The sequence below is a fragment of the Tasmannia lanceolata genome, unplaced genomic scaffold, assembly GCF_043159265.1.
Source record: "Tasmannia lanceolata isolate RefF3 unplaced genomic scaffold, GAP_Taslan_0.1 ptg000013l, whole genome shotgun sequence".
NCBI lineage: Eukaryota > Viridiplantae > Streptophyta > Magnoliopsida > Canellales > Winteraceae > Tasmannia > Tasmannia lanceolata.
In genome coordinates this window covers 25,940,856-26,067,845 of record NW_027518690.1, presented here as the reverse complement: position 1 = coordinate 26,067,845, position 126,990 = coordinate 25,940,856, and the positions used below count along the sequence as shown (strand labels likewise).

The 126,990-nt window shown below is 39.3% G+C and overlaps 1 protein-coding gene and 2 pseudogenes across 2 annotated transcripts; 1 reads left to right on the top strand and 2 right to left on the bottom strand.

The window, feature by feature from the left end:
* Nucleotides 1–20,041: 20,041 nt before the first annotated feature.
* Nucleotides 20,042–20,614, bottom strand: LOC143891099 (secreted RxLR effector protein 161 pseudogene; annotated as a pseudogene).
* A 26,990-nt stretch (nucleotides 20,615–47,604) lies between these two features.
* On the top strand, nucleotides 47,605–93,285 carry LOC143891098 (uncharacterized). The gene is made up of 19 exons (XM_077395746.1): nucleotides 47,605–48,415; nucleotides 50,044–50,102; nucleotides 54,619–54,708; nucleotides 57,483–57,574; nucleotides 57,750–57,848; nucleotides 57,911–58,006; nucleotides 74,816–74,900; nucleotides 74,978–75,061; nucleotides 75,208–75,276; nucleotides 75,781–75,872; nucleotides 87,948–88,006; nucleotides 88,143–88,213; nucleotides 88,977–89,194; nucleotides 89,311–89,368; nucleotides 89,458–89,526; nucleotides 91,618–91,770; nucleotides 92,750–92,783; nucleotides 92,851–92,888; nucleotides 92,979–93,285. Exons 1-19 carry the CDS (start codon nucleotides 47,605–47,607, stop codon nucleotides 92,988–92,990), a joined length of 2,289 nt encoding a protein of 762 aa, XP_077251861.1. The 3' UTR covers nucleotides 92,991–93,285.
* Nucleotides 93,286–100,954: 7,669 nt separating this feature from the next.
* On the bottom strand, nucleotides 100,955–110,478 carry LOC143891380 (putative galacturonosyltransferase 13; annotated as a pseudogene). The gene is made up of 6 exons (XR_013255302.1): nucleotides 109,972–110,478; nucleotides 106,578–106,633; nucleotides 106,290–106,445; nucleotides 103,577–104,163; nucleotides 102,485–102,787; nucleotides 100,955–101,818 (listed from the first exon to the last, which is right to left on the bottom strand). The product of XR_013255302.1 is annotated as a putative galacturonosyltransferase 13 (transcript).
* Between the last annotated feature and the right edge of the window lie 16,512 nt (nucleotides 110,479–126,990).

The following is a 126,990-nucleotide window of genomic DNA, read 5'->3' as shown; positions in this document are numbered from 1 at the left end:
CACGACAGGACACACCATATCAATACAAACATGACAGCCTCCTAACTCTAAAACACCCCAAACATCTAAGATAGACTCCTAACTTTAGGGGAAGATCTTTCTGAAAATGTTTTGAAGAATTTGTGTATTTTTAGAAGATTTGAGATATTTATTTTTTTAAAGATTTGGCTGGACCTGGGATAAAGATCCCAAGCTGCACTACGTAGCTCGTGAAAGAGGATCAAGCCAACATAGTTCGGAAATAGAATTTCCTAACTACTCTTAATGACTCAGATTTTTGAGAATTTTGGATTTTTCAGATATTTTTCAAGTGTTTTTGAATTTTTGACACAAGAGGACAGAATCCTATCACCATAAGGGTAGGATAGACTCTTGATATCCCGCAAAGGTTGGACAACATCCTATGCTTTGCGGGGAAAAAATGACAGAATCATGACTCTGCAAGGGTTGGACAGCATCCTATACCTTGCAAGAGTGGATAAAAATCACAAGATTTGATGAGAGGTCAGACAGAATCCTAACCCCTATGATGATAAGACTGACTCCTGAAAGATTGACTCTCTAGCTAAGGATAGACTCCTATGTTAAAGTATTGACTCTCAAACTGGTGACTCTAAGAGAGGTGCTAATGAGACATGGCATGTCTCCTAGGGATGGATTCACTAATGAAACAAAGTTTGTCTCTAAAGGATATAACTTTCTTTGCATGAGACATAGCCTGTCTCCCTGAGGGTAAGCTTTTCTACGAGACAAAGCATGTCTCTATAAAAGGGTGTGACTTTCTATGAGATAAAGGTTGTCTCCTTAAGGGGGCTTTAGATGGTTCTTTCATTGCCCTTGAATTAAAGGGAGCTAATGTCTAAAGAGATATCTAACTAAAAAGACTAAGCTAGTCTTCTATAAGAGAGAAAAGGGAGGGAAATGCTATTGGGGACTATGCAAGTCCTCCAAAAAGAGAGATGGCTCCAAGTATCCTTATCATTGCCCCTGCAATGATGAAAGGATTAGGACAACTACCAGACCAAGTTGGTCTTCAACTAAGAAGGGAGTTTTTAATGATGAGGCTAAGCAAGCCTCCTACGTGCGACTCACTAATGAGACAAAGCCTGTTTCTTAAAGAGTATGACTCTCTGCTGAGACATAGCTTGTCTCCCTAAAGGGTATTGACTATCTGCTGAGACATAGCTTGTCTCCTTAAAGGGTATGGACTATTTGCTGAGACATAGCTTGTCTCCTTAAAGGGTGGGCTCAAGATGTCTGTTTTATTGCCCTTGCAATGATAGAGGGAAACCTAATGTCTTAAGGGATATACATCTAAAAGACTAAGCAATTTTTTTAAATAAAAGAGAGGAGTGCTACTTGGACTGAGCAAATCTTCTAATGATGGGCTTGGGCTAACGCCTTCATCGCCTTGGTTCAAATAAAGGGTTACTAATGTCTAAAAGACTAAGAAAAATCTTTTAAAAAAGGAAAAATGACATCAATATAACTATATTTTAATAGCTAAACCAATTCATTTTTAACAAGATACTTTGCAAATCAAGCAAAATATATTGCCGGAACACCCAAAATCAAATCCTAATAATCATAATGACCCATCTAATATTTCTTTATCATATACTTAATCATATTTCTTATGATTCACCAATTAAAATGGACAAAGATGAGATTGAGAAGACCACATAAGGTTTGCATAGTTCTTGGACATGACTATTGTTAGTTTACTACAAACAACTCACAGCTGACCTGAACAAAGAAAGACTTTGTAATCTTATTAGTGTAAGATGATAATAACATGAACTGAAGAGTACTTATCTGCACACTTTTGTTTTGAAAAGATATTTGTCACCTACTCTCATGTTGATCTATATAAGCAACGTATCATTATTAATGAATTAATCATTTATTTCACCAAGAGCAAATCTAACAGGATACACTATCTCAATAAATTGTGCAGCCAGTTGTCATAATTATCCATCCCATGTTCTTGTAATGTACACATGCTGTTTCATTCTAAGATCAAAGAATATCTCAACCCGGTATCATTCAATCATTCTCCCACACCCAACACAAAACTTCTTCTATGCCTTCCCTTAAAATGCTCATAGGTCATCATTCAATAAAAAAAATGATGAATACCTGCTGAAATTATCTTAATACTTGTGATGCATTCCCTGTTTAATTCAACAAATGAAAACCACAGCATCCACAGGATTTGGGATATAGGCATAGAAATTATGATCAACAGCTTGTATTTTAGCACAATCCTCCAAGATCAAAAAGAAAATATAAAACACAAGTCACCAACCTCCACTAACCACAAATCCACAAGTCACAGAGCTATTGAGTGATATTGTAAAAATCTACTATTTTGGAAATCCAAATAGAATTGAGGTCAAGGAAATGGAGAAAAGAAATACAATGTAGATATAGGAATGTACATGGTAAGGGTCTTTTTTTTACCAACACATGAAGCAAATTATAAATGAATAAGCTGACTTCTTAAACACATAAGAATAATATGGAATAAACTGCAAATATGTGTGGAAAACTATGGGGTAGCAGTGGTTGTGAGACAGCAGTTATAGGCTTTTAAACCATGACAAATCATAACTATAAGGTGCATAAAACTGTGGGACAACAGTTAGATGCTTTTAAATTCAATCAAAAACACAAAAACAGAGTACATAAACCTGCAAAAAAAAAAGCAACTATGTAGTGCTGACTATGAAGAGAAAATCCTGAGCTTTATGTAACACATAATGTAAATACTTAAGAGTATTCTATTCAATCTAAAAAAAATGAGGAGTACTAATAAACCCTTATCAATGAGACATACTTTAGTAGACCAACAACTCAAAATACCTAGAAATATATTACACTAACCCATTCTTCATGCAATAATCTTTTCTTTCCATGTACATCATATTTTATTGGTAAAGAAATCAAACATATCTTTTACGATGATCACACTATACATATATACTACTAAAGAAAGTCATCAATTCTTATACCACAACCCAACAGGAAAATGAATCAAACACACACATTTCTTTTTATTATTATTATTATTTTTATATATATGGCCATAAACATCTTTAGTAGGAATTAAAACATAATGGTACTGATATCATTCACAATAGATTAAGAAATCCTGCCATGAGTTATTTAACCTTTTATACTCCATGTAACTTAATATTGTCAGACTATCATGTGATGCCCAAAATTTGATTACAGGTGACTTTTTAGAAGTACAACTAATCATACATAGATAAGAAAATATAATTACCTATAAGGACAAAATGAAAACTTAGAAGTTCATATTATGACCATAAATCAAGCAAAGTTTATGTAACAAGTATACAAATACATACAAGTAGTTCAGACATACAAGAATTGTGATATTCTTTTTTTATATCAACGTTAGCAACATAGACTAAACAAAATCATGTGATTCATTCTCATTTTCATTATCTCCATGATCAATTTTTAAACTAATTTACAAACGAGCTTAGAGTTTTTCATAATCCTCAATTCAGCTCCAAAATTATAAGACTTAAACACAAAATATGCGACTTATAATAGGATCATAAATCATTCATAAATCAAAATAACAATGAATGCACTATAATATTACAGATTTCAATAGACAAAGCCAAATAATTACTATTCTATCAAGATTCATAGAAGAGAAATACCTTTAATTAATTTCGGACATAACAGAGCATTATTGCCATTATTATACTATCAAATGATAAAGGAATAGCTTACCTGAATTGTCGATGAAACTTTCTTTGAAGAGAATATGAACAAAATCTGAACTCGTTGATGTTGATGATGGAAAATCAAAGCTCTAAAGAGATATCGAAGAAGTAAAATTAGATCGGAACTCCTTTAGTTCCTTCTTCGCTAAGCTTCCATCTCAGGTCCAAATTATCAAGCAATAAAGTTGTTGAAGCTTACAAAATGATAAAAACGATTGGATCTGAGATTTCCCCTCCATTAATCAGGGTTTCAAAAGGTTGTAGCTAAAACAAAGACCGAGAATCTGATAGAATATAAAGAAAATCACAGCAGTTGAGATTAGCAAAGGTAAGGATCAAGATGATAGAAGTGTAGATCCGGCCGAAGAAGAAAAGGAAATAGGCCGGAGATCTGCTGGATCTAGACAAGATCACCGGATCGAAAAGGTAATGGTAGAGATGATGACTGCAATGCTTTTCTCCCTCTCTCCCCCCCTCTCTCTCTCTCTCTCCCTCTCTCCCTCTCTCTCTCTCTCTCTCTCTCCCTCTCTATTTTCAACCCGAAAACGAAAATGAGAGCTCTCCCTAGCCTGTGATAGATCTAAAGATAGGAGGATGAAAGGATGAAAATGCTGATATTAAAGGATGAAGAGATCGGTTGGAACTCCGGTGAAATTGCCGGAGAAGATGACCGGAGATAACGAAAAAAGCAGATCTACTTTTCTCTCCCTTTTCTCTCTCTCTCTCTCTCTAACTTTCTAATTACAATTTTTTTTTTTAAATGAGGGTTAATATGCTATTTATAGGCATAGAAAGATGGTTGATAAAGGCACTCCAAGTTGATGAAGCGCGCGAAATTTTGATAGGCGCGCGAAATTGCGTGTCCTTTTTGGCCCGGTTCGTCCTTTCTAGGATAAATTCGCCCCCCTCACAGGATAAATTCACCCCCTTTCTAGTTTACACTACGGGTATTCCCTTAACTCGTCCGCTAGGCAAACACACTCCGATTTCAACGAAATTTTGCAGGGACCTAGCTGGGACCCTAAGCTAGCCTAGGGTGAAGTTTGGGGTTCCAATTCATTCATTTGATGGGGTTTTGCTCAAACATGGAGGGATTAGGGTACGGTCAAAATGGGGTGTCTACAGATGCCCCTCTTTGGCAGAGCTTGCTTGTTGCGCGAATGTCAAAACTGAACAGACAATCCGTTTTGGCCGACCCGAAAAAAAAGCAAATTAAATTTTGATTTTTGGGTTTTGAAAACAACGATCACAAAGAAAATTGGCGAAATAGCTTTTCACCAGACTCTGACTCTGCAAACATCAGTGAGATAGCCTCTCTTCGACTCGTAACTTAGCAATTGATATATGGACAAGATAACTTCTCTTGCAAAACATTAAAGGATAGATTTGATTGGGAATGAACTTGAAATTTGAAGAGAAAATGGATTTGGATGCCATGTAGAAACAGACTTAGATGCCGTGTGAAAACAGACTTGACTGCCGCGTGAAAACGGACTTGAAATGACTTGAATGCCATGTGAAAATGGACTTTGAATGCCGTGTAAAAACGGACTTTGAATGCCGTGTGAAAATGGACTTGAATGCCGCGTGAAAACGGACTTTGAATGACTTGAATGCCGTGTGAAAATGGACTTGAATGCCGCGTGAAAACGGACTTGAAATGACTTGAATGCCATGTGAAAATGGACTTTGAATGCCGCGTGAAAACGGACTTGAAATGACTTGAATGCCGTGTGAAAACAGACTTGAATGCCGTGTGAAAACGGACCTTGAATGCCGTGTGAAAACGGACTTGAATGCCGTGTGAAAACGGACTTTGAATGTCGTGAAAGACAAAGTGAAGCTGAATGCTGTAGAAAGCAAGTGCAGAATGATTGGATTGGATTCAAAATGAAAAGAAGATTTTGACTGACTTAATTGGGGAATCGATTGATCATCTCTTGCCGAGAGAGAAAAAAAAGAGTTTGCATTCTTTGCTGAGAACAGAACTTGAACGACTTGAAAAGATTTTGGGTATTAGCCCTCTTCCATTTTCAAAAAATAGAATTGCATTATGAAGATTATTTTGAAAATTATTTTTGAAGAAAACTAAGTTTCAAAAGCATTGACTTTGCTGAAAAGCATTTGACTGGAGAATGTTCAAGCTCCTCTCATCTTTATTTGTTGAGAATAGCCATCTCAATTACCATTGCTCACTTGATATCTTTTATGACCTGATTGCTCAGGGCATAAAAGATGCCTCTAGTATGATTTTACTTCCATGACAGATTCATGAGAGAGCAAAACACAGGGAAATGATAAAAAAGTTTTTATTTCATTGAATACTCGAGGTTACAAAACTTTTCTCATATACAACAGACTGAATCTGACTGACATCTCTTTCTATTTTATTTCTGCCAGCTGTTAGTGCTTCGAATGGGTCTGAGAACCTGCCACTCTTATGAACTTTGTTCTGCTTCATATCACCTTTGAGGAGATACAACTGCTTAATTTTTCTCTTATCACCCCAGCTTTGGGAGGATACTAATCACACAGGACTACCCACACTGGACTTTGAAGCTTGACCTTGACTCGACAAAGAAAGGACTTTGACACTGATATCAAGAACTTCGATGATGATATGCCTTGAATTCTAAGAGAAACTGAATCTACTTCTTAGTCTGATAAGTGTTTTAAAATGGTATAGTCTACCACTCTTAGATTCTTTTGAAAACCGTATTTAAAGGTGTTTCATTCCTCTTTCCGGGATTTCTGTCATGGTTATTATCCCTTTGGATTGCTTAGTCGTAACCCCCTTAGCCTTGAAAGTGTCAGAAGAATCTCTACTGGCGCTTACTTAGACTTTGGAGTAATGCCTCAGAAGAAACGAAAGTCTTGTTGGCTTTCAGAGGGTTTGTCCTTTATGAAGTCACTGCCATGACCAAATCGCCTTTTCAAGTTTTTGATTTAGCGGACCGCATGCCTTAATTTTTGCCTGCACTGTCTGCCCTTGTAGATTTTCCATCCAGCAGGCTCAGCACCCTGATTTTTGCCTAAGCCGCCCTTCCGGGTTTTCAGCTTAGCGGGTGAATGACCCTAACTTTTGCCTAGACCGCCCTTGCAGGTTTTCAGTCTAGCGGGTCTAAGACTCCATTATTTTTTTTTCCTTTCTGCTTCTCTACAAACCTGGGCTTATGTACACCAGAAGGACTTTAGGTAGGCTTGGGTTCAAACAGGTTTTGACTTTAGTAAGTTTTCATGTATTTTGACCGAATCTAGCCCTCCAGACTGCCTACGTATCCCCAAAGAAAATGGGAATCAGGTCTGCGTAGTTCACCCATTTGGGTTTCAAAAATTGTTTATTTTGTTCTTTCTTTCCTTTTTTAAGGATTTGAAAGGTTTGAAGGATTTGACCGAACCTGAATTGATCAGGCTACCTACGTACCCTGTAGAGAGGGATCAGGTCATGACGTAGTTCAGGTTCAATATCTTTTATGACACAAGTCATAAAAGATGCCCATGGTTTGAATTTATCAAAGAAAGAAAGTTTTCTCTCTTCTTTTTTTTTTAGGCTCAAAGGGTTTGCAAATGGTTTTTGACTTTGAGGTTGTTGGCTTTTAAGCTCTGATCGATCAAAGACGGCCTCCTGGTGTATCTAAACATAGTACTTCTTTAGTTGGTCCAGGTTTGTAGGTTCTGTTAAATTTTTTCCGTTTTCATTGAGGAGTCTTATGGCTTTTCTAGGCAGGACTTCATCAACAATGCAAGGACCAGACCAGTTTGGCCTGAACTTCCCTCTGGGATCAAACACCGGTGCCCGGTAAGACTTCAAGACGAGATCTCCTGGCTTCAACTCTCGGACCTTGATTTTCTTGTTGAATGCCCTTTCGATTCTTCTCTGATACCCTTGGATGTGATATAAGGCTCTCAGCCTCTTTTCATCAATCATTTGTAATTCCTGATGTCTGGCTCTGGCCCACTCAAACTCTGGCAGATTCGCTTCCATCATGACTCTTAAAGACGGGATTCTCAGCTCAACAGGGAGGACTGCTTCCATTCCATACACTAGTGAGTACGGAGTTACACCTGTAGAGGATCTGATCGATGTCCTGTAAGCCCACAAGGCAAAATGAAGTTTGTTCGACCAGTCCTTATAAGTCTCTGTCATCTTGCTGATTATAAGTTTGATATTCTTGTTTGCTGCCTCTACAGCGCCATTTGTCTGTGGTCTGTAAGGAGATGACTTGTGATACTTAATTTTGAACTCTTCGCATAGGTGCACTATCTCTTTCTTGAAATGAGATCCATTGTCAGAAATCAGCTCATGAGGTACTCCATATCTGCAAATGATATTTGCACGGATGAACTTCGCAACTGTATTGGAAGTTATGGAAGCATACGAAGCAGCTTCTATCCACTTGATGATTTGGGATAGACTTTGCCAATGATATCAATCCCCCATACTGAGAATGGCCATGGCGAGGTCATAGAATGCACCTTTGACGGAGGCACATGAATAAGATTTGCATAGACTTGGCATTTATGACATTTCTTCACGAATGAGAAGCAGTCTGCTTCCATTGTGGGCCAATAGAATTCAAGTCTTAGGATCTTCCTTGATAGCATTTTACCGTTCATGTGAGGGCCACAAACACCTTCATGTGTTTGTTCTATGAGCTCTGCAGTCTGATCTTCATCAACAGAAGCTATATCCCGTCAAATGACCTTCTGTACAATTCTTCACCACAAAAGTTGGCAGCAAACTTCTGAAGAGTTTTCCTCTCTTTACTGGAAGCCTCAGGCGGATGTCCCTTGCCTGAAATGATATTTTTGATATCTGTATACCATTGTTTTCCATCTGGACACCTGGCGGATATTTCAATGGCATTCACATGTGCTGGAGCCCATTGTAACCTCACAGCTAAAGGCTGAACCTCCATTGTCGCAGAAATGTCTAACATTGACGCCAGAGTGGCTAGAGCATCGGCAAAGTGATTCCTTGTTCTCGACAGATGAGTAAAGGTGACATTCCTGAACTTATTGACCAGAGATGTAAGATAAGTGTGATATGAGATCAACCTCGCCTCTTTTGTTTTCCAATCCCCATTTATTTGACAAATGATCAGGATTGAATCTCCGAACACATTGATGTCTTAAATTCGCAAAGCCAAAGCTGCCTCAAGTCCTGCGATACATGCTTCATATTCTGCCATATTATTGGTGCATTCAAACTGCAACTTGATGGATATAGGGATGTACTCCTTCTTTGGAGATACCAAAACTGCCCCTATTCCTTGACCATGATTATTGACAGCTCCGTCAAAGTACATAAGCCACTTGGAACTCAGAGTCTCTTCTTCAATGTCCATGATCTCTTCATCAGGAAAATCAGCATTCAGAAAAGCATTCTCCTCAACAGGAGCATCAGCCAACTGCTCAGCGATTATTCGCCCCTTAATTGATTTCTGAGTGACATAAGTAATGTCAAACTCAGACAATAATAACAACCATCTAGCTGTTCTTCCGGTAAGAGCGGGTTTTTGGAACAAATACTTCAACGGATCCATCCGTGAGAGCAAAAGTACCTTGTTCAAAACAAATAATGTCTAAGCCTTTAAGTCGCCCAAACCAATGCTAAACACGTCTTTTCCAAAACAGTGTATTTGATTTCATACTCTAGCATTTTCTTGCTCATGTAGTAAATGGGCTTTTCCGTTTTAGATCCCGCATCCTGCTGAGCAAGCATACAACCCATTGCTGTATCTGTGATGGACAAATACATCAACAATGGTTGAGGGTCTACTTCGATTCCTCTCTCGCTGACCATGAATCCAAGCAACTTCCCTGATGTGACCCCAAATACACATTTATTTGGGTTCAAGCAAAGTTGAAACTTTCAGATTTGCTCGAAGAACTTTCTCAAAGCGATTGTATGCTCTGGTCGAGTCTTGCCCTTGACAATCATGTCATCTACATAGACCTCGACTTTCTTATGAATCATGTCATGAAGAAGAGTAGTCGCAGCCCTCTGATAAGTGGCACCAGCATTCTTAAGACCAAACGGCATCACTCTGTAGCAATATTCCCCCACTGAGTAATAAATGCCATCTTCATCATATCCTCAGGCGCCATTTTGATTTGGTTATATCCTGAGAATCCATCCATAAAGGATAAGAGTGCATGTCCAGCTTGAGGATAAGAGTGCATGTCCAGCGGTATTGTCAACCAGGAGATCAATATTCGGAAGCGGAATATCATCTTTCGGACTGGCCTTGTTCAGATCTCTGAAATCGACACACATCCTGACTTTCCCATCCTTCTTGGGTACTGGTACAATATTTGCAAGCCATTTGGGGTATTCAACTACTTCAATGAATTTCACTTCTAGTAGTTTCTTAACCTCATCATGAACTTTCAACTCCCATTCTGTTTTAAGTTTCCAGAGTTTTTGCTTCTTCGGCTTGATCCCCGAGATTAGAGGTAATTTGTGTTGGACAATGTCCTCACTCAATCCTGGCATGTCATCGTAAGACCAAGGAAAAACCTCCTTAAACTCTTTTAGCAAGATCACCCCTAAAGGGAAAAATTAAAAATGGAAAGTCTTTGTGGTCAAACTTCAAAAATAAAAACTTTTAAAATTGGGTCCTTTGAGTGAGCGATATTAAACAGGATCAATTGGTATCCCCTGAAAATACCCAAAATGCCCTAAACACTTAGAATTTCCAAATTAAGCGAAACCTCTGAGAAAATCTAAATTTAGCAGGTTTTCCAAAATTCAGAAAACATTCATAATCTCTCAAACATATTTCGGGGATCAAAAGAATTACACAGGAAAAGACCAAATTACCCCGAGGTGCTAGAATTTGGTGAGACTAGGAAAACCTTGAGAAATTTCAAAAATAGCAGATTTCTGAAAATTTATGAACGGACTTAAGATTTCTTAGACACAACTTAGGGACCACATATGATATGTTGGAAATGTCTAAAATACCCCTGAAGTGCAAGACTAAGAGAAAATCTTGAGAGATCTAAATTTAGCGGGTTTCCCAAATCTTACGAAATTACTCCTAATCCATCAGCTGTACCTTCGAGATGGTTTTGGATATATGAGAAATGATTGAAATATCCATAAGATGATGAAAATGTGGAAGCCCCATGAGTTTCTAAAAATAGCAGTTTTTTAAAATTTGTAAAATCACTCAAGATTTCTTAAATATAACTCGAGGGTCAAATGAGACACATCGGGAATGACCAAAATACCCCTATAGTGTAAAAATGGGCAAAAATGAGGAAAATCCCAAAAATTCTAAAAATAACAGAATTTTTCAGTTGGTTGGATTTTCATCTTCTAGATACCACTGGAACACCCTAGAAACCTTTATGATCGCGAATCAACTTCAGAATTCCTTCAACGAGGCGAAATCTTCCCTAAAATGCACAGATGCCTAATCCTAGGTGGAATGCGGACTCGTGACTTGATAAACTGCCGAATCTCTTGCTTTTTAAAGTATAGCAAAATGGGGGTGCCTACATCTTCTGTCAAATACTTCATTTGCTGAGTTAATTATTTGATGATTAGTTTGTAAGAATAGTGCCACTAATTTTCTTCAACGATTGGAAAATTTGGTACTGTTTCTGACCTAACCAATTGAAAGCCAAGTCATCTCCCCGACTAGGGTATAACTTTGCTCACTCTATCTAAGGTTTTTTTTTCCTTTTTCAAAAAATTTGAAATAAAGATTTTTTTTTCAAAAATTTGAGATAAAGTTAAAAAATGGAAAACTGATGCCACACATAAATTTGACGAAATAAGGTCATAAATCAATATCAAGGAAGACTCCAGCAGCAGCAAAGAGAAAAGCAAGAAAGGATCAAAATAAGGTATTTCTTTAGAACTTTTAATGATGTTAACATGATGTCAGTGCGATATTATGATGATGTCAACAAGCAGGCTCATAGCGCTTCATTCAACATAAAATTTGGCTAAGCTGGTTTCCTTTTAGCAATGAAGAATTTTTCTTTTCCTTTCTGGAATTTTCTAGAGGTTGGGTTTCCAAAAAATGACTTGCTTCCCAAGCCATTAAGTCAAAATTGGACAAAGAAGTGAAAGTTTCCGGTTACAATGTTGCTTTACAACAGGTTCAGAAAGACAACTAGGTAGGCTGATATTATCAAAGCTGGGAAAATAAGGAAATATGTGAAGGGTTTTCGTCTACTTGGATGGCTTTAGGGTGTATGGAAATAGGGAACAGTTCAGGAAGACAGTAAGCACAGATTTGATGATTAATAAGATAGGTAGTGAATTTTCATTCTAAAACAAAATAGGCTAGGTAGGGGACTGTTATGACAGATCTTGGACTGTCAAACTGATCTGGACTGTTAGAATCGTTCAGGACTATTTTTACAAGCATGGGCAGATTTGAAAATTTCAGGACTATTGGGACTGGATATGGATTCAAGAACAGTTTGGGACTGATAAGAGACTTTCAAGTAAAGGCGATTTTCTGCAGTTATAGAAGGTCTGAAAAATCACAGGTGTAAGGGGTCTTGATTTTGGACTGGGCTGGATTTGGCGTAAATAGTGGACTGAAGTTCTCATGCTAGGGGTTGGTTTGGATGGTTGATCGTAGCTGGTTCAGATTTCAACAGTATAAGGTTGAGGTACTGTATGAAAACGGTTATTGGGTCTGTTCTTAATTAGAGCAATTTAATAACTGAGTTTAGGGTTAGGTTTCTAGGGAAAAAGTATGGTCAGAATGTTTTGAATGATGTGAAATAAGTTTTAGGGTTGAGGGTTGATGGTGGAGGTGATAGGAAGGTGGAAGTGGACTGTTTCTTGAATCTGGAATAGTTCAAAAACCATTCTATAAGAAAGAACTGTTCTTTAAGGGTTAGGGTTGTCGACCGGATTAGGGAAAGTGAAAAAAGGCATTTAAATGAAGGCGAGGACAGATGTAGTGTTGATTGGAAGCAAGGATTAGTAGACTATTTTGGGCAGCTGCAGGTAAACAATTGGAAATAGCAGGGATTAGAGAAGATAAAAGGAAAATGAAAGAAGACCAGGAATCACTCCGTCAAAGTCTCTCATAGGCATCATACCTAGGGTTTGAAGCACAAAACTTCAAGCAAGAAATACAGCAAACAAAACTCAATTCAGTCAATGAATTCCAGTGTTCTTAATTGTCCTAATGTCTTACCTATATATACACCATGCAAAAGAAAAATAGGAAAGTGTTATTTTTAGGTTGTTGTAAAAACTTAAGATATAGAAAAAAAGTCTTTCATGAATAGGTGGCAGCAAAAAGAGGTTGTGGGGATGATAGAGAGTAAGAGAGAAGGAAAGAGAGAGAGAGAGGAATAGAGAGAGAAGGAGAAAGGGGTTTTTCTTCTGGGATTTATCTTGGTTTTTTCTTTGGGTGTTTACTTGTGTTTTCTCTTATGTTTTCCTTGTATATTGCTTTTTTCAGAGTTGAAGATCGTGTTCTCACCTGTGGAAATAGGCATCTTGCCTGAACCACATAAAATCTCGGTGTCGATTTTGTGGCGTGTTCTCTTATTTTACTTTTTCGCTAGTTAATGCACGATCGGATCAGACTTGCTCGGCGAATTTTCTCAAAAAGCGGTATTAGAGATAAGGTTAGAGCAATTGTTGAGGGCAGGTGGAGTGATTGTGGGTGTTGAGATTGGATCATGATTACAACGATCGCTGGAGGGTAGAAAGATTCTTGGAGAAATTCTTGTTCGAGGTGGAGCTTTGTATCGAGGGTGATATGAGATGGCGGTAAAATCGAATTCTACCTAGTTCAACATCCATAGGTTTGACAGAAAGGGCAGTTTCACTCTATGCCAGATGAGGCTGAAGGACATCCTAGTTTAACAGGGCTTGGCTAAGGCGTTGAAGGGAAATGATGGGAAGGCGGAGAAGATGAAGACTTTGAGTCGAAGATGGTCAGCACAATTTGGCATGATTCAGCTATATCTGGCAGATAACATTATGTTTAATATTATTGAAGTATACGAAGCGCCTAACTTATGTGAGAAGTTGGAAAAGCTTTACATGTTAAAAAGCTTGGCCAACCGATTGTATATGAAGCGACAGTTGTACGGGTTGAAGATGTAGGAAGGCGGGCGCCGGGAATCTTCTAGAACACATTATTGTGTTCATCGGGCTTGTGGATCAGCTTCACAAGGTTGATGAAAAGTTGAAGAAAAGAAGGCATTTTTGCTTCTTCATTTCCTGATTCGCATGACAACCTGATGACTTTATTGTATGGTAAGGATAGGATGAAGTTAGAGGAAATCATGATGTCACTCTTATCGAATGAGAAGCAGAAAAAACCTGGTCTTGATGGGAGTCAAGAGCATGGGCTGGTTGTTCATGGTGGGAATCAAAGAGGAAGGTTGTCTGATAAGGGATCGGGAAATGACTGTGGGACCCGATCCCGCGAGAGGGGAATGGCCCGCGAGCCGCCTCCCTCTCTCTTGGTCTCTCGTACCGATGCGGTTGGCGTGTGCCGTTTATCATTGATTTAATTCATCTTTTCCGTGAACTTAGGATCACTAAAGCAATCCGAATTCCACGCAAAAGAGAATGACAAAGTCGCCACCTAGATGAGGGATCTAGGACCCGTAAATGACCAGAAATCTAGATTCGCTACCTGATTACGAGAATGAAAGGTATGGGGAGTTACCACCACAAGCACCATTATTGCCCGATAATCCGGTCTTCAATTCCAAAAGTTAACTCTCTTGAATTTCTTTTAAATTTCTCATTTAACTCTTTATTAATATGCGAACTATGTAGCATGCATCCTAAGATCTAATTTCAATGTATTCCCTAATGTGTATCTTGATTTTCGTAATTCGTTTGGATTCAATCTAAGTGAATGTTCTCCTGAAATTCTAATTTGGGAGAAATCCTATATATTAAGTTAATTTAATTAAGAATTTAGAAAAAACTAATATACAAAAACCTAAAATTTTGTGTGGGGGCCGACTCGTGATTAGTATGCCATCAAGCATCCAAGCTGCCTACGTACCCAAGCCTCACTGGGATCAGAGTCCACGTAGTTTGGTGCACCTAAACTAAGCTACTTATGCCTAACTCATCTAGGACACCGATCTAGATTAGTTGACTGTTTCAACAGTTTAAGAGAGATTATTTAGTTCAAGTTAAAGATTTTATTATCCTAGGACATCATCTAAGATGCTATATGGTCATATCTAAGTGCAAGACATCCCTTAGACTAATGCAGGTGAACCTACATCCTAAGTAAGTAGGCCTGTCTTATGGGAAAATTGGGTTACTAGTGTAACTAGATCTATGACGTTGTTGCTATCCATAGCAAACGACCGTGATGAGGCTGGACTCCTAACCTAGGACTCTCTAAAATCTAGAACACCACGTGACGTAAGTGTTCCTATACGATGGAAAACCATAATCCAACGGTCCCAAGGACAAGGATTAAATCAATTCAGTTTGCTGAAGTTAGTGATTTTTAATTCTTTAAAAAATTTTGAATCCTAAGATCTATGGAATACCAAAGGCTCTAGGGCTTGATTAGTTTCAGCCTTGGATTGCATCCATGGAAGGGAATAGTGCTCTCAACCCTTATATAATTTAACACATAAGTTATAGTTTATTATTGCCTGGCATGATTCTCAGAATTTCCATAAACAGTGGACCTCGGAGCCAACAACATACTATAATTTACATGTTCAAATTATGCAGGATCGATCACAATTAGTATACGATTATGGATGTGATCTCGGCAATTGAACTATCACGATATAGCTAATTTACATGGGAGATCTATGAACCCTAAGGTTTCTGTTTCAAATAAGTTAGAGATTGAATTCATGATGAAAATTTAAGATTTTTTTGGAGATTTTTACTGACTTTTGTGTTGATTTGCTAATAAGTTGTGATTTATTAACATTAAGACTAGATTGATAGGATTACACAGAAATACTAAGCAATTGAATTTCAAATCAGTTGAAACATTTCTAGTAACAAGATATGGATGAATGTAATTTACTGGAAGAGTTTCATGAATTTTAACTAAGGTTTACTATCAATTTCTGAATTTCCAAAATTCAAGTCAGATTATGGATTAACAAAGCAACTTATAGTATATGGCTTTCAACTTAGCTTAAACTTTTACAGTATAAATTTGATCATGATATTAAGCTACTGTAAAAATTTCAAATATTTTTATAACGATTTGATGCCAATTAAATGCCACACAAAAATCCGATGAAATCAAAGAATTAATTAAAAGGCAAACCTACTGGTATCTTAAAATCAAAGAACAATTCCAGTAGATATATAATAGATTATAAAAGTTTCTATCAAAATTTCAAAACCTAAAAATTAAAACTCCTCCATAAAATCGATATGTAAATAGAAAAAGTGAATTTGTTTCCTAGGAATTGAAACCAGTTTATTAAAATAAATTACAAAACCATATTAAAACTTTGTAAAACAAATTAAAAATTTTTCTCTAACATTCCAGTAACCTAAGTTACTGGTTTGTAAAGAAAAATTTTAAAAATTCACTAATTTAATATGAAAAGGAATTACGGCACGTAAAACGGAGAACCGATTAGAAAACAGTAAAGGAAACATCTTTTTCAAACTTTTCTTCCATTAAAAATTCACTTAATATTTAAAATTTAATTCTGGAAATTTTCATCAATTTTTAGAATATTTTGGTATTTATTAAAAATAAGCCGAATTTAAAATAATTTAAATTCGGATTAAAAAAATCAAAAAAATCTTAAAATTTTTAGGGTGATTTGGAAATCAAAAATCGGTTTGGAAACAAATTTTCATGAAATTTGGGCTTGATTTGACCCGTTTTCTATTTTATTCTTCAATGAATAACCCTTTGCGAGGTTATCTTTCGAAAAATAAAACGGAAATCGAGGCAGTCAAACCATGGTCCAGGATCTTACTTTCCAGTAGTTTTAAAATTTTTGTTAACCTAAAAAAATATTAGTTTTTGAAAAAGCCCATGTTTTCAAAAACTTACTTTGAAAATCCAATTTAAATCCATATCGAAGAAAAAAAGAAAAAAAATTAATATTTATATAGAGGAAAATTAATTTTTTGGTGAAATTTTAGAATTTTGAAAAATTATAATCTATATTATAACATACTGGAATTTCAAAGAAAAATTCATTGATTTGATATATCAAAAGTAAAATCCTAGCATGCTTTTTTTTCTACTTCACAAAGATGAGGAATCCTTACCGTTGATCGCGATCCTTGTCTCTAGGGTTGATGATCTGAGATATACGCTTTGTCCAACCCTTTTATATGCTCAAGAAGACCTAAAGAATGACCCAATAATCGTTGATGTATGATATGTTGAAGAAGAAGAAGAAAGAATTCAAGAACCCTTTGTGTAGAGCACTTGAGAGATGAACCAAACACACTTAGAGAAATTGAGGGTTTTTCTTTTCATGGAGAGAGAGGAGATAGGGGTGGACGAATTTTTAATCCCCTTACTAAGGTTGTTTCCTCTTATTTTTATAGAAAAAGCTAGGGTTAAGAGAGAAATAGTAGTTTCCCATGTGAGAGCTCTCATCTTTGGCTTGTTTCCAATTTTCTCCTCTTGCTTTCTTTCTTTCTTGTTTCCAAATTGGATTTGATTCCAATCTTAATTTCTTGTCAATCAAGACATGCTATTCCCATTCCACATTGCTTCTTTGGAAAAAAAATATTTTTAAGCAATCATTCCTCTTTTCCTTCTTCCCTTCTTTTCTTTTTATTCATTTTATTTTTCTTTTAACAAATATGATGTCACCATTTTGACATCAAGGTTGAGCATCCAACTCATGTGGGTCAGCCATGTGGGGCGTCCACCATGGTGGTCGACCCACATGGATGAACCCACATGAGCTCCATCTTTGCAGGCATTAGCCCAATGGGCCATTTCACACGGGTTTCGTGTTTTTCCGTAAAAATTCATTAAAATCTTTCTAAATTCAACATTCTATATATGGACCCAACCCATTTGACATTTATGGTGCATCCCTAACACATGATCGAACCATCTTTTTTTGAAAAACAACTTTTCGGACCAAAATGCCCCTATTTGACCGTTAGACATCCAAATGCGACCAAAATACCCTCAAATTGGTTCACCCCTAAAGGGAAAAATTAAAAAAAGAAAGTCTTTGTGGTCAAACTTCAAAAATAGAAACTTTGAAGTTGGGAACTTTTGGTGAGCAATATCAAACAAGATCATTTTGTATCCCTTGAAAATACCCAAAATGCCCTCAACACTCAGAATTTCCAAATTAAGTGAAACCCTTGAGAAATTCTAAATTTAGCAGGTTTTCCAAAAATTCAGAAAATCATTCATAATCTCTCAAACACATTTTGGGGATCAAAAGGTTCACACAGGAAAAAACCAAATTACTTCGAGGAGCAAGAATTTGGTGAGATTAGGGAAAACCCTGAGAAATTCCAAAAATTTATGAACGGACTCAAGATTTCTTAGACATAACTTAGGGACCTAATATGACATATTGAAAATGACTAAAATACCCCCGAAGTGCAAGACTAAGAGAAAACCTTGAGAGATCTAAATTCAGCAGGTTTTCCAAATCTTACGAAATTACTCCTAATCATCAGCCATACCCTCAAGATGATTTTGGATATATGAGAAATGATTGAAAAATCCATAAGATGATGAAAATGTGGAAGTCCCATGAGTTTCTAAAAATAGCAGGTTCCCTAAAACACTTGAGATTTTCGAGGATTCTTCAGTCATATTTTAGAGATAGAATCAGGCACACTAGAAATGACCAACACAACCCCCAAGATACCCAAACTAGGGAAAAACCCAGAGAGTTTCTAAAAGTAGCAGCTTTTTTAAAATTCATAAAATCACTAAAGATTTCTCAAATACAACTCGGGGGTCAAACGGGACACATCGGGAATGACTAAAATACCCCTGTAGTGAAAAATGGGCAAAAATGAGGGAAACCCTGAAAATTCTAAAAATAGCAGTTTTTTTTCACTTGCTTGGAAACTCGAACTTTCATCTTCTAGATACCATTGGAACACCCTGGAAACCTTTAGGATCGCGAATCAACTTCAGAATTCCCTCAACAAGGTGAAATCTACCCTAAAATGCACAGATGCCTAATCCTAGGTGGAATACGGACTCGAAACTTGACAAACTACCGAATCTTTTGCTTTTTTAAAGTGTAGCAAAATGGGGGTGTCTACAATGACAGGTCAAGATCCAGGGCCAACAGAAAGGGCATACAATGTTACCATTGCAAGGAATATAGCAACATCAAGCGGGATTGTCCGAAGTGAGCTGACCAGTCAGACATTGGTGCTACGAATACGGTGGTATCCATAACGGATGAGCATAGCGAAGTGGTTGGAGACTGATATAGGACCGGGAAGAGAAATATGAGAATAAGGGGAGAGAAGAAGAATAGGAGAAGATTAGAAGTAGAAGAGAAGAATTTAGGAAGAAGTAGAAGAAGAATATGAGAAGAGGAGAAGAGAGGTAAGTATAAAAGAAGAGAAGTAAAAGAATAGAGAAAGAAAGAAATATGGGGGAGAAGCTCTCAATTCAATTAATCATTCAAAAGTTTAAAATCCCTAATACAAGAGGCCTATAGGCAACTGAAATAAAATTCCATGGAAAGTAAAATCCCTAAAACTAAAATATGGAAATAAAAATCCTAGAAACTAAATAACATAAAAAAACATGTAAATAAATACTAATGGGCAAATATGCCACTTATTTAGCCTAATATCTGCATCATTCTCCCCCGCTTGAAAAGAACTTGACCTTGAGTTCTAGTCCACCGTGATCAAATATGTAGATGAGCAACTCGAGCAATAGCAGTAGTAACTGTTGATAAACTACATGGCAGAGAAGAGGGATCGAGTCAGAGATATATAGAGAGAGAGTTGAAATATGGGGCAGAAAGACGTAGAGAAGAGGTGGCGTGAATGGGAGAGAACAAAATCATTCTCTCCCTTTCACGATGTGTAATATATATATATATATATATATATATATATATATATATATATATATATATTTCTTATGACAAGTTTGCCCCTCTTGGGCACATGAATACATTCAACACTCCCCCTCAAGCTGGAATGTATATATCGTACATTCCAAGCTTGTTACAAGAATTTTTCAATTTTGCCGATCCCAATGGTTTGGTAAACATATTTACTAGTTGATCTGCAGATCGAGTAAATACAGTGCAAATTTCGCCACTTTAAATCCGATGACGAATGAAGTGACAATCTACCTCAATGTGCTTGGTTTGTTCATGGAATACCTTGCAGACTTATTATCACAGTATAACCATGCTGGACACAATGATGAGAGCCCAATCTCTGATAAGGAGCGAAGCCAAATTAGCTCCGCACTTGTGTAAGACATGGCACAATATTCTGCCTGTGCACTCGACTTGGTGATAACGTCTTGCTTTTTACTTCTCCATGACACTAAATTCCCTCCTACAAACGTACAATATCTAGTAGTTGATCTCCAATATGCAGGAGATCGTGCGCAGTCTGCATCACTGATTCCTTCTACTTTCTCATGACTATATTTCTTGAAGCACAAGCCTTTCCCTGGAGTACCCTTCAAATACCTGATGATCTGAACAACGGCCACCCAATAGGAAGTACGTAAACAACTCATAAAGCGACTGACCATGCCAACTGCAAACGATATGTCTGGACGAGTGACAATTAGATAAATTAGTTTTCCAACCAATCTCCTGTATCGACCAGGATTATTCAGCAACTCTCCCTGATTTGGAAGGAGTTTAACATTTGGGTCCATAGGAGTAGCTGCAGGTTTCACCCTCATTGAACCTGTTTCCTCTAAAATGTCTAACACATATTTTCTTTGCGAGAAGGTATGGCCATAGCAAGAGTATGCTACCTCAATACCAAGGAAATACCGTAGGAGGCCCAAATCTTTGGTAGAAAATTATCCTTGAAGAAATGACTTCAATTTCTATATGCCAGATTTGTCATCTCCCGTGATTACAATATCATCAACATACACTATCAGAAGGATATATTCTGCAGCAGACTTATGACTAATGACTGAGTGATCAACAACACACTGCTTCAACCCAAAGCGCAAAACAGCAGCACTAAAACCACGCCCTAGGTAATTGCTTTATACCATAAAGGGCTTTACGAAGACAACATATTGAGGAGCACATCTCCCCCTGAGCAACATACCCAGGAGGTTGCTCCATATAAACTTCCTCAGATAGGTCACCATGTAGGAAAGCATTCTTAACATCAAGTTGATATAGCGGCCAGCCTCGATTCACAAGTAGAGAGATCAAGACACGTACAGAGGGAATCTTGGCCACAGGGGAAAATGTCTCCTGATAATCAACACCAAACATCTGTGTATATCCTTTAGCAGGCCTTTAGCCACTCAACTGACCCGTCTAGAAGATACTTTATAGCAAACACCCAACGACATCCAACAGATCGTGCTCCGAAAGGGAGAGGAACCAACTGCAACGTTTGATTTTTGTGAAGTGCAACCATCTCAGCGTCCATGGCTGCTCGCTATCCAGGATGATCGAGAGCATCTGTAACCGACTTAGGCAAAGTAATAAACGATAGGCTAGAAAAAAATGTGCGAAATGAAGGTGAAAGTACTGATAAGAAACAAACTTTAAAATGGGATGAGCAACAGTACGAGATCTAGTACGTGTTGCAATGGGAGAATCAGAAACAGGAGAAGAAATACCTGAAGCAGGTCATTTAAGAATTAGAGACAGGAGAAGAAATACCTGAAGTAGGGTCGTCTGACTGTGGAGGAGGATCAACTGGAGGAGATGATGCCTCAGTGGTAGGGAGAACAATCTATCGTGGCCCTCGAGTATAGGTCTGCGGCTCAGAAGTAGAATTCTTACCGGTAAGTCCTGTGGGAACATCTGTACTAAGTACAGGGGCTGGCATAGGAGGATTGACCAAAGTAGGAAATGTCAGACTGGGTACGTCAGCTGGCAAGGTCATAGGATCAGAAGTAAACGGCTTGTCCTCAAAGAATGTCACATCTGCTGAGACATACGTTTTGTGCAGACGCAGACTCCAACACTTGTAACCTTTCTAGGTATGAGAGTAACCCAAAAAGATACACTTCTCCGCTCGAGGGTCTAACTTGTCAAGACCTGGAGTCAACTTGTGAACGAAACACATACACCCAAAAACACGAGGAACTAATGGAAATGGATCACCTACAGGATAGAGAATGGAGAAGGGAGTCTTCCCTGACAAAACTGATGATGGAAAATAATTCCCTAGGAACATGCTGTGAGAGCTGCATCACCGCAATATATCTTTCGCACCTTCATCTGAAACATAAGTGTGCGTGTCATATCAAGCAAGTATCGAATTTTCCTCTCAGCAACTCTATTTTGCTGTGATGTATATGCACATGAAGATTGATGAATTATACCACGAGATTCAAGGAAAGAATGAAAGCCATTATCCATAGAGAAATATTCCGCTGCATTATCAGTATTCAAACAACTAAAAGAACATTTAAATTGATTAACAACCTCAAAATAAAAGGTACTAAATGCATTAAAAACTTGAGAGCGATCTTTAAGCAGGAACAACCAAGTAGCTCATGAGTAATCATCAACAAATATGATAAAATATCTAAAACCATGTAAAGTAGCAGTTCGAGAGGGACCCCAAACATCAGAATGAATAAGTTCAAAAGGTCGTGACACACGACTACTAGCATGAGATGGGAAGGACAGACGATGGTCTTTCCCCAACTCACAAGATTCGCAATGAAAAGACGGGACATGACTCGACACAAAAGAAGATTTTCTAAGCTTATCAGTAGGTGGGTGTCCTCGACGACAATGCCACTGATAGGCATCCACAGAGGTACGGAGAGCAACACCAGCAGTAGCCTGATCTAAATAGTAGAGGCCATCAATCTCACAGCCCGCGGCAATCCTCGTCCCAGTCTTCAGATCCTGAAAGACACAATAAGATGGGAAAAATGAGACAAAATAATTGAGAGACTTGGTTAACTGGCTAACATATAACAAACTAACAGGAAAAGATGGGACAGAAAGAACAGAGGATAACTGAAGACCCGTCGATGTAGAGGCTACACCAACCCCGGAGACAGGGGATGTAGTCCACATCCCCTCAGCTAGAGTAATAGAAAGAGGGCCCACAGAAGAAATTGACTGGAAGGAAAATAGGAAGTTAGGATTACCAGTCATATGGTGAGATGCTCCGGAGTCCGGAATCAATGAGCCATGATCCAGATGAAGTACCTGACAGAAAACATGAGGGGTTACCTTGTTGACCAAACGTGGTAGATGGCTGCTTTCCTTTGTCTCGTAGAGGGAGAAGATCATCATATTCTGCACAAGGGACCTCCAGAGTATCAGAAGTCATAGACGGAGGATGAACAGCAACAAGTAAAGAACTCTCAGAAACAGCAGAAGTGCTCGCAGGCCTGTAGGGATGAAGCTCTGGATGCAAATCATAGCAATAGTCAATACTGTGGCCGTCCATACAACAATGAGTGCAATAACGGGACCCACTATCCCGGCCTCCCCCTAACGCATGGCCACCTCCACGGCCAACACGACCATGGCCACCTCCACGACCATGGTCACCCCCAACATACGTAACATGAGCAGATCCATCAACCATAGGATCACGGTGTTGAACCACCTGCATACACTAAACCCGAGAAAAGACATCCACAAGAGTGGGAATAGAGCCATAACTCACAATCTGTTGTCGGAGTTGGAGATAATCAGGCCCCAACGAGTCAAGAAATCTAACAACACATAAGTCCACCTGACGTTTTCTAAGTACGGGAGGATCCGTAGTAAATGGCATCAATAGATCGAGCTCCTGACAAAGTGCTAGATAGTCCATGCTAGATAGTCCATGTAGTGGCTATCCACCATCTTGTCTCCTCTCTGAAGGCTAAACCACTCGAAAAAATGATCACATATGCATGTAAGATTATCCACCCCAGAATACATCGTAGCCGTCTGCTCCCAAATTTCTTTCTACTACTGAAGATACATCAAAGAAGTGGCAATAGGGGGCTCCATACAACCCCACAGAAAGGAGCGGATTACTGCATCATCTTCGCGCCACTGATCATAAGTCGGGTCATTGCTAGCTGGAGGTGGGCGCTCAAGAAAACTAATTTTTCTACGTCCAAGGAGATAAGTATATACCGCCATCTTCCACGATGGGTAATTCGTCCCATCCAGCTTTATGGAATTCATGTGAAGAGGAGGTTCCACATGCGGATAACTAGACTGGGCATGGTACGACGAAGAGCGGACCTCATCAACTTTGAGGGCAACAGTCTGTTGAGATGATTGGTCCTCAGAAGCCGTAAGAAGGGCGCCAGCAACACAATGAAAAAACAACTAACAAGGCTGCAAATAACAACACCACTAGTGATATCCTCTATCTGGTTACCCAACAATCATCTTGATAACCACAATAGCACCAAGAAGAAGCACACAGAACCTCCAGTACACCCACCAACTATAAGCACAATCATGATCAAGCACACCACAAAGGTAGTCACCACAAAACCAATATTCACAACCAAAAAACCACCAACACATCAAACAACTACCGAGTTGATCATCAACAGATCGATCATCACAATAGCATCAACAACAATTCATAGTAATGAGGCCACAACCCACATATCAATGCAACCACCGACAAACTCGTAAGAAGGCATCAACTTCGGTTCCGGGACACGAAAGGGATGAAACACCATCCAAACATATGAAGGAAACAAGAGCAAACCACCAAGCAACTTCCCAGAACCAAAAACACAATAAATAAAGAGGGAGAAACAAGTTTAGATCATAACGAAAGAAGGATGAGGGACTGATTTGTCTGAAAACTCAAATTTGGAGGAAGATTTATATATATGAGAAAACGGTTTCTACACACATGTGTAGATAAGTTATCTACTCACTAGCTTAAAATACAGTGGACGGCATATTGTCTGGGTGATCCAAACCATCCATTTAATTGGCCCTCACATAGATAGGGTGTCCACAAAAAATCAGCTCCATAGGATCATCCCAACCCTATGATTTGTGGAGGTAAAATGGACGTGTATAAACCTTCAGAAATCTATCCATTTTTTGCCTCCACGGTTCGAAGGGTTAGGATGATACTATGGAGCCGATTTTTTGTGGACACCCTATCTATGTGAGGGCCAATCAAATGAATGGTTTGGATCACCAAAACAATGTGGGCCTCCACTGTATTTTAAGCTAGTGTGTAGATAACTTATCTACACATGTGCGTAGAAACCGTTTTCTCTCTCTCTCTCTCTCTCTATATATATATATATATATATATATATATATATATATATATATATAAAGAGAAGAACAGATTTGCGAGGGTTAGGATTATGCGAAAACTTGCATAGAGGAAGTTTAGGGTTATGGTTTATGTTCAGTTAGGGTTAGGGAGGGGGAATAAGATTAGGGCCAAGAGAAGGGGGGAGCGATTAGGGTTTTTTGGGGCGTTCGATTAGGGTTATGTGGCTGACGGTTAGGATTTTGGGGCTGTCGGCTAGGGTTATGGTTAAGGGAAGGGTGTGGTTTGGTGAGGGACAAGGCTAGGGCGAGGAAAGGTTTAGAGAAGAAGAAAAGAGATGGGTGCAGTTGGCTAGGGTTGAGAAGTACCTTCGAAGATGGCTGAGATGTACCTTCAAAGAAGATGGATGAGATGGGTGAGATGTACCTTTGAAAGAAGATCCACCTTTGACTTTGATACCATGTTGATAGACTACATGGCAGAGATGAGGGATTGAGTGAAAGATATATATAAAGAGAGAGAGATGAAATATGGGGTAGAGAGAGACGTAGAGAAGAGGAGGCGTGAATGGGAGAGAACAAAATCGTTCTCTCTTTCACGATGTATATATATATATATATATATATATATATATATATATATATATATATGTGTGTGTGTGTGTGTGTGTGTGTGTGTGTGTGTGTCTGTGTGTGTGTGTGTGTTTCTTATGACAAGTTTGTCCCTCTTGGGTTCATGAATACATTCAACAGTAACACATCAAACTCTGTCATGTATAATGCGCGTGATAACCGTGAGAAGCGTCTGAAATGGCGATGGAATGAGAGAAGAAATCGCCCATGTAGGATCATAAATATGAGAACCTCTCCTGACAAGTAATGAAGCTGAAAAAATGGCAACATACTCCTCCTGGATCGGTGGGATCGGCATAATGGCTATGGGCAGTACCAATTGTGGGACCCGATCCCGCGAGAGGGGGTAGGGCGCGAGCCTCCACGCACTCCCTTGGTCTCTCGTACCCACGCGATTGGCGTGTGCATTTTAATTATTGATTTTAATTCGTCTTTTATGTGAACTTGGGATCACTAAGGCAATCCGAATTCCACACAAAAGAGACTGACAGAGTCGCCACCTAGATGTGGGATCTAGGACCTATGATTAACCAGAAATCTAGACTCGTTACCTGGTTACAAGAATGGAAGGTATGGGGAGTTATCCACCACATGCACCATTCCTGCCCGATAATCGGTCTTCAATTCCAAAAGTCAACTCTTTTAAATTCATTTTAAATGGCTTATTCAACTCTTTATTAATGTGCTAGCTATGTGACATGCATCCTATGATCTAATTTCAATGTAAATCCTAAATGTGTATCTTGATTTCTTAATTTGTCTGGATTCAATCTAAGTGAAAGTTCTCCTAAAATTCTAATTTCATAGAAAATCCTAAATAATTTAATTAAGCATGTACAAGCAAATTAATATACAAAACCCCACAATTTGCTGTGGAGCCGACTCGCGGTTAGTATGCCATCAGACATCCAAGCTGCCTACGTACCCAAGCCTCACTGGGATCAGAGTAGACGTAGTTCGGTACACCTAAGCTAAACTACTTATGCCTAACTCAACTAAGACACCGACCTAGACGGGATTGACTGTGTCAACAGTTTTAGGAGAAGTTATTTAATTTAAGTTGATGATTTTATTATCTTAGGATTTCATCTAAGATGCTATATGATTCTTATCTAAATGCAAGTTGTTCCTTAGACTAATGCAGGTTAGCCTACATCTTAGTTTACTAGGCTTGTCCTAGAAAAAGATTGGGTGACTAGTGTGACTAGACCTATGGCACGGTTGCTATTCATAGCAAACGTACGTGATGAGGTTGGACTCCTAACTCTAGGACTCCCTAAAACCTAAGACTCCCTAAAACCTAGGACACGACCTGACACTAGTGTTCCTAAATTGGGCTCTAAGGGTTCTTACGACAGAAACCGTGATCCAACGGTTCCGAGAGACGCGAGACAAATCGATTTCAGTTCTTGAAGTTAATTAATTTCAGATTTCGAGGATTTTCGATTTCTGGACATTTAAGGAATACCAATGGTTCTAGGGTTCACCAATTTCGGCCTTGAATGACATCCAAGGGAGGAAATCGTGCGCTCTTTCCTTGTGCAGTTTAATACTTAGGTTATAGCATCTTATTGCCTGGCATATCTCAAGATTTCCGTGGACAGTAATCTCGGAGCCAACAATATGCTATAGCTTAAATATTCAAATTGTCTAAGATTGGTTGCAATTGGGATACGATTATGGATGCACTGGCCATTTTTTCAGGGAAATCTAAAGATCATAAGATTTCTGTTTCAATCGATTAAGGAATTAATATGTGGCAGAGATTTAAGGTTCTTTAGAGATTTTCAGATGAATTTCAATTAATTTCAATTTTTAATGGATTTTATCAATTTTAAACCATATGAGTGATTTTACAAGTGAACTTATTGCAAACGAATTCGAAATGAATCGAAATTTCTAAAGCAGCAAGATGGGAATGCATGTAGCTTACTGGATGAATTTTTCAGATTTTTACATTAAGCTCATATTCAATTTTGATTTAACAACAATAAGACCAGATTGCAAAAATAAGACAGAAACTACTAGAAATAGAAATCTAAATTCAATGAAATTTCTACAGTAGTAAAATATAAGTAAACATAGCATGCTGTGAGATTTTCATGAATTTGGGAAACTATTTACTATCAGTTTTGGATTTTTCAATTTTCAGACCAGATTATGAATTAACACTACATCCCATATGAAACAAGATCTAAATCACTTGAAAAGTTTACAGAAACTAGAGTTATAGCATATAAGACTACTGTAAAAATTGTGGGAATTTTATCTGTGATCTGATGTCTGTAACAATTCTCCCAAAATATGATAATTTTCAAAGAAAGCATAAAATAGTATACCAAACCAATTTCAAAAATTTTCAAAATTTCATGGTAGAAGTTACCAGTATCATATTATTTTCTCACCAAATTTCATTAATTTTCGAATCCGTTTGGTATATAATTTATTTTTCTTCGTCGAAAAGATTTTTTTAAAGAGTTTTCTATTTTTAAAACACGATTTTCGAGAAAATTACGACTCCGGAAAATGTCCTCCAACCTTGTTCTGATGTGATGAACGCAAGAAAAATTTTAAAATTCCAAAAAATAGATCATCCTGAGATGGCTATTTTTTCGAATTTCGTAATTTCTCAGCCATTATTTTAAATAAAATTCTACTCTTCACTCAAATTCTAAAAAACCTTTGATCCAATGTCCGATCCGATCCGATAGTTATTTTACTTTATTTAGATAGATCATTGTATTAAATTTCGGGACGAATCAGAATTGAAACACTCATGCAGATCATGATTTTAAGCACAAAATTTAATAATGAATTAAATTCATTTAAATGCTGAAAAATCATGCAAAAATATAAAAAAATACCGAATCATCAGGAAAAAATCTGAGAATAGTGTACTAACCTGTAGTCGAGATCTCTGCCGAGTCCAAGAGCCGCAGAGTTCGAAAATCCTGCCGACGCTCGATCCGACCTCCCGCTTTCTTTCTTTCTTTCTTCGCTTTTTCCTTTTATTTTGTTTTTCTGTTGATGGAGAACGAGAGAGAGAGAGATGTGGAGACAGATAGGGAGAGAGATGGAGAGTGGGAGAGGTAGAGAGATGGTGAGTGGGATAACCAACAGAGGGAGTTGAGAGACGAGAGACAGAGAGGTTGAGAGGCAGAGAGAGAGTGAGATTAAAAGGGATATAGAAAGAGTGAGAGTAATGGGATGGAGGGCTATTGAGAGGGCTGCGGAGCAACAGAGAGAGGGGGATCGAGCGAGGAAGAGAGAGTGAGATCACCCCCCCCAACAGATACGATGCTCTGCTTTTTTTTTTTTTTTTTTTTTGGAAAACGAGAGAACCAGGGAGAGAGCTTGAGGGAGATCCAGAAAAAGAGTGATGGGGAGAGGGCAATGAAGACCGAGAGATGGGGAGAGTGCAATGGAGAAATACAGAGTGAGAACAGAACCTCCAAAGATAGGAATCGACTGGGTATTTATGAAAAACACGATACTCTGATTTATATATATATTTTCTTTGTTTACAGAGCTCTCGTTTGGAAAGCGCAGAGGGGATGAGAAGTGATGGAGATGAGGGTGATAGAGGGCTGCTATTGGGATAGGAAAACAGAGGGAGGGAGAGGAGAGTGATGGAGCCGAACCTGGAGAAGAAAACCGAGAGCCTCCTCCAAGGGCACGGTTTTTTTTTTATCTTCATCTCGTTCTTCCCTCCTCCGACCGAATTTTCTTCTTTTTTCTTTCTATCTCCGACCTCCCTTCTTCATAATAGCCATCCCTTTTTTTACAGAAACTTCCCTTTTCTTTTATTTTTGGTTATTGCCTCATCCCACTATGGTAAATTTCCATTTTTCCGACCATCCCTTTTTTCATTAGAGTAAAATAGAAAACCGATTCCCATGCATTGGATTACATGCCATAAATCAAGATATTAACGCATCCTTCATAATTGGAATTTCTCTTTAATAATTAAGGATGCTAATAGTGAAGAATGAATTTTCATAAGATAATCCAAACCGCTGACTGATGGGCTACAATTCAAATGAGGTTGCGCCTCAAAACTCATTGGTGTAAGATGATCTGGATCGTCCATTTAATAAGCCACATTATCTTGAATGAAACACAATGATAGGCCCCACTTAAAGCTGGTTGAACATGTCTCTCTTCCAAAATAGCGATTTTAAACATTAGTGGGCCCACCTTTTCTCCCACGCGCGCCCATTCCAATTTACATACCCATTTCAGTTAGATGATCAAAACCATTCATTTGATGGCAAAGGACAATGCCCCTTATCCATTTCTGCAGGTCAATCCAAACCGATCAAACAATGGGTAATGGGGAAAGAGAAACGAATTTAGTAAGGATGCTGAGCGACTAAAATTAGGCAAAGAGAGAGTGTAAGATCGGTTATACTGAGGTTGATCCAAACTATTAGATTGGTGGGTCACAGCATGAGAATCCATGAACTCAACATTTTCATTTAATAAAAACGATGCAGGATACACTAACTTGACCCCATTCCGGTTAAAATGTTCAATATGGGCCCACCTAATGGGTCCAAATTCTCCCCTAGTTTGGATTCTTCGGAATAACCATTCAACACTTAGCGAAAAGAAAAATGCGGAACATTGCGGAAATGATTGGAAAGATTGAGAAAGCGTAAGGGATGGACACGGGAATGGAAAACACTGAAAAAGACTGATAACAAGAACACTAACTTCTTTGTTGATTAAAGCAGAGCAAAATGGGGTGTCCACAGATGCCCCTCTTTGGTAGAGATGACGTAGTCATCGAATACCAAAGCCAAAGTGACAGTGCCATTTTGCGTAGCTTTAATCGACAAAAGACTCCCTACACACAATGCAACCTAATATAATGCAAGACCCTAGATGAAATCCTAGAATTGGAATAATAATAATAAAAACTCGACGCGGCGCCGTTCACAAACGGGCAATTAGAGAATGAGATATCATTTTCGAATGGATTCTGAAGGGAAACGACAAAGATCGTTCTCAAACGGTTTTTAGAAGAAGATGAATCGCCACTCACAAGCGGGTTCAATGAGGATAAGAAGCATTCCCAAATGGACTCGGACAATGAGGCACCGTTCACAAACGGCCTCAAGGAGGATAGAAAACCATTCACAAATGGACTCGAGAAAAGAGGCACCGTTCACAAACGGGCTCAAGGAGAAGACCATTCACAAATGGACTCGAGAAATGAGGCACCGTTCACAAACGGGCTCATGGAGGACGATACCATTCACAAATGGATTCGAGAAAAGAGACACCGTTCCCAAACGGGCTCAAGGAGAAGACAAGACCATTTACAAATGGACTCGAGAAATAAGGCACCGTTCACAAACGGGCTCAAGGAGAAGACGAGACCATTCACAAATGGACTCGAGAAATGAGGCACCGTTCACAAACGGGCTCAAGGAGAAGACTAGACCATTAACAAATGGATTCGAGAAATGAGGCACCGTTCACAAACGGGCTCAAGGAGAAGCCAAGACCATTCACAAATGGACTGGAGAAATGAGGCACCGTTCACAAACGAGCTCAAGGAGAAGACGAGACCATTCACAAATGTACTCGAGAAATGAGGCACCGTTCACAAACGGGCTCAAGGAGAAGACGAGACCATTCACAAATGGACTCGAGAAATGAGGCACCATTCACAAACGGGCTCAAGGAGAAGACGAGACCATTCACAAATGGATTCGAGAAATGAGCCACCGTTCACAAACGGGCTCAAGGAGAAGACGAGACCATTCACAAATGGATTCGAGAAATGAGCCAGCGTTCACAAACGGGCTCAAGGAGAAGACAAGACCATTCACAAATGGACTCGAGAAATGAGGCACCGTTCACAAACGGGCTCAAGGAGAAAACGAGATCATTCACAAATGGATTCGAGAAATGAGGCACCGTTCACAAACGGGCTCAAGGAGAAGACAAGACCATTCACAAATGGACTTGAGAAATGAGGCACCGTTCACAAACGGCCTCAAGGAGAAGACGAGACCATTCACAAATGGACTCGAGAAATGAGGCACCGTTCACAAACGGGCTCAAGGAGAAGACGAGACCATTCACAAATGGACTCGAGAAATGAGGCACCGTTCACAAACAGGCTCAAGGAGAAGATGAGATCATTCACAAATAGATTCGAGAAATGAGGCACCGTTCACAAACGGGCTCAAGGAGAAGACAAGATCATTCACAAATGGACTCAAGAAATGAGGCACCGTTCACAAACGGGCTCAAGGAGAAGACGAGAACATTCACAAATGGACTCGAGAAATGAGGCACCGTTCACAAACGGGCTCAAGGAGAAGACGAGACCATTCACAAATGGACTCGAGAAATGAGGCACCATTCACAAATGGGCTCAAGGAGAAGACGAGACCATTCACAAATGGATTCGAGAAAAGAGGCACCGTTCACAAACGGGCTCAAAGAAACAAGATAGCTTTGATTGATGAATTCAACAACGAAGAATTTAGAGATTTTTCATGAACTTGAATTTGATGTTGTATTCGATTTTTTTTTGAATCGGGGATTGGATTTGATGAATTTTTTATTTTTGAGAAATGAGGCACCGTTCACAAACGAGCTCAAGGAGGACATGAGACCATTCACGAATGGACTCAGAAAATGAGACACCGTTCACAAATGGGTTCAAAGAGACTACGAGACCATTCACAAATGGACTCAGAAAATGAGACACCGTTCACAAACGGGCTCGAAGAATATAAGAAACTATTCCCAAATGGATTTAAAAAAATGATGCATCTCTCCCAAACAGGTTAGAAGAAGATAACAGGCCATTCCCAAATGAACCCGGAAGATGAGACACCGTTCACAGACGGGTTCAAAGAAACGAGATAGCTTCGATTGATGAATTCAACAACGAAGAATTTAGAGATTTTTCATGAATTTGAATTTGACGTAAGATTAGATTTAATGAATTTTAGATTTTTTGGAATTCAATGAAATCGGGGACATTATAGATCGTGCCCGATAAAGATATTGGAAACTAGGACTTTGACAAATGATGAAACAGCAAACCTTAGGAACGGAGAACCATTACTAACAAGAATGGATTAGGAACACTTTTATGAAACTTCAACAAGATTTTTTCTCAAAGAGACTGCTGGTCTTGTCTTCTGGGGATTTTGATAACTGAAACCTTGAACATGATACTTGAAATTGGTAATCTAGAACAACGGCTCTCTTGGATATAAGTGAGATTTACCTCTTGACAGGTGTTTAGATAAACATTTTGTGACCAGGATAGTATTTAACTAACTGGAAGGAGATTATGAATTTTAACGGTTCATCTCTTTGAGAAAGTGGCTCAACCACCATTGCATCTGAGGCTCTTCCAAGCTTAAGGTGCCTTCCTGGGGTATGATCTTTTTATGAAAGCTGGGCTTTCTGATGTTTCTACTTCTGAATTTTTTTGAGTTGATCTTCTTTGAAATGAAGCTGCTTGACTAGATTACCGAGCTCTTTCATACGATCGCAGGGAGTTGCCGAGGCCCGGCCTCCTTCACCAAGACAGTTGCATCATTTGGACATAAGAACGACGATTGACTCTTTCTAAAGAGAAAACTTAGATAAAAGGCACTACTCAAAGGATTGAGCAGCTCTGAAGGAGTGAACATAGAATGACAAAGATTGACTAACTACACTGACAGACACAGTAATGCTTCTGACTTAGTTAACGTTTTATTTGGTAAGTCTATCCTTTCGAGGAATTTTTTTTTTCAATTGGTAAACACTGGACTTTTTCCTTACAACAGTAATGCCTCAAGGATTTAATTACGACCCCTAAGATTGCTTAGCTTCAATGCCCCCAGTTTTGAGGATGTCACTTGAATTTGCTTGAACTTCAGTTGATCTTCAGTCTTGATATCGGCTGTAGCCTTCTTATAATGATTCTCTTACCGCGACCAAGTCACCTCCTCGGGGTTTTTAACTTGGCGGACCGTGCTAGCCTTAACTTTTGCCTGAACCGCCTTTCTAGGTTTTCGATCCAGCAGGCTATCCCCTTAGCTTTTGCCTCAGCCGCCCTTTTGGGTTTTCAACTTAGCAGGGGAATGATCTTAAATTTTGCCTAGACCGCCCTTTCAGGTTTTCAGTCTAGCAGATCTTCAAACTCCGTTCTGTTTTTTTTTTCTCCTTTTCTTTTTCACTTTTTGTGTTTCCGGACCCAAATCATTAATTCTGAACACCGGAAGGACTTTATAGATAGGATGGGGCTTTTCAAAGAATGGCTTAAGGTTCAACAAAGATTTCGACCGAACCTGTGAACAGGTTGCCTACGTATCCCAGAGTAGGAATCAGGTCGTGCGTAGTTCAGGGCCAATGCCTCTAGTTTGAAGGTATTTCACGTTTTCTTTTCTTTTTGCATAGATTTTTTTTCTTCTTTTTTTTTCAACTTCTTTTTGGAATAATTGATTTTCTTCTTTTGGAACAATCGAACTCGGTTTGACCGAGCTGCCTACGTACCCCGGTGTAGGGATCGGGTCTCGCGTAGTTCGGGGCGAATGCCCCTAGTTTGATGGGTTTTCAAGAAAATTTCATTCAGGCTCGAAGGGTTTGCAAACCGGTATTCTTTTGACGTTGAGTTCTGATTTTGGGATTTATTCGGCCAAAGGAGGCCTTCCGATGTTCAAATTGGGAGTGGATCTAGGTTACTAGAGTCCCTTTGGTACTGATTATTTATTTCTTCTTTTTTTTGGAGTTTGATGGCATTTCCAGGTAAGAGATAATGGATCTTCTTCTTTCAAGATTCTAATATGTGCTTTCGACTTTCATAGAGTGAAACTTGTTCTTTGACATCCTCCATCTATGGATTTGTAACTCTTGATATTTGATGATCACTTTTCAATACTTGCTCTTGAACTTCTTATCTTGAATTTGTTGGCTTCATGTTATGAATTTGAGAACCGAGGTCATTGATTGGAAATATGAAAGTTGTTTCCACTCTATGCCCCTTGTATAGCATATGTTTCTCACTTTCTTCATTCTCTGGAGCTTTCGATCTATGTCTTGCCCCTGGTATCGGTTGTAGCTTTTCTAGACAATCTTCTTATTCTTGAAATAGGTATCAATTCTTCACACTCTTCAGAGGGTAATGTACTTTTCATCGGCATTCACTGAATCAAAGTTTCAGTGCTAGTGCTTACCACTTCAATTTCATCTTTGAAAGGCTGGGATTGGCGATCCTCCTCTTGTTCAAGTAATTGTCGTGACTCAAGTGGAGTTTCGCCAATTTTGTCCTCATTTGAGGAGGGAGTCTTACTTTAAGATTAGAAGCATACTTAAGAAACAGACACAAGTGAACTATTGGAACTGAAATTTTTATTTAAAGAAGAAAGCTATTACATCTGACGACCTATCCTGAACATGCTCAGGATTCACAACTTTGAATAAAGAGAAAAACAAAAGATAACTTGCCTGGACTAGGCATTAACCTTGAATTGTAAAACCGGACTCAACAATTGTACTGACCATGATGACTGACTTCAACATAAAATAGTAAACGACTAAAACTTTAACTACCGCAACCGTCTAGCTTCGGAAGCTCGGCGAAGGCTGGTTCATATCATGATAGCAGCTACTAGAACATCTTCACTGTCTGCATCTTCTTCTTCTTCAAAAGGTTCTGACCCAGACGCCTCAAAGGTAGGTTCTAAGGCGCAGATAAGAGTGAGAGGATCAAATTTTGGGTCCCCTATGGTTATAGCACTGACAGCAGCAGCAGGGTTTGCATGACCAAGTAATGGGTTATTGGTAGCATCGGGTCTTGGCTCGAACACAAAGCTTTTATTGTCAAGCAACCTCTGGATTCTGAATTTCAGGGCAATGCAATTATCAGTAAGATGGCCGGAATTTCTATGGTATTCGCAGTGTTGATCTGTTCGCCAATTTGCTGGTAAAGGATTAGGAAGAGCCCTAATGTTGGGCAGGATTACGCGACCTGAGGCTAGACACTCCTTGAGTATCTCAAATGGTGGAAGAGGGAGAGGGGTAAATTCTGTCTGGGCCTGTGGCCGAGGTGCGACAGCAGGTTGGGTATAATCCATCACCATGGGGTTCTAAGGTTTTGAAGGCTGAGGCTTGGAGCGGGAAAGGTTATTAATTTTAGCTGATGGAGACTTCTTGAATTCTCTGGTATTCGGGTTACTTCGGTTGAATACACCTTGAGCCATAGCCTCCTCTATTTGGGTGCCTGCCACGATAAAGTGTTTGAAGTCCGGATAATACTGCAACGACATGTGATACTGGAGCTGGGGGGAAATATTTTTCATGATTATCTGGACCTGCTTTTCCTCAGAAGGGCGCTCCATCATTTGAGCTGCTAGTCTTCTCCATCTCTTCACAAAAATTAGAAAAGATTCCCTCGAATCTTGCTTGGTCCTTTCCAAATCCTTTATAGTAATTTCTGTCCCATCGTCATATTTAAACTGCCTGATGAATTGCTCACCGATGTTTTTCCATGTCCTATAACGAGTCTTGTCTAGGACCATGAACCACCTTCAGCGACCTTGGTTAGGGAAACCGGGAACAATTGAGCCATTTGCTCAGGAGATAAGCCTTGAGGCTGACACATGATGGTAAACATCTGTAAATGGGTGATTGGACAACCCACACCATCATATTTGTCGAAATCTGGCATTTGAAAATTGGCAGGGAGACGGATTTCGGGAAACAGCGTAAGATCACTTGGATTGAAACTACCCTGGTCTTGAAACTGGATGTTTTGAACTTTCCTGGCAAGAGTCTCTAATTTCTCCATAACAGACTTATCAACCATGAACTAAGAAGGCCTACTGCGAATATAGACACCCTCATTTTGCTACACTTTAACCAACAATAACCTAATATATTGATCCGTGAAATTTCATTGGTAAAGTATGCACCTCAAATTTTCTGAAAACCGAAACGATAAAGAGATGTACCTGGTGAGATGATTAGATCCGAAAAATTGAAAAATACCCTGATTGGTGAATTTAGTGTGTTAAATCCATGTGAGAGCCCCTCTATCATGAATTTATATGTTTTAGGTCATTAATATCTCGATCTGACTTTACAGATCATCAATCGGGACAAAATAAGCTAGGGTCACTTCACAGCCCGGGACCTAATTCCATTCCAAGACCCGATTTCCGTAAATCGTTAGATCAAGGGCAGATCTTAACCTGGGTGTCTTTCCTTACTAAGAATTTGTGATCATTTAGTCAAAATAGGATCGATCAAGGTTAATCTCAAATTCAGATTAAACATTGTGTCACTTAATTGAGCAAAAACCCAGTGAAAAATCACGGATCAATGTGGGTGAACGAGAGCCGTCGAAATAATTTAACCAAATTATCAACAACAGTGCTTTCAATACTTTAATTGTTGTCAAAATTCATATTTCAAAGGTTAGGATCATTCATCAAAAATTGATTAAGTTGGTTGGATCAATCGAATCGTCAATTTGATCAATGGTTGGAAAAACGATTCGCTGTTAAAAACCGACGGCTCGCATTGGTCAAAAATTTTGAAAATAATATTTCTATGGCAACATTGGGCTTAAATGAAAGAGGAAAAATCAACGATTTTAATTGCGAAAGAATTATCGAAATCGGACTTCAAAATCTCCTGAAAACCGCGTTTTTCGATTTTTACATTCAAAATATTTGAAAAATCTTTTGCAAGATTCTAGGAGATTTGGAGGCATCATCTCGTCCATTCTTTCGATCAAAATTGATCTCAACCACCCAATCTTATTCCATATCATTGCAAAGATTTCAGGATATTTGGAGACCCGATTTCGCCCGTTCTTTCGATCACATGGAGATTGCAGTTAATCGCAACCATCCAAATCGTTGTCATTCTCTACAAAGGCAACCAAATTGGACATTTTCCTTGCCTTGAAATTTGCTTCCAAAATCTACAAAGATTCCAAGGACAAATGACATCATCTTGGACCTTGAATTATTCCTAAATCTTTAGTACTTGATCATGGCCGCATAAGTGCCTGCCATTTTTAACATAGTCATGGCTTAAATGGAAGATGCTAAAGAAGAGGGAGAATATTATAGAAAAATCCGATCTTGGCCATTCTTTCCCCTTCCTTTTTCCATCACTCAATCTCCACCCTACACCTCTAGGCCCTAAAGATGGCAACCTGGCTCATCCCTCACCTATAAATACCCATGCTCTCTTCTTTCAAAAAGGGAAAAAAAGAGAGGAAGAAGACTCAAAGAAAACTACTAGAGAAATCCTTCATATCCCCGCCTTCAAATCTTGTCCTATTCAAATGATACCCAAAATCTCCATCACAGGTAGGTGCACTATTCTCAGATTTTTCCAGGATTATTTGATATTTTTTTATGTATTTTTGCACGATTTTTAGCATTTAAGTGAATTTAATTCAATATTATATGTGTGCTCAAAATCACGATCTACATGAGTGTTTCAATTCCGATTCGTCCCGAAATTTAATACACTGATCTATTTAAATAGACTAAAATAACCATCGGATTCGATCGGACATTGAATCAAAGGATTTCGAAAATTTGAGTGATGAGTGGAATTTTATTTAAAATAATGGCTGAGAAATTACAAAATTCGAAAAAATAGCCATCTCACGATGATCTATTTTTTGGAAATTTAAATTTTTCTTGTGTTCATCATATCAGAACAAGATTAAAGGACGTTTTCTGGAGTCGTAATTTTCTCGAAAATCGTGTTTTAAAAATGAAAAACTCTTCAAAAATATCTTTTCGACGAAGAAAAATAAAATATATACTAAATGGATTCCAAAATTAATGAAATTTCGTGGGAAAATAATATGGTACTGATACATTCTAACATGAATTTTTAAGAATTTTTGGATTCTTTTTGATATATTATTTGATGCTTTCTTTGAAAATTATCGGATTTTGTGAGAATTTTTACTGACATCAGATCACCATTAAATTTTTTTACAGTAGTCTTATATTTCATATTTCTTACTGCTGTAAAAGTTTCAATTTATTTGGATCTTGTTTCCTATGGGATGTAGTGTTAATTCATAATCTGGTCTGAAAATTGAAAAATCCGAAATTGATAGTAAATAGTTTCTAAAATTCATGAAAATCTCACAGCATGCTATTTTTACTTATATCTTACTACTGTAGAAATTTCAATGAATTTAGATTTCTATTTCTAGTAGTTTCTGTGTTATTTTTGCAATCTGGTCTCGTTATTGTTAAATCAAAATTAAATATGAGCTGAATGTAAAAATCTGCAAAAATCTTCTACTAAGCTACATCCCATCATGTCTTGCTGCTGTAGAAGTTTCAATTCATTTCGAATTCATTTGCAATAATTTCACTTGTAAAATCACTCATATGGTTTAAAATTGATAAAATCCATTGAAAATTCGAAATTAACTAAAAATCATCATAAAGTTTCTAAAGAACCTTGAATTTTTGTCACATATTAATTCCTAAATCCATTGAAACAAAAATTTTAGGATCTTTAGATTTCCCTAGAAAAATGGCCAGCGTATCCATAATCGTATCCCAATTGCAACCGATCTTTGACAATTTGAATATTTAAGCATGTTGTTGGCTCCGAGGTTACTGTCCACGGAAATCCTGAGATATGCCAGGCAATAAGATGCTATAACCAAAGTATTAAATTGCACAAGGAAAGAGCGCACGATTCCCTTCTGTGGATGCTATTCTGGGCCGAAATTGGTGAACCCTAGAACCATTGGTAATCCTTAAAATGTCCAAAAACTGAAAATCCTTGAAATCTGAAATTCATTAACTTCAAGAACTGAAATCGATTCATCTCGTGTCTTTCGGAACCATGGGATTATGGTTTCTGTCGTAATAACCATTAGAGCCCAATTTAGGAACACTTGTGTCAGGTCGTGTCCTAGGTTTTAGGGAGTCCTAGAGTTAGGAGTCCAGCCTCATCACGGACGTTTGCTATGGATAGCAACCGTACCATAGGTCTAGTTACACTAGTCGCCCAATCTTTCCCTAGGACAAGCCTAGTAAACTAGGATGTAGGCTAACCTGCATTAGTCTAAGGAATAACTTGCATTTAGATAAGAATCATATAACATCTTAGATGAAATCCTAGGATAATAAAATCATCAACTTGAATTAAATAACTTCTCCTAAAACTGTTGAAACAGTCAATCCCGTCTAGGTCGGTGTCTTAGTCGAGTTAGGCATAAGTAGCTTAGCTTAAGTGCACCGAACTACGTCGACTCTGATCCCAGTGAGGCTTGGGTACATAGGCAGCTTGGATGTCTGATGGCATACCAACCTCGAGTCGGCTCCACAACAAATTGTGGGGTTTTGTATATTAATTTTCTTGTAAATGCTTAATCAAATCACTTAGGATTTTCCATCAAAATTAGAATTTTAGGAGAACTTTCACTTAGATTGAATTCAAACAAATAAAGTAATCAAGATACACACTTAGGATCTACATTGAAATTAGATCATAGGATGCATGTCACATATTTCGCACATTAACATCGAGTTGAATGAGCCATTTAAAATAAATTTAAAAGAGTTAGCTTTTGGAATCGAAGACCGATTATCGGGCAGGAATGGTGCATGTGGTGGATAACTCCCCATACCTTCCATTCTCGTAACCAGGTAGCGAGTCTAGATTTCTGGTTAATTACGAGTCCTAGATCTCACATCTAGGTGGCGACTCTGTCAGTCTCTTTTGTGTGGAATTCAGATTGCCTCAGTGATCCCAAGTTCACATAAAAGATGAATTAAAGTCAATATTAAAAATGCACACGCCATTCGTGTGGGTACGAGAGACCAAGAGAGTGCGTGGCAGCTCGCGCCCCACCCCTCTCGCGGGATAGGGTCCCACAACGATCCTCGATGTACTGCTCTTTTTCCAGATCTTCTTCGGCTTTATCGGGGATAGTGATGAGTGCTGGCTGGGCAGGTGCGGCTGAAGTAGCTGCATGGTGCATAGGCCCTTTATCTTTGGACAATGACGGCCCCAACTTCTCAGAAAGCTGAGCCTTGATAACTCGGTTCTCTTCTTTGAGCTCTTAAAGTTGCTGGAGAATCAAGGTGAGGGTATCGGTAATAGCAGCGGGTGGAAGACCGACTTGGTTGTCTGCCATTGGCGAGGATGAGGATGAGAAAGAAGGAGATGCTGGGGTTCTCAGAGAAGGTGGTGGGGATACAGAATTCCTCTCCAATCGTGAAGAGATCCGAACCCAAGGAGTAGTGGGGTTAGCTATGGTGTTTACTGCCCTGAAATATTTGAAAGACATATTTTAAACTCAGAAAGAAGTAGACAATGATGCACGCATAGACCAAGATAATGGGAGAGAAAGATGAACTTTATTGATCAATCATTAAAGCTTGAGTGCAGGGGTCATTCTTTCAAAGATAAACGGATAAAATTAAACATGGAACTAAGCATTCGTTTTAGACTTCTTCTTCGGACGACAATCTTCCTCAGCTGACTCTTTTAAGGGTTTGATGATTCTGACATCCCAAGTAGATGAAACGGCTTTGACAGTTTTTATGAGCCAGTTAAATTAAATTCAAATGAGTTATCTTTTGAAATTTTAATGAAGTTAGGTGGTCCCCAGCAGAGTCGCCAAACTGTGGGACCCGATCCCGCAGGAGGGGGTAGGGCGCGAGCCGCCACGCACTCCCTTGGTCTCTCGTACCCACGCGATTGACGTGTGCATTTTAATTATTGATTTTAATTCGTCTTTTATGTGAACTTGGGATCACTATGGCAATCTGAATTCCACACAAAAGAGGCTAACAGAGTCGCCACCTAGATGTGGGATCTAGGACCCATGATTAACCAGAAAGCTAGACTTGCTACCTGGTTACAAGAATGGAAGGTATGGGGAGTTATCCACCACATGCACCATTCCTGCCCGATAATCAGTCTTCAATTCCAAAAGTTAACTCTTTTAAATTCATTTTAAATGGCTTATTCAACTCTTTATTAATGTGCTAGCTATGTGACATGCATCCTATGATCTAATTTCAATGTGAATCCTAAATGTGTATCTTGATTTCTTAATTTGTCTGGATTCAATCTAAGTGAAAGTTCTCCTAAAATTCTAATTTCATAGAAAATCCTAAATAATTTAATTAAGCATGTACAAGCAAATTAATATACAAAACCCCACAATTTGCTGTGGAGCCGACTCGCGGTTAGTATGCCATCAGACATCCAAGCTGCCTACGTACCCAAGCCTCACTGGGATCAGAGTAGACGTAGTTCGGTACACCTAAGCTAAACTACTTATGCCTAACTCAACTAAGACACCGACCTAGACGGGATTGACTGTGTCAATAGTTTTAGGAGAAGTTATTTAATTTAAGTTGAGGATTTTATTATCTTAGGATTTCATCTAAGATGCTATATGATTCTTATCTAAATGCAAGTTGTTCCTTAGACTAATGCAGGTTAGCCTACATCCTAGTTTACTAGGCTTATCCTAGGAAAAGATTGGGTGACTAGTGTGACTAGACCTATGGCACGGTTGCTATCCATAGCAAACGTACGTGATGAGGCTGGACTCCTAACTCTAGGACTCCCTAAAACCTAAGACTCCCTAAAACATAGGACACGACCTGACACTAGTGTTCCTAAATTGGGCTCTAAGGGTTCTTACGACGGAAACCGTGATCCAACGGTTCCGAGAGACGCGAGACAAATCGATTTCAGTTCTTGAAGTTAATTAATTTCAGATTTCGAGGATTTTCGGTTTCTGGACATTTAAGGAATACCAATGGTTCTAGGGTTCACCAATTTCGGCCTTGAATGGCATCAAAGGGAGGAGATCGTGCGCTCTTTCCTTGTGCAGTTTAATACTTAGGTCATAGCATCTTATTGCCTGGCATATCTCAGGATTTTCGTGGACAGTAACCTCGGAGCCAACAACATGCTATAGCTTAAATATTCAAATTGTCAAAGATTGGTTGCAATTGGGATACGATTATGGATGCACTGGCCATTTTTTCAGGGAAATCTAAAGATCCTAAGATTTCTGTTTCAATGGATTAAGGAATTAATATGTGGCAGAGATTTAAGGTTCTTTAGAGATTTTCAGATAAATTTCAATTAATTTCAATTTTTTAATGGATTTTATCAATTTTAAACCATATGAGTGATTTTACAAGTGAACTTATTGTAAACGAATTCGAAATGAATCAAAATTTCTACAGCAGCAAGATGGGAATGCATGTAGATTACTAGATGAATTTTGCAGATTTTTACATTAAGCTCATATTTAATTTTAATTTAACAACAATAAGACCAGATTGCAAAAATAACACAGAAACTACTAGAAATAGAAATCTAAATTCAATGAAATTTCTACAGTAGTAAAATATAAGTAAAAATAGCATGCTGTGAGATTTCCATGAATTTTGGAAACTAGTTACTATCAGTTTCGGATATTTCAATTTTCAGACCACATTATGAATTAACACTACATCCCATATGAAACAAGATCTAAATCACTTGAAAAGTTTACAGAAGCTAGAAATATGAAATATAAGACTACTGTAAAAATTATGGGAATTTTATCTATGATCTGATGTCTGTAAGAATTCTCCCAAAATCTGATAATTTTCAAAGAAAGCATAAAATAATATACCAAACCAATTCAAACAATTCTCAAAAATGTATGGTAGAATATACCAATATTATATTATTTTCCCACGAAATTTCATTAATTTTCGAATCCGGTTGGTATATAATATATTTTTCTTCGTTGAAAAGATACTTTTAAAGAGTTTTCTATTTTTAAAACACGATTTTCGAGAAAATTACGACTCCGGAAAATGTCCTCCATCCTTGTTCTGATGTGATGAACACAAGAAAAATTTTAAATTCCAAAAAATAGATCATCCTGAGATGGCTATTTTTTCGAATTTCGTAATTTCTCAGCCATTATTTTAAATAAAATTCTACTCTTCACTCAAATTCTAAAAACCTTTGATCCAATGTCCGATCCGATCCGATAGTTATTTTACTCTATTTAGATAGATCATTGTATGAAATTTCGGGACGAATCAGAATTGAAACACTCATGTAGATCATGATTTTAAGCACACACATTTAATAATGAATTAAATTCATTTAAATGCTGAAAAATCATGCAAAAATATAAAAAAATACGGAATCATCCGGGAAAAATCTGAGAATAGTGTACTAACCTGTAGTCGAGATCTCTGTCGAGTCCAAGAGCCGCAGAGTCCGAAAATCCTGCCGACGCTCGATCCGACCTCCCGCTTTCTTTCTTTCTTTCTTCGCTTTTTCCTTTTATTTTGTTTTTCTGTTGATGGAGAACGAGAGAGAGAGAGAGAGAGAGAGAGAGAGAGAGAGAGAGAGAGAGAGAGAGAGAGAGAGAGAGAGAGATGGGGAGACAAATAGGGAGAGAGAGATGGAGAGTGGGAGAGGTAGAGAGGTGGTGAGTGGGATAACCAACAGAGGGAGTTGAGAGACGAGAGACAGAGAGGTTGAGAGGCAGAGTGAGAGTAAGAGAAAGGGAGTGGGACGACAGAGGGAGTGTGGGAGATAGAGTGTTACAGAGAGAGTGTGGCGTCGGGATCCTCTGTTTTTTAGAGAGATCGAGAGGGAATGGGAGAGTAATAGAGAGAGAGAGAGGGAGAGAGAGAGAGAGAGAGAGAGAGAGTGAGATGGTGAATGAGAGATAGAGTGAGAGAAACACAAAGGTTGAGAGAGATTAAGAGGATATGAAACCGAGGGTAGTGGGGGAGAGTGAGATATCTGCTGTTGGGAGGAAAAAAACAGAGCCACGGTTCCTGTAGCTATTTTCGGTGTTTTCTCTTCTTCTTTTTTTTGAGAATCTCACTACTCTGTTTTGCAAGATCGAGGGAGAATCAGAATGGGATGGAGGGCTATTGAGAGGGCTGCGGAGCAACAGAGAGAGAGGGATCGAGCGAGGAAGAGAGAGTGAGATCACCCCCCCAACAGATACGATGCTCTGCTTTTTTCTTTTTTCTTTTTTTTTTGGAAAATGAGAGAACTAGGGAGAGAGCTTGAGGGAGATCCAGAAAAAGAGTGATGGGGAGAGGGCAATGAAGATCGAGAGATGGGGAGAGTGCAATGGAGAAATACAGAGTGAGAATAGAACCTCTAAACATAGGGAATCGACTGGGTATTTATGAAAAACACGATACTCTGATTTATATATATATTTTCTTTGTTTACAGAGCTCTCGTTTGGAAAGCGCAGAGGGGATGAGAAGTGATGGAGATGAGGGTGATAGAGGGCTGCTATTGGGATAGGAAAACAGAGGGAGGGAGAGGAGAGTGATGGAGCCGAACCTGGAGAAGAAAACCGAGAGCCACCTCCAAGGGCACGGTTGTTTTTTTTTATCTTCATCTCGTTCTTCCCTCCTCCGACCGAATTTTCTTCTTTTTTCTTTCTATCTCCGACCTCCCTTCTTCATGATAGCCATCCCTTTTTCACAGAAACTTCCCTTTTATTTTATTTTTGGTTATTGCCTCATCCCACTATGGCAAATTTCCATTTTTCCGACCATCCCTTTTTTCATTAGAGTAAAATAGAAAACCGATTCCCATGCATTGGATTACATGCCATAAATTAAGATATTCACGCATCCTTCATAATTGGAATTTCTCTTTAATAATTAAGGATGCTAATAGTGAAGAATGAATTTTCATAAGATAATCCAAACCGCTGACTGATGGGCTACAATTCAAATGAGGTTGCGCCTCAAAACTCATTGGTGTAAGATGATCTGGATCGTCCATTTAATAAGCCACATTATCTTGAATGAAACACAATGATAGGCCCCACTTAAAGCTGGTCGAACATGTCTCTCTTCCAAAATAGCGATTTTAAACATTAGTGGGCCCACCTTTTCTCCCACGCGCGCCCATTCCAATTTACATACCCATTTCAGTTAGATGATCAAAGCCGTTCATTTGATGGCAAAGGACAATGCCCCTTATCCATTTCTGCAGGTCAATCCAAACCGATCAAACAATGGGTAAGGGGGAAAGAGAAACGAATTTAGTAAGGATGCTGAGCGACTAAAATTAGGCAAAGAGAGAGTGTAAGGTCGGTTATACTGAGGTTGATCCAAACTATTAGATTGGTGGGTCACAGCATGAGAATCCATGAACTCAACATTTTCATTTAATAAAAACGACGCAGGATACACTAACTTGACCCCATTCCGGTTAAAATGTTCAATATGGGCCCACCTAATGGGTCCAAATTCTCCCCTAGTTTGGATTCTTCGGAATAACCATTCAACACTTAGCGAAAAGAAAAATGCGGAACATTGCGGAAATGATCGGAAACATTGAGAAAGCGTAAGGGACGGACATGGGAATGGAAAACACTGAAAAAGACTGATAACAAGAACACTAACTTCTTTGTTGATTAAAGCAGAGCAAAATGGGGTGTCCACACCAATCCATGACTTAATAGCCATATTCCCCTTGGAAATTATCCCCCCCTTTCCTCCAGTGGCCACCCCCACTAAAGTAGGTCATTACTTAATACCCATATTCCCCTTGGACACCCCTTGCACAAATCAGCAACATAACTTCTCTGCTACTCCTCGGTTTGCGTGCGTAGTGGAGAAGGAACTAAAAAAAGTTGCTTATTTTATTTTACTCACTTGCAGTGTCTAATACTCCACAGAGATACAACACCAGGTAAGTTATGTTATTTATTTATCTATACTTCTTCCTTGTGGTCAAAGTTACCTTTTCAAATGGGTTACTTTTTGAAAGGCAGAAAGTCACGTGAGTGAGTTAGAGAAACAAAAAAAAAGAATCAGAACTCTCAACCTTCAGGCACCTCCCCCCCCAAAAGAAAATCAGAAAAAAAAAAAAAGGGAAAAAATAAAATTCCCTCTCTCTATACTTTCTATCTCTACCCCATCTCATTTTCTCTCTCCTCACCCGAGTCATTTTCGCTCAAAATTGGGTTTCGCCATAAACACGAAAGTTGTTCGTGCAACTTTTCGAGTATATCCAGCCTACTTTCAGCAGTCCACAACTAGTGCAAGCACTACATCGACCAACTTTGGTTGTCCATCTGTTTTGGCCCGATCACAGATCCGAGCCATCTGACAGTCCGATCTGAGATCCGAGATAGGCTCTATGTTCCTTTCGACATTACAGACAGACAAGACGGTTGATTTCATTTTTCGAACGCCGATCCCAATGGCTCCGTCATATGTTCCAACTTTTTATGGGTACGACGATCAATGTTTGCATGGCCAGACTCACTACAGCTATTCTGAGGATGCATGTTTACAGTGGATCTATGCTCTAGATGTATATCATGAATACTATTGCTATAATCAACTCGAGACTATCTCTCGAGCCAGAGATACTGTACTACGACAAGCCCAGTTGTTCTGGTTAGATATGGTGAGGGCACGTCGTATTGCAGGTGCACCTGCATTCAGTCGATGGGAGGAGATTCGTTTTGAGTTTATGAGAAATTATGCATATCAATATGTACAGAGATTGAAACGCGAGAGGGCAGCATATAAACAAAGATTGATGCGTGAAGAAGGTGCTCGACGAGAAGAAGGTACTCGACTTGCACAAGAAGCTAAATTTCAGGCCATATAGTGTGTGACTTGGAGCCATTTCAAAAAAAAAAAAAAAAAATAGTGCATGACTTGACCTAGAGAAAATTGGTACGCGAGGAGGCAGCTCGCCGCGAACGTGAAGCCGCAGCCTGTCGTGAACGAAAAGTCGCAGCCTGTTGTGCATGAGAGACTGAAATTGAAGCAGTGAAGAAATTTACTATCACTATGGACAAGCCAGACACAGATGGTGCTCTTGGTCTGACCGATGATATTGTGGATGAGATCATTATAGTTGTTGAGCCCATGCTTATGTCAGATTCAGAGACATCCGATATAGAGCCAGAGAGTCCAGTGATAGCTGAAGCCGACGTCGATGAGCATGATGATTCAGTGAATTCCCCAGCACCAGTTGCCGAGCATCTCAAGAGACAGCTTGACACTTCCCCAATCGAGACAGATATTTTGGCAGAGCCACGTGAGGTTGATCTATTGACAGAGTCGACCGAGCACCGTCCTGAGACAGAGGCGAGTGGCCTACTTGACGAGTCATTACTTGAGACGGATGATCGGGAGCATATTGTTGATGATTATCCTATCTTTGAGCCGCTCGATCAAATTGTCGATCTTTGTGCTGACACAGAGGAACATGTTATGCAGTTTGATCAGGAGGTCTTAGCATTTGCAGAGATTGGTTCAGCTGGACCAGATGAGACTACAAAGGAGATTATTATTGAAAAATGTTGCCGAGGCTTTCTAGAGATTGACCTTGTAGAGCAGGGATTGATGCTACCCATGGCCATCACTCCAGTACAGGAGGAGTACGTTGCTATATTCCTTGCCGCATTACTTGTCAGATGTGGTTCATTTCTTTATGGTTCTCCATGGATGATGTCTTCTATATCACTACGCTCGCGTTCCATACCACTTTCACAATCATCACGAGCAATGTGCAACATTCCAACGTTCGACGGATTGCGACTCATGCTACTTGAGTGGGTCGTCTACGTATTTGATTCAGGTGGACGAGAACTCGAGGGCAAGTTCTTTTCAAGAAGGGGAGAATGATGCAGATATTAGGGTTTATTTCCGTATTATTTAGTTTTTAGTATTTTTATTTCTAAGTTATTAGTTTCTAAGATTTTATTTTTTATGTTATTTAGAATTTGGAAAGTTAATTATTTTCAGTAGAATTTTATTTCCATCCCATTGCATAGGCCTCATGTATTAGAGATTATTACCTTTGATGATTAATTGAATTGAGTTAAGCTTTGAGTGCTTCTTCCCCCCTAATTTATTCTTCTCCTCCCTAAGTTCTTCTCTTCTTCTTGTAATTCTTCTTCTTTCTTCTTCTATTTCTCTTCTTGGTCCTACATTAGAGACGTTAATCACTCTTCTCATGATGAGTGAATTCTAGATTCAATGTGCTATGTTAATGTATGCTCCAGGAGGGAATATTTTAGGAGTTGGAACGGTGAAGATCAAGATGTTTGACGGAGTGGTTCGTACTTAGGGTGGTGTGGCGTATGGCCTAAAGCTACAGAAGAATCTAGTGTCGATTGGCCGGTTGGACTCCAGAGTTGCAGGTATTTAGCTGCATGTGGAGCCATGAAAATCACACACGGCTTTAAGGTTCTGATGAAAGGAGAGAAGTGTGGGGGATTATATTGTCTGGTTGGGGACAAGACGACTAGTGTTCCTAAGATCCCTATGGCTAGTTGGAAATGGAGTGTTAGCGCTTGCATGCATATGGTGTCTTTCGCAGTTGGTGCGGAGATAGGTTTCCTTGGCTATAGACGATGGTGAGAAGGTGATGATACATGTGCTGGGGAGAATGGATTAAGATCCCCTCTCTAGGGTTGAATAGGTGAGTCAATGGGTTGGCAGCTACACTTGTGCATTGGTCGTGTTCATTGAATAAGGAAGAGTCAGAATCATGATGATTCGATGGTTTGTAGTTGGTACTTTCGGAAGGCTAATTGTAGTTTGTGGCGACAACGGACCGGTAGTGACATCAACGGAAAATCTTCAGGTGGCTAGGAAACAACCCAGGTGGAGATTGATGGGAAAGTTGTCTTGTTTCCCATAATTACTGTGGGAAGCAAAAGCAAAATAAGAAAGTGCTGTTTTTAGTTTTTAAAAACCTAAGATATAAGAAAAGTCTTCCGTGAACAGGTGGAAGCAAAAAAGAGGTTGTGGCTGTGAGAGAGCAAGAGAGAAGGAAAAAGAAAAAGTGGAGAGAGGAGGAGAAAGGGGTTTTTCTTCTGGGGATTTCACTTGGGTTTTTTTGTTGGGTTCTCTCAGGTTAGTCTCAGGTACGATCTTGGTTGGGAAGGCAAGGAAAAGGCCTGCGGGTTTGTGGGTATTGGGTTAATTCTTTGTAATCCTTGTATATTTTTTTCTCATGGTGGAAGATCGTGTTCTCGTCCTGGACATAGGCATCTTGGCCGAACTATGTAAAATCTCGGTGTTCATCTTGTGGCTTGTGTTTAGTTTTATTTTTTCGTTTATTTGTGCACGATCAGATTGAATTTGCCCCGCGGATTTTTTCAACAAGAGCATATTGAGAATTTTTTGTTGTTTGCCACATGAAATTGTACATGCCTCTACTTTTGCTTCGAATGGTCTGTACTTTTTGGATTATTTATATTTGTATTTATGTTGCAGGATGGGAAATGGGTCCATTCATAGAGGCTATTGATGCCCAACCATTCACTTACTTCATTGTAAGTTTTATGAGTCTTGTATCTTGTTCATAATATTAGTGTTTCATTTCAGTTGTGATCCGTTAATACATGTACGAAGTTTAAAGTAATATAATGTGGGAAATGTTTTTTAATTTTATTCATGCTCGATGTGATATTTTTTTGTCATTCTATAAAAATGTTGGGAAATTTATCTAATTCTTAAGCCACATTTTTACGTTATATAATAGATATAGATGCATAGATAGGTTTATATTTTGCTTCTGTTAGGTCTTCAACAAATCTACAATTGTGTATATTTATATTCTAGGTATATCCTGGCTTGGAGGAAGGAAAATTGGGTTGCGGATTGCTAGATAAGGGAACCCTTTTTTATTGGCATTTCTCCCAATTCCCAACCATTATAACCAGCACTTCTTGTTCGAAGTGTTCACTACTAGCGCAAGCCTTTATTTTCTGTTTTCTTCTTATTATTGAATTTATGTTTTCCTCTAATATGGAATTTTTTTAGCTTGGAGTTGGTCTGCGGTGTTTAAGCCACCATATCTTCTTGTTATGTGCAATTAAGATTTTATTTATGTGTGAACATGTTGAATCCACACGTAGTATCCCAAAACCATTAAAGCATATATAAGAGTGGAGGTTGGGAAAGTTCCTCTATATAAAACTACGAGGAAGAAAAGACTAGCAAGTTTATTCAAATCATTGTATGTGTTTAATCAATTCATGCCATGAGCAATTGGGATGGTCCTTTCACATACGATTTTACAACTAAAGGGAACCATTTGCAACTTAAAGAATTAGTAGCAAGCCCAAATGAACATAAACCTCAGATATTCAACAAATATATTCATCCTAATCCCTAACGTTACTAGAAATAATATACTACCTTGCATATTTTTAAGTTGTTGTGGCTAACAATTTTCCATGCCCACACGTGAATAGGAGATTTTTCAACTGAGAGCTACAACTTTATCTTTTTGGACTTTAATATGACATTTCCTACTCACAAAAGAAATAGCATTGTTTCATGTGGTAGAATGTTTTGGATATTTGAGTCTCGACTATTGTGGCATGATGCATTTATGTACAACATTAAGACTCTTAGGCAACTTGGGTCAGACTGGACCCGAACCTAATGGGTTCAACCCGATTTTTGCTCGGGTTGGGTTGGCATTTTAACGAGTTCGGTTGGGTTAGGGTGGAGACCTTGGCAACCTAATCTGTACCTACGTCCTAATTTTATCATGATTTTTTTAGGGTTATGTTTTTTCCTGGAGTGTTGATATGGAGACCGAGAGGAGAACCAAGAGTGGAACCTTACAAATCCCCACATGCCACATGGCATGGTAGGGTACTTTTGCCATTTTCATGGAGATAAAAGCCAAAAATCAAGAGGAAGATTTCCCCAAAACTCAAGGGGATGATTTTCTCGAGGTTATTGCGATCTTGTATTTATTTTTCCTTTCGTGTAGCTTGATCACATCAGTCTCTTTTTCAATAAATCTGGCCACCATTTTCAAAAAAAAAAAAAAAACTATTTTTTATTGTTCCACTCTTGGTCCCCCTCTCGGTCTCCATATCATTATTCTTTTTCCTAATATATTTATCTGTTTGGTTCCAGGTGAACCCAAACCTAACCCGATCTGGGGATAACAGCTTAGATGGGTTGGGTTAGGGTTGACCATCCTCAACTCGATGCTTGAGTTGGGTCGGGTTAGAGTTGAGGGAATGCTATATTGGGTTAGGCTAGGGTTGGGCTCAACCCGATCCAACCCAACCCAAGTTGCACCCCCAAAAACTCCAGGTCTAAGGGATGAATGGCTATATGAAATGCCTACTCTAGTTCAATGCATAGAGTACACTTGCCATTTAGTTCACGAATTTACTTGTTTTGGGTGACATGAACTGTGGTGAGATACTTATGTACTAGGATACTTCTATTGTTAAAGATAGATAAAATGAGTGAAGGAAAAGAAGTGAAAAAGGAAGAAAATTTGTGGAAATAGTTTTGTTCCATCGTGGATCATTTGCTTATTTTATTAAGTGAGATATTACAAAAGGGAAAAATGCCCAATTAACTGAAATAACGCTTATCTTTCACCACTCTCCCTCCGTTTGGACTCTCAATGTCAAACATGTCCCTATTGCCAGTTTATCCTTTCTAGGCTTTTTGTAGGAACAACTTTTGTCAGAATGTCGACGAGTTGAACCTCTGATCTAACATATAGAACTGCAATGTTCTTTTATTTTTCTTAATAGTAGAACTGCAATGTTCTTGTCCTCATGCTGATAGGAGATCTACAAGTAGCTATTGTACCTTTGTTTGGGGCAATCTAGTCATTTGGAAGAGTAAGAGACAAGCTGTGGAGAGAGCCATTGCTGAGGCATAATATAGAGATATTGCTCATGCGACTTCTTGACTTTTTTTACTTAAGATTCTCATTGAAATGGAAATAAGAGTGGACAGTTGCAGTGTGATAACCATGAAGCCATTCACCCCACCTCCAATCTGGTATTTCATGGAAGAATATAACATATGGAGCTCAATTGCCTCGCCGATGCATTTTGATTTCAAACCGACATGTGTTGACTTCTGTGGGGATCGTAGTTTAGATTGATGTCAAACGTCCATGTCAAAGTTTGACGTTTGATTCCTTGATATGCACCCACAGAACCAAAAAATCCCATATATCTAGGGAGTATTAATGCCCATTCCATTAGTGAGTGAGTTCAAAAGTACAAGAAATGACATTTTTTTTTAAAGGTTTGACTCAAGTACATAGGCTGAGACAAGCGCCCCCCCCCCTTCCTTACAAGTACATATAAGACCATAAACTTTCTTTTAGTAGCAAGGAGACCCACACAGCAGATATTCCCTACTCAGTCACAATATCCTTAAGCTTAACAGTGGGTATGCATTGAAACCACAGAAATTCCCAATGTTCCTTAGATGCACTTTCTGCTACTAAGCTTAACAAGATACCACCTGTGAGATCAGCTCCAACATGAATGTGCCCTGCGAAACAGATATTATTCAAAAAGAACCAGCAATGTACGTATTATTGGATATTTGTAGAGTTCACTTGTATAATGACAATGCCTTCCCTAACTGCCCCATCCTTTTTGCAAGTTTATCGGCCTCTTCATTTGCTGACCGCCTCATGTGTTGGATCTTGGAGTTAATCACAATCACTAAATCTTGAATTTCCGCAAACCATTTCAGACCCCATAAAATCCCCCTTGCTTCCGCTTCATTGGAGTCACAATTGCTGGCTGGTCCGAAAAAAGACAATAGTACTAAGCCATTTGAATCCTGGAATAGTCCTCCATTACCCACCGGACCCAGATTACCCTTGGAGCTTCGATCAGAATTTAGATTGATCCACCTGGGAGATGGAGGGCACCATTTCGGCATTATCTTCTTTTTTTTCCACTTCTTTTCAAGCATGATCACCTTCCAGTTCCTAAGAATATCATCAACACTATAGGGATAAGGCTCCGTTCCGGCTCTACTCCACGCTATAATATCGGTTTTGATGTCAAGGAGAATCCTTTCCCACCATCTCTATATTTCTTGAAATTTTTTATTATTTCTCTCCTTTCAAATGTGCTATATTATTGCACATGTCACAAGACGGTAGAAGGATTGACCCACTTCCCCAAAAGGACTGCCACTTCATTCCAAGATAAAGGTTTTGATAAATCCTTATAGTGACCATGATAGCCCAAAGCTTTTGATGATGTTCATCCACAGCTTGTAGGAATATGGCACCGCACGAATAGGTGGTCCAAAGATTCCTAAAACTCCTTACATAACACACACCAGGAGGAGAGGTGAACTTTCCTTCTTTTTAGGTGACGAAAAGTATTGATTCTCCTTCTAACCACCGTCCAAGAGAAAGCCACCACCCTTGGAGGAGCCTGAGACTTACACACCCTTGCGCAGCAGGATGCTGCTTTCCTCAAAGTTGCCAACCTGAAAAACAAAGAGCGCATCGAAAAAAATTCATTTGGGTCCGGAGAAAATTCGGCTGTTGGAGACATTAGTAGAACAATAACAAGCAATAAGATGGGATAAAAGAGTTGAAAGACAGGCTATCTCACATTCTTTAAGATCTCGCCTAAGGTTAAGGGTCCAACTACCTCCCTATCCGCCCCCTCTGTCGCTAAAAGGTATAGGCATGGAAATGCATGGCATAACAAGGACTCACTTAACCAAATATCTACCCAAAACCTTGTCCCCTCTTCCGTGCCCACTTTAAATCTCACCCAAGGGTCATACAAGGATCTAGACATGCAAATGGACTTCCATTCACCTGAGCCTTCTTCAAGGTTTGGTCATTACCTCTTCAATATGTTTGGAAACTTTGACGCTCCAAATGTCTATTGGTCTGTCTTTTTTTTATCATCAAGTCAAAATGCATCATTTGGATAAATTTATGAATATAGCGAAACACAATGATCATAAATGTTTGTTAGCTTATTTTCTTTGAAAGTGTAATCCAGTAACCATAGATTTTTTTTGCTGGTCCAGATTAGATGCTTCTGTGACATCCTACGCATTCGATGGGAGTCTACTCGGAGCCGTACTAAGCAGCGTGCTTTGTTGATGATGGATAAACTGGTATCAGCTGGTTTTTCATGCATGGAAATTAATTTATTGTTTTTCAATAATGAAACATTACTTGGTTCCATGGATGTTCTTCATGATATCTTCTTACATGGTTTATTCATCTAGATAATTTGGCATTTTCTTCACGCATGGAAATTGATACTAATCTTATTAAAATTTCTATATTTTTTCCAGCAATTTGTTTATATTCATTTGTTCATAAAAGTTAATTGCACCACTTCACTTTGTTGCCTCTATTGTCAATCAATCTGCCTGTTATGCTCTTCAATTTGCTGCTTTATTTTTCCCTTACAAAAGATAACATAATAATTGTGAAATATTAGAAATAATGCCTTCTCTTTCGCATATTTCTTCAATGACTTGTTAGCTTGAAATGGTGCTTGGTGCAACGTTTGGTGTATGTAAATTGGTGAGCTTTAGAAAGTCTAGGTTTTCACATGCCAAATAATCATTCATTTGAAAATTATCTCATTAGATTGTAAATCTAACCATAAATGTAAAACATTAGTTGCTTCTAATTATTATATTTGAAATAGTTTTTTTTTTTTGCAATATCTAGATAAAGAGATAAAAACTTGAAACTCAACTCAGGTTTGAGTTGACTCAAAACTTTTGATTTAGCCGACTCTTTGAATTTTGAGCAGACATGCGTGTCGACATGTGTCTACATCGACACATGTGTCAACACATATCGACACTTCTTTCAACACTTGTATACATACTACTAGAACCATCAAACTTAATGTGATTGCATCGAAATAGACATGTGTCTACATCGACACGCGTGTCAACACATATCGACACTTCTTTCGACACTTGTATACATACTGCTAGAACAGTCATACTTAATGTGATTGCATCGAAACATTATTTTACCGAATATTGTGTTTACCTCCTTTATCATTAACTCTTATTTTATTAACTATTTTTTAACTAATATTTTTTGTTACCCAAACCCCACTAAACCTAAAACACTAAACAAATACTATTTTAATATTATATTCCTTGTATCCTATTAGTTTCTATTTCTTGATGCATTTTGAAGACTGAAGATAACTAAATTTGATTGATGAATGCACTGTTATTTGAGTATCTCGTGTTTCTTTGAGACTTTAGTTTCTTAATCCTAAGATTTATTAGTCAAATGAATCCCATATTTATTTTGTTGCAAATTATGATTAGTAGTTAATAGTTTTATAATTTATATGAAAGTACACGTACGAGTATGCCCCCAGATTTAGATTATTAGATGTTGCCGTGAAGCACACATCATATCAATGCCGTCACACGACACATGAATCTGTGTCCACAGATCATAACTCAAAACTAAGCAGAGCACTTGTTTGAGTCATTCAAACATTTCGAATTGCAAAACTTGATTAAGAAATACTCAACTGAACCTATCGGGCTTTTCAATTACCTCAAGTCAAGTCAAGGAATGCTGAACTTGATCAAGTCGTTGAAAACTCGATTTACCGTATGTGTTTTTTCAAGCAAGTCTAGGTCTTTGCGTACTGAATCAGCAGAAAAAAATATTAATTCATGAAAAACTTTTATGAATTGAGAAAAACTTTTTCGATTACAGTTTTTTTTCATGAGATGGATTCGTGCATATTTGTTGATGTTTTGTTGCTTTTTTTATTGAAGGAGAATTGGACTCCTAAGCCTTTTGTTAATCATCTATATGATTCTTTAATAACTTTTCAACGGTAAAAATAAATAAAAATATTAAAAAAAACTATTGAAGGGACTAAGTTGCTTAATGGTGTGATACTCTTTCCTGTTATCTGCTCTCATAACTTGGTCGATAAGATGTTCCTGGTTGAATTTGGGTTTTACAAGAGACATTTCTATCTACTCACATTAACATTCTAAAACTTTTTTGCATGCTCTATCCTAGTCTCCTAGCATGCTTAGCCGCACCTGGTCATGGGTTATTTTTATGCTCATTACAATGTCAAGGGGAGTTTATAAATCCTTTTTTTTCTTAGAAGGGAGCTGTTAAATCCAACTCTTTCAACTTCTTTGTGTTGCATGTTGTTGCACGTTCTACATTATTCTTCATTTCATTCTTCATTATTCATCATTTCAGTTTCAGTTTTAATAGGTTGCTTGTTCTCCTATTAATTCTGAAATGGTAATGAAATTAACATGCATGTTGTTATAATATATTTTTTCTGAAGGGAAACTGATACATCTTCTTCTTTTAATCTTCACTGATGTTTGAAAACTTGCTAATTGATTCTGAAGGTGGTAGATTCAACTTGGTGTGCTGATGAACTATCGTATCCAAACTCCAATTCTTCAAAAAGTTAATCCACATCGATTTTGGACATGTATTTATATTTTATTTTTTTAATATAGAGATCAGCATATCTTAAACTGACATACAATTCTTAACCGAGTCTTGGCTTTCACCATTTATTTTCACTAGTCTTATTTTTAATATTTGGGACTAAGTATAATGGTTAATTTCATCGAGTACCCAACAATTCTGATCAATCTGTGTGTTAGAATGACTGATCACTACCATTCAAAAAAAGAAAAGAAAAGAAAAAGAATGCCTGATGACTGTCCTGATCGTGATACTTTTGTGTTGTTCTTCTCATGCTACATTTGTGGATTTTGAAATGATTGATCCTTATGTTTTTTTCGGCGTAAGAAACCTTATTATGAGCCAGATCTAGTTGTAGAAGGATGCCATTTATTTGCTCTTCCAGTAGTTACTGTTTCAAGCTCAGGTAGTATGCTTTTCTGTATTTCAGGTCCAAAGTATTTATGAAGCTTTTCCTGGAGCAACACAAAGGATTCAATTTTCGTATGGGGTTTATGTCCCTACTATTCCTGCACTGCGAAAGTATATGTCTTGCTCATTCCACTAACTCAAATTAGGACTTGCACCTGTCATGTTTTGTCCCGAAGAATAATCTTCCTATCTGCTATCCATAATATCATTTCCTCTTTTTCCCATCTTCAACCATAGCTAAATGGTTGATAGATTCTTAGTAAATTCTATTTTTTTCATCCTTAAGAGAATATGGCGAACTTTTAGTGGGCTGTGGTATGATAGGGGACGCACTTAAGATATTTGAGGATCTAGTATTATGGGATAATCTAATCTATTGCTATCGGTAATTATCATTCACGGTTGAAATTGGTGACTTCTTTGAATTTCATTTCTTATTCCTTGGAGTTCTGATTTATCTGACACCCTATTGGAGAAGAAGGCGGCAACTGTTGAACTCATCAAGGCACGCTTATACAAAATGCCCAATGATCCAAGATTATGGTATGTGGTTTGGCAACCTTTTATGTGTCATGAATTTAATTTTTTTTGTCTCTTCTGATACAACCTTTTTTTTAGCCTGTGCTGCGACAGTATTCAATCTAGGGTAAATCAGAATTAGCAAACCCATGATCTTGAAGAGATGAAAGAAAACATGAATATAGAAAGAAAATGCGTCAAAGCAGCTGTATTCAATCTCCATGCTAATGCAAAACTTGCAATAAAATAGGAGGCTGCATTTTTTTCAAATGATAGAAAAGTACATTATATGTTGGTTTCCTCTCCTCTTCTTTTCGCACACAAGCGCGCGCACACACTCACAGTCACACACACACACACACACACACACACACACATGTGCATTAAGCCTTTAGGAATGAAAACACAATTCATGGTTTGTCTTTTTTTTTTACATAAAAAACTGAAAAATCATCAAGTTGACAACTCCCAACATAAGAATAGTTAAGAGTAGAGGACTTAAATACGAGGTTTTAATAAATATCCCACATAAGAATAGTTAAGAGTAGAGGACTTAGATACAAGGTTTTATATGGTTTAAGCCCTTATAGTCCTCTATTTTTCAAAAAGTACTGTACGGACCACACTAGAGGATGATCCAAACCGTCCACTTGATGGGCCACAACGTAAATAGGTTGTTCCCTAAAAATTATTTCCGCATGATGATCCGAGCCCTCCAATCTATAAAGGATTCCATAATATACAGTTCCTCTATAGATCAGCGGATTGGGAGGGTTGAGATCATCGTATGGAAATGATTTTTTCGGCACAACCTATTTACATTGTGGCCCATCAAATGGACGGTTTGTATCATCCTATAGTGTGGTCCGTACAGTACTTTTTGAAAAATACGGGACTATAAGGGCTTACACAATATAAAATCTCCTTAAATACTAGCTTTAAGTGATTAAATAAAATATTTTGCAACACTAAAAGTTGTGTAGAGTTTTAGCTTCCTTGCCTTGGATGTAAAGATAAATAGTGTATAAATGTGGTGTAGAGAAAAGCTTAATGCTCTTAGCATCCTTTCCCTAGATGTGGGTCTCCATTGTGAGGCTATGTGAGCATCAATTTACCCTAGTTGAAGAACTCGACCTCGAGTTTAGTTGTACTTTGCTATCCACTCCTTTACCATCATACTCGTATAGATCAACAACATTGAATATGTTTGACTCCATCGCTTGTAGCAAATCAATGAGACCAGTATTATGGTCTATTCTTCTAAGCACAATAAATTACCCCACTTTTTAATCTTTCAAATTGTTGTATATATGTCCATTACACATCTTTCTTTGGGCACATAAACCTGATCTCTTTCCCAAAGTTCTTGATATGACCCTGATTTTTTCACTTACCATTACCCCTTCTATGTGTCTTTTGCATTTTATCATGGATCTCTTTTATGTTTCCCACTAAAGCCTTTTCATCGCGACTTACCTTCCCAGAGATTGGCAAGGGTACCGATTCTATGAGATGATTGGGATTTCTTTTGTAGACATCTTCGACTGGGCTCTCTTCGATTGACCGACTTATTGTGTTTTTATGGGAAAACTCTATGCGTGGTAATGCCAAATCCCTTTGTCTCTTCATCTTAACTACCTTTATCTTCCCACCTATTTGTGGATGATAGGCATTACTGTGCTGAATAGCTTACCCAATCATAGCCATAATGCCCTCCAATAATGGGGAACTTAGCATCTCGGTCTGAAGTGATCATCCATGGAACACCATGTGAGTTCACCACTTCTTTGAAGTATAAATCATGTGAAGAATCTAATGTCCTATTACAAGTGATGTAATTAGACATCTTCAAAAACCTGCCCACAATGAAAAACCTGGAGTCCCTTGTGTCAGCTGAAGATCCAAACCGAAGTCCATACATCTGCCCACGGTTTTGGTTTATGCATTTCTGTTGTTTCGGTCTCGGTTTCGGTGGGGATGGAAACAGAATCCTTCCGGTTGTTTCGTGTTAGTTTAGGTGGAAGTTTAAAACCATGCCCTTAACAACCTAACACCTATCCACATGACAAATTATGTTCCTATGCATTTTTGGCCGATAATAGTTGTCTAATATCAAATTGAAAGTCTTGTAGCTGTCGAAGTGCCCTCCAAACCCCCTTCTATGAATCTCTATAATTATGCTCTCACATAAGTATTGGTAGGATTGCACCATGGAGTCCCCTTAATGAGGTAGTCCTCTCAATCAAGATAATCCTCAAAATCAAGGTATTAAATTTCAGTTTCAATTTTGAATTCGGTAGCAACGAAAACGGGCACATTTCGGTTTCAGTTGATAATTTCGTGGAAATATTGTAAAATTCCTGAAACATATTAGAACATATGTAAATGATAGAATTTTAAGATGAAACTTCTAGAAATGTTAGAGTATGCACAAATACACTCTTGGAAACTATCACATAAGCAAGACAACCATCCACAATTGTTTAACATTGAACACCTAGTTGTATCTCAAAAATAAAATAAAATTGAATACCTAGTGACGCGCTGTCGTACTTGTCTTGTAACGACCCAGATTTGGGGCAAATTTTTAGACATGATTTTAAACAAAAAAATCTCAAAATCTGAATCGCTACCCTAAAAAGGGAAACAAAAACTAAACAATTCTATTCCATTAACCGAATGCCTATTACATGATTTATCTCAATTGCTAATATGAAACTATGAACTGAAATAAAATAATAACTGAAACCATGACTAAAACTTAATATCTAAAATGAATAAAAAAAACTAAACTTCCATCGGGCATAACCACAAGTCACCCACAAAAGAAATCCTATGAGTGCTCTCACCCATCTTAAGTGTCTCCTATACGTGTTCATCGGCAAAGGTTCGTCAGTTTCCTCACCTACAAAGTCTGGAAAATAATCTAAGTCAAACAACAAGCTCATGTGACTGGCTAATAAAAGTGACAATAATGAAAATTTGCATTTTAAAGATGTTTCTCATGGCATTCACATGTGATAAGGAAAAACAATAAGAACTATAAGATTTATTGCTAAGGATAAAGAATATCAATAAGCATGTGAGAATGTCAAGGGAATATACTAAATATGGCAAATTATGGAATCATATAAGAGAGCCTCAATCGTACATAGTACATATAGAGACAGGTAAACTACGAGAATTATCATTTCATCTCGACGAGGTTTATGGGTCATATCTACCTCCTTATAAGTATATACACGATGGAAATCATCACAAACACATCGGTAAGTGGCCACACAGCTCTATGGCCTTCCCGTACTATAGTACGAGGCGTAAACAAAAACACCGTGCATATAGATTATAGGTCCAAAAAGTCCTACCATATGAAATTCTACGGGGATAATCAGTTAATTCAATGACATAGGTCCAAAAAGAATGTGAATAATCATAGTAAACAGAAATATAATCACAGAAATCATAATTGTAGCCAATATTATAAAAGTCAGCCATCACTTGCCTCTCTTGAATCTCGATCTATAAGCAAGCAATGTTCAAGTGCTTGAGAGACAAGGTCGCAGTCAGAACACTTACCAATTGGCCCCGTCTTTTGTCCATGGTGGTGACAATTTGAGGTGTCCAACATGGTAGCCTACCACCTTAACTAACGTAACTGTGTGGACTTGATCCGGGTCGTCGTTGGGTGATAGAGGGTAGAAGATCTGCGGGGAGTTCTGTCAGCAAGTCAGCAGTCATCTCATACACGATTGTAGCAAACACATTCATGACAAGGTTTCCACCACAAGCTGGACTGTGTTCATTGTGGGGTTGAATCTCGTGACTTACTATGAAAAGAGGGGTCCGAAATATGGTTGGGAAAACCCCTGAATTTCAGTTTTCTCTAAGCTGACATACAACTATGAAAGGTTGCACTGGTATTCACAGTTATGTAGTTTATCCCGGGTCTGAACACCAGTCAAATGCAAACTAAACTGGTCCGAAGCAGCAGGGAGTTGGTCTGTTCTAATTGGGTAACAAAGCCCAATGCCTGAATTCATTGAGTGTTCCTCCTCTTAATCCAATTCTAGCTACCTCATTGCCGGTGATCCCATTCTTGTAGCTTCAGGTCCTACTCCAAAGTATTGAGTTTGGACGTATGGGAACACGTTTTTAAATAGGTTCTGTTGGAAAAAATTGAGGGTACCGTTGTTGATAGAAAACAGAAACTTGTTGCTTCAAGGCGTGATATCACTTTCCTTAAGACAAGATTCGCCCCCACTAGTAGTGTGCAAAGGGGATCCGCGAATTGCCTCCAAGATACAATGAAGCCTAGTAGGGAAGCCCGACTAATGTTTGATGACGGGTAGCACTAGCGGAATCAAACCCGAAATGCCCTTCCGAAATTTCAAGCCTTAGAGAAATTTCTAGATACTGTTTCTGCAGAAAAACAGTATCTAGAACAGTAAACAAAAGAAAAACAGTATGTAGAAATACCTAGGGATTTTGTAGGAGTGTAGAAGAGAGTGTAAAGTCTGTCAGAATTGCCAATTCATTTTCCTGTTATGAAATGACTGAATTCTGCACATTTTGTAAACCACCTGGTGTCTTTTCAGTGTGAAAAAACACCTCTACAGGGCACCTTTCCAGAATGTTTGAAATCTGGCCATTAGATCGTACCCATTGATATTGAACGGTCCTGATCGATCCTAGAGGTGACTGTTGGTTTGAGTAAAACCTCTCTCCAACCTAGTCATCGTTAGATCAACCATCTATGGTGTGGATCGCACCCCCTTGGCACTTGACCGTTGGGGGAAGGGACACAACCCATTTGATCACACTCTTTGACCGTTGGAGTTATGGGCCCGTTGGGCCAACCATTAGGCCCGAACCGAAGCCCAACCCAACCAAACCATTCGGCTTGATGGGCCTACGAACCATTTGACCCACCCATCCAACCGGTCCACCTTCATCTTGATCCAACGGTGCAGATCAAATCCGAAAAAATTAAAGGCTCCAATCGCTCCTCGCGACGTTGCGTACGTGCTAAGTGCAAAGTGCGCCTAAAAAAGTGCCACTATGCGCCCTATAGCCCATTGCCCATTGCCCACGCCGCGCGCGCGTGCACGTGTACGAACAGTGCGTTGCACCGTCCCGCGGGTCCAACCATGGGTTCAACCCAATGTGCAATCAATAAGTATTAGAGAAGTGTAGTGCTTTATAAGCCCTTCTCTTTCCTTTCTCTCATCCGGTACGGGACTATCTTTTCAACTACACTTCTACATCCTTTTGTAAAAGCAAATCTTTCCAAGAAAACATTTTTTTTTCCCAAACGCTTTTGATAAAACATTTTCCAAAACACTAAAACATGCAAAATACATGATTTTGAAAATCCAAAATCACTAACAATCCCCCACCATTTTCAAAATCAAAGAAATTTTTCTCATCAGGCTTGGAAATCTTATGCATAGATGAAGGTATCTCTCGATTTGAACCTTCACTTAGTGAGGACACATCAAAGTTAACCAGAATTGCATAATAGACGTATCTTTGAACTAGCTATTCTATTTGGTTAACCGGATACGTCTCACACACAAGATTTCACCTCTTTGGGCAATTTCTAAAACCGACACATGTACTGGCCTTGTGTCTATATCTTGGTTTCATGAGCGCTCTAGAGACTAGCCAGGTCTCATAGGAAGCGGTACCACTCCCACACTCACATAGGTAGGCTTATCAAGAGTGCCCCTGTAACTAAAACACTCCAACACTATGTTATAAGCCTATTAAGAGTTTAAATACTCAGCCTTCTCCTTTTAAACATTACAGGTACCAAGCACTTTACCATGGGATGGCAAATAATACAGATTATAGTGCTTGCAATCACTCCATATGATGTACTTGGACTCATTGAACTCAAGACTTGATGTTTATTCAAGTATTGAGTAGAGGTTCCATCATTGGTGACTATTGGTTAATGGCTTTAACCCCATCCCTAATGATGTTTTACACACCAGATCTCTTGCAAGAGCTTTAGTGAATGGATCAGCCAAGTTTTGGCTCGATCTCACAAAATCAATAGTTACTACTCCATTGTGGACCCCGATCCGAGGACGGTGCCGAGGGACGCAAAATCCCTCCTGCAATCCTCTAGATCTCCACAAAGTGAAGGAGAGCTCTACCAAGGAACTCTCGAAACTGTTGCCACCCTCACAGCATAGCATGAGTGGCGATATAAAAAGAAAGAGATACATCCTGATCCGGAGCCAGGGCTCGAAACCAAGATATACCTAAAAATAACTCAGAGTCGCCATCCATGGATGCGCCATGGAACCAAAACAAATGCTCTATTTGCAATGGATAACCAGAGATACATAAGGTCCGTGCCTGGTGACGAATGGAGAAGGTCTGAAGAGTGCCCCCAATTCGCCCGAGTGCGAACACTTGGTCTCTTATGCCATTTTCATTAACTCCAAAGAATTTCGGGTAAAATCATGTGAAATGGGAACAAATATCCCCCGGAAAACGTCTACCTAATCATGCATGACCAGGGGATGAAATAATAAGCACACAATAGTAAGATAAAAGATGTGTCGCCTAATGACAACTAGATTGTGAGTGACATGCCTAACTGGTGTCTAAGTTCTGGTGGACATACACATGCAAGCTACAGCTAAAGTTATAGGATCAGTACAAGAAAGTAAGAAAACACAACAAAATATACAATATAACAACACAACAAATCCTAAGACTCTAAACGATTTAGCCCGAGTCCTTGGATGGTCTGATGTTCATCCGAAGAAGCCTACGTATCCCCGCCTCCACGAGAATCAAGGCAACGTAGTTCTTCGCACCTATTCTAAGCTAGGATGCCTAAGACACCTAAACCTCTATCCTATACTCGACCTAAAAGACCGGACTACTTCTTAAAGCTTCTTGAGCGATCACTTAGGTTTCAGTGAATTGTGAATTTTAAGACACCCTATATGCCCTAACTAAATGCAGGTTAGCCCTAAGCTAATGCAGGTGGTTCCTATAACCTATGTGTAACTAGGCTGCATTTCCTAAGGAAAACAAAGGGTGTGCTAGCGCATCCTATTCTAGTCATCAGTCGGCGATGTGGATCGCCAACTGACCGGACGGAGGCGTAACAGACTCCTAACTCTAACACAAACACAAACAAAACACACAACCATCAAACAACACACCAAGGATGAAACTCTTAACTCTAAAACAAACGTAAACAAGCACATAACAAATCAAAGACTAAAACCAAAGACAAACCCCTAACTCTAAAAGTCTCCTTCTAGGACAAAGTCCTAACTCTAGAGGAAGATTTTTCGAAAACAGGTTTATAAAATATTTTTGTACTTTTTTTTTAAGAGTTTGAATGATTTATTTACAAATGTTTGGCTGGACCTGGGATAAGAATCCCAAGCTGCACTACGTACCTCATGGAGGAGGATCAAGCCAACGTAGTTCGAAACGAACTTTCCTAATACGCTATAAAACTCAACACTTTAGATTTTTTAAAGGTTTTTTATGTTTTCAAATGTTTTTGAAGTACTTTTATATTTTTGACGATTAAAAGTGTGTTAACACCCTTTCGGCTAAAGGGGATCCGATAGAAGAGCCTCCTTACCCACCATATCGCGGTAGAGTAATTTAGAGGGAAACAGGATCCCTAAAGCCTAAGGGGAAAGAAATCAAAACAGGGAGGACTAAAAACCCAAAGAAAAGAACAATCTCGAAGAGACGAAAACAAAACTAACGACCCCGAATCAATCTCCAAAGGAGACGATATCTAACCCGCGAGGGAAAAACCTAAACAAACGATAGATGAAAAGCTTCTAAAAAAAAAGGACCGACAAAAACTCTATGAGAAAATCTATTAAACGATCAGTCGCTTAGGAAGTCTCCTAACTGGCTAAACACTCTAAGAGGAGAGAATCCCTTAACCTGCGGAAACTCTAAGGCAGGAAGGGAAGAGGCTGGCTCAAGATACGTTCCATCGTTGCTAAACTCGACAAAGTGTTCCCAAAATCGAGAGAATCTCGAAACTCAAAAAGGATCCCAAGGAATGCGCAAAGAACGATTTCGAAAGTGAAGGAACTCCTAAACCCTATAAGAAGCAATGATCTCGAAAAAGGGGGAAACCTCTGAGCCTTGTAGAAAATGATGAGATAGGGAAATGGACACGAAAGGCAGAGGGGTGGCTCAAGAAACATTCTGTCATCGCCAGAACTCAAGAGGAAAATTCCCAAAAATCGATGGAAATGCCAAACACTTGTGAAAAACTTAAGCTCTAATGGAAAATCAAAATGACAAGGGTTTGGTCAAGAAATTCCAAATAAACCCGAACATTGATACCAAAACCCGAAGGGGAAAAGATAAAAAGGAGGGGTCATCATAGTCCTCAAACCGCCAGTTAGTTGAAATCCCGTGCTTTTTATCTTATTACCTTGATAAGAACACAAAATTATGGGAGCCAAAAACTACAGGATCAAACCCAAAAGTACGTGTAATTCAGATATTCGCATTAAGGAACCCAAACCATGATGAAAAGTTATATCAAGAAGCCGCATCTAAATTCCCTCTACACCCTTCTTTCTGACACAAACACACCGCAGTAGAACGCTCTTAGGATTAAGAAAGAATAAGGCCATTCTCCACTTTCCTATCAATCATAAAGAGCAAATGATGCGGATCATAACAAGGCAGAGAGGATAAATCCTGCGATTCCACTGAAAAGAAGCCGATTGCTTAAGATCTAAGAGGGGGAAAAGGTACTCGGAATGAGCTCTCAAAGGCGACCCGAGATCTCAGCTTTGGGAAAATAAATCCAAAGGGTGGGACCTACACATCATTCTCACCTCTTCACGCCACTCCAACATACAAACCCAGTCAAGACAAAATGTGAGGTTCAACCAGGAACAAAAGCCCGAATCCAACTGTACCCAACCATTTCGATCAACATCAGCAAATAACTTCAGAATGGACAGGGCTCAAGAAAAGAATCAAACTTTTGAGGTGGCATTCCTAACAAGACAGTTGCTTAAGGATTTATTGATTTCACAGTCAAAGCTTCAAATGCTCATAACCCAAAACTAACAAGAAAACAAGAGTCCTACATTTAATATCAAATAAGCCAACTCAGACACATGAAAACATGTTAAAAGCTCATGAGAACTGAACGTTCCACTGACATGAAGGGCAAACAATCACCTCTACACTGTTTGGAAACGCACACCAAAAATTTCAAAGACAGATCATGGAGGGATAAAACTGAGTGCTAGAGTCTTAGACCATGCTACCCAATTTAAAAGGCACTCTGCACCAAAGAAGATATGACACAGAATACGATAAGCATCATTTTTTTTTTTTGATTATGATATCACCATCATGAAGAACAGATACCCAACAAAACATTAGGAATGCTTTCAACACATATGCCAAAGATTCAAAATCCATTGGATATACACCAACAACAACAAAATGTGAAGCCTGCATGAAGGGGAGCTATATCATCCCAAAAGTGCATTTAGGCACTGCCATTCTATCAGAGAAACAAGTATTATCTTGAGTTGGCTGCTGGTTCAAACAATGATAAATCGGGAAAATCAAAATCAAATATGGACCTAGAGAACCTTTGAGAACCTAGACTATGGAGTGCTTCAAATCCCTTTAAATTTCCACAAAATCTCAACAAACAATCTGATATAGCAAACCAATTTCATCAAGTTCAGATCAGATATTAGCATTAATCACAGAACCCAAATAGCCATGGCTAACATGATTTTCCCATTAATCATAGATAAAAGGGATAAGAAAATTACCAGAGTGGCTGAGAAAGAAGGAGATGGTGTTAACAAGAGATGAACGGATGTCTTCGAAATTTGGCCCCCAAGATGGCGGAGGAACTCGCCGGAGTCGATCGCAGAAACCGATGGAGGCTCTCAGTCTCCTTCTTTCCAAGCTTTTTGCAGAGGACCCTAACCGACCCTCTTTTCTTTGCTCTTTTCACAACCCCAAATAACCCCAAAGGAGAGATCTGAGATGGGATTGGGTTTTTCAATGAAAATGGAGATCGGTTGGAGATGAGCGGCACATCTAAGCCGACATGGTTGAAATGAGGTAGAGAAGAAGGTGGCGTGGGGCAGATCTAGAGGTGGCTGGAGAAATGGAGTTTTGTATGGAAGAGGGTTTGAATGGATAAAAATGAAGGTGGGTTTAAGAGGTTGGGATTGTGGCTGAGATATATAAGAAGAAGAAGAAGGTGGTCGGTGGAGGTGGGATGGGGAGAAGAAAATGGATTTGCAGAGATCAGAAATGGAGGTTGATGGTGGTGGGTTTTGGAGGTTGACCGGAGCTCCGGCCGGTAGATGGTGAGGTGAAGATGGGTTTCAATGGTGTCTGGGAATAAAGGATATAGAGGTGAATAAGGCAATGGAGGTGGGTTTTGGCCGTGCTGAGGGGAGAAATGAGAGGTGAAGAAATGGGTTTTGAAGTGGGTTTCAATAAAATGGAGGTTGGTGGGTAGAGGTGGTACGGCCGGAGAAGATGGTGGTGCCGGTGAAGGAGGTGGGAAGAGAAGATATAGGTAGGGATGGGTTTTAATGGAGCTTTGAGAAGGGTTTTGGGTTTTAGAGGTGGCGGCTCTAATGGGTTTTGGTGGGATTCCGGTGATGGCGATCGGAACAAATGAAGAGATGAAGGTTGAAGTCGAGGGTGGTTAAGAAGAAGGTCGCAGAGGGTGGTGGCTTGCGGTGGAGGTGGAGGTGAGAGGATATGGGTGCTGGCCGGAGTTCCGGCCGATGGGAATGGTGTTGGGGACGGCGGCTGAGGCAGAAGAGTAGAAGAAGAAGAAGATTAAGAAGGAAAAAATAAAAACAAAATATTGGAGGTAGCCGCCCCTTTCTTCCTCTCTGCTCTAGCTCTCTCCGATTTCTCCTCCCTCTGTTCCATATCTTGCGGCTGCAGAAATCTCCCTCTCTCTTGATTTTTGCCCAAAAAAAATCCGAAGCCCCCTCTCTTGCAACCCTAATTCGATGGGCTATGTAAGGAAAATGATAAATTTGACCCCCCTACTTCTCCCCTGGACAGCCCCTTCTAGTGTAACTTCTGGCAACTTTTTGCACAATAAGGGGGGAGCAAGTAGAAAATAGGGGCAAAGATTCCCCTTTCTCTACATGATCCTAACCCTCTAATTTGATCTAATGGCCCTCACTCATTGCTTGTAGTGGAAGCAATAGGAATTTCCAAGAATGCCCTCCTGTATACGGGAAATGACATATTTCACCTCCGCCCTTCTGAACTTGCACCGCGACACTATCTAGGCTTGCTCACTAGGCGAATCAGCTCAGATCTTGATGAAATTTCACAGGGGCCCCGGTGGGACCCTAAGCTAGCCTAGGGCACAATTTGGGACCTTAGAACACTAGTTTATTAGAGCAATTATTTTAAAACAGAACGTAAAAGGGTTCGGTCAAAATGGGGTGTCTACATCCATTAGTAAGTAACTCTCTTATAGTCCTATGTCTAAGTCCTATATGTCTGGACTTACCATTATAAACATGATTATATGCCCTTGATAGTGTGGCGTGACTATCACAATGGACATAAATCGATGGCATTGGTTTAGACCATAACAAAATTTCCAATAACAAATTTCGAAGCCATTCCGCCTCTTTAAAGCATGCTGCCAGAGCTATAAACTCTGCTTCCATAGTTGAAGTTGTTATGCATGTCTGTTTCTTAGAGGCATAGGAGACTGCTCCCCCACCAAGGGTGAAAATCCACTCACTGGTTGATAAATGGTCTATACGCTCAGTTATCCAACTAGCATCAGTGTATCCTTCTATTACAGTTGGATACCCACTATAACATAAACCATAGTCTATAGTTTTCTTTAAATATTTTAAAACTCTATAGACGGCATTCCAATGAGAAAAACTAGGATTACTAGTAAACCTACTAAGTTTACCTACAGCAAATGCTATGTCTGGCCTAGTACAAGTCATAGCATACATAAGACTACCAATTACACTAGCATACCCTAGTTAAGAAATAGTCCTGCCAGTATTAAGATACAATTTTATATTTGGGTCAAAAGGTGTTGAAATGGGTGAACATTCAAAATGGTTAAACTTTTTGAGAACTTTCTCAATATAATGTGATTGTGTTAGAATAAGACCATTATCTTGTCTTATGATTCTAATACTCAAAATCACATCAGCTTCACCCATATCTTTCATATCAAAGTTTTGAGAAAGAGATGATTTAGTATTTTGAATGCTTTCAATATCGGTACTAAAAATTAACATGTCATCAACATATAAACAAATAACAACACCTTTGCCACCCTTAAATTTACTGTATATACATTTATCTGACTCATGTATCTCATAACCATTTGACACTAAGACTTTATCAAATCTTTCATGCCATTGTTTAGGGGCTTGCTTAAGCCCATACAAAGATTTGATAAGCTTACATACTTTATGCTCTTGGCCTGGCAGAATAAATCCCTCAGGTTGTTCCATATACACTTCTTCATCACGTTCACCATTTAAGAATGCGGTTTTAACATCCATCTAGTGAATGTGAAGTTTGTATATGGAAGCAAGGGCAATCAACACTCTAATGGTAGAAATCCTAGCAACTGGTGCATAAGTGTCAAAGTAATCAATACCGAATTTTTGAGTAAACCCTTTGGCAACTAACCTTGCCTTAAACTTTTCTATGGTCCCATCTACTTTGATCTTCTTCTTGAAGATCCATTTACATCCTATAGGTTTAGACCCAGGTGGTAGATCAACCAAAATCCAAGTTTTATTACCCATGATAGAATCCATTTCGTCATTAATTGCTTCTTTCCAGAAAAGTAGCATCTTGTGACTTTATGGCTTCTCCATAGGTTTGAGGGTCACTTTCTATGCTTAAGTTTAACATGAAAGAACCTTGGAGTTTTCTCTTGTCCCTTCTACCAGGTAGGTTACAAAGTCAGGGCCAAAACTCCTATCCCTTCTATCTCTTAAACTTCTTCTTATTTTACTAGGTTGTACACTAGGTTCACCAACTTCTGTTTGTGATTCTAAAGGATGATCTACAGAAGTTGTAGGTTCAATTTCTTTAGAAATTGAAGTGAACCTATTTTCATAGAAAATGGCATCTCTAGACTCAATTATGGTATTGACATCTATGAAATAATTAGGTTCTATAACTAAGAACCTATATACCTTACTGTGACTAGCATATCCCAAAAAGATACACTTAATACCCTTTTCACTGAATTTCCTTAACTTAGGTTTAGGAACTTTAACTATAGATCTACAACCCCAAACTTTAAGGTAACTTAAGTTTGGTTTCCTTTTCTTCCACAATTCATAAGGGGTTATATTAGATTTCTTACTAGGTACCCTATTCAAAATGTGACAAGCAGTAAGTAAGGCTTCACCCCAAAAACTCTTATTTAAACCAGAATTAACAAGCATAGCATTAATCATTTCAGTAAGTGTTATATTCTTCCTTTCTGCTACACCATTTTGTTGTGGTGTATAAGGGGTAGAAGTTTCATGGACTATGCCTACTGATTCACAGAAATGAGGAAAGTGATATTCACCACCTCTATCTGATCTGAGACATTTAATGCTTGTTTTACATTGGTTTTCGACTTCAGTTTTATAAATCTTAAATTTTTCTAAAAGCTCATCTTTATGACTAAGTAGATAAACATAACAGTACTTAGAATAATCATCAATAAATGTAACAAAGTACTTTTTACCTCCCTTTGTGGGAACACTATGTATGTCACATACATCACTATGTATTAAATCTAACAAGTTAGAAGTTCTATCTACTTTAGGAAATGACTTAGTGATTATCTTGGTTTGCATGCATGTTTTACATCTATCAAGTAAGTCATTTTTATATTTAGGAATTAAGGTTAACTTAATCATATCATTCATTTTCCTAGTATTTACATGTCCTAAACGATTATGCCATAAAGATAAAGAAGAATCCAAAACATAAGCAAAGACATTCACTTTATTGATATTAAGTTTGAACATCCCTTCATACATATATCCCTTCCCAACAAAAGTACCCCCCTTAGAAAGAATGAACTTGTCAGATTCAAATACAAGTTTGAAGCCATTCTTATTGAGAATGCTTCCAGACACTAAGTTCTTTCTAACTTCTGGTACATGGTAGACATCAGTTAGAGTGAGTCGCTTGCCGGATGTGAACTCAAGTTCCACCTTGCCCTTCCCTTTGACTTCTGCTGTCGACAAATTTCCCATGTATAACACGTTTCCATCTTCAACTGTTTCATAAGTTGCAAACAGGTTCCTGTCTTTACAGACATGCATCTTCGCACCAGAGTCAATCCACCAATCATTGCCATCTTCAAGCATATTTGCCTCTGAAATCATGGCGCCAAACTTTTCTTTGTCTGTTGGTGCACCCGACTTCTTATCCTTAAGAAGTCGGCACTCACTCTTGTAATGGCCTGGTTTGCCACAGTTGAAACAAGCACCCTTTCTTTTCTTATTCTTATTAGTCTTCTTTTCAGTGTGTTTGTTTCTCTTCCGATTGCCTTTTCCTTGTTGATTCGAATTCTTGACAAAATGGATCTTAGAGGATACAGTTTCATCTTCTTTCTTGTCTCTGATTCTTGACTCTTCCTCAATCCTGAGGCATTGAGCCAAGTCTTCAATAGACATTTCCTCTTTCTTGTGTTTAAGACTTTTTCTAAAGCCTTTCCAAGTCGGTGGAAGTTTGTCAATAATTGAAGGGACAATGAAGGAATCATCAAGAAGGATGCCTTGCAAATGAATTTGACTAATTACATGTTGTATTTCATGTAATTGATCAATAACAGACTTATCATCTACCATTTTAAAATTTAAAAATCGACTCACAGTGAATTTCTTGCTACTGGCATCTTCCGCCAAGTATTTGGCTTCAAGTGCATTCCAGATTTCACTTGCTAATCCCATGCCTTGATATATGTCAAATAGTGTATCTGACATAGCATTTAGGATGTGCCCTTTGCAAATGTAGTCATCCTGTTCCCACTTCATCCTTGCACGAGCCTCCGCCAAAGTTTCATTTTCATTTGCTGCCGGCTTTAGAGTAGTGAGAACCCGGACCACTTTGAGTGATGTCAAAATGAAGTGCAACTTCTTCTGCCAGCGCTTGAAATTTCCTTTGTCGAAACGTTCGAGTTTGACAAAGTCTTGGGTCATTTGACGAACCGAATAAAGTGTCATTGAAACAACAGTAGAAAATCTTGTCTTAAGATTGTTGAAACAAATTGAGGGTACCGTTGTTGATAGAAAACAGAAACTTGTTGCTTCAAGGCGTGATAGCACTTTCCTTAAGACAAGATTCGCCCCCACTAGTAGTGTGCAAAGGGGATCCGCGAATTGCCTCCAAGATACAATGAAGCCTAGTAGGGAAGCCCTACTAATGTTTGGTGACGCGTAGCACTAGCGGAATCAAACCCGAAATGCCCTTTCGAAATTTCAAGCCTTAGAGAAATTTCTAGATACTGTTTCTACAGAAAAACAGTATCTAGAACAGTAAACAAAAGAAAAACAGTATGTAGAAATACTTGGGGATTTTGTAGGAGTGTAGAAGAGAGTGTAAAGTCTTTCAGAATTGCCAATTCATTTTCCTGTTATGAAATGACTGAATTCTGCACATTTTGTAGACCACCTGGTGTCTTTTCATTGTGAAAAAACACCTCTACAGGGCACCTTTCCAGAATGTTTGAAATCTGACCGTTAGATCGCACCCATTGATATTGAACGGTCCTAATCGATCCTAGAGGTGACTGTTGGTTTGAGTAAAACCTCTCTCCAACCCAGTCATCATTAGATCAACCATCTATGGTGTGGATCGCACCATCTTGGCACTTGACCGTTGGGGGAAGGGACACAACCCATTTGATCACACTCTTTCATCATTGGAGTTATGGGCCCGTTGGGCCAACCATTAGGCCCGAACCGAAGCCCAACCCAACCGAACCATTCAGCTTGATGGGCCTACGAACCATTTGACCTACCCATCTGCAAAGTGCGCCTAAAAAAGTGCCACTATGCGCCCTATAGCCCATTGCCCACGCCGCGCGCGCACATGCGCGTGCGCGTGTGCGAACTGTGCGTTGCACCGTCCCGCGGGTCCAACCATGGGTTCAACCCAATGTGCAATCAATAAGTATTAGACAAGTGTAGTGCTTTATAAGCCCTTCTCTTTCCTTTCTCTCATCCGGTACGGGACTATCTTTTCAACTACACTTCTACATCCTTTTGTAAAAGCAAATCTTTCCAAGAAAACATTTTCTTTTTCCCAAACGCTTTTGATAAAACATTTTCCAAAACACTAAAACATGCAAAATACATGATTTTGAAAATCCAAAATCACTAACAGGTTCTAGCTCCAAAAATCCTTCTCTGAGAAAGGAGGACCTTCTCTCTTAATCGGGGCATCTGACTCCTTGGATATAATCTCTAAACAAGGAGATTGAGGGGGTTCACATAAAGATGACGATAGCTGAAGAAGGGGCATTCTTCAGAAAACTAGTAGCACACTCCTTGGCACTGGATTGAAAATGGTATTGTGGTTGGCTTGTAGTCGATTTTTCAAGGACTCGTAATTGAATATTGGGGTATTCTCCACGCCTTTATCAGCAATCACTAATCACTACTTGTCTGGGTATTTTGTGTTAGTCAAATTGTATCTATTACTATGACTATATGTGCAAAATGGATTTTAGTACATTTTCTTTTGTCCTATTCTTTTTAGTACAATAGCATATTGTGAATTGTATTGCATTTTTTTTATTTTCAGGTGTTCTTTGGGTGATGTTCTGAACAATGATGCTTATTATGAGAAAGCTTTGGAAGTTTCCAACAAACGATCTTCTCGAGCTAAGGTGATCTCAATTGTGTATAAACATAATTATTTGTAAATTTCTATTTTGGTTCTCACTAGTTTTTGCTTAATTGACAGCGATCGCTTCCTCATAGTGCATACAATAGGGGGGACTATGAAACATCCAAAATCCTTTGGTATTTCATTTTGAAGCTTGATCTTGTCACTTCTTTATTTTATTTCCAGTTACATTGCTTTTTTTTTGTTTCCCTAATGAGTTTTCCTAGACCTATCTTTACTTGATTTCGTCGACTTCTTTTGGTGTTGAATAATTTTAATGATCTTGCCTTTACTACAATTACTTCAAGGAATCTGCAATGGCTATCAATTCTTTGTATCCTGATGGCTCGTTTGCACTTGGTGCTGCTGCCCTGAAGGTAAAACATTTGTTTTCTTCATTCCATTGGTTTTTGGTCGTTTGGATTTGGTCATACATGTTTATTACACTATGGATTTGATTATATGGGCTTAAGGCAACTCAAAACATACTTTTTGCATGGCTTGCTGCTTGCATTCTTTTGTACCATACAAACTTGGATATGTATTTTTTCAAGAACTACAAGGAGCCTCTAAAACTTTGATGTAGGACAAATGTGCATTTTACTTTATCAAAATATATTATGCCTTGGAATTATCTAAAAATGTTCGACTTGTACTAGTTTTTTTGTATGTGTCTGATGCATGATCCTTTTTTCTACTCGATATTGTTGCACCCTTTCACAATTTTTGTCTGGACTCTAAATTTATTGAAGTTTTTAAATTTTTTTTTTTCAAGTTAATGCTTTCATAATTTTTTTGATGAATGAGCACTAGGTGCTATTTCCAAGATTACTTAGCCACAACAATATTCAGTTTGGATTGATGTGTAACATTTGATGCAGGCTCAGGATATTGACAAGGCGCTGGATGGGTTTGCTCGTGATGTGCAACTTGATCCTGATAATGGAGAGGCTTGGAATAACATTACTTGCTTGTATGTTTAGAGAAAAAACTAGAAACCATAATTTGTTGCTTTGGTTTCAATGATTTACTCTGTGTTCTTTCTCAATCTTTATGTTTCTCTTTGCAAAGTTACTAATAAGAGTTCTTATACTCTATTCTCTTCCAAACATGCACCTTTATAATGGACCAAAGTATTGTTTAATGGCTTGGGTTCTTAATATCTATGCTCAAATTTGCATATGAATTATTTAAGAAACGGATAAATGTTTTTCAGAAGAATATTTATGACGGATTCGCATGTTTTTCATAAGAATATTTATGACTACAACATTATATTTCTGCACCAATTTGGCATCCAAGATCAATCACATTATTGGTGCTTAAATCCAATATGCTTTAGCAACTCTAGCCTTGATGAACATTGTTCCACTCAGTTAAAATATCTTTGGATAAGTTCATGTTTGCCAGCTAACTGCATGGGATTCCGTTATGAGGTTTCAAATGTGATGGGTGATAAATTGATCTTCCCTATTGTGGATTCTTTTATGCCACTCGGAGATTCGATTACGCCTCTCTTGGGAGCACCACCATTGTAAATGTCACCGATATCTTTCTAGTATCTCCTAATGCAGTTGAAACATTTTTTTCTAGAGGGATTGAAAATTGGAGAAGAAGGTTCATATGGTAAACTAAAAATATCTGTGCAAAATTGATGGCATTTGTGCACCAGAGGTTTTCAGAAATTTGTTTCGTCTGTAAGGAAATGTTGGAGGGTGATTGTGACTCCCAATCCAGTCTTTGTTCTGCTATCCTATGGACAAAGTATCCAAAACATGGCAATGGTTTGATTGGGTGATTGCCATGTTTTGAGTCGGCAACATGCCAATAGTGGGATTGTGAAAGTATACAATTTGATATTTAAGCCTAGCATTTGATTTAGGGTGGTAATGTTAAGAATATTTTATATTGGAAAAGCACATTGTGCAAAGAAGCTCCTTTGGCCTCTTAACTTGCAACAATGTTCAATTTGTGTAAGGCCTTGAACATTAGTGTATTTAATATGATGGTACTTTGGGTACTCTAGGGAAAAATTATGTGGCCCTCTGAGATGTAGTGTGGGCATGTTAGAAGAGCCCTTGAGAAACTTATCTTTTTGCTTCAACAAGAGTGGATCTTCATCCTATCCCATGATGGCTATGAACTCAGTGTTCATTTTGATTGGATCCTTCTAAATATGTGTTTAGCTTCTTGTCCTACTCTCTGACTATATTTCAAGCCCAAAGCCCCCACTCTAAGTATTGGCATTCTCATGGTTGGATATATGCATAGAATTCGGTGATCAACTTAAAGAACATATTTCTCATTTGCAATTATGTATCTCTTGCAATTTTTTATTTTTTATTTTAAACTAATGCATCTTTTGCAATGTTGCGGGTAATAGGTGTTCATCTTTTTATTTAATGCGTTTTGGGCAGTTCATCACAGATTTGTTTCCCTTTTATTATGAATTATTAGTTAATGCAGTCATCGACATGATCTCAATTAACTCATAGCCTATTTAGTGGGACATTTTGAACCAAACATGACTAAAATTATGCCAAATGGCTGTTCTTATTTTTGTCTTTCCTGTTAGTGTTGATTGGGAGCGTAATGCAACTATGTGCTTTGTTTTTTCGTTGGTCCAAGGGTGTGGTCAGTGGTATTATTATGGCCATTTTTGGGAGGCATTATGCAATGATGCTATGTGGGAACTACAGTAGACTGATGTACAACCGATTAGTGAGTTCTTGTTGGGCCATCCTTGCAAGGGGAGATTTATGAACACTAAGGTAATATCTATGATTTGTAGACACAGACACGAGTGTCGCGTGTTGACACTGACACGGAGTGTCGGACACGGCAAAGCCCCAAAATTTAGAAATGGGGACATGGCTAAAATAGAAAGTTTATATAATCATAATTTGTCGATATGGATTCGTGTTTCGAGTTTCAACACGGATATGAGTTGTTTAACATGAACATAGTTTTCAATTTTGGCTGAAATCTGAAATTTCGGCTGAAATATTTCGGTTTCAGTTTGGACCGAAACTGAAATTACATTGAATCGGATTTTTAATGATATCCCCGCCGAAATCCGAAATTTTAACCGAAATTTTGTTTTTCACCCTTTTACAAAATTTCTACCGAAATGTAAAAGATTTCCATCGAAATGTAAATATTTCCACAAAAATTTTGTACTTTTAGGTGGAAATTTTAAGAAAACCCATTTTTTTCAAATTTTTACATGATTTCAGCCGAAATTTCCACCAAAACCGAAATATTTCGGTTTCGGTGGTGGCCGAAGCCGAAGCCGACACCGAAACCGACATTTAAAACCTTGAATATGAAAACATCTGAAAATCTAAAAATGATGGCGTGTACATACACATAAAATCATTTATTATTACACAAATACGTGTCAACACACCTACATTAACTCTAACACCCCTAGAAAATACATTTAAAAGTGTCTGAAGTAGTGTCATCACGACTGGACACACGCGTCGTGTCGGACACAACAGGACACGTTTGTTGGCTAAATCCCCCTCCTACCGTTGGTTTAGTTTTAATTTCAGTGGTAGTTGCAAGGGAACTCCAGATAAGATAGTTTGCACAACATTTTCTTTTGATTAGCATGTTCTACTTTACTCTCTTTCATTAAACCAATTGGGATCGCAAAACATGGTTGAGGTAGCTATCTCAAATTGTGGGTTGGGTTTATCCTTTTGGATGAGGTGCTCTACTTGATGTTATTTTGAAAGATGGAAAATTGATTCATTTTATTGAATGTTCAAAAAGATGATTGAACCAATCATAAACAAGGTTTTAAATTTCGGTGGAAATGGAAAGATTTCGGTTTTGGTGGAAATTTCAGTGGAAATCTTGTAAAATCTTAGAAACGTATTCAACCATATGCAAATGATGAAATTTCTTTATCTTTTAAAAAACATATGAAATGATGAAATTTTAAGATTGTTGAAAGAAGATGAGAGAAAAGAATGAGTTGGAGTCTTGCGCCCCCTGATGTATTTATATTAAGGGAGAGTACAAAGACCATAATGCCCTTAGGCATATACATCCAGCTTCTAACACTCCCCCTCAAGCTGGAATGTATATATCATACATTCCGAACTTGTTACAAATATCGCTCAACCTAGCCTTAAGCATTTGGTAAACATATCAACCAGTTGATCCACTCATCTAGTAAAAATTGTGCATATATCGCCTTCTGGATTCTTTGACTGATGAAATGGCAATCCACCTCAATGTGCTTAGTCCGCTCATAGAAGACTGGATTTGTAGCAATATGATTCGCGGCCTTATTATCACAATACAACAGAGGAGAGGTACCAATCCCCGATAAAAGGAAGCGCAACTAGATCAGTTCTCCACTCGTGTGAGCCATGTTTACGCACCGACAATGCTCGGGAATACTTCTCTACGTCATGGCTTTGAGGATTTCTTATTTACCCATGGTATTGTCCATCAGTCCTCTTGTGCCTACACCTCTCAACAAAATGGTGTCGCAGAGAGAAAACTTAGGTATGTGCTTGATATTACCACACACTTCTCTTTCAAATGCTAGTCCCTAAAGCCCTATTGGAGCGATGTAGTGCTTACCGCATGTTTCTTTGCTAATAGACTTCCCTCCTCTTTCCTTGATGGTAAATCTCCCTTTTTTATCATACATTCTCAGTTCAATCCTTTTCCTCTCACACTCCGGGCCTTTGGTTGTTTTTGCTTTGTTCACCACCTCAACCCTGGTCTCGATAAATTGGACCCTCGGGCGGAGCGCTGTGTCTTCCTGGGCTACTCTTGTACCCAAAAGGGTTATCATTGTCACCCCCGATCATGCAGGTTGTTCGTTTCCGCCGATGTGACCTTTGAGTTCGAGCCCTACTCCCCTCCTTCACATGAGCATAGTCCTGTTGTGCTTGACTCGATGACCCCCCTTCCTCTTCCGGTTCTTCCTGACCCGGTTGAGTCCTCTTCTCGTCCATTAGAGGTGTCTGTGGTTCCTCCTGTATCGGATTTTGCCCCATTACAGGTATCGGTGGGTCCTCCTCCTGCTACTACGAAGACTTATTAGCGGTGTTGGCGAGCAGTTCCACCTCCTCCACCTCTCGAGGCATCATCTTCTCAGCCGAAGATACCGGCCTCTACCTCTCAGGTACCTTCTCTTCCCTCTTATCATGCCACTCTAGATTCTCCTATTGCTTCACGTACTCGCTCTCATTCTATTGCCCATTCTATTTCTAACTTTGTTTCCTATGATAATCTAACTCCGATGTTTCGAAGCTGTGTCTTCTTTGTCTTATGTCTCTTTGCCGCAGTCTGCGGCCGAGGCCCTCGCTCACCCGGGATGGCGCGCCGCCATGGACCTTGAAATGGGCACTCTTTAAACGAATCTGACATGGGATTTGGTTTCTCTTCCTTCGGGTGCTCGCCCCGTGGGATGCAGATGGGTTTTCTCCTTCAAATATTTGCCGGATGAGACAGTTGAGCGTCTGAAGGCGCGATTAGTTGCGAAGGGGTATACTCAGACATTGGGGGTCGATTACACAGAGACCTTTTCTCCCGTCGCCAAGATTCCCTCTATTCGTGTGTTGCTTTCCGTTGCCGTTAACAATGGTTGGCCTCTCTATCAGTTAGATGTGAAGAACGCTTTTCTTCATGGCAACCTCACTGAGGAAGTGTACATGGAGCAACTTCCTGGGTATATTGCTCAGCGGAGATGTCCTCCTACGTATGTTGCTTGCGAAAATCTCTCTATGGCTTAAAACAATATCCTTGAGCATGGTTTGGGAGATTCCTTGAGGCTGCCATGCATTTTGGCATTAAACAATGCTCCATCGATCACATTGTTTTCAGTCATTAGTCTGCGGCTGGCTGTGTTCGTCTGGTAGTATATGTTGGTAATATTATCATTACTGACAGTAACTCAGTGGGTATACAGAAATTGAAGGCCCTCTTGAAGAAAGAGTTTTCCACCAAAGATATGGTCACTTGAGGTACTTTCTTGGGATTGAGATAGCCTACTCCACTAGAGGCCCCTCTCTCTCTCGTACAAAGAAAGTGCGTTTTGGATTTATTAGATGAGACCACCTTGGGGTGAAACTTGTTGCTATGCCCATGGACCCTAATGTGAAACTTCTTCCAGAAGAGGGTGATTTGTTAGATGACCCTGACAGATGCAGGAGGTTGGCTGGCGAACTCATATATCTCACAGTCACTCGCCCAGACATCTCATTTGCTGTAGGGGTAGTCAGTCAGTATATGAGCGTTGATGCCATGTTGAAAGAGAGAAGATGAGAGAAGAGAATGAGTTGGAGTCTTACTCCCCCTCACATGTATTTATATTAAGAGAGTACAAAGACCATAATGCCCTTAGGCATATACATACACCATCTAACAAAGATGAAACTTGGGAATTGCTAGAATAAGTGCAAATACATACTTAGACACTATCACATAACCAACAAAATCATCCATAATGGCTTAATCACGTCGAACACCTAGTGACATACGCTGCCGCACATGCCTAGAACAATGTTAGCGAGATCGCCCTACCACCATCCGACCCGCGATCCAGGGTCGCACGACCCCAAACGTGGGTCCTTTGCAACCTAGATTGTCAAAAAATGGCGACCCAGATGACCCACAAGAAAGGGAGAGATGTATAGAGAGAGAGAGAGAGAGAGAGAGAGAGAGAGGGGGGAGAATGGGGATAGAGAATAAAAAAACAACTCCTATTCCCAGCTTTAATCTAATCATACTTAATTGGAGGCCACAAAAAAAGAAGAAATAGAGAAGAAGTAAAGTGACTAACCTGAAAGAGATGTTGGTCCTACAGAAACTTCCATTGAAGATTGCCTGTCGAAAATCCATGTACGATATTGTAAAACCTCCTTCCTTGCTTCCTTGCTTTTGTAGAGAGAGAGAGAGAGAGAGAGAGTGTTGTAAATGGCATAAGGGAGGAGAGAAAAGGGATACCTTGGATGGCTTGCAGCCACTTAAAATCCCTAATGCAAATATTAACATCTTTCCTTCTTCTTTTTTGTCCTTCTGACCATTTCGGTTGAATTTTGGGAATGTCAATCGAATTTCTTGGAAAATTTTGAAGAAATAATGATGTGAAAAGGAAACTATGTCGATTTCATTCGGTGGGGATGGGAGTGGAAGCAATTTGGTTGTTTTGGGAAATTTAAAAACTCAAACTCAACTCAACTCAACAAAGCCTTTGTCCTAAACTAGTTGGGGTCGGCTAAATGAATCCTTTAGAAATATTTCAAATTTAAAAACATGGTGAAGAAAAAAAGGAAGTAACTAGCTATTTCGTTACATCAACAATAGGAGAGTGGTGAATTGGTGATCAAGAATTGATTGCAGGCCCCCTTGCTCATCTTTAGCCAATGTATCCATCTTCTCGTTTAGCTCCGGATACATAGGTGAATGGTTAGATGAACAAGCCACAATCGTCGTAAGTCCCCCTACGGTGTTTCCCAACCTCCAGGGTACTCATCATATTTACTTGCCCATTTAATCACATTTAACTTTATTAAACCTCGCCGCTAACGTCCCTACGAATAGGGAGCAATCAGAGATGACTCCTGCTAAGGTGGGAGATTGATTCACTCTCCTTAGTCTTAGCATTAGCTTAAACATACAGTAGGGAAGTGGGGCTTTCTTAATTCCTCCTATGGTATTTCCCAACCTCCAAGGGTACTCATAGTTTTTACTTCTCCATTTAATCACATTTAATGAATCAGTTTTTGACTTAAATGGCCCATTCAAGTGAGATGAAAAAATCTAATTCTATTCCATTGATGTAATGGTCGTAACATTTGCTTCACTAGAATCTTTTACTCCCAAAAGACCAGAAAACATGTTGATCAGTGCTTCATAATCAAGGTTTTAAATTTCAGTCAAAAAAAGGATGTGGGAGGGGAATTGGTTTTGTGACGAGTGTGCTTATCGAAACTTTCAATGGAGGCGTCATTGTCGCTGGGAAAAGCAACACATTTAGCAATATGCATCTAAAAGAAGAAAAAGAGTGAGGTGAAGAGGTCCTCTAATGGTTGGCGGTGCCCTTCCTGTAAATATGCCAATTTCAGTTGGAGAATCAGCTACCAAAAATGCTACTTGACACCAAAGGATGGGCCTCCGCCTCTGGGAAAGAAATGCTACAACTTGGATCCTGAACCGAACCCTACTAAAGATGATCTTTGGCCTGATTCAGGGTCAATCTCTACTCTCTCTTCGATTGGTGTTCCGATCCTTTCTATCTCTGAAAAAGATGTGGAATCATGTTTATCGTCTCTTAGATGCTGTCTAATTGGAAAATTTAATGAAATACGGGTGGGACAACCCAAGAGGGGGGGTGAATTGGCTAATTAAAAATTTGGGGTTTAAATGAGGATCATTAAAATTAATTTACTAATTAAGCACTAGTTAATCTAACCTTTGTTCAAATAATCAATATAGTGAAATCTAGGGTTTAGATGTTACATTAAGCTTATATACTCTAACCCTTGTTCAATAAATCATAAATGTAATTAAAGGGTAGAGATTACCAATCAGCAAGTGCAAAGAGAGGGAGAAGAGAAAGCATCCACAAGGCACAAAATTTATAGTGGTTCGATCACAACTTGACCTACTCCACTCTTCCAAGTTTACCTCCTTGGGCTCTCCACTAAACCAATAAGATTCTTCAACGGGCGAATCTCAAAGTCGTACACCAACTTCTCCTTCAAAGGGATCACACCCTTTCTGCATGAAGCCTTGCGAGGGCACACTCCCTCTTACAATGATTCACCTTTCTTAGCGGGCCGAATCGGAGACCCTCAAATACAATGAAGAAATAAAATAAAAAACTCTCAATGCCTCTTGAATAGACGGATTACAAACCTTGTATAGCTCACGAACACTCCAAGGAAGATAAAATGTAAAGCCTATGGAGTACCTCTTGATAGAATGTAAAAATCTAAGTTCAAAGAGGTTTAACCTTTCATATAAAAGTTTAAGTTCAAGAAGATAGGATTTAATCTTGCAAAAGGTTATTTAGAAAGGTTTAGATAGTGTATATATAGCCCACAAGGAAATATGATCGTTTTGGGATAAAACTGTAAATTACAAGGTTGAAAAAGTCAACCTGCGAAAGCCCCAACGGCTCTATTTCCATGTCGCGGCGGTCGACCAAGGCATGGCAGTCGCCCGCCCTTATTGGGCTCTCTATTTGAATTTCAAAATTCATACCGGCACGGTCGACCGGCCCTATGACGGTCACCCGACGAAGGCTACCTGTTTGAAATAAATTTTCGTCTCAAAACACTATCGCGATCGACCGGACCTATGGCGGTCGACCTCCAAGCCCAACCTGGATGTTTTCTGAATTTTCAGAAAACATATCCGCGGTCGCCCGGCTTACCCCGGTCGACCGGCCCGATAGATTTTGAGATGCCCTGGAATTCCAGGTAGCATCCCGAGGTGGCCCGGCATAGCCCTTTCGACCGGCCCTGAGTAAAATTTCATTTTTAACTTTAAATTCCAGGGGCTTTGGGCTTTGGGCTTTGGTCTTTAGGCTTAAGTCCTAGGTTTTTAAATACATTTTTGGGTGAGTGTATGGTTTCCAAAGATATTAAAATTTAAGTATGAAAATCATTTTGAAAACCTATTGAAAATGCATTTAAACATAAAATCAAGAGGACTCCAAATACATTCTAAAAATAAGAACCTTGAATCTTCTTAGAATGTCTTGGCTCTTTTGCACTTCCTTGGACTTCTTATGCTTGAGTGACCAACTTGAACTTTTTCTTGGCTCTTGTAACTTGTCCTCCAATCTTCAATGCATGTTGAGGTACATGAGGTGTCATCATGGCATGTTCAACTTCAAGCTCCTTCTTGATACTTGCTGGGGAACTTGTGGGATCTTCATGTTGAGCTCCTTGACTTGATCATCTCCAAATGGTGATGACTCTAATGTAGGTGCAAGCTCTTTGTTTCTTGCTTTCTTAATCCACAAGCTATGTGTTGAGTTGAGTTGTGTAATGGCGATTATGACATGAAATTCCTGTATACGACACAACACCTCAAGGTAACACATTAGTCCATAAAAGTTAATCAATTTAGTTTGCTAGCATCAAAACAAGAAGGTAAGGTGAATGATTAACCCATGGGAACCCTTGGGCTTACAATTAATAGGTGGGGATCTTTAGCCACTTCGACTATTGATAATCTTTATGATCTCTGGGGGTGGGCCAAAAAAGTTTGGAATCTCCATTGCCTCTCATGCCCTTGTCTGTTATCCAAGGACGAAGTCTTATTTATCGTTGAATCAGAACAAGAAACTGCAATGATCCTGGACAAAGGCAATGAATTGTGGGCAGGAAGAATGATTACTCCCTGGGACTGGTGGAATTTTGGGTTAGATTCTATGGTATTCCTCTTCATGTATGGACCGCATCAACAGTTCAAGCTCTGGAAAATCTTTTCGGTCATGTTCTAGAAGTAAAAATGGAAGGGAACCACAATCAGTGTATGATCTTTGTTTCTGCTAAGATCCTTGCCCCGAAGTGGAATTTCTTACGACCCTCCATTCAAATCAAAGTCTCCGAACAAGTTTTTTCGATTGGAATTGAATCCTTGGGTTATGGGGGCCCATTGCCAGGGTCACCCCTTTCAGGTTCTAATTCTGTGATCGCAATGGCCCCTCCACCGGAAAATCTTGGCCGGGGAGTTGTTGGACCCTCGAGGCCCCACATTTTGAATTTGAATTTCAAATCTCCTTCGTTGTCTAGTACAGAAAATGGATTAAAGCCTAAGAAACCTCTAATTAGGACCCACTCAAGATATGCCAGCCCCTATCGAAATTGGTCAAAGAAGGGACGCTTTGCAGATGTCAGGAAATATTTAGATCTTGAAGGAAAACAAGCCATAGCATCCTTTCCTGAAAATGGCTTTGAGGGTTGCGTGAAGAAACCTCCGATGTCTGACGCAAATCTTCGAAAGGGGTTTCTGCCCAAGATAAAAGAAAAAAATTGTTGGGCCCCCTTTGGCATCATTTGGTAAGGCTACCGTGCATTGAAATATCCTTGTTACTTGAAGACCCCTTTATGCATTATGGCTATTTGTTGAAACGCGAAAAGGGTTAGGACCTATGTGTGGCTATTTGGAATGGTAAGTGTTTTTCTGGCGGTAGCCGCTTTTTTGGCAATGATGGATTTGCCTTGCTCGGGAAGGAACATAAATTATAATATCTATCGGGATGAGGATGCGGGCCCTTGGCTACGGGGATATGGGTCTTATTTAATAAACTCTTTAATGAGAGAATAGGTCACTTTCTAGGTTTGTCTCCTTCATTTTAGGTAAGTTTTGTGGTGAAGAAAATGGTTGAACCTTCCTCTTCTTCCTCTGGTTACGGAAAGAGATTCCAGAGTATACGGAATGGTTCCAACATCGCCATTGGGTCCGTAGTCTGCGGTACAGTTCTGCCAAAGCTTCGGTGGAAGCCCCTACTATCCCAGAACAAATCAAAGGGATCATCAAGCGTCAGTGGAAGCAGTTTCAGGAAGACTACAAACTCATTTCTGAAGAGTTCTTCCCCCTAACAGGTACACTCAACTTAAAGGAGAATTGTACGCCGGTGTACAAACCAAAGAAGCAGGATTCGTACCTGGAGTTGGGGATTCGCGAATCCCTGAATCGCGAATCCGAACCGTGATTCGATTCGAATCCCCAATTCTGGAGAACCCCAATTCCCAATTTTGAGAATCCCGATTCCCAATTTATGAAAACCCCGATTCCCAGGCGATTCCCTGCGAATCCCGAGCGAATCCCAACTCCCCAACGACTCTCAGCGATTCCCCGATGAATCCCCGACGATTCCCCGGCGAATCCCCGACAATTCCCCGACGAATCCCCGTCGACTCTCTGGCAAACCCACGATTCCCGCTTCCAACCATCCCAAGAGCCTTTGATTCCCGCTTTCGAATCCCGAATCGAATCCCGCTTTCGATTCCCGCCTTGGCAACCTTGGTACAAACTCCCCTTTTTCCGACGCTGGTTGGAATATACTGATAACCTAAGGCGATTGGAATGGGAGGAAAAGCGAACCCTCTGTATTCAAAAGATAGCAGAGATTATAGCCATCCGGAAGAATCCAGTGGAAGAGGTTCCTTTCACAGAGTTTGCCTCGGAGTTTTGGCCAGAGGACATGGAACTGGAGTTGGACGTTGGGGTTTTAATGGTGGAACTAAATGATTGTGCATAACAGTCCTCAGTTTAGGATCAGGCCTGTTAACATGTTTTTTTCCTAATGGAGATTTCTATGTTTTTTTGGATTTGGGAGCATGAATGCTGGAGGAAGTAAAGACGAAAGAGAAATAGAATGAATTGTAGATAATAGGTTGTTAGGGATGGTACACTTAGGGAATTTTACTGCTTAAAAAGAATGAAGGAATGTATAATGTCTTTATACTTGAAATGGTTTTTTGCTAGGTTTCACTTGTCTGGTTCTGGGTATGCCCAGTTCAGTCTCATTGGTAGTTTGTAACACAGGACGGGACTCCTGGTCCCCAATGCTTTACCAATATCAATGAAATATGTCAACTTCTAAACAAAAGACCAGAAAACACCAATCTACCTCCCTTGTATGATCTCTAACTATAAGGAAACACTCACTGGATCTGGATTACCCAACCTAGAACCATCAAAGCTTAACTTGAGGTGCATTATGTGATGTTGTGGATTCAGGTCTCAGCTTAATTAAATGGTTAAATAATGATCTTCCCAGTCCTTGGTGACCTTTATCCAATTACTTAATTGGTTGTCCTATCTAGTTTCCTTATGGTCAGGGTTCTAATATTTACGAGGAAGCATGTTAACAAATTCTAGCGTTAACTATTCTTGTATGTTGAAGTAGAATTATATGCCTAATCTTTCAACTTTGGGTGTAGTTCGTTCAATCTAGCTTCAGATATATCTTGTTTTTTTCTTGTTAAAAAAAACTTATCACATCTTTCACTTGGTCAAGGAAAAAAATAAATATTTTGCACTATAAATTTTGCAGGCATATGATCAATAAAAAGAGCAAGGAAGCTTTCATTGCCGTCAAGGAAGCACTAAAATTAGGTTTTTTCTCTCTCTGTAATTTCTTCTTTTCTTTCAGTAATGCTTCTTAAAAATCAATTCTATTAAGTAGGGATGCCTTGAAATAAAGTTCTAATGTGATCAGATGAAATAAAAAGATAACTAAAACTGCTTCACAGGCGGAGCAGCTGGCAAATGTGGGAGAATTACAGCCAAGTTGCTATGGACATCAACAATTTTAGCCAGGTAAAATCTTTCATTATATTTTGTTTAACTTCTATGATCTGCGAAAATGTAGGGAATTCTGCTTCGCATTACGACAATAAAATCTAATTTGACGTTCATTAAACTGTTACCAACATGAGGTTGGATCCCTCAAACTCACAAGTTTCATGGCTTCCGGTCTTGAGAAATAGGAGTATCCTTATATGATCTAGAAACCCTCTTATTTATCAGCTCTAGGTCTTGGATTTGGACCATCAACCATTTAGTCTTTACTTTATTCAATGTGAAGTCGTTATGGTCATGGACCTTTCAAAATGTCTTCAATTTGACTCCCAGGCTATTGTCTTTCTAAATGATATCTTTTTTTTGTGAAGTTTCTTACTTCTGACCTAAAAGTTGGTCTGTTTGCAATTTCAAATTATTTTTTGCGTCCTTTGTTCGATTACCTTTAAAAATGAAGCAAATATTCTATTTGTGTAATATTGATGGTTCCCTGAAAAATGACAGTTATGGTTCTTGACTTCTTTTAATGGAGTTAATGTGGCAAAAGATAAAAGGAGCTATGTGCTAGGCATTCTGTATCTCTAGAACTTCAGATTTGAAGTTAGCAATTGTTTGATTTTGGTTAAACCGATGAGACCTTCCTCTATAAATGATTCATGTACTACTGTCAGGGACATAAAAAATCCATCCACTCAATTACGTATTGATATCATACGGTCATACTATGTGAACTTAGATATTAGGATGCTCGGCAATAATATAATATATTTTTCCTTTGCAGGCACTAGAAGCTACCAAGATGGTATTAGATATGACAAACAATAAAAGAATAGATACTCCATTATTGGAAAGGGTAATGGTTGAGATGGAAGCAAGAACTTCCATGCCTACTCTTTTGCCTTCCGCTGCCCTTGGAGATCATCATTGTTGGATGCAAGCTAGTCCAGGAGATTCCCGGGAAACTGAGCATTTGATGGCCTTGCTCGGAGAAGTTCTACAGTAGGTATCCAAACATTTGGGTGGCCTATCCTCTCTTCTTTTTTCATTTTGTTTTTCAAGGTCTAGGTCTTTTTTTAGAGAACCAATGTGCCGTTAGGGAGTATTTACTGGTGTAGTCTGTCTACTTTTGTGTTGCGATTTTCTGTGGCCTTTGCTATCTATGAGATGCAACTTGTAATTTTTTTTATTTATAACCTTTAAGCATCTGTTCCCTTTCATTTATTAGTTATCTTGTGTCTCCTTTCTTATCTTAGATGTGAAAGTGGCACAAAATTAAAGGGGATCTTACCATGTGTTCCGAAGCACTTTTGAAGCAAGTTAGATCATACCAGGTATCACTATTATGTATTGATCTCATACTATTTTTTATACTCAATTGTTTTGTTTTCTTATTTAGCATTTAGCATTTCCTTGTTTGGCATATTGTTCTATCACTGCTTACAATATGATTTAGAAAGGTACCTTTGTTTTCTTCCATAGGTCAGGCTGAAAAGCCCAGACTTTGTAATGGGTTGCATGACCAAACCCATATCGAAAAGTATACACTGCTAAAGATTTAGAGTACTCTATTTGCTGCTAGTTTATGATATATTCCTTCTCACATCTTTGCTTTTGCTGCATTCCAAGTGGTATTTCAGGGCTCTATTTTTCTTTTATTTGGAAGGAGAGAGACTGGGTCTCATTCTTTGGGGAGAAATGAAAAGAATTTCATGGGAGGCATACTTAGAAACTGGAGTACTGTTATACGAGAAAAAGGTTCGGAGAATAGAGCTATTCCGAAGTAGCGCCTTCTCCCTACTAGATGGATCAAGCTTAACTTTGATGGAAGTTCTAAAGGTATTCCACGTCATGCGGGTATTGGCATTATATTTCGCGACTCAGGCAGACACCTTTTTATTTTTATTTTTTTTATGATTATACAGACACATTTTATAGACCTTTTTTGGCCCTGTGGGTGTGTGCGACTCCAATGAAACAGAAGCAAGAGCCCTTCTTTGGGGATTGGGATTGTATGCTGACTCCGTCAATGATCCCTTAGTCATTAAAGGTGATTCTTCGAATGTCATTGCATGAGCGGCAACAAAATCCTTCGGTCCTTGGAAACTAGTAGGTGTTGTTTCTGAAATTAGAGACCTCTGTTCCAAATTAAGCCCTGAATTTCAGCAGATGCTGAGGTCAACTAATGAACAACCAGACATATTAGCTAAAGGAGCGGAAAAGGGAGAACTGGTAGTCATCAACTCCGGTCTAACTAAATGAATGTTGTTGGGTCCTTAGATAGGATTTTAGGTGAGCTTATTGACCATGTATCTGTTGTGTTCCCCTTTGGGATGCCCTGTCCAATTTGGGTGTACTATGCAGATGTGTTGTACATATTTTAGGAATAAAAATTTTGATTTAGACAACACAAATTTTATTATAAAATCTGATATCTTGCAAAAACAAGTTGAAGAACTATCTTATCAAAATGTTTCTGAGTAGGCAATATTTTTTCTGAGGTTTTTCTTTTTCTCTGTTATTGATGCTTCTTGTGGTTGTTTCTGGAGTTTCGCCTCATACTTGTTGCTTCTCTTCATTGAGATTAGGTTGGCCATAAAAACAAGACTAGATCTTCCTCCAAGCTTCAGCAAGCGTAATAGTATATTTTTAGTTGCCATTATAAAATACTATCAACCGTTTATTTTATTTTGGTGAGATAGGAAATTTATTGTTCTTGAATATTTTATGAAGTTTATGGTTAGTAGTTTATTTTAGTTAATATTGCAATAGTTTATTTGAGTTAATATTGCAAGGTTGTAGTGCTCTTTTCTTTTTGTTTTATTGAGGTCTGAAGATTATTATTCTTGGATATTTGATTAACTGTTCATTCTATCGATGACCGTAAGCCTTCCATGCGACTGAAAGGCTTTGTAAATTGTAGTGGATCTTGTTGTAGCTTAGTTTCTTTATTGTAGTCGGACTCCATGTAGCACTTTATTTTATATAACAATGGGTCTCTATTGGATTGCTAACAAACTCAAGTTTGCAGGGATCTGTATTTTCAGTTGCCATTATAAAATACTATCAACCATTTATTTTATTTTGTTGAGCTACGAAATTTATTGTTCTTGAATATTTTATGAAGTTTATGGTTAGTGGTTTATTGGAGTTAATATTGCAATAATTTATTTGAGTTAATATTGCAAAATTGTAGCGCTCTTTTCTTTTTGTTTTATTTAGGTCTGAAGATTATTATTCTTGGATATTTGATTAACTTTTCATTCTATCAATGACCGTAAGCCTTCCATGCGACTGGAAGGCTTTGTAAATTGTAGTGGATCTTGTTGTAGCTTAGTTTCTTTATTGTAGTCGGACTCCATGTAGAACTTTATTTTATATAACAATGGGTCTCTATTGGATTGCTAACAAACTCATTTTTGCAGGGATCTGATTTGTGGCATAATCAAGATCAATTTAAGAAATTTGTGCGTGCCTCCTTGCAACTTTGCAAGCTATACATGGAAACGGCTTCATCCACTGGTAATCGTCGAGAACTCACTACAGCTGAGATGCACTTAAGAAACACAGTCAAGCAGGTAAGATATATATCTCGTTTGTGGTTATCTTTGCCTCTTTTTATTAATGTTCCTGAAGAGTCATGCATTGGGGATTTTACCATCTTCTCAAGAGTCAACACTAAGCACCGGTACCTGACATCCTGAAATCGTACTCACAAACAATGTTTAATTAGTTCTTAAAACATCCAAGATATCACTAAAATTTTTGCAGTGTAACTATAGTATGTAGGAAAAAAATGTCCATTCTTCGCAGGTTTTGAAATCTTTGGAAATGATCGAACTGTGCAATAGATGAAAATGGCCGTTCTTGCCTTCCAAAAGATCAACAATTGTTTTTACCGCTTTTTGGTTTTACCAATATCCACATTCATTGTGATGTGGATACATATATATTGAAGGAATCTTGTCAGTGGTGAGATAGGATGGAAATTTGGCTAATGAGTTTGACTTGGACTGTGTAATGATTCCTTTTGTTGGTTTTCTCTTCCAGTTATCCTGTAGGCTTGCTAAAAATACCCAATCCAAATTGTCAATGGCTTCTAAGAAAGCCTAATTTTCTTATATACTTCAAATCATGAATGCATAGCACATATAAAACCAGGCTGTAATTTAGCTCTTTAGAGGAGAAATCAGCTTGCTATTTCACTCCGGATTTCATCTTTTAGAAGAATTAATGACTAACTGGGAATGATATTTCCTTGATTTTGGCTGTTGAAGTTAAACACACCTTTTTCCATCATGTTTTATACAGTTTTTCCTTGACACAAATGATAAAAAATGCCAAATGGATGGAATACAACTTTGTACTGACATGTCTAAAAACACATGGCTTTGGCATCCAACTCTGTAGTGACACATGGCTCTCCCCCTTCCGTTGTTTTGGATTTGTAGGACAATGTCCAAATAAGGATCAGATTGTCCTTATTCTTAAGGATAGTATCATCTCCATAACAGAATTCATACCCAACATTCTTGAGGCTTTATTTGTGAATTTCAGGCTGAGAGATTCACATATCCAGAGGCATTCAGGGATCTTCAAGTGTGCCTCGATGAGGTGAAAAAGAGGCTCCAAGTTGCTGATACTGAAAATGCCTAGCTTGGAACGAGTTCTTAGATGTGTTATTTTTTTCAAAGAGGTCAGACCCTTGTTTCTACAACGCAAGTGTTCTTTCCCTCTGTCGAGTTCCTTTTGAGTAAGTCATTTTACCAAGTTTTCTCTGTTGCAGCTCCACATGTAATTTTGCCCGCAAATGGCGAGCGCTTGTGCCGCCAGTATGCCTCAACCGAGCTTACCAAACAGAAGGTGAAATGATTCCTCTGTTTAGGAATGTAAAATGTTTCCGGGTTGAAAAGAGATCAACAAAAAGTGCAGAGCCGGGTGTGGATCAGTGCAAGCGCTTTAGAAACTTTGGATGTAATTATTCTCTTTTTATCAACATCAAGTTATATGTTGCAATCAGGAAAATAAACAGAAAGGTATAGTTTGTTTTGTCTGTTTATTTTCTAAGTTAAAAGGCCATTTACTGATGCTAATGTTCTCTGTGATGAAAACTGTAGGGGTGGTTATTCGGTTATAACCGAACCGAAATAACCAAAATTTGATAACCGAAATTATTTCGGTTATCAAATTTCGGTAACCGAAACCGAACTGAAATTTTTAAAAACCGGACCGAAAAAAAATTCGGTTATTTCGGTTAACCGAATAGTGTGAGAAAAAGAGGGGAAAAATCAAAATCTCAGTTTCGATCGGAGGGCTAGGATCATCCAATCAAAATGATTTTTTGAGCACACACTAATTAAGTTGTGATCACTCAAATTGACGGTTTTGATCATCCTACGGAGTGCCCATATAGCACTTTTTAAAAAAAAACTAATGGTTTTTATCATAATTTCGGTTAACCGAATTATTTTTTTGAGATAACCGAAACCGAATAACCGAATTTCCGGAAAAAAAAAAAAAAAAAAAACGAAACCGAACCGAAAAGGAAAAAACCGAACCAAACCGACCGAACCAATTCGGTTCGGTTCGGTTATAACAGAATAATGAACACCCCTAATGAAAAGGGGCACATTTATCATTTCCCTGATTAGAATCATAATAAAACAAGAATCCTCTTATTTTACTAAATATAACTATTTATATTTACCTCTGTTTCCAATTTCAAATTTTCAACCAATAGGATAATGGCTTGCCAAGCAAGTGACATAAATTTTAGGAACTTGTACTAAAATCTCTCTCTCTCTCTCTCTCTCTCTCTCTCTCTCTCTCTCTCTCTCTCTCTCCTTTTTAATCTCAACCAATGGTATTTAGTATAAATCAACCAAGATTATTTCTTTTAACTATCAACCAATAGGATTTAAGCATCAATTAAGCATATGAATAATTAACTTGCGCACCCCATAATTGTGTTGCACCTCTTCCCTATATCTCATACAGTAAATCATATTCGTCCATGCTAACCATCAAATCTGGTATCCAGATAGTCCAACAATCCATATGGATGAAGTGATTCATGAGTGGGATCGATGCAGGGATCCAATGGTCGATCTCGTAGGATCCACGTGGGCTCCATTACAATGTCATGCAATGTAGTCCAACTACAATCGCATTAGGCAAGTAGCCCCACCAGGACATTACCCTGAAGATGGCCACCAAATCAACATATCCCTAATCACATCAATTGTGTACATCCTTCCTCCACATTTACTGAGTTGGGTCCTACGGGGTTGGATCAATTACCCTTAGACCTAGCAAACGCGACACATGCCCGCAGGTCGACCCAACCCACCCGCAAATTTGCGGGCACGGGTTGGGGTTTTAGTGACCCGCCAAAACCGATATGTAGGTGACCCAACCCGCAAAAACACGGGTCGGGTCGGGTCAACCCGCGGGTTGACGCAAATTATAATATGCTGAAAGTCTGAAAATAGATCTAAATTCCACTCTTCAACTTCCAGATTCCAATGTTATATATGCTAAAAGTCTGAAAATAGGTTGTGCTTTGGATGATCCAAATTATGCTTTGGATGATCCAAATTCCAAACCGTGACCCCAATGTTAATAGGCTGTGCTTTGAACTGAAAGTAGGTTGTGCTTTTGACTGAAAGTTTGAAACTCTGACCCCAATGTTATATATGCTTTGGATAATCCAAATTCCAAACCGTGCATTTGATGGGCCATAATGTAAATAGGTTGTGCCTAAAAAATCATTAGCATAGGATGATTCTAACCCTCCGATCTAAAGAGGGACTCACAATATGGAAACTTCTATAGATCGAACGGTTGAGATCATCCTATGGCAATGATTTTTGGGGCGAGATCTATTTACGTTGTGGCCCATCAAATGGACGGTTTGGATCATCCTATGGTGTAAGTTGTACAATCCATCTTGAAAATTAGGGGGTGAATTTATCGCCGGCCAAAAAAAAACACTGTTTTGGAAAAAATTGTGGGTCGACCCGACCCACCCGCACTGGGTACAGGTCACTAGTTGCTGACCCGTAGGAATGCGGGTCATTTTGACCCACAACCTGCGGGTCGACTCAACCCACCCGTTTGCCAGGTCTAATTACCCTCTAGGCCCACTCAATGGTATACTTTTCAATCAATCAGCTCGAGCCCGCAAATGCATTTGCAAACTCCTTTGAAAACAACCATTGTTTTTTGAAAAACCTTTTGATAAAAAGTTTATCAAATTGGTTGGCCATACATTATTTAAAGGCCCAGCTGCGATTGAAACTGTAAATGACTTTCCTCTACGAGAGAGGTGGAGGTTTCCTTGTTGGGTATCACTATTGATCCCATGGGTTACCCAATTACCCAACACTACATGTGAGTAATCTCATACTGGGGACTACTTTGAGATAGACTAAAGCCATAAGATGTGACCATAAACCAAAACAACCCCTCAGTTCTAAGGACATGTTAAAGGGTCCTGACTAACATAATGACCTTATTCATATCCTCGTCCACAGGTTATCTGTAAAATGTTCATCGCACCAATTCTACCTGCTTAGGGTCCACTGTCCCAGTGATCGAGATAAGTCACCCTAATGATTGTATCGAGGTAGGTATGATGCTGGTTGTGTACAGATACGAGATGTCCAATCTCAACCTCAACCAAGAACTTCTAAGCTTGCAAAGGAACCGGCGGATGAACTACACTTTCTTTCCTCCACAAAAACCAAGGCATGGATCTGTGTTCTATGGGGATTGACTAGAGTCGCCACCTGGGATAGGACCTAGGATCCACAAGTGACTCTGCAAGTGTGTCTGCATCGCCATATATTGGATTCACTGCCTGGTTATGGGGACGAAAGGTGTTAGGCATTGTCCCCGCTCGGTAAAACCGTTCTCCTGTACTTGAGCCTTCCTTTTGTTAAACATCAATACAAGCAGGAAGAGAAATGATATTTGCACCATCATGTTTGAATACTTGCACTAACGTACCTTGCCTATTAATATTTAAAGGGCTGTCAAAAGATTCAAATAGTCCTCATGAGAGGTTTTCGCAAACCAAATAAAGAAGAAAAGAAAAGCTATAATAGTATATGTAACGAAACATAGCTGTGTTGTTATTATTTTCCGAAAGGAGCAGGGGAAGGACGGGCAACGGAAACAACCTGTACACAATGAATTAACGTGGTGTCCCCAAAGCCCATGGAGAACTCTAATGGCTCTGTTTGGATGCAGATATTTATTGTTAACTTACCAACTTCTCTAAAAGCTTAAGCTATTGAAGAAAGGCGTTATTTATCTTTTATACTTTAACACTCCCCCGCACGTGTGGCCTACTTGACAAACACGTGGCACATGTGGTCCCACTTTGGGCTGACCATCGCATTTGGATTTTTGCTATCCAGGAGGTTTCAACTCGAGACTTTTGGCTCTGATACCATGTTAACTTACCAACTTCTCTACAAGCTTAAGCTATTGAAGAAAGGTGTTATTTATCTTTTATACTTTAACATTTATCGTGTAGATTAGTGGTACGAGTAGTCAATAGGAAGGAGACAACAGTTGATCTACCTAGGACTACCTAGGACTTACCTGGTAGAATAATGTTCGGTTGCCAACCTCATATAGAGTAATGGGAGGGGGTGTCATTACCAAGTAGAGAGACAGAGAAAAATTCTACTTGCCATATATCTTATTTTTTGAGAAATTTGGCATGGAAAGTACGAGAAGACATTGGTGCCATGTTACAGACATGCAAATTTTTACCTCTAAAAAGTAGCCTACAGGGATTTGGATGCTAAATTGGCAACCAAACACTATAAAATTACCATAAAGTGCATTTTTTTTGGGAGATAATATTTTCACTTCCCCTGCATTACGTGCACGCTCCCCTTATAATGTGATTTGACGTGAAAAGTGAGCAACTTTATGTCAAATCATGTTATAAGGGGAGCGTGCAAGTAATGCATGGGGTGAAAATATCATCACCCTTTTTTACTTGGGTAATCCTTGAGGATGCCCGGCATGTGGCAACTAAACAGTATCACTATTCTACCAGGTATTCTACCAGGTAAATCCTAGGTAGACCAAACATTACAAAAATTTGTCTCCTCCATATTGACTACATATACCATCTGTAGCAAAACCCTAAACTTATTGTTTTCCTAATGAAAACTAATTGAACCAAACTCTAGCCATGAACCCAAAATGAGGGAAGGATATATTACCTGAACTGTTGGGCAAAGAGAAACGACGAACCAGAAGGGTAACATGATGTCGGGCCCAGTTTCAAAAACCCCATGTGAAGGGCCACCACTTAACAGACCTCATACTTCTTCCTTCCCAAACTCTAGAAGGAGATTGAAAGCTTCCTTTCCTCTTTTCTCTCTCCCTAGAGAGAGCCCACTTGTATGCTGTTGGGATTAGGGATTAGAAATGGAGTTTTGGTGCGATGGGATGAGAGGAATGGGTTCTTTTGAGGTTGAGAGAGGAATGAGGAGGGGATGAGAGCTGTTGGGAGAATGGGAAAGGGTATGAGGTCTGTTGAGGTGGGAAAATGAGATGAAAGAAGAATGTTGGGTTTTTGGGTGTTAATGGTGGACTGTTGGAGATGGATGGAAGGGATAGAAAATTGGGTCTCTAGGTGAAATGTAATACTACGATGCTTCGAAGAGAGACTTAATTAATCTCACGTCCGCGGAGATATCCTCAAGAACAACATAAGACTAGGGGAAGAAGAAGACTATTTTTCATGATGCCCAAATTGAATATTACAGCTTGTTTTTATCATAAATGCTTTCCTACATAATATAGATCTCCTACTGAAAATAGAATATGACAACTACTATAAAATCTACTGAATATAGAAGAAGGAAACTAAAAACATTCTTGCAAAAAAATATAATAAGAAAACTACTAAAAATACTAAGATGAAAAGAGAAGGCTAAAGATATGTTCGTATCAATTTTCCTTCGCCTTCAAAATGACCTTGTCCTCAAGGTCTAAAATTTTGCATTGTTTGCTGAAAGTCACGCTAGTGTCATCATGTGGCATCATCTGGATAAGATTCATAGTGATATTTGCTGCCTGTAGGGAGCATGATTGTGCTAGCATTCCTTGGCTCATCTGTTGAGAGTCCATTGTTTGAACATCACCCGAAGTGGAACCCCGTAAAACAAATTTCTTCCCATCACGAGAAAACTTCATACGTAAATTTGCAAAATCCCACGTTATTGGGCCTAACGTTGTCAACCATTGTACCCCTAGAACCATGTCGTAGCCGCCTAATGCAATAAACATGCCTCAATACAAAAATTATTTCCACACATTGTCCACTGAAATTCACGACAGATGTTAGAGTATATATCCTGAAAAAGCTAATAGAATGACATTTTCTAATCAATAAAGGTTTATTTCATGACATGAATGGGTAATTAAATTAATGAATGTGTGTGATATGCGTGTTTATTGACACATGTTCGTCCTTAGATAGCATAGTAGAAAAGCAATGCTCAAAGGATTCACAGATCCAAGGGAGCAAGGAGATATGGCATCTCGGTTCTACAAGCCTTAATAGTTCATAGTTGGGAAAGAGACTGGATATCTCTTTCTGTACACAACTAGCACCAGTCTTGCATGCATGCACGTGTCATGGGTGGCTTATCTCAGTCATCTGGATAGTGGGCCCTAAGCAAGAAGAGTGGGTGTGACAATTGGATCTCGTAACCGGACCAGATTAACTAAAGAACAACTTGTGGATAAGAAAGTATAAAGTTGTTCTTCCAGATAGGACCCTTCACAAGTCCTTAGACCTGAAGGAACTTATTGGTCTGTCGGCCCGTTATAGGGTGTTAATCTATTTTATATTGATTCTATTTTAGAGTCACATTCGGATAGAGCTATATCCTGGAGCAAACCCCTCGAGACCAATAGTAATACTCAATAAGGCCCTTTGGAAAAAATAGTTTCAAAGATAAAGGCTTCCAATCAATTTCTCTATTCTCTACAACAAAGTTACTTATTAGATCAGACCTTAAATAGGTAAATAAGATTTATTCTCATCCACAATAATCCAAGCAAAGAAAAATAATCCATCGGTTCAACTTGCGGGGTCCGCGACGTTTAGAACGATCGCAACCGTTCGAGGAGTAGATCAAGCAGCGTGATTCATTGATTTCTTCTTCAAAGAGGTATTTATTTATGTTTGATTAACATAATTAACTAATATAGACTCTAGCATCTTGGGCAAAAGCAAGATCAAAAAGAAAATTTTAAAGTTCTATGTGATTTTTGTTCCGCTGCGCATAGCGATCTTGTCGAGAAAGGATAACCTTCCTTCAAGTGGTATCAAAGCAACTAGGGCTCAGATTAGGAGATTAAATTAACCAAAGATAGATCATGCGATATATCCGCTGTGAGTCCGAATGTTCTATCCTGGCTATCCGAGGTTGCTAGTCCGTAGTGTTAATTAATCAACATATGGACTGTTGTGTAAAGATCTGTAATTTCGATCTACTCATTATGATTTTTGATTTGATCAATATTGATGGTTAAAAAGTAGACTCGAATACGAGTCCAACGCATTAAGAATCATCAAAATCCGATGAGCGGATTGGGAGATATGATTTTTACAAGTCAGGCCAGCCTTGCTGATTTTTATTTCGGGAATTGCATATTTTATTTCAGAATTGCCCCAAAGTTGTGAGAAAAATTTATAGCCCAAGATTAAAATTTTCAAACATTATTTGGGTGTATTTTAAGCATAATCAGTAACTAATATGGTAGTCCGAATAATTCTTCTCCCACATAAAATATTCAAAAATTATGTTATTCTGAAAAGGTTCCCAAAAACCATTATTTTGAACTTTTCTCGCTCAAACGAATTCATTTTTTAGCGAAATTTTTTGTGGTGACTTCTGACATCATAAGAATTGATTATATCAAGTTTCTTTAAATGTGAGTAGTTTTAAAGCTTAATTAAAAATTATTTAATTTAATTTCAGCATTATTTGATCTCTATTAGTGAAAATTGGGCAACAAGGATTATTCGACCTCTATCCATGCATGAGATGCATATGAATAATATTTGTGGATGTTTGTTATTTTTATGGTTTGATATTGCTAGAATGTAGCAATTAAAAGTACGCAATGTAATAATTAATAATTTTATTGGTTTATGTACTCCCTCTAGGCAGTTGTGCGGACAACTGGTTTCCCATGGAGAATTTCTTTTGATGTACAAGTTTTGAAAAGAAGCTCACGGGTTGGCCTAACTAACTAAGGAGTAGAAGATAGAAAGAGTCCCCCAGGTAGTAATTGGTTCCCACTGAAACATAGTAGCATTTGTATCCTATATTCCTCTCTACTTTATTTATGTTTGTTTATATCCTAGGATAGACTTTTCCTTTTACTTTATTTATGTTTGTTTATACTTTTCCTTTTTCCCTTCTGTCATTGTAAATCACAGTGATTTACTTAAAGGGCATATTTTTAAATTGCCTTCTGATTCATTTGAGAGGGGAGGATACAAGTCATTGGGTAAGACTTCCAACTCCTACTCCCAAAATTTGTGTGGGTCGAGTTGGGTTGTATTCTCAAATCTTTCTTATCTATTTTTTCTTCCTTCCACAGTTAATTGATTGTTTTTTTTTTTCGGTGATTAGTTCATTGATTGTTGACATGGTATCAGAGCAAAGGGTGATGAAGGAAAGCAGTTTGCGAATTATCCCTATCCCATTGTTAAAATGTCGAAGGCTGTCAATTATTTACACACATCAATGGTAACAAATATCCTAAAAAATTGCCCACATATTCAATGGGCTCAGTAACACAGCAATCTCCATGACCACTAAAAATCACCAAATGAATATAGAAAACAAAAAAAAAAACAATTGGGAGGAAATGGAAGAATAGGAAAAGAAAAGAAACGGAATCTAGAGGATTCAAAAAAGAACAGTTCAAACTGTTCTTGCATCCATGCGATTGAATCAAGCCGCACCTTTCTGCACTCTAGCAGTTTTGATTATGGGCGCATAACTACCTGTCCGGCATCCAATTCTCTTCGCGCCGAAAAATGCGTAATGGAGCTGTCCCCTCAGAAGAGTAGGAATCCAAGTCCCCTTCAAAATAGAACAAGGATTGCTATGTTACAGATGAAAGAATCTCTCATGACATCAGTATCCAATCCTCTGCTGGTGGGGCAATAACTTGGTTCCTCCATATCACTTGCATAGCGAGTTTATTGTTTTCCTTAATGAGTATCAGTAAATCTCCGCGACCCAAAACTAACTGTAATCTAAGTCTCCCTCTTTCTCTGTTGATCTACTAAGATTCCACGATATGGCAGTTTCTTACAAAGTCATTGGAATAGTTTACATGCTTTGTCCACAATGGCTGCAGATGCTCAAAAGCAATCTCTAACCATGGCTTGCACTGACCATTGTAGTGAATTACAGCAGCCTTCCTCGCAGAATCGAGGTCTGTGTTATTTTGGTAGCCTAAGCCAAGCATGTGCCATGATGGGTCGATAGGATGAATATTGCCCCTGAATGCAATCAGAGCTGGAGGTAGAGTCCCAAGCCTCCACATCGTCAAGTTCGACTTAAGATTCTGCACCCAAAAATAGTTCTCAGAAACAGTAACAAAGGACCAAGCAATCCATGGACAAAGAAAGGCAAGCATGAAACTTTTTTTTCTTTTTTGAAATGGCAAATGATTAAATTAGGAAAATGGGTTGCTGTTAATCCATAAATGTTCTCCTTTTCCATTCTTCATAAATCAGATCTAAGAAGTATTTGAACTCCTAGAAAAGTTTTCCAACTCGAGCCTCACCCACTCTTTGCAAGTCGGCTAGAAAAAATCAGACAATTACTCAACCAAGTTGACCAGAGCAAGAAAAAGATTGACATAAGATTATATAAAAGTTCCAAATGATTTGGAGGAAAGAAAAGTGGACATGATATAAGCTGAAATATATAAAGGATGTATTGATGGAAATGAAATTGGTAAAAAACTGAAGAATGCATAAAGAGAACAGAACAAAAGAGAACATTAAGCCAAGCCAACTGGGGTTCTGGTGAGGAGAAAAGAAGATAATAAATTTGGGTTAAGTGAACAAACCAATAGAGAAGATAAAAATAATAACGGCAAGGGATTAGAATGTAAGCAATTCTAAATTTGAAATTTGAGGGGTACTAGAGGAATCTTCAAAAAGAGATAACCCACCCATCACCAATTCTAAATTAAAATTTTAATGCGTGTGACTTAAGATATTACCTCCTTCACCCAGTAATGGTACGTGCCTCTGATACTTGTCTTCCTCCAGGCAGCTAAGTCAAAAACGTTCATCCCATAGGCCCATGCACACTCTTCTGGATCTAGATTCTTTGCTATGAGGGGTTGAGAAAAATTGAAGTAGTTTTTGAAGCGCTTTGACATTACCCACTTATCTTTGCCTTCACAAGTTTCTACAGCGCCGTTTACCTTGCCATCAAGGTTGATCTCCCACAGTGGTGAGAGGTCACGCTGAATTACAACGTCGTCATCTAGAAAGACCACCTTGTTGAGATTCGGAAAGAGCTGTTCACATACATCACATGGTGGCTTGTTACTGAAATCTGCATAATGCTACCCAAAGTAATAAAAAGAAAGCTGCCCTAGTTGATGGCATGGTGTCGAGAAAAGAAAAATATAGGTCAAAAACTCCAAAAGTGAGATATTTCATCTGCTTGGGAGGAACTTCTGGTTTTTTGAAAAATATTGGCAATTAGATTATCAAATTCAGACCTCATAAGCCAAGTCTATGAAAGTAGGATAGCAAATGTATATGTTTGGGCTTGCACTTATTTTTTCCTTTCCTTTTATAAAGAAGGTTTGCATTTGGGATTGAGTCTCTAGCTCGATGGTTAAGGCTTTGTTCTTTGACCCAGAGGTCAGAAGTTCAATCCCAGCTTACTTACCAAAACAACAGGTTTGAATTAGTAATTTTGAACACTCTGCACCCCTAACCCAACCACTCAAGAAGTCTCCCTAAGAGAACCCAAATCCTTCTCTTTCTTTCTTGGTTCACCCTAACCTAGCTTACTTGATCTTTTTCTTCTGATTATTTTCCTCAAGTACCTCAACCATTTTCCTTGACACTCTATTTATCTCTTTCCTTTTTCAGATTTTTGCAAAGTTGGCATTTATTTTCCTTTTTTTCTAACTATTTTCTCTCCAACCAAGACAAGTTGGTATCTTAAATGTGAGGACTGATTTCCAGACCATTTTTAATCTTCTTAGCACTGCTTCCAGGTTTAAAATTTAGATAACATAGACTTTATTCTCCACAACAAAGAAAAGGCAAAAAATCATGTCATATCTGATTACCTCTGGAAGGTAAATGCGGAGATGGTTGAGTAGTGAAATGTACTTTGGACTCCTGGCCAGCAATCTTGAAGCAACAGACCTCGGACTTTCACTGAGATTGGCCCCACTAATGTGGTTTCCATGGTAGTAATTTCGAATCAATTGATGCTTCTCAACAGCTTCAAGCACAGGTACATTTTCTCTGGTTAACCATTCAAACTGGTGAACACCTTTCACCTCAACAATGGCGGGGGGAAGAGGGTTCAATGCAAACCACGAGTGCATACCCGCATAAGTTTTCTTGTCAGTTATGACATGAAAGATAATCTTTTTAGGGTTTAAAGATGATCTTACGGTAGAGTTGACCACAACTGACGCCGCAAGGATATTATCACTAGCTATAATAAAATGGCAGTAAGAGTTATCTGAAAGCAACGGTAGTAACTCGGGGGATGGCAACTGTTTACGTGCATGAGCGTTGGATGAATATTCGTCGGTCAAACGCAAGGAGAGACAGTGGATGCCTTCTGGAATAGCAGTTGCGGCAAAATGCTTGTGGGTTACCTCTAGCAGCTTAGATTCCCGGCCTCATTCTCAAGTTTCTCAACCTGCGTGTGATGTAACAAAATACTTTGTCAAACTTTATTTTCCACTAGGATCAGATTAAATTGATTAATATACAAGAACATACACAATGCAATTGTAACTCTATAATTTTTATTTTTTATTTTTGAATAGTAGCCAATTTTATTCCAAGAGAAAAGGGACTGAGATGGTCAATACAGAAAGCAACACAAACAACGAAAGAAAAATAAGAAAAAATACAGAGTATAGATCAAGGGGGAAGAGAATCAAATTGTAACTCTATAAATGAAAACAAAAATATAGTGATAGGATCAATAATCCTTTGGCAAAGAATAATTCCACAATTTATAGGGCAGAAATGTGAACAAGAATTTGAATAAAAAGGATCAGGGGACGGAACCATTTTTTCAGCATGAATTTCAATTAACAGTTTATGCAACTCCTGAACTCCGTCCAACCAAGCTATTCCATAAGGGTCTGTTTGGATCTTTGGATGCATGTAGTATAGAAGTAAAAGAAAAGGAATATGAGTTCTCATTTCTTTACTTTCCTTTTTTTCTCCTGATTTGAGAGAAAAGTCAAAATAGTACAAAAGATATTTAAAACTTTAAAATCAATTGAAATATATTGCCGAATCCACAGATCTATTTTTGGGGCTTTCAAGCTCAGCTCTTCGTAACTACGTTGAATTATGACAGTTGCAGCCATGCCCAAGCAACATAGCAGATAACATTTTGTCATAACCACCTCATAAGTTATCTTATTTTGTTTAACAAAGTTAGCGTAGCGCTCTTAGATACAACAAAAACAATTTGTGTATACCAACATATTAACTTGTACTCAAAACTATGCAAAAGCAAACGGACTGAGATGTTTGACATTCTATAGACGTGTCATTCAGTGTTTTCAATGGTGCTAGAGGTGTATGGCTCAAGTTGCGCCTCAGGGCCAGGAGTTAAAAAAAACACATCCAGGTTGGCCTGAATGCTGTAAACTTTTGGGAGAAAAGCATAATAAAAGGCATTGAAAGGTGTATTCGGCCCTCTGACAAACAACCATTAATTTTACGACCGAAACCTCCAACATTTTGGATTTTCACCATTTTTTGTCTTTTCTTCTCTAGAACACCTACTAAGGTGTAATAGGGTAAGCACGTTCTTATAAGACCCATTTGAAGATTTAATATTTGTTTTTACTTTTTAGAGAGTTTAGAGATTTTTCGGGTTTTAAGGAGTTTTTTTCTTACATCTTGTTTTTGTGATTTCTGCCCAATGGTCAAAAACCATTGTTTCAGGTGGTTTTCTTTCATCAAAATGAAGCTAATGGTGGCGGATTAGTTTTCGATTGTGTATTCCTTGACTTCGTGAATAAAAATCCTTAATTTGTTGGGTTTTATGCATCCATTCAAAGTTATTATTAACAAATATTTCGGTCTATTGGAGTGATTTTGATCAATTGGGTGTAAAAATGGGTGAGAAGAAAGATATTTTATGGAGATATGCAACGAAAATCCGGAGGGAAAGGGAGCAATAAAGGTGCTTATTAGATGTCTATTTTGGGATCATCGGTGCGCAAGAGGTATTAGCTGCCTAATACCTCTTGCAGAAAATTGGGGAATGCACCAAAAAACTGTTAATCTCTCTAGCCTCTAGTTGTCTACTTCGTAATATCTCGTGGGTAACTTGGTAATCATTGTTAGATACTTTATTTTGTTAGTGTATTTATGGATGGATGATAATATCTTTTGACAAACAAAAAAAAGAATATATATGTTTTAAATTTTGCAGTACTTTTTATATTTTATATTTATTATTTTTTAAAAATTAAAAAATTGTAAGGCTTTGGACTCACACCTCACGCCTCAACAAGAAAAATGCCTAACCTTACGCCTTTGTCTCTAAAAACACTGTCATCACTAAATGCTAAGATATAAAAGGTGCATTACTTCACTCATACATCGTAAACCCAGTTTCAACATTTTTTTTAAAAAAATTTATGAAATCCATAGCAGATCACTCTGTATATTTAGTTACACCAAACTGTCATCATATGAATGAAATAATTAGTGACGTCATTATGAAGATATCTTGAAAACAGATATCAAATAAATTAGCTTAAGAGTACAGGATATATAAAGAAAGAGGCATACCATCGCCTTTAACCTGATAGCAAATGTCTTAGCATCACACTGGTTATTCTTCATTTCAGCAACAAATTCACTGAATGATGCCGGAAGCTTTGTTCCATCTGGGATTTCGTCAGAATTCACTTGATTAAGGATCTTGTATAAGTCTCTAACCAGTCTCTGTACAACGAACACCAATGATCAGGAATAAGACTAGAATATACCTAGTTCTTGACAGCTAAGCTATTCCATTGATCATAAAAAAGAACAATTATTCAAAATTTTCAAATATATCTAACAAGAAATAGATACCATTGAATCATCTGCCCTACTGAGAAGCCTCGGTCCTAATCGCCTGCCCAAACAATCTGAAACAAAGGAAATACTACAGATGAAAAACATTCACAATCATATACAACCGAGTTAACAAAACACTACAATAATCTGAATTCTTTCCCAAACAGTGCATAAATGAGAACCATGACGTGCCAAAATGACTAACACAAAAATCTATGCACCAAAACATGTTATATAAGATCAGAAAATACACCAAAACCTCCTGCAGAGAAATGTTCTTGAAAATCTAATGTCAACCAAAATCAAGAAACGAGCTGGCATAAACAACCCAGGCATGAACAAAAGAAAAAAGAGTGAAAAAAAGACAGCCAAGAGAACATTGGATGCACGACTTTGGAGTTGTGATGACACACGGGGCCTCGGGCATCGTCTGCAGTAGGTCTCAAAGAGGGGGAAGAGAGATAGCTAGAGTATAGACGTAAGGGCTGATCTCAAATAAGATAAAGAGAGAAGAATATCGAATCAAGAACAAGAAAAAGATCAAAATCAAGATCAATAAAGAAATCATGATCAAAGAGATCAGGATCAAGAAGACATCAAGACCAAAATTTAAAAAAAAAAGCGGAAAGATAAAGGTGCAAAGGGGAGCGTTTTATGAATCCAACCGAGGGGGAACGGTTTATAAAACCAACCAAGGGAGAACAATTTATGAACCCAACCAAGGGGGATAAAAACCAAGGTTTTAAATTTCGGTTTCGATTTCAATTTCAGTCGGCATGGAAGCGGAAACATTTTGGTTTTGATGGAAATTTTGGTGGAAATCATGTAAAATCACAGAAACATAAAGAAACATATGTAAATGATAAAATTTTAAGATGGAACTTTGGGAAATGCTAGAATAAGCACAAATGCTTACTTATAAACCATCACATAAGCAAGAAAGCTATCCATAATGGCTTAATCACGTTGAACAACTAGTGTGACATGCGTCGTCGCACATATCTGGACAACAAAGTCAATAAAGAAGAACAATGTAATGAAGTATAAGACAGTACAATGATCAGTCTCCCCTCCAAGGATCCCAACTTTATCAATACCACGTAGAGTTATGAGGTATTATTGGTCTCTTGACGACATGACATCCCATGCATAAGATACGGTTGATTTTTTGTTGTTGTTCCATGATGCTACCTAGCAAATATCATTCTCTACATTAATGAAATAAAATGAAATGCAAATCATAACATCTTTCCCTTTTTGTTGTTCTGACCATTTCGATCGAATTTCAGGAATTTCAGTAGGAATTTCGACGGAAATAATGACGTGGAAGGAATTCATTGAGAATTCGTCTCAGTAGGGGATGAAAACAGAAACATTTTGGTCGTTTCGAAAAAAATTTGGGGAAATTTAAAACCATGGTAAGAATAAAAAGAAAGAGAGAAAATGAGGTGAAAAGAGAAATGAAATTACAAAGAATGAGACAAAGAAGAAAGATAGGGAGTTGCAAGAAAAGAATGTATGAAGAGAAGAAGATGATGAGATGGGTGGTGGAAGGAGAGGGAGAAGGGAAAAAAAGAAAGAGATGAAGAGGGAAAGATGTAGAGGGGAGGGAAGGTCGACCAAGGGCGTTCTCTTTCACATTTTTCCAAGATTGGGTCTTAGAGAGGATTTGATGTGTGTTTATATAGAGCAGTATATTTTTCCAAGTCAAGTGGTGGGCCCAAGGCCAGCCAATATAATGGAGGAAGATAAGTTTAAGGGGAGTAGGGGTTTCATCCGATAGGATAAAACGGTATGCGAGCCATATGCAAAATGTTATAAATTATGGTTTTTAAGGGTAAGCGGGCCAAGGGCAAAATGTGGACATCCCTACATCTAGGCTAAATAAATGTCGCAAAATAAAAAAAAGACCTACATAAATGAAAAATAATGCATGTCCAGCAACCCCTTTAAAAGAAATCACCTACCTAAATACGAAGAGTGCACTTAGTTAAAGGAATGTATGTTTCAAGTTAGACTAGAAGCAAGGATCTAATTGATAGGAAATGCACTTTGCATTAACTAGGAAGGATGCATGATTCTGATTAATTTCGAAGTGCTATTCTTAGCCAATATGAACTGCAATTCCTAAATCTAGAAGGGTGTATGAAGCGCAGTAAATTTTGTGAGCGAGAAGAGTTGAGCTTCTGAAGTGAGCTTTTGAGTTCTGGCTCAATGACCCCGATTAGGGTATGTTTGCTAACCATGGAAAAGACATTTGTAAAAATCTAATACTTCAAGATCAAGCCATAAGGTTTCCTCAAGATGTAGTTGGACCTATGACTCTTCCAAGAAAATAGTGCTGCAAATAGAAACACAGTTACAGAATCTGAAAATAAATCCAATTAAATAGCAAATTCAACAAAGTAGGTCAGTAACCTGTTAACATTAGTAATCCATGATTCATTACTCCAAAGCAATTAGAATCCAATTGTAAAAGCCTAATAAATCAAAACTCAATCAACGACAAAGATTAATAACAATGATGGAAACAGAAAACAAGACTGAGAACACGACCCAACTCAAAACCCAAGAATTCAAAACACTCCCAATAACAATAAGTAGAAGAGGTTGAAAATGCAACAATTCAAATTCAATCAATCGAAAGAAACAAAATCCAATCAGTTTAAACCTGATAAGATAAGGAGTTCAGGACCCAGATCGAAAACCAAAGATTCAAATCTAATCAGGTTACGCGAAACAAAATCAATCAAAATTCAAACGGATCATTACCAAGAGAGAGAGAGAGAGAGAGGGGAGAATGCACCCAACAACCATGTTAGAACCCGATTTCCTTATTTAGATTGCTTTCCTTATTTATGTTATTTCCATATTATATTAGGTTTTCTTGATTATTTTCCTATTTTGCTGATTTATGTTTCCTACTTTACTTTCCTCAATTTCTTTATAATGTAGATGTCGTATGACTATTCAGCAAGGAATAATCACAATTAGTGCAATTAACACATTGGAGGCCTGAGTTTCCTTGAATTAACTCATTGTTTTCCTCTTTCTCTATCACCTTCTTCTCTAATTTCTGTTTTGATAGAACAGCGTTCTATTAAATTAAACCCACACTAGAAAGACAATGTCAACGCAGATCAAAATCCAACAATTCAAAATCAAATCCAATCAAACCAACAAAACATATATCAGATCCATCTCTCTATAACAACTAAAAGACCTAAAATTCATAGCAATAGAGATGCCAATAAACAAATGGGTACACAATTAAACAAGAGAGAGTAATATATATATATATATATATATATATATATATATATATATATATATATATATATATATATATATATATAGAGAGAGAGAGAGAGAGAGAGAGAGAGAGAGAATCAAAAGGCGCGAATAGTACCGAATGAGGAGCACTTATTGACGCCTTCGAGAGTGACGAGAGTGGTGAGTATGAAAACAAAGGGCAATAAGAAGGCAAGAATGAGGATGGTGTGGAAAACAGTCCGATAAGAGATGTGACGAGCTAAGACTTTGATCTTCATCAAGTCAAAAAACCCATTGTTGCTTGATATTGTGATGCTTCTCATGCTAGGAGAGAAATGAAGCTGCATGATTTTAGACAACCCTAAAAACCCAATTCAGAAATTTCATGAAATGAACCAAAAAAATTAGCATCGGAGAGGAAAGAGGAGGGAATGTTTTATGGGTTTTTTCTTGGATTGGATTCTGGGAATATTTTCAAATCCGGCATTCGATTGCTAAGATGGGTTTTGAGTTTGTTGAAGTTCAAAGCTTGAGAAGAGGTAGAGGTATTATAACGAGAGAGAGAGAGAGATTTTCCTGTTTTTTTTTTTCCTCCTGAGATGGGCTTTTGTTTTGGGGAAATTGATTTTTTCCTCATGTCACTTTTCTGATGTGGGCTTTTAGCTTTGTTTTTGGGCTATGGGAATTTGATTCATTTCGCGGCTCAGATTTTGTCTTATTCATTTAATTCATCGAAGGTGGCTGCTCTCACATGCAACAGCCCAGACTTGAATATGCCTTCTGTGATGGTCTCTAGCAAATTCCTTTTTTCAAAGAGATAAGAGATAAATAAAGGGCGCAGATATTTTGCCCCCTCCTTGTAGGCTATTCCTCCCCCCCGCGCGTATATGTCACTCTCCCACCATTTGACCGGTCTCTCTCTCCACACACACAACTGAAACATTGGTGGGCCCAACAGAAACCGTTGGTGGAATGGTGGGCCCATCTTTGAACAACGTAGGCCCCACCCATACCACACCATAGGATAATCCAAACCGTCCATTTGATGGGCCATAAACGTAAATAGGTTGCGTCCTAAAATATCATTTCCATAGGCTGATCCTAGCCCTCCGATCTAAATAAAAACTACATCTTATGCAACCTCTATAGATTGTAGGTTTGTGATCATCCTATGGAAATGATTTTTGGGGCACAACCTATTTACATTGTGGCCCATCAAATGAATGGTTTGGATCATTCTATGGAGTTGGTCGTAAAGTAACATTAAGGCCCGTCCACAACATAGGACGATCCAAGCCGTCCATGGTTTGGATAATCCTATGGAGTTGGTCGTACAGCAACATTAAGGCCTAATCATAGGCCCCACCGATATTTTTTCAAATTGAAGAGTACCGTCCACAGCATAGGATGATCCAAGCCGTCCATGGTTTGGATCATCCTATGGTGTGGTTCGTACAGTAACATTAAGGCCCAATTTAGGCCCCACCCATATATTTTGAAAATGAAGTGTACCGTCCAGACCATAGGATGCCGAGCCGTCCATTTGATGGGCTATAACGTAAATGGGTTGTGCCCCCAAAAGGGTTGGCCCATCAAATGAATGGTTTGGATCATCCTGTGGTCGTACAGTAACATTAAGGTCCATCCACAACATAGGATGATCCAAGCCGTCCATGGTTTGGATAATCCTATGGAGTTGGTCGTGCACTAACATTAAGGCCCAATCGTAGGCCCCACTGATATTTTTCAAATTGAAGCGTAGCGTCCACAACATAGGATGATCCAAGCTGTCCATGGTTTGGATCATCCTATGGTGTGGTTCGTACCAATTTAGGCCCCACCCATATTTTTGAAAATGAAGTGTACTGTCCAGACCATAGGATGATCCGAGCCGTCCATTTGATGGGCCACAATGTAAATAAGTTGTGCCCCAAAAATCATTCCCGTAGGATGATCACAACCCTACAATCTATTGAGGTTTCATAAGATGTAGTTTCTATTTAGATCGGAGGGCTAGGATCAGCCTATGGAAATAATATTTTGGGACGCAACCTATTTACGTTTATGGCCCATCCAATGGACGGTTTGGATTATCCTATGGTGTGGTATGGGCGGGGCCTATGTTGTTCCAAGATGGGCCCACCATTCCACCAACGGTTTCTGTTGGGCCCACAGACTGTTCCTGTTGTGTGTGTGTGTGGAGAGAGAGAGAGAGAGAGAGAGAGAGAGGCGGTCAAATGGTGGGAAAACGTTAGCCAGCCGTCAAGGGGGGGGGGGGGATATCAGTGCCCTAAATAAATGAAATTTTGATCTAATTGAAGGGTTTTGTGGAATCTAAACTGTGTACAATAGGGGATGTATCAATTAATGCTCTGTAAATTTATAATTTCTTATATCTAATTGTTCACTTGAGGAATGACCACTATTCCTAGGTAGCTAATTTATGCTCTCATATCTTAGAGGAATGATAGATACAAGGGAGCCATTGCATAACGAACCGGAAAAGGGCTCATGATTGAATCCATGTCATCAAATGTAACTGATTTTTCATTTTCAAATGATTTTAAATTGTAACTGAAAATGATGTGGATCCAATGAAGGGCCCTTTTGCCACTCTTTATGCAAGGGCTCCCTCGTATCTATCATTGCTCCATATCTTAATACAAAATTCCAATGATATAAGATATACAAGAGCACTTTCTCAGGTTGTTCAAAATTTATACATGTGAACATTAACGTTGTTCAAAGTAAAAATTCTGTATGGGATTCCTTAGCCATTCCGCAGCTCACTTTTCCATGGGAGATCAGCCTCATGGGCTCATTTTTTTAGCAAATTTTGTCCTATACGTTAATCCACCTAAGGTGTCTATTCTCCATTGTAAAAGTCAGCTGTAAAACTCACTAGCAAATCTCACTCTATATAGGTACATAGGAAACGTTTTTTAGTCTCATCAATGGAATTCGTTATCGTGGTCACATTAGCCATGGACTTTAGCATGAGAGTCGTAAAGACTCTAATGATATCAAGAGACTCTCAATGGTTTTCACAATACATATCAGATAATTAATACAAAGGAAGAAACACACTTTGTGTGTGTAGAGAGAGAGAGTTTGGGTTTTTTGTTAAACTTCTTTAGTGATGACGTGAGGTGGGAATTATTTTAGGCTTAAGTGAACTTTGAGCTAAAGATGATTGGTGATGGGGTATGAAAGACAACAACTAATTAGGTGTCGACACGTGGCTCCCGAAGGGCCCACCACAAATCCAGCATCGGCTCAGGGGCAATCCGGTAATTACCTAAGAGTAGGTAAACCTAAACCCACAAAAGGGCCGACACTTGTCCTGGGGTAGGTAATCCAACCACCCCAGGTCTCCCTCTATAAAAGGCCTCTCAAGGCTCAAAGCAAGCGGTAATAACTCATGAACCACTACTCTTAAAAGTTTGGCTCTGCACCTCTGCTCATACCGACTTGAGTGTCGAAGGGCCCGTCCGGAGCAACGACTCCGGGTTGGTCTTCTGACCTCGTGTGCTCTTGTGCAGGATTCAGATCTCTCAGTTCAGTTCATTGAGCCCGCCAGATCAGCTCTTACGTCATTGCCGTATCTGTTACCAATTTTAAGCCTAACAGATTGGCGCCATCCGTGGGACCCTGAACTAAAAGCTGTTCAAATCCCCTTTATAAAATGGCAGGACGGAGGAGTACCCGGGTACCAACCGCTCGGACAGCCCGAGCTGAGGCGCCTCGCAAGACTCGGAGCGAATGAGTGGCCTCACAGATAGTGGCTCCTTCAGCAATAGCAGAGCAGAGCCCGGCTCGTTCAGAACACCTCAACCCCGCTCCCACTCCGGAGCAAGTTCAAGCTCTCTTTCAACAAATGACCACTCTTGTTGGTCAATACCAGAATCTGATCCAAGCGTCTCCCCAGCATGACCTAGCAGCCTCAAAGCCTGCGCAGGAAAGGTCGAACGCCCACAGGAGGGAGCCCGCACCTCTCAGTAGAGACCAGACCCACCACTCTACGAGGAGTTCATCATTCCAGGACCAGGCATGCCCACACGGAACCTCACCACCACCACAGGTCATGTTCTCGCTCAGTGCAGAGGCACCGAGCTCAGGAGGACCGTGCACCCCGAGAGAGGCCCAGACATCGTCAAAAAGGTTCGGAAAGTCACTCCGGCTCCGTGGTTAGTCCCTCTGTGGGGAGAAACAGATCAGTAGACAGAGCAGACAGGAGGCCTAATCCAATGCTGCGGAGGATAGAAGAGATAGACCACCGTATAGAAGAGCTGGCAAAGGATCAAGGACGGCCTACTGCAAGGACGTTCTCAAGCAAACCGCAGTTCACAGGCGATGTTATGGACGCGCCAGCACCCAAAGGGTTCAAAATGCCGACGGTTCCGCAATACGACGGAACCACCGACCCTGTGGACCACCTGGAGACGTTCATGACTATGATGCTCCTCCACGGCGCCTCTGACAGGTTCCTCTGCAGAGCATTCCCGACCACACTGACCGGTGCAGCCCGGGACTGGTACTCAAGGATCAAGCCGAACTCCATTAGCAACTTTGAGGACTTTGGGGACGATCTGGTCCGCCATTTTATGAGCAGCCTGAGGCCAAGGAAAACAACAGCATCCTTGATGGCCTTGCGGCAGGAGGATAATGAACCTCTAAAAATATTCGTCAGCCGTTTCAACATAGAGGCTCTCAAAGTTCCAAATTTGGATCCTTCAGCCGCCATGAATGCACTTCTCGCAGGAGCCAAATCCAATGATTTCCGCCGATCAGTGGCTCGCCAGAACCCGTGCTCACTGGCGGATCTGATGGCCGGAGCCGAGGCATTCATAGCAATTGAGGAGACTCTGGCGGCCTTAGACTCAAACCAGAGGAGAACCTCTGAAGAAAAGAACCCTACCAAGCAGCGCAGGGATGATAAGGTCCCCAGAAGAGAAAGATCTCCCCAGAGGAGGGAGGAAAACTTTACCCCTCTCAACACCTCCCAGAGACACATACTGGCCGCGATCAGAGGAGAAGAATTCATAAGGTGGCCGACCAGGATGATCTCCAAGGAAGACAAGAGGGACAAGTCGAAGTATTGTCGGTTCCACAGGGACCACGGGCATGACACAGACAAGTGCTGGCAACTCAAGGAAGAAATCGAGCTGCTAATCGGTCGGGGATATTTGAAAAAATATGTCAAAAATGACGGCCACAGAAGAGAGTGCAGGGAGAAGAGTCTTCAGGGCCAGAGCCCTCGGCGGTCGCAGCCGCCCCTGCGCGGAATCAATCTCCCCCACCATCGAGTCCACGGCCAGAGATACACCGATCCCAGCCCAAGGGGGTCATCAACACAATTATGGGCGGACCGGCAGCCGAGGGCACATCATCTGCTGCTCGAAAAGCCTACGCACGCCGAGTCAATGCGGTGCACACATGCAGCAAAAAGATGAAGACGGAGAACGAAATCTCCTTTTCAGATGCGGATCTCGACAACTTGATACTACCTCACGACGATGCACCGGTCCTGACCATGCTCGTCGCGAATTGGGAGTTGAAGAAAACCCTTGTCGACAACGGGAGTTCGGACGATATCATGTACTATCATGCTTTTGAGAAAATGATGATAGGAGACGACCGCTTGAGGCCAGTAAACTCCGACCTGTTCGATTTCTCAGGAGAGATCGTGAAAGTAGAAGGACAGATTGAACTCCCACTCCTCGTCGGGGAGCCACCCTGTCAAGCCTTCGCGATGGTCAACTTCATGGTAGTGAGGGCCACCTCGGTCTACAACGCTATCTTAGGACGACCTGGCCAGAACCTCATCCGCGCTGTCGCCTCAGCGTATCACCAGAAAATGAAGTTTATAACGCCGAACAGCGTGGGTGAAGTCAGAGGAGATCAACCACAGTCCAGGGAATGCTATGCTATGGCACTCAAAGGCAAGAACGCCTCAGAGTCGCTGCCGATTGAGCTGCTTGATCTGAGAGATGAAGCCCAGGTGAATCAGCCCGCCGAAGACCTCATCTCCATCCCTTTGTGCGAAGGCGATAGTGAGAAGGTCATTCAAATCAGCTCCTCTCTAGGCAGTAGCACCCGGCAGAGCCTCACCCAGTTTCTTCAAGACAATGCAGACGTCTTTGCATGGGCTCCCGCAGACATGCCCGGCATAGACCCGGAGGTCAGCACGCACAGACTCGGTGTTGATCCAACCTGCAGGCCAGTGAAACAAAAAAGAAGACATTTTGCCCTGGAAAGGCGGCAGGCGACGAAGGAAGAAGTAGAGAGGCTCTTGAGAGCTGACTTCATTCGGGAAATTCAATATCCGGACTGGCTGGCGAACGCGGTCTTGGTAAAGAAAGCCAATGGGAAGTGGAGGACCTGCGTTGATTTTACCGACCTGAACAAAGCTTGTCCCAAGGACAGCTACCCGCTCCCAAAAATCGACCAGCTGATAGATGCCACCGCAGGTCACGAACTGCTGAGCTTCATGGACGCCTTCTCCAGGTACAATCAGATCAGGATGTATGAATCAGACATACCAAAGACTTCCTTCATAACAGATCAGGGAATGTACTGTTACCGTGTCATGCCTTTCGGCCTAAAGAATGCCGGGGCTACATACCAGAGGCTCGTGAACAAGCTCTTCAAGGAACAGATTGGCCGCAACATGGAAGTCTATGTAGATGACATGTTGGTCAAAAGCCAAAGCACGCAAGATCACGTCTCCGATCTGAAAGAGACATTCCAAGTCCTCAGGGAGCATAACATGAAGCTCAACCCCACCAAGTGCACTTTCGGTGTCAGCTCGGGAAAATTTCTAGGATTCATGGTAAGCCGGAGAGGGATCGAAGCCAATCCGGAAAAGATCAAAGCCATGGTGGAGCTCACCCCACCAAAGACCATCAGAGAAGTACAACAGTTAACCGGGATGGTGGCCGCACTGGGGCGCTTTATCTCAAAGTCTGTAGAGAGATGCCTGCCCTTCTTCAACACCTTCAAAGGAATCAAGACAACACCCTGGACAGAGGGGTGCCAAGTCGCATTCGAAGAGTTGAAGCAGTATCTGTCTTCTCCACCGCTGTTGACAAAGCCGGAGCCGAGGGAAGAGATGCTCTTGTACTTATCCGTAAGCCCCCTGGCACTAGCAGCTGTGCTGATCTGAGAAGAGCACAACCAACAGACTATGTCAGCAAGGTCCTACACGAGGCTGAGATCAGGTACCAACGGGTTGAGAAGTTGGCATATGGCCTGATCATGGCGGCCAGAAAGCTGAGGTCGTATTTTCAAGCCCACACAATAAAGGTGCTCAGACAAGTTCTCCACAGGCAAGACACTTCAAGGGTGACTTGTGAAATGGGCCGTAGAGCTGAGCGAATTCGATATCCAGTACCTACCTAGGCCGGCGATAAAAGCTCAAGTGATGGCAGATTTCGTGGCCGAGTGCACCATCCACTAGCAAAGCATCAAATCCGAAGTTGCCCAAACCCCGTTTGTAGAGAACACAACTATAACTGGGGAACGGACAGAAGCTGAGACTGAACCAGTGAGAACAGAAAACATCCCTGTACCGGCAGAACAGAATCCATCGTCCAACGAACTACTCTGAGAAGTATATGTGGACGGATCTTCAAACAAGGTTGGTTGTGGAGCCGGTTTGGTTCTCACTGGACCCGATAACTTTGTTCTAGATTATGCGCTGAGGTTCGGATTCCGTGAGTCCAAAAATGAGGCAGAATACGAGGCTCTCATCGCTGGAATGAACCTAGCAGTCCAGACCAGCGCCCAAAGGCTAAAGGCGTATTGCGACTCTCAGCTGGTTGCGAACCAGATCCAAGGAGTCTATGAGGCCCGCGACGAACGCATGATTAAATATCTCTCCAAGGTCTGCCAGTTGGCCAGTAAGTTCAAAAACTTCGAGGTCGTCAGGATCCCTAGAACGGAAAATGCAAAAGCGGATGTGCTGTCTAAGCTGGCAGCATCCGGTTACGCCACTCTCGGAAGTATATGTATGGAATTTCTACAGAAATCCAGTATAAAAAATGAGGCCGTCGAAGTAATGCAGGTCGTGCACGAGCCGTGCTGGATGGACGAAATCATTGAGTACCTACGTGGCGGGAAGCTTCCCGAAGCCAAGAGGGAAGCCCGCAAAGTGATACAGAGAGCTGCCTAATTCTCCCTTGATGGTGAGAGCCTGTACAAAAGGTCGCACACCCTTCCATACCTAAAGTGCCTCCGGCCAAGCAACGCCGCATACGCTTTACAAGAGACGCACGAAGGGATTTGTGGAGAACACCTGGGGGGCAAGGCCCTGGCCATCAAAGTACTGCTGAGAGGCCTGTACTAGCCAACCTTAAGGTAAGACGCTCTGGACCTGGTCAAAAAGTGTGAGAGATGCCAAAAGTTCTCTCCCACCATCCACCAACCTGCTGTAGACACCCCATTTTGACCGAACCCTAAGAACCTAGTTTGATTAGAAAATCTTTCAAATAGATGATCTAATCTCCCAAATCATACCCTAGTGTAGGTTAAGATCCCATTTAAATCCCTTTAAAATTTCGTCGAAATCCGACGGTTTTTGCTTCGTCAACGAGTGTAGTAGGTAGTATAGTGTGATAGTGTAGGAATAAGGGGAGCGTATTATCCAGACTAGAGAGTGGCTTGGGAGGAATAAAACGTGGGTAATTTGCTGCAAAAAGGTGTTCCTGGATAACCAGGGAAGCACAGATTTATTTATTTTTTATCTCGTTAAAGCTTTTATCCAGGGGCCGCCCTTTATTCTTCAAAGCACGAGCCAATACACATGGGAGGGTTGTCCAGTCAATTAAAGGGGTGTAAAAATTAAGCAAATAATCTATAAATACCAATGAGGCCTTTCATATAAAAAAAAGAAAAGAAAGAAAAAAGGGTTTGTTAGATATTTCTAGAGAGAGAAGCTCTAAGGTTTTTAGAGAGATAATTTAGATCTCGTTTTTTTTCCAAACCCTAGCTCGTTTCCATTTTCTCCACCCTTCTTCTCTAGTCTTCTTCTCCGGCCGTCCTACCGGAGTGTCGATTAAGCTCCTCCTTGTGATTGTTTCACCTTTTGTTATTTTATTTTCCATTCATTTCTCTGGAAAAATCTAGATCCAGCACAAAATAGAACCCTAACCTGATTTACCTCTTTTTCAATTTTCTTCTCCGGCCAAAATCTCACCGGATTCCGGCCTACCTCCGGCAAGGTTCTAGCTATATCTTCCTCCTCCTTGTTATCTCTTTCAGCAGCATCATCTTTCTTTGTTTCATTTCACCCTAGCTCGAGATCTAAAACCTTAATTTTCTTTTTCTTTTTCTTTCTTCTTCTTCAATTGATTTTTTTAGGCAAGATTGCCGGAGATCCGGTTTTCAAAATTCTTTTCTTATAACACTTGTTTTTTCGTTATTTTTGTCCAGATCTGTTATTTTTTCAACCTCAAGCCCTAGTTTCACCTTTTGCTTCTCTAAAACTCCAAAAATTATAGCTTCTCTTTGTTCAAGTCATCTCACTATAGATCTGAACTTTTTTATCTGAAATTCATTTGATTCCTTGGTTCTATAGCTTCAGTTATTACATTTTCTTGAGGAAATTCATTGCGATTCAAGAGGAAAAAGCAAATAGATTCATTTAACAGGTATTTTATCTTTGATTAGAGCTAAATAGTTTATATGTTCATAATCTCTTAAAAAGTTATTTTCAGCAAAATTTCAAAGGTTTAATGATGTGATTGCATGAGTGTTCCTGGAAATAGTGTGCTTAATGCTATGGATTTACGTTTTATAGTCTAAGTTCTTTTAGGTTTTGAAAATTTTGAAATGGTTTCACAAAATTCGAGAATGAGATGAATTTTTTTTTAACTTTCTTTTAGCTGGGATTTTCTGTGTTAGAATGAGAAATATAAAAAAAAAATGTTAAATTGGTTACAAATGATCTAGATTCTAATTTTATAGTTTTCTTTCGAGATCTTAAGCTTAGGGATCCGTATTTTCAGAGGAATGTAAAATTTTGTATTCTTTATTTTTCATAGTCATGAGCTATTGGCTATATCAGTGTAACATGATTATTTGAAATAGTAATTGATTGAAATCATTAAAAAAATTTGATGTATCCTCATGATATCTGTTGAACAGTTACATTATTTATTGGAAGCTTGTAAAGATGGAGTCTGTAGTATAGATAAGAATTAGTAGTTTGGATGCAAACTAAGGTATAGTTCCCCTGTAGTATAAATAGTCATGTTCACATTGGGAATAACATAGAATTTGACTTTTCATCACTTGGATTGAATTTGTGCTACTCTTATTCATAATAATGGTTGGTGATACAGGTGTTAGTTTAAGAAAAAATTTTTGGAGCCTCTGTTCTTTATATGTTCTGTGTTTGGGTGGATGTCATAATGTGCACGCCTAAAAGGGAAAATAACATTGGTCGAGTCATTAGAACCAAATGATAGAGATATCAAGGCTTGCTAGGGATAAATGTCAGTGCTATAAAGTTTCTCTTTTAAATATTTGTGTTGTCATAGTGATCAAATTTAGTTAAGATAAAATGGCAAAGGTCTGGCATAGTGCTGGTCATGGTTACATAAAACCATAGTTAGTAATTTATAGGGATATTATAGAGTGGTTAAAAGAATTAGATACCTATTGATATGGGTTAAAACTGTATTGAGAGGTGTGATTTGGGGTGATTAGAGTGGTGGATGTAAAAATAAATAAAAAATGAATGAGTTTGTATTTTAGCTGGGTCAGGTTTTTTATTTGTATTCCTTAGAAGTATAAAACCTGTCTAATTAAATGCTATATATATATGTTCAGAATTTGGATTCCCCCTTTAATATGGTTTGTAAATTTTAATTCAATGCCTTGCCTGTCTTCTATGATGTTGAAAGTTTATCTATACAGGGTGTTAAATGCGTATTTGAAAGTTTCTCATGCTGACTATGTAACATCACATATTTCATTCGTAACTAACATAGGCATGCTTTTACAAGTATATTTCAATTGCTAATTTTTTTTTATGGCTTATGCAATTATTTCCAAAAAGGATTGCCATAACCTGTTTGATAGCTCTCAAGATAGTAAAATGTGGTATGGCTGAGATAAATAATGGAATGTGTTTTTTTTTTATGAAGAAAACTTAGAAGTACTGAGCCATTTTTTTTTTTAGCGTTGTGATAATAAATTTGTAGATAACTCTATGATTTATTTGGTTGGATTATTCAGTCATTATTAAATAATTTTCAGCCATGATGTCATTACTTACTAAAAGAATTTTGAATTGCTTTAGTTCATTGAAGTATTTGCTTCATTGTGTATTTAAAGGCAGGAAATTTTCTCAAAACTAAAACTGTTATGAGCAGATATATGATCAAATCGAAAAAAGAAAAATAGTAGCATTTTTTTTAATCTCATATATTTCGACATAAGGGTAGTTTAGTTACTTATATGTTTATGTATGACAAATAGTCATTTGATAAGTTACATGACTGCTGCTCTTTTAAATTTCTATATTTTCCAATTGTAATTCACAGCTTGTCACTTTTAAAATAAGAGTGTGACTTGTTTTCTTTATTGTTCAATGTGTAATTCTGGAATAGCATTAAACTGATGTAGTTGCTTTAGGAAAGTGATATTAACATCATCATGTGTGGCATACCCTCTTATATCCATATAGGGTACTCAAGCTGATAATGGGTTTTGGAATGTAAATTTACCTTAATTAAAGGAACATGATAGGGTGTTCTCTTTAGCTGTCTATATGAATATTCTTCCAATTACCCTATTATTATCTGTACTCCTCATTCTAGATGATCCTTGGCTTCTTTCACTTTTGTTCCAAATAAAATGTGTTATCTTATTTAAAACTGTTGGTTCAAAACTGTTAGATAGGGAATATAATTAAAAAATCTGTTTTTTGCAAAGTAGTTTGACTTTTGAATAAATTTTTCTTCTCTGTCTATTAAAAATATGATAGCTTGTGAACATTCTTCAATGATTTAATGAGAGTTGTGTACTTGTTGAGGATAGTGATGCTCTGTCATAGTCTTTGAAAGTCCCATTGAATTGTATTTGGGAAAAATAAATAGGTTATTCAATTCACATAGAAGAAGCATAGATGGAAGAAGATATTTCTAAGGGTTAGTGTTGATATTATATAAGTGACCCTGTTAATTTTTCTATACAAATGATCTTTTTATGGGTAGTTCAAAAAGTCTTGTTGCTGTTTTGTTTCCCCATTGGGTTAATTTTTTAGAAACAAATGAATTGTTTTTCTTTAGTATGAACTTCATTTGTTTCAAATTTGGGAAATAATAACAACACTGTTTTATTGAGATAAAAGTAGAATTTGTGTTTTAATTTTTGAGTTCTAACCGTGTTAGTAGAATTTCCCTTCTTTTTTTTTCCTCTTCCCTTATGTTTCTTTTCTTGGAGACTTGCTAGTCTCTTAAATATCTTTCTTAGTCATTTATCCCTTCTATTATTGCAAAGGCGATGAAGGCGTTAGCCCAAGCCCATCATTTTAGGAGACTTATCAAGTCCTAATAGCATTTCTTCCTCTCATTTAGTAGACTAACTCAACCTTTTAGACACTTTTAATTTTTTTAGAACCTTTATTCATTCCAAGGGCGATGAAGGAGTCATCTCAAGCCCATCATTAGGGGACTAGCTTAGTCCATATAGTGTTTCCCTCTATTTTTCTTTCCTTTTAGAAGATGCTTTAAATCTTTTAGACAATCCTCTATCATAGTATAGGTCTCTCTCAGTTTCATTATTTTGCTTGCCTTCTTTTGGAAAAAGGTTTTGTCTCATTTGTTTTAGGGATGTCATCTCTTTTAGACATGTTTTATCTGATTGGTGTTTCATTTGTTTGTGATCATACTAGTTTACTTGTTTGTGACCACGCTGGTGTACCTGTTTGTGAGCACGCTAGTTTACTTGTTTGTGAATCGCATCTGTTTACTTGTTTAGTATCTTCATCTCAGAATTCTATTTCGAACTACGTTGGCTTGATCATCTTCCACGAGGTACGTAGTCCAGCTTGGGATCCATATCCCAAGTCCAGCCAAACTTTTTGTAAATAATGTTTTAAACCTTCTTCAAAAACCTTTAAAACCTTGTTTTCAAAAGATCTTCCTATAGAGTTAGGAGTTTCTCCTAGATAGAGAGTTTTAGAGTTAGGAGTTTCTTTTTGATAGGGTGTTTGATTGTTTATTTGTTGTGTGCTTGTTTTAGAGTTAGGGGTCTGTCCTAGAGTTATAGGAACGCCTCCGTCCGATCAGCTAGCGATCCATATCGCCGACTGATGACTAGAATAGGATACGCTAGTCCACCCTTTGTTTTCCTTAGGAAACACAGCCTAGTTACACATAGGTTGTAGGAACCACCTACATTAGCTTAGGGCTAATCTGCATTTAGTTATGACATATAGGGTGTCCTAAAATCTACAATTCACTGGAATTTAAATAATCGCTCAAGAAGCTTTAAAAATTAGTCTGGTCTTTTAGATCGAGTCTAGGATAGAGGTCTAGGCGTCTTAGGCATTATAGTTTAGAATAGGCGCGAAGAACTACGTGACTCTGATTCTTGTGGAGGCGGGGATACGTAGGCTTCTTTGGATGAACATCAAACCATCCGAAGACTCGGGTCAAATCGTTTAGAGTCTTAGGATTTGTTGTGTTGTTATTATATGTTTTGATGTGTTTTCTTACTTTCTTGTACTGATCCTATACCTTTAGCTGTAGCTTGCATGTGTATGTCCACTAGAACTTAGACACCAGTTAGGCATATCACTCACAACCTAGTTATCATTAGGTGACACATCTTTTATCTTACATTATGTGTGCTTATTATTTCATCCCCGAGTCATGCATGAATAGGTAGACGTTCACTCGGGGATATTTGTTCCCATTTCATATGATTTTACCCAAAATTCTTTGGAGCTAATAATAAATGGCATAAGAGACCAAGTGCTTGCACTCGGACGAATTGGGGGTGCTCTTCAGACCTTCTCCATTCGTAATCAGGCACGAACCCATTCATTTCTAGTTATCCATGGTATACAGAGCATATTTGTTTAAGGATCCATGGCCATATACCATGGATGGCGACTCTGAGTTTGTTTAGGTACATTTCGAATCCGGACTTGTTCCCGAATCAAAAGGTATCTCTTTTTATATCGCCACTCGTGCTATGCTATAAGGGTGGCACCTGTTTCGAGGGTTCCTTGGTAGAACTCTCATTCACGTGTGGATGATCCAAGAGGCCGTTGGGGGCTCGTCCCCCACACCTCTCTCCCGGATCGGGGTCCACACCTGCTGTATCCATGGCCCCGATCATCAGCCTACTCCCTTTCGCAGTATGGGGGATGGACATCTTAGGCCCCTTTCCGCCTGCCTCCGGGAGACGCGAGTTCGTCGTGGTAGCCATTGACTATTTTACCAAGTGGGTGGAGGCTGAACCTCTGGCCAAGATCACAGAGCAAAAAGTGCAGACCTTCTTCTGAATGTCAGTCTTTTGCAGATTCAGGATTCCCCGCGTCTTGATAACGGACAACGGTAGGCAGTTCGACTGCCGGAACTTTCAGAAATTCTGCTCTGACTTGAAGATCGAACAGAGATTCACTTCAGTGGCACACCCTCAGACGAATGGGCAAACCGAAGTAACGAACAGAATCCTACTCCAGGGGATCAAAAAGAGGCTGGACGAGAAAGCAGGTCAATGGGCAGACGAACTTTATCACGTCCTCTGGGCGTATCGTATCTCCCTGCGCACCGCTACGGGGGAATCGCCATTCAACTTGTCTTTTGGAACTGAGGCCGCAATACCCGTTGATGTTGGTGTCCCGTCTCCCAGAGTCACCAACTTCAATGAGCAGACCAATGGAGATGGGCTCCGCGGAGACCTCGACTTGCTAGAGGAAGCCCGAGAAGAATCCCGAATCAAAGTCGCTGCCTACAAACAAAAAGTGTCCAACTATCATGATTTGAAGATACGCCCCAGAGAATTCTGAGCAGGGGATCTAGTCCTGAGGAAAGTTGCTATCTCTCAACCGAAGAAGGTCAGAAAACTCTCCCCGACCTGGGAGGGGCCGTACCGAGTAAAAGAGGTGATTCGCCCGGGGAGTTACAAGCTGGAAACGCTTGGGGAACACCTACTACCCCATGCCTGGAATTCGAAGAACCTCCGAAAATACTATCAATAGATGGCCACTTGGCACAAAAGCGAATGCCGTTGTAAGAACGCTCGAACATGAATGATAAAGAGGATATTGTTTCTTTAAAAATCTCCGAGCAACCCTACTCGGAAACCCAGTTCACTAAAACTTGGGTACTTGCTGCTTGGTTCGCCTCGGCTCGTCTCCACAAAGACGGGGAGCTCACTCCTGGTCAAGAACGGGCCCGGACAGAAAAACCAAACCTACTCGGAAACCCAGTTCACTAAAACTTGGGTACTTGCTGCTTGGTTCGCCTCGGCTCGTCTCCACAAAGACGGGGAGCTCACTCCTGGTCAAGAACGGGCCCGGACAGAAAAACCAAACCTACTCGGAAACCCAGTTCACTAAAACTTGGGTACTTGCTGTTTGGTTCGCCTCGGCTCGTCTCCACAAAGACGGGGAGCGTACTCCTGGTCAAGAACGGGCCCGGACAGAAAAACCAAACCTACTCGGAAACCCAGTTCACTAAAACTTGCGTACTCGCTGCTTGGTTCGCCTCGGCTCGTCTCCACAAAGACAGGGAGCGCACTCCTGGTCAAGAACGGGCCCCGACAGAAAAACCAAACCTACTCGGAAACCCAGTTCACTAAAACTTGGGTACTCGCTGCTTGGTTAGCCTCGGTTCGTCCCCACAAAGACCAGGAGCGCACTCCTGGTCAGGAACGGGCCCGGATAGAAAAACCAAACCTACTCGGAAACCCAGTTCACTAAAACTTGGGTACTCGCTGCTTGGTTCGCCTCGGCTCGCCTCCACAAAGACCGGGAGCGCACTCCTGGTCAGGAACGGGCCCGGACAGAAAAACCAAACCTACTCGGAAACCCAGTTCACTAAAACTTGGGTAATAGCTGGTTAGTTCACCCCGGTTCGTCTCTATAAAGACCCGGGTCAATAAAATCTTGAATGCCTGCCCGGACTACTGTTCTGCTCGGAAACAAACTGTTTTACAAGTATTATTGGCCCCCAATGTTGAGTTAATCAGTATTAGCTAGAGGCAGACATGAGTGGAGACAGTGGACAGCGAAATGTAACTTCTATTCATTAAAGTAGGGCCTCCACGGGCCATTACAAAAGGTAGGGCCTCCAAGGGCCATTACAAAAAGAACAGTAAACCGCCAAAAAGGAAGAATGGGTAGCTCAAGGCACCCCATGGCCACCCTAATGCGAAGGACCCCCCGTCGCGGCATCCTGCCCATCCTCGCCCTGACCCGCCGGCGGGTCAGGAAGGACAAGGCCTGTGAGAACGACATTTGGGTTGGATCCCTTGACCTGCTCAAGGCAATCCATGAACCCCAGCTTGTACGATTCTGTGGACAAGCTAATTAGGTCGTCCTCCTTTTTCTGCACGGCGTCTGCCACGGCCACTATTTGTCTCTCCCGGGCTCTCCCTCTTTGCGATTCGAGCGCGTCGGCGGTCTTCTGCAACTGGGCGGCATTCTCGGACTTGAGCCTTTTTATCTCGTCATCCCTCTCGTTAATGGACCTATTGAGCTCGGCCGGCTCCTGGATCAACTTGTCGTTCTCCTCCTCAGACTTGGTGATTGCGGAAGAGAACTTCTAACTCTTCTCGCGGAAGTAATGATAATACACGCCGATTTGGTAGAGCGAGGAGAAAATGGCCTCATCGGCAGCATCCGGAGGCTCGTTAAGAACCTAGAGCTGATCCTGGTTCAGTTGTCCTTTGGTAATTATCTCCCTGGGAACACGACTGTCACCCAAGCCGGTGTCGCTCCTCTGAATGGCCCAGTTGGGCCAGAAAATGTTGTCCCCAGACCTCACAAGGGTGGGGAGGACTCCGGTAGACCCGTCCCCCGGCTTGGGTGTTCCCACTCCCCGCCCGTATGAGCCGACGAGCCTCACTATCGGCTTGCCCTTGGGGGCGATGCATCCTTTGACGGTGCAGGACTTGAGACCTCAGGAGCTTT

Bases quoted from the DNA above. Each gene is read 5' to 3' on its own strand.
- LOC143891098 (XM_077395746.1), top strand. From the start codon at position 47,605: ATGGACAAGCCAGACACAGATGGTGCTCTTGGTCTGACCGATGATATT. The intron at 54,709-57,482 runs GTATCAGCTGGT...TCTGTATTTCAG, and splicing joins TGTTGATGATGGATAAACTG to GTCCAAAGTATTTATGAAGC. The intron at 89,195-89,310 runs GTAGGTATCCAA...TTACTGGTGTAG, and splicing joins TTGCTCGGAGAAGTTCTACA to TCTGTCTACTTTTGTGTTGC.